This window comes from Citrus clementina, unplaced genomic scaffold (genome assembly GCF_000493195.1).
Source record: "Citrus clementina cultivar Clemenules unplaced genomic scaffold, Citrus_clementina_v1.0 scaffold_2, whole genome shotgun sequence".
Lineage (NCBI taxonomy): Eukaryota > Viridiplantae > Streptophyta > Magnoliopsida > Sapindales > Rutaceae > Citrus > Citrus x clementina.
This window is the reverse complement of record NW_006262688.1, coordinates 24,029,192-24,135,355: the sequence shown is the minus strand read 5'-3', so window position 1 is coordinate 24,135,355 and position 106,164 is coordinate 24,029,192. Positions and strand designations below refer to the sequence as shown.

General features: G+C 35.3%; 6 protein-coding genes, 1 long non-coding RNA gene and 1 pseudogene across 7 annotated transcripts in view; 2 read left to right on the top strand and 6 right to left on the bottom strand.

Annotated features, from left to right (window-relative positions):
• Positions 1-6,316: 6,316 nt before the first annotated feature.
• On the bottom strand, positions 6,317-7,438 carry LOC112100994 (receptor-like protein Cf-9). Its single transcript, XM_024190879.1, has one exon. The coding sequence runs from the start codon at positions 7,436-7,438 to the stop codon at positions 6,317-6,319; it is 1,122 nt and encodes a 373-aa protein (XP_024046647.1).
• A 16,460-nt stretch (positions 7,439-23,898) lies between these two features.
• On the bottom strand, positions 23,899-28,896 carry LOC18052179 (receptor-like protein Cf-9 homolog). Its single transcript, XM_024190878.1, has 4 exons — positions 28,887-28,896; positions 25,812-26,651; positions 24,609-25,616; positions 23,899-24,467 (listed from the first exon to the last, which is right to left on the bottom strand). Exons 1-4 carry the CDS (start codon positions 28,894-28,896, stop codon positions 23,899-23,901), a joined length of 2,427 nt encoding a protein of 808 aa, XP_024046646.1.
• Positions 28,897-29,669: 773 nt separating this feature from the next.
• LOC18052178 (ABC transporter G family member 9) lies at positions 29,670-32,093 on the bottom strand. Its single transcript, XM_024190877.1, is given in 4 exon segments — positions 29,670-30,323; positions 30,439-30,761; positions 30,850-31,654; positions 31,923-32,093. Coding segments are annotated over 4 exon segments (1,902 nt in total). The 5' UTR covers positions 32,043-32,093.
• Positions 32,094-39,894: 7,801 nt separating this feature from the next.
• Positions 39,895-41,224, top strand: LOC112101155. The gene is made up of 3 exons (XR_002907247.1): positions 39,895-40,142; positions 40,682-40,823; positions 40,909-41,224. It is a non-coding gene; the product is annotated as an uncharacterized LOC112101155 (long non-coding RNA).
• Positions 41,225-43,234: 2,010 nt separating this feature from the next.
• LOC112101086 lies at positions 43,235-70,732 on the top strand (annotated as a pseudogene).
• Positions 70,733-76,589: 5,857 nt separating this feature from the next.
• On the bottom strand, positions 76,590-77,723 carry LOC18052175 (receptor-like protein Cf-9). Its single transcript, XM_006447720.2, has one exon. The coding sequence runs from the start codon at positions 77,721-77,723 to the stop codon at positions 76,590-76,592; it is 1,134 nt and encodes a 377-aa protein (XP_006447783.2).
• Positions 77,724-80,936: 3,213 nt separating this feature from the next.
• Positions 80,937-84,091, bottom strand: LOC18052052 (receptor-like protein 9DC3). Its single transcript, XM_024190876.1, has 2 exons — positions 83,389-84,091; positions 80,937-82,669 (listed from the first exon to the last, which is right to left on the bottom strand). Exons 1-2 carry the CDS (start codon positions 84,089-84,091, stop codon positions 80,937-80,939), a joined length of 2,436 nt encoding a protein of 811 aa, XP_024046644.1.
• A 19,105-nt stretch (positions 84,092-103,196) lies between these two features.
• The window catches only part of LOC18052050 (receptor-like protein 9DC3), a 5,551-nt gene continuing 2,583 nt past the window's right edge, over positions 103,197-106,164 (bottom strand). Inside the window, exon 2 of the mRNA XM_006447717.2 lies at positions 103,197-106,157. Coding sequence (XP_006447780.2) covers positions 103,197-106,157 — 2,961 coding nt within the window. The remainder of the gene's footprint in view (positions 106,158-106,164) is intronic.

Here is a 106,164-nt window from a genome sequence, read left to right as displayed (position 1 = left end):
CTGACCCAGCTATCCTGTTGGATGAAAGATCCAAGGAATCCAGGAGTTTTGGGTTGTACAGAAAATGTGGGAACTCACTAAGGTTGCATGAACGTAAGCCTATAACACTGAAGTTCTTGGAATAGGTATTCACAGTGGTATCGGTGAGCAGTGACAATTTGTTTGACGAGAGAACTAACACTTCTAAACTTTTCATGTTAAGTAGGAACTTGTTTATATCCAATGTGCCACTCAATTTGTTGCCGGCGAGTTCAAGCTCCACAAGATTCTTGAGCTCAAAGAACGAGCTAGGAATAGAACCTTCCAATTGTTTCCCTGCAAAATACAGTTTCTGCAATTGGGTTAGGTTCGAAATTTCAATGGGGATATGGCCACTCAATTTGCTACCTCTGAAGCTGAGAAGGGATAGTTCGTTTAGGTTCATCAGTCAATATGGAATCGGACCAGTTAATTGGTGATTAAAAGCTAGAGATAACTGAGTAAGTTGTGTTAGGTTCATGAGCACATGAGGGACCTCACCAACTAATTTGCTGGATTCAAGGAATTAAGAAAGATGAGTTTGTTTGTTTACTAAGAAAATGAAAAGGAAAAATCAGAGAACCAGAGAAGAAAGAACTTGAATCTTATTCATTAAATCGTTTGATTAGTTACACATGTTTATATACTACAATCTGGAATATTCTTCATTCTATTTACATGCAAATCAGCTGAGCTAGTAACTAAAACTAATTTGCCACATAAGCAGCCACGTCATCATGTATAACAGATTCTATTTAACTAACTATATTAACTAGCACGTGACTAATCAATTTGACTATCTTAACAGCCTCCTTCAAGCTCAAGGTCGTGAAAGGACATTGAGCTTGGACCTTAGATAGTTAAATTGATCAAAAGCTAAAGGTTTTGTAAAAATGTCTGCCACTTGATCATAGCTGGGAACATGACTAATCTGCAGTTCTTTCTGAGCTATATGATCCCGAATGAAGTGTAAATCTAACTCAATATGTTTGGTTCTGGAGTGATACTTGGGATTGCTTGCTAAAGCTTCTGCACTCTTGTTATCACAGTAGATAACTGGAGTTTGTGCTAGAGTTACTTTCAACTCTTGCAGCAAGTAAGTGATCCACAAAGTTTCAGAGACAGCCAATGTTAATGCTCTGTATTCTGACTCAGCTGTGCTTCTTGAAACTATAGGTTGTTTCTTAGATGACCATGAGACCAGATTATTCCCCAGATAAATGCAATATCCCCCAATTGACTTTCTGTCATCTAAATCTAAGCCCCAATCAGCATCTGAGAAAGCTGAAAGTGTGAGTGAACTAGAGGCATAAAACTGTAAACCAAGGTTAGTTGTACATTGTAAATATCTCAGAACTCGTTTACATGCTTGCCAATGAAGCACTGATGGATTGGCAAGAAACTGACTCAGCTTATTCACTGTGAAGGCAATCTCAAGTCTAGTAAGGGTAAGATACTGTAATGAGCCAACTATACTTCTATAGAGAGAGGGATTTTCAAAAGCAACACCCTTGTCTTTGACTAGCTTCTCTGTAGAACTCATGGGAGTGGAACAACCTTTGCTCTCAATCATCTGTGCTTTCTTGAGAATATCACCTACATATTTTGTTTGAGAAATATGCAAACCTTCAACTGAAGGTGTAACCTCAAGACCAAGAAAGTAGTTGAATTCCCCAAGATCCTTAAAAACAAAGTCTGAGCTTAAATGATGAATAACTTTTTCAACAAGCTGATCATTAGAGCCAGTCACTAATATGTCATCTACATAAACTAAAATAACAACTATATCTCCTGCTTTGTGAAAAATGAACAATGAAGTATCAGATTTTGAAGCAATGAAACCCCAATTCAACAAAGAACATTTCAATCTGTCATACCAAGCTCTTGGAGCTTGCTTAAGACCATAGAGAGCTTTGGTAAGCTTGCAGACATGAGATAGAAATTGAGGATGAATGAAACCTTCAGGCTGATGCATAAAGACTTCTTCAGTAAGGATGCCATTAAGAAAAGCATTATTAATGTCCAGCTGTTGAATAGGCCATTAAGAAAAGCATTATTAATGTCCAGCTTTGTGAAAAATGAACAATGAAGTATCAGATTTACAACCGGACTGAATGTTTCAAAGAAATCTACTCCTTGTGTTTGATGGAAGCTTTTGGCCACCAGCCTTACTTTATACTTGGATATACTACCATCAGGATTATACTTCACCCTGAAAACCCATTTGTTGCCTACAATTTTCCCAGCTTTTTCTCTAGGAACTAAACACCAGGTGCTATTTTTCTGCAAGGCATCAAACTCAGCCTGCATAGCTTGTCTCCATTTGATGTCAACCAATGCTGCTTTAACTGAATGTGGTTCAAGGTGCTGAGTAACAGCCAGGTAAGTTTTAGGCTTAAATACACCAGCTTTGGATCTAGTGAGCATGGGATGAATATTTTGAGCTGGTTGAGGTGCAAGAGTGGATATTGATGGCAACTGAACAGAAGAAGATGGTTGATGTGGTGTACTGTATGAAGAAGTGTCTGAAGAATGAGACGAAGAGAGTGTCTGTAAGATACCTGAATCAGGGCCTGCATCTTGAGCTGGAGGATTGAGAGAAGACTGTGCACAGTTACTATCAGTGAGTAGGATTGTGGAAGTAATGAATGGATTAGAGAAATGACTTTGCTGAACCGAGGACACTTTTGGATCTGATGAAGGAAAAAGATTTGAATATGGAAATTCAGATTCATTAAACTTGACATGTCTGGCAATATAAGTTTTGCCAGTGGGATCAAGACACTTATAGCCTTTGTGAAGAGGACTATAACCAATCATGAGAGATTTTTGTGTATGAAAGTTAAACTTGTGTTGACTGTAAGGTCTGAGAAAAGGAAAGCATGAACAGCCAAAGGTTTTGAGAAAATGATAATCAGGCTTTCTGCCATAGAGCTTGGTATAAGGAGAGGTATTATTCAAAACAGGTGTTGGCAGCCTATTGATAAGAAAAGAAGCTGTATAAAAGGATTCCCACAAAAAAGATAAGGGCATTTTTGCCTGAGCAAGTAAAGTTAGCCCTGTTTCTATAATATGGCGATGCTTTCTCTCTACCACACCATTTTGGTGATGTGTATGAGGGCAACTATGTCTAAACTCTATGCCTTCTTCTTGAAGAAAATGTACAAAATTTATGTATTCACCTCCCTAATCAGATTGTAGTGACTTTAAAGGATGATCAAATTGTTTCTCAACAAGAGTTTTGAAGTGTTTGAAAGTAGCTAAGGCTTCTGATTTGAGGGTTAAAGGAAAAATCCAACAATACCTACTATAATCATCTACAAAACTTATGTAGTATCTATAGCCCTGTAGTGAAGGAATGGGTGTTGGACCCCAGAGATCAGTATGGACTAGCTCTAAAGGAGCTTTTGTTTTTATTCTTGTTGAGTAAAAGGGGAACTGATGGATTTTACCATATTGACAAGCATCACAAAAATCAGGCATTGATGTTGGACAAGGAAGAGAAAGAGAAGATAGAATACATTTCAACACATGTTTGCTGGGATGACCAAACCTTTGATGTAACAAATTTGCAGACAAAATATTATTTGTACAAGTTTTATTTGTAGCTTCATCTAAGAGATTACAAGCTGAATTATTCAAAACATAAAGCATGGAACTAGGAATCTGAGAATGACTGTGAGAACTGGAAATGAAATCCTTTTTTGACAGTAACTGATATAGCCCTCCTCTAACAATCCCTTGAGCAAGATGCACTCCCTTCTTCTGGTCCTTAATAAAACACATATTGGCAACAAATTCAATGGTTAAGTTGTTGTCTTCAAGTAACTTTGAGATGCTTATAAGATTTTTGGTAAGATGAGGAACAAACAAAATATCTTTTAAGTGTAAGATTGAGTCTAATGATGTATGAAGATCAGTGTAACCAACATGTGATATATGCAGCCCTTGACCATTACCAACATGCAGCAAGTGATTACTTGAGTATTCATTTGCAAGACTCAGATTCTGTAGATTGTTGGTGAGGTGATGAGTTGCACCACTGTCTATGTACCACCCTTGATCAGCAAAATCACCTTCAGAAGCAGCCATAAAAGCAGCTCTAGGTGCTGAGTTAGCATATGCAGGCCTTGGCACTGGATATTGATATGAGTTATATCCTGATGATGAGTTGAAAGGTATGAACTCTCTATTGAACCTATTTCTACACTCAGCTGCAGTATGCTTAGGTTTGAAACAGATCTGACAAATTACTCCAACAGAGTTAAGATCAGAACTACCTCTCCTATTACTATTGTGAAAACCACCAGGTTTTGCAAAATTTCCATTTCCAAAACCAAAACCACCTCTACCTTGATAGTTACTAGGTGATGCTCTATTCCAGCCATTATTCCAATTTCCTCTTGCTTGGCCTTGTGAAAAACCTCTACCAAAACCTCATCTGCCTCCATTACCATTACCATTTTGATTTTTGTTCCAATTAGCATTATACTGTCCAGATTTAGTATTCTGTCCAGTTTGAGCAACATTAGCTGCAAAATTCACTTTAGCTTCTTTACTAGAGTTCAATTGATTAGCCTCTAACCTAGCCTCATGAGTCAGAAGTATAGAATAAGCTTCATTTACAGACATCTTGGCAAGATTTGCCTCAATGTATACTACCACAGGGTAATAAGGCTGGCCTAATCCACTGATCAAATGAGTAAGAAAATCTAGTGAGCTAACAGAACTACCAGCCACAGCAAGTTCATCAGTAACTGTCTTTAGTTTTCCAAAAAATTCAGTCATGGACATAGCTCCTTTTCTAAGATTGTTAAGCATAATTTTCAGATGTACCTTTTTAGCAAAGGTTTCAGATCCAAACTGTTGTTCAAGACTAATCCAGAGTTCAAGTGAGGTTTTAGAATTTACCACCAAACTGAGAATCTCTAGACTGATAGAGGACATCAGCCAGCTCAGCAGCATCTGATCTTTTCGTTTCCAGATAACAAAGGCTGGATTCTCTCGAACTCCTTCAGCAGTAGTGATCTCAGTTGCATCAGAATCAGAATTTATAACTCCATCAGATGAGAATTGTTCTGGACAAAGTTTTGAGTTGTCGAGAAAATCTTCAAGGCCATTAGCACGAACTGAAGTGAGAATTTGAGACTTCCAGATTGTATAATTTGTTCTATCAAGTTTAACTAGTGAGGTGAATGTAAATGAGGATGTTGTGTTTTGATTTGAGTTAAAAGCAGCCATTAGATCGTGGCTCTGATACCAAATTAAGAAAGATGAGTTTGTTTGTTTACTAAGAAAATGAAAAGGAAAAATCAGAGAAGCAGAGAAGAAAGAACTTGATTCTTATTCATTAAATCGTTTGATTAGTTACACATGTTTATATACTACAATCTGGAATATTCTTCATTCTGTTTACATGCAAATCAGCTGAGCTAGTAACTAAAACTAATTTACCACATAAGCAGCCATGTCATCATGTATAACAGATTCTATTTAACTAACTATATTAACTAGCACGTGACTAATCAATTTGACTATCTTAACACAAGGTCTAAAATAGTGAGTTTCTTTAGATCAGCGATCCAAGACAATGAACGAGAACTTAGGGATGAAAAATTATTTGTCCCAATTATTAAAAATAATAATATTAAGCTTATTTAGATATAATATTATTATATTTAGTTAAAAATAATAATTTATTTCATCTAAGTTAAAATTGTTTTAAAATAATATTATTATATTCATAGAGAATTAATAATATTACTATATATTTATTTAATTTTAATAGTATTATATTTATTTAATGCCAATAATAAATAATAAATAGTTTATTCTTAGAAAATATTAATTTTGTACTATTTTATTAATAATAATTTTTGTTGCTCTTATCAATAATTTTTAATTTACATAATTAAAATTAATAAAAAATAGTGATTTACATAATTCAGAATATTAATAAATATTATTAATTTGTATAGTTAAAATTAATAAAAAATAAATAGTTTATTTTATATAAATCTGAAAATATATTAATAAAAAAAAAGAGAAGTTTTACAAAATTCTCATGTATAAGAGGCTCAATTAATTTTTTTTAAGGATAAAATTATAATTTGAAACAACTTATAATTAAAGACAAAATAAATTTATAAATAGAATTCTAATTTCCATTCTACACTCTCATTTCAATGTAAATAAACAATCCCATCTAACTTTCACTCCACACTTCCAATCCTAGAATTTCAATCCTCAAGATTTTCAATTCAATTCGAGAAATAAACGCAACCGTATTGGATTAAATTTATACTTTATTCCATGTAAGCTGGGTTAGATTACGAAGTGACGAAGCTGGAACTTCACCTGAGAAATTGCATGAACTGATAGCTAGAATTTCCAAAGAAGCTAGATTTCCAATGGAAGTAGGCAACTCTCCCGAAAATCCATTACCCCAAAGGAACAAATGAGCGAGCTTGGTAAGATTACCAAGTGAAGGGGGGATTTTTCCAGAAAAGTAGCAGCGTGGCAAATACAAGTGAGATAATGATTTAAGATTGTCTATTGAATTCGGAATCTTACCAGAAAATCCCGAGAATGCAACATTCAAAAGCTCAAGGGAATTGCTTTTCTGAAATTCTGGTAGATGTCCTGTGAGATTTGAATTGTACGCGAGCTCAAGTAATCGAAGGTTGGGCAATTGAAAAATCTCTGTAGGGATTTCACCGTGCAAAAAGGATTCACTTAGAGATAAGGAAATTAAAGAAGACAAATTTGCGAATGTAGGAGGAACTGCAGAAGAAATATTGACATCGGTAAGGTTAAGTCGTTTGAGGTTGGTTAACTTTTCAGCTAGATTTGCTAGACCAGGACTTTGGAGTTTCAGATGATGGTCATTTGATGATAGATCAAGAACCTCCAACCTCGAGAGTTCTAGCAATTCTGCAGGTATTTGACCAGCAAAAAAAGAACCAGAGAGAGATATACGTGTCAGCCTCGAAAGGTTGACGATTTCAGAGGGGATTACAGAGAAATGAAAATGGTTATCTGCGAGAGCAAGCCATTCAAGATGAACAAGCTGAAAGAGACTGCTGCTAGAGTTGATGGAGCCATAGAGCCAACTGCTACTGAGGTTAAGGCTGATCACATGACCAGTGTCCTCATCGCATTTTATGCCATCCCAAGAGCAGCAGTCACTATTTTGTTCATCCTGATTCCAGGATGCAACCTTGGGATAAGACAAAGGATTTCTAGGAGCATACCTATTAATGGTAAGGCTTTCGATGAATTTCAACAGGGCAGAACGATCTTGATCATGGCAGAGTGTGTGTGGCTGCATGGAAGAAGTGAAGTGAGCAATTGCAAGGTGAAATATTAACAAGGAAGAAACTAAGTGCATAAAGGTAAAGAAACGTAATGATAACCCCATAATTTGTCTCCCCAGGAATTGATCTAAAATGTGTCTTTATGGTATTTTGCTTTTATGGCGCGCATAATGGTAGTGAAGCTGCGATGCTTTATATAGGCAACTTTCAATTATTGCAAATGAATTATTGCTATGTTCTGATTTATCCAAGTGTGGAATCATTTTGTGTGGAAATGGAGAAGTTTGTTTTATCTTGAAGCTAGGATGTATGAGTATGTGGTGGTATCCGGAAAAGCAAGCACTCAAAGACGAAGTCGTTAATGGACTTATTGATGACTTGTTAGTGCAAGTCAATTAGTCAAGTTCCCTAGTGTGGCCGTCACCGAATAATTGGCTTTGTTAGATCGACAAGACGTACGTGAAGACAAGGGCAGAAGACTTGTGTATTAAAGAATCGATTGTTACACTTCAACATCTTGATCGATCAATTTTAATTTCCGTGGCTTAAAGATTATTTGTATCCCATCCACAACGAACCAGGCCACAAGAAACATAAAACGGAAGCAAAAAAATTTCCATTTTACTTGAAGGTCTATAGAATTAGTTCAAAACCTTAAAGTCTCTTCATTCTCATACAGGTCTTAGACAACAAAGCTAGAACAGTTGGCATGAGAAATTAGTCAGGATTTAAAAAGAGTTAATAAAAATTGAAATATAATTTAAAATTGAATTGTGTTTTTAATATTTCTGGTATTTCAGTGTACATTTGATATATATGATGCTTGAAAACTATTTTTAATTTAAAAATCTTAAATACGTTCAATTTTTGTAATATCTAAAAATAGGGATATTTATTTAGCTTTATCCATTATCGAGTATAATTTTTTCAAACGTAATACCCTTAGGCAATTGTAAATTTATTGTTAATGTTGATTTTTTTGAGCTACGCTTTAAAGATAATAATTCGTAAACAAATAAAGATAATATTGTTATGAAATCAGAGCAGTTACCAAACTCAAACAACCAAGTACAATTGAAGAATCAAATAACTCTGGTGAAAAGAACCAAGAACAAAGAAGAAGAAATCAATGAACCAACACGCAACAAAGTAACGAGGTTCGGTAACAAGGTACTTGACGCTTTATTGAACAAATTGATTACAGATGGAATCTAGAGAGTACAGAGATTAAATCACTCCTACAGAAAATTTTGTAAGATTGAATGATTTGAATTTGATTGTAAGTTAGTGATCAGTGTAAACAGGAAGAATAATAATAGGCGTATAAAAGGAAATTTAAGATTTGTGAAGAAATGAACTTAGGATCTTTGCAAACTGTCTGCATTTAAATAATATGTTGATATATTTGCAGATTCTGGAGCTGAGTGAGCCGTAAGGGATTTCTGAAAATATAATCGACTTATCAAGACAGGTGAATTTCTGTGTTCGACATTTATTCATACTGTGATACTTTGAAAGTAAATCGCAAAATTGGAAACTCTTGAGAAGAAATTTTTGATAGTTTTGAACCACAAACGCCACAAATTTTAGATTCGGCTTGTATAAATTCTTGGATGATGTGGTAGTAACTAACTACGCCAAAAGAAAATGGCTTTTCGACTTGATAAAACTGGTTACTTTTATGCCATTGCCAAAATGCACTTTTAGCAAAACTGTGAACATAGAGAGCTGGTGCCACTCTGTCTTTTCATCCTCCTTAGTTATTTTCTCAAGCACTGTTACGAGGATATGAGAACCAAAGTTGAATGACTTTAAGTAGTAGTATATGATTGATGTGCCACTCATCTCAATGATTTATGTATTAATTGATGTTCGATCAGCCACAAAGTGATTCACTAATGCCTTTGGCAAACAATTATATGCGAAGCGTTTTTAGATTAACGGCTAGTTTGGTAATGTTATAATTTTTAGAATAATTTCTATTAGTTGTGTTATAGAAATAACAGTTGTAAAAAAAATTAGTTAAATATTTAGTAAATTTTATTTTTAAAAGTGTTTGGTAAATCTCATTTTTAAAATGTTGTAAGAATTAAAATGACCTAAATAGACATAAATTAAAAAAATTATTTATATATGCACTTGTTTTATAATAATATTTTATTTGCATAAAGAATAATTGATAATTAAAACAAGTTAATTGTATTTATTTTATTACCTCAATATAATTGGAAATAATAATAATTTCTTTAAATGTAATGATTTTATTTCTTAATTGAATAAAAGATAATTTTAGATTTTTATAATATATATTATGAAATGAATTATCAAAATCAAATTTTGAAAAACTACTCTTTTTCATTTTTTAAAATTTGTTATAGGATAAAATGATCCTATTGAAAGTTTATCAAATACTAAAATCGACTTTTAATTTTTTTAAAATCACTTTTAAATCTTTCAAAAATAATTTCAAACAGGCCCGAAGCGTGAATCATAGCAATAGCACCATAGTATAAATAGATTTATTGAAATTGGAAGAGAAAGAAAAATTTTCAAGTACACAATTCTTCAAGGCTTTAGTGAGTAATTCATAAAATAAATAAATAAATTAATTAAAGCTTATTAATTACATTCTTTGCCATGTCTCCTCCTCCTTCCACTACTTTCTGGTTGTAGTCGAAAAGTCTTCGTAAGCTATTCATACTTTCGTGAATCAATTGAAGAGTGAAGTGCCAGCTCAGCTGAAGTTAGTTAGACACGTTGAGATCATATTCAGTTAGCTTCTTTATTTTCTGTTAAGCTGTAAACAGCTGAGTATAAATACAAGCATCTTGTAATCATTTTATTATTAAGTAAAAATGAAATAAAGCATTTGATTCATAAGTCTTTTACAAATTTTCTTAGCACCTTAAATACATTTTTTTTTCTTTTCTCAGTAACCAAACAGTCTGTTCTTTTAAGCTTTCAAACATGGTATCAGAGCCATACAGAGCTAGTTCCAGTAATCAACAGTCAAGCTTTCGTAATCAAACAACAAACAACACAAATCAATCTACTCAAATCAACTTCTCCTTTACTAATCCTATCAAGCTAGATCGATCAAATTACTTACTCTGGCGCTCTCAAGTTTTAGCTTCAATAAGAGGCAATCGTTTGGAAGATTTCGTCACAGGAGTCAAATCAGTACCTGATAAGTGTCTTCTGTTAACTGAAGCAGATGGATCTACACAACAAATTGAAAATCCAGAATATCAGATCTGGAGATCACAGGATCAGACACTTCTTGGCTGGCTACTGTCGTCATTAAGTGAAGGTATCTTAGGTCTTGTTATCAATTGTGAGAGTTCATTTGATATATGGAAAACTTTGGAAAAGAAATTTAGAGTTCAATCTGAAGCTCGAGTTCTTCAGCTCAGATATGAACTAAACACTCTTAAAAAGGAAGCTCTTAGTGTTGAAGATTATTGTATTAAAATGAAAGCAATAGCTGATAAGCTAGCTAGTGCTGGTAGTTCAATTACAGAGAAGGATCTTATGTTAACTATTCTTAATGGATTAGGACCAGGATTTCGTGATATTGCTACATTTATAACTGGTTCACGAATGGAATTTGATGATGCTTATGCACTGTTACTCACTCATGAGACTAGATTAGAGCAGGAGCAAGGTGACAGAAGTATGTTTAATGCAAACTATGCATATACGAATGCATATTATCCTAGAGCTTATTTTGCACAGCCTAGAGGAAGTTTTAAACGAGGAGGTTATTCTGGTGGTAGAACTCGCTTTCTCTAGCACAGAAGAACGCAATTTGTCCGAAAACAAATTTTGTTATAGAAGAAATACATACACACAATATTTCACTCCATAAAGAAAGAGAAATAAAACTTGTATGATCTAGAACAAAGGATCCAGTACCTAGGAACTGAAAAATGATTGAAATCAGCTGAGTTATTTCCAGGAAAAAATCCTCTGCCATATCCATTTCTAACCCCTCCATTAAACATTCTTGGAGAGTAATTCATATTTCCTCTGCCAAAGAAAGGAGTTCTACCACCAGTTTCTATGTTATCTACTTTCAAACACTGTGATAACAGTACTCGAGCTTGCTATCAGTCTGTTTTAAATAAGTGTAATGTCAAACCTGATATGATAACTTTGTTACATAGAAAGTTTGGTCATCCAAGTTCAATGACACTGGTACATTTGCTCAAATCATGTAAACAGTTTAAAGTCTCTCCAAAAGACATGTTATCTTCTGCAAATACTTTATGTGAAGCATGTCAGCTAGGCAAAGTCCATAAGCAACATTTCTCAATAACTGAAACAAAAACAAAAGGGGTATTAGAATTGATTCATACTGATCTTTGGGGGCCTTCACCTACTGTGTCTAGAGATGGATACAAATACTACATTAGTTTTGTGGATGATTATACTAGATACTCTTGGATCTATCCTCTTAAGCTCAAATCACAAGCATTTGAAGTTTTTAAATTGTTCAAAACTCAAGTTGAGAATCAGTTTAATACCAAAATTAAGAAGCTACAATCTGATCTTGGGGGAGAGTTTAGAGCATTTACGGATTTTCTGAATCAAAATGGAATAATGTTTAGACACTCATGTCCTTACACTCATCACCATAATGGTCTTGTTGAGAGGAAACACAGGCATATAGTTGAGTTAGGCTTAACCCTCATGGCTCAAGCAAACCTTCCTCTTCAATTCTGGTGGGAAGCTGTTCATACAGCAGTGTATCATATTAATAGATTACCTACCCCTGTTATGAAATTCTTGTCTCCTTATGAGAAACTTTTCAAACACAAACCAGATTACACATTCCTGAAGTGTTTTGGTTGTCTTTGCTACCCATACTTGAGAGATTTTAATAAACATAAGTTTGATTTTCACACCTCTAAATGCATTTTTATTGGATACAATCCCTCTTATAAAGGATACAAGTGCTTAGCAAGTTCTGGCAAAGTCTATGTTCTTAGACATGTCATTTTTGATGAAAACACATTCCCTTATCCAATAAACACTACATCTCACTCATCAGAAAACCCCATATCTTCTGAAACCTCAGTGTCTAATTTCTCTCAACAACATATCTATCATCTTTCTACAATGGCCTTACCCAACAGCAGCTTTGAAGGTCTTCAATCAGCAGGCTCAGCAAGAAGTGAACAAATGCCCTCTGTTCCCACACATACAGATATTCTGAATCAACAAGAACATCCATCACACACATCTTTAGAGTTATCATCCTCAACCTCACCATCACCAAACACATTACCAGTACAATCATCCATTCTACAATCAGAGGAAACTTCCATTCCACAGAACATAGACCAAATTCAAACCAGAAATCATTCCCAACCATCTTCTCATCCAATGATTACCAGATCAAAATCTGGAATCTTCAAACCAAAGGTCTATACAGTCACCTTAGCCAACAAAGAACCCAGTACAGTTCAAGAAGCTCTTAGTAGTCAGAATTGGCATCAAGCCATGGTAGATGAGTATGAAGCTTTGATAAAGAATGAGACTTGGTCACTGGTACCATTTTCAAATGCATACAAAGTAGTTGACAACAAATGGGTGTTTAGACTTAAGCAAAATACTGATGGAAGCATAGCCAAACACAAGGCCAGGTTGGTTGCCAAAGGTTTTCAGCAAACTGAAGGTGTGGATTACTTTGAGACCTTTAGCCCAGTTGTAAAAGCTTCAACAGTAAGGATTGTTCTGAGTTTAGCTGTGATGCATAAATGGAAAATAAGGCAAGTAGATGTGAATAATGCCTTCTTGAATGGAGACTTGACAGAGGATGTCTATATGTATCAGCCTGAAGGTTTTATTGATCAACAAAAACCCAATCATATATGTAAGCTGAAGAAAGCCTTGTATGGCTTGAAGCAAGCTCCTAGAGCTTGGTATGACAAGCTTAAGAATTGTCTTATTGCTAATTGGAAATTTCAGAATTCAAAGGCTAATACCTCTCTCTTCTTCAAAGAAGTGCAGGGTTCAATGATACTTATCTTAATCTATGTTGATGACATTCTAATAATAGGACCTGATAATGGTGAGCTGGAAAAATTCATCTCAGAATTCAGTAAGACTTTTGCTTTAAAAGACTTGGGAATTCTGTCATATTTTCTGGGGATAGAAGTTTCCTATGCTGAAGACTGCATCTATCTATCTCAGAAGAAATATATCTTGGATTTGTTATCCAAAGCTGATATGCAAAATTGTAAAGGCTGTGACACTCCCATAGTTACTGGAACAAAGCTTTAGAAAGAAGTTAAAGGCTATTTGGGTCAATATATTGAGGATGCAACAAGCTATAGAAGCTTAGTTGGAGGTTTACAATATCTGGTATTAACCAGACCAGAGATAGCATTTGCTGTGCATAAGTTGAGCCAGTATGTGACAGCTCCAACACTCCAGCATGTTATGGCTTGTAAAAGAGTTCTTAGATACCTTAAGGAAACTGCAGATCATGGTTTGAAGTTTTCAGCAGGTGGGGAAATGAAGATCACAGGATTTACAGATGCAGATTGGGCATGTGATGTTGATGACAGGAAATCAATAGGAGCATATTGCATTTATTTTGGAAACAATCTAATTTCATGGTCATCCAAGAAGTAGGCTGTGGTTACACGATCCAGTGCAGAGAGTGAATATCGTGCTCTGGCTTCTGCAAGTGCAGAGATAACATGGATCCAGTCATTATTCAGTGAACTCAACATTAAGTGTACTTCATTACCAACTATCTGGTGTGATAATATAAGTGCAACAGAGTTGGCCAAGAATCCAGTTTATCATTCAAGGACTAAACACATTGAACTTGATATGCACTTTATTAGAGACAAAGTTTTGGCAAAGGAGTTAGAGATTAACTATATTCCCAGCGAGGAGCAAATTGCTGATGCTTTGACAAAGCCTCTGACATTCATTCATTTCAATTATTTCAGAGACAAACTCAATGTGCAACCATGCCCCTTGAGTTTGAGGGGGGCTGTCAAGGAAGCTCATTATGCATGGAAGGATGCAGCACACGTGTGAGATGAATACAGTCAGCTGAATCAATTGAAGAGTGAAGTGCCAGCTCAGCTGAAGTTAGTTACACACGTTGAGATCATATTCAGTTAGCTTCTTTATTTTCTGTTAAGCTGTAAACAGCTGAGTATAAATACAAGCATCTTGTAATCATTTTATTATTAAGTAAAAATGAAATAAAGCATTTGATTCATAAGTCTTTTACAAATTTTCTTAGCACCTTAAATACATTTTTTTTTCTTTTCTCAGTAACCAAACAGTCTGTTCTTTTAAGCTTTCAAACATCCTCCTCCTTCCACTACTTTCTGGTCGTAGTCGAAAAGTCTTCGTAAGCTATTCATACTTTCGTGGAGAAGATGTACCCAAGTGCCACTCCTATTATTGTCCTACTTGCACATCCTGCTAGCGCCGTCTCCAACCCAAATGCAATTACAGATTCTGAGTATAGATCATCATCTGCTGGGGAAGCATCAGAGTTTTCACATTTTCTAGGCAAAGGTTCTCCACACAATCCTGGATTTCCAACAAACGAATCATTCGTGAATGTGCTGAACTGTGTCGCTTGTGGTATTACTCCCGTCAGATTGTTAAGGAGGCTCATATTTGCAACAGAGCAGAGGATCATAGAAACTTCTACAATCAGTTACAAGTTGATGACATGTACTGCCAGCTGGCACCAGGTGGTTATGTAGCTGCTTGTACATATACACGTGATAATTTTTTTAATCAATTTGTAAATAGTTAGTTAGTTTGTTAAACTTCAGCCGAGCAGCTGCACTTGTATATATATACATGTAATCGATTAGTAGATGGTTATAGTTCCAGAAAACAAAAGAATTGAATAAAGTTGAAGTTTCCAGATCTCATTTCTTTTCTTTAACTTTCTCATAAGCCAAACAACTATTTTCTGTTCTTTAACTCAGATGGTTGTGTGACACATTAAAGAATGAAAGGGATGTGAGGTCTGCTACTTGCTGAGGAATTTGTCCTGTGAGCTTGTTACGAGAGAGGTCTAATGACTCTATATCACGGTTAGGTTACTCAAAGTTGATGGAATGTACCCTCGGAGATTGTTGTTGGAAAGGTTGAGAGTCCGAAGCCCCTTTAAATTGGCGATTGATGTTGGAATCTCTCCAACAAAATTGTTGTCGGAGAGAATAATTGCTGTGATCAAATTTGACAGCTTGGGATATTCTATCTCTGCCTTTGTTTCTCATTATTAGCAGTAGGGGCTTGACCTCTAAGCAACTTAGGCGGTTGCCTAGGGTCCCGCTTTATATAAAGACCTCATGAGATGATTATTTTGTATATAAAATGAGAAAATGAATTTAAAAGTCATTATTATTCATTTAATTTATTATTATTTTGTAATTATCTTTTCTTAAATAAACTATCAAATTCCTATAAAGTTTGTTTAATATAGTACTTAATAGTTTTAATTCTTACAAAACCGATAAATTAATAGTTTCAATCCTACAAACTCTATTTCATTGTTAGAATTAATATGTTATAATTAAAAAGTTTTATGTTCATTTTAAGCCTCTATAAAAGCCCCACATTTTATTACTTATCCATTAAATTTTTCCTCCAACAATCAAGATACGATATGTTCTTGGTGTTTGAGAGAAAGAAAGAGAGAGAGAGGGAAAAAAATCTTGCTTCCTCTGCTTTCCACTCAAGAAAAAAAAAGAAAAAATCTAATCATTTTCTCTATTCTCTATGGCTATTGGTCATCACTCAAATTCTCAAACAATTATTATAAAGATAAAGTTAATTTATGATTTCATCTCAAATTCCAGATTTTATCTTTTTATTATTCTCTTAATTAGTTGGGTTATTTATTTGTTCTTATTTCTTTTTAATATATTCTTTTATTCATCTACTTTTCTTGTGTGTGCTTGTTTTATCTATTTTGAAATAAAACTATATCGAAAAACTTTAGAAAATAGAAGAACAGAAAAATTAGTTTAATCTAGAAAGGAAGTAGTAAAAAAGATGTAATTTGAGTTAAAAAAACCAATAAGTGAAAATGTTATAATTGAATTAAAATTTCATGGATTACCAACAGTAGAATAGAATTTTATTTAATAATTTTTACATTTTAGAGTGTTTAAAGAATTGATTTCAATAAATAATATATATATTTTTTGTCTTAAATTTTAAGAATAATTAATTAAAACCATTTGTCCCCAAATATGGTTGAGCTGGCCTGTTAGTGAGTAATCGGTGGAACCATAGTTGGTAAACGCATCTAAATCATGCGCCACCGGTTTAACTTGCAAATATGTTAGCTTACTTGCTTTGAGATCTTTCATGGCTAGCTTACTTGCTTGCTTTGAGATCTTTCATGGCATTTCAGCGGTAGAAGTGCTTTTATGGAAGATTACCTGTAAACCTATTATGAGAGAGATCAATGATGCGATGCTTGGGAAACTCAAAAGCAGTTTGAGGTTCCTCTATTTCTCCATGAAAGTTGTTGAATTTCAAAATGAGAACCTCTACCTCTGGCAGAGTTCCCAACCAAGAAGGGAAGACATCAGTTATTTGGCTATCCCCATGATTAAGAAAGTTTAGCTTCACACAATTGGCTAGGGATTTAGGTTCTCTTCCTTGCAATGAATTGTTGTCAAAATCAATCACTCAAATTTGTTCTGTTCACGAAGGTTTCAGGAATGATTCCATGAAAGTTGTTAGCTTGCATTTTTAACACTGGCAACTTATCACAGAGGTTGCCCAAACATTTGGGAACCATGCTACTGAAGTTCGTTAGGTGTGAGCTTTGAAGCTAGTTTCCAGAAGATCAGATGTTCTGTCAGTTTAAAGCTTTGGTGCAATACGACATGTCGACTTAAAAACTTATAAGTCCGTATGACAATATTATTTTGTCAGTAACATTTGAATAAGTTGAGCATGTGCTTGTCATGTGCAGTCACTTATCCTATACTGCATTATTTACTGTCGTTTTGGGCCTATGTTTAACGTGAAGGAAACACGTGTCTAGAAGCTTGTTATTTTCGGTTATGAAAGCGGGAAAATTCTGGGTTTTGTTTACAACAAACCCAGAATACAGCTGGCTGGCAGGGGATCTTTCTGGAGGCTCTTAAGCGTGTATATATAGCCTTAAGGGAAGTGAAATCATAGTGTGAAATGCTTGTAACTTTGTCTTTAAGGTTGTATTTTGTTCTCAGTGATTGAATAAAAGCTGTTGCTCTGTTCTTCAGTGGATATACGCCATCTCCAGGCCGAACCACCATAAATTGTTGTTCTTAGCTTGCAGGTTTTTGAGTTGTTTTTGCTTTTGCGTGATTAGTTGCTGTTTCTATATCAATTATCAGAGAGTTTAGAAAGGTCGTGAGGATTCTTGGTTGACTGATTCCAATCAAGATTCAACGAAGTTGTTGTAAGAGAAATCAAGAGCGTAAAGACCACTCAAACAACATATTTGGAGTGGAATTTCCCCTGTCAACTGATTGTTTGAAACTAGATAGGAATGGACAAACACTGATGATGGAAATGGGAGTGGTCCTTACAGCTTATTAAAACTAAGGTCTAAAGTATTCATTTTAGACCATGGAAGAACAAAGAGATCCTGCTCGAAGCCTGTCAACAGATTGTGAGAAAAGTTCAAATATTCCAAACTATTTATCCTTACATTTAACAACCATTGAGGTACCTGGCCAGCTATCTTGTTGGAGGAAAGATCCAGAGATAGCAATTGATCTTGGTTGTGCAAAAAAATATGGAACTCGCTAAGGTTTCATGAACTGAACCCTATTATAGTGAAATTTGGCAAATTGGTATTGACAGTGGTTCCAGTGAGCAATGACAACTTGTTTGACGAGAGAAGTAATGCTGTTAAAGATTCCATGTTAAGAAGGACAAAGTTTAGATCCCCTGTGCCACTCAAATTGTTGTCGGATAGGTCAAGCGCTTGAAGATTCCTTAGCTCAAAGATAGAGCTAGGAACAGAGCCTTCCAATTGATTCTCCGCTAAGCGCAGAATGTGCAATTGGGTTAGCTTTCTAATTTCAACTGGAATACGCATACGCCCTGTCAGTTTATTATGTTATAAGTACAGAGTTGATAATTTGCTAAGGTTCAACAAGCAAAACCGGATTGGACCAGATAACTGGTTAAGAGCCAAATTTAATTGAGTAAGTTGTGTTAGATTCGAGAGCAGAACTAAGATCTCACCAGTTAAATAATTCAGCTGCAAAAGGTTACCAAGTGAATCCGGAACTTTGCCTGAGAAGTTGCATGAAATGATTTCTAGCGTTTTCAAAAACAGAAAGTTTTCCCAGGAAAACAGGCAACTCACCCGAAAAATCATTACCAGAAAGGTATAGATCATTGAGTTTAGTAAGATTACCAAGTGAAGGAAGGAAGTTTTCCTGAAAATGAGCAACCTCTAATACCCAAGGAATATAGGGATTCAAGATTTTCTATTGAATCCGGAATCTTACCTGAAAATCTCGTATGTGAAATTCTCAAATCTACAAGGACACTGCTATTCTGAAATTCTGGCAAATATCCGGTGAGATAGAGATCATACGTCAGAGCGAGAAATACAAGTTTGGGTAGCTGGAAAATCTCTGCAGGGAATTCACCTTGCAATATGCAATCAGTGAGAGATAAGAAAACAAGGATGATAAATATGCCAATGCATAAGGAACTGTAGAAGCAGTATCGACTTGTCCAAGGTGAAGTACTTTTAGGTTGGCTAACTTCTCAGCTAGATTTGCTAGACTCGGGCTTTGGAGCTTCAGATGAAAATTATTAAATGATAGATCAAGACTCTCCAACTAGCTCTCTCGGCTGGAATTTGACCAGAAAACGAAGAATTAGAGAGAGAGAAAGAGAGCTGTTAGTCTTGACAGGTTCTTGATTTCTGAAGGGATTTCAGAAAAGTTGAAGTGGTTATTGGAGAGAACAAACCATTCTAGACGGACAAGTTGAAAGAGGCTGCTGCTAGAATTGATAGAACCATAGGGGCAACTGCATGTGAGATCAAGCCTGATCACATGACCAGTGTCTTCCTTGCATTTGATGCCGTCCCATAAGCAGCAGTCGCTATTTTCTTCTTCCTGGTTCCATGATGCCACATTGGAATAAGCTGAAGGATAATCATAAAAAAAATACTGAACAACGGTAAGGCTTTGCTTGGATTGCAACAAGACAGAACGCAAAGGTAAGCTGTAACATTGAGAGCAGAACAAGTTGTGCATTAAAAATAAGAAAAAGGACAAGCACACCCCCAACGTTTAGACAAAGGGACAAAAACCCCCTAACGTTTTGAAAAAAACATTTCCACCTCCTGAAACTATTTCGTTAACTTATCTAAAGCTTAATATTGTAATTACATATTAGTACAAATGAATTGACAAAAAACCCACAAACACACACGAACAAAACACACACACACTTAAACGAACAAAACACACACACACTGAACACACAAAGCGACACACTTTCCAGATCTTACAAACCTTTAACACACACACTCATACTAATCGCCGGAAGCTGCAGGAAGGTGGTGCTGCTGCTCTTGCGTCGTGCGCGCCGCCGGAAGCTGCTGCTGGAACTGCTTGCGATCGCGATCGATACCGCGACTGTGCTGCTGCTCGTGCGTCGTGCGCGCCGCTGGAAGCGACTGGAACTGCTCGCGATCGAAGACTGCCGCTGGTGCTGCTGCTCCCGCCGGAAGATGCTGGAACTAGGTATTTTTTGTTTGCTTGAGCCACTTAGGATTATTATTATTTTTATAATTTCCATTTTGTATAATGATGATGATAATTTGTCTGGCTTATTGGATATTTATTGGTAGTTATTTTTATTATTTATTGTTTTGATTAATTTTTAGATGTACATGGAACAAAGGAATCAATTTATTTGGTTATATGCAATATTTGGGTAGAATATTCACCTGGGTAGTGTATTATGGTCATGAAGCATGTGAATTTCGTGCTTAATTTACCAATGAAAAGCATGTACTGGTGTGCAGATGGCAACAAATAGTGGCCTGCATGACACAGATCTGAAGTCTCAGGTTGATCACTCATCCCAAAATCTGAAACATATTGGTCAAATGAACAAGAAGATGATGAAGCATATTGGTCAAATGACGATAATGAAGACATAACACCTATTGATGATGAAAATGGATTAAATTGGGATGACGATGGAGTGGATGTTGGGCATATTGAAGGCGGTGAAGAAGTGGATTGTGAAGATAGTGAAGAAGGAGATAGAATTTTTTTTTTTTTGTGAATATTGTTGTAACCATTTTTTTTTCGGTTGACATGTGGAGAATTATTATTTTTATGGCATATACTAGTGTTATTTATTTTTATTTTTGAGTATTGATTAAATTTATTTGGTTTGAAGAAAAAATTTAACAAAAATTTTAATTTATTTATTTTTATTCTTTGAGTAATGATTAAATTTACTGATGTATGGCTAGTTAATTTGAAAATCAAGTCAGATTCTTCAACTAATTGTGTTATTATACAATATACGAAAACAATAAATTACTCTATATGCAACTGTGGAAAATAAGAATGGAATTATTATTTTTATGGCATTAATAACTAATAATTAAATTTATTTGGTTTGAAGAAAAAATTTGACAAAAATTTAAATTTATTTATTTTTATTCTTGAATAATGATTAAATTTGTTTGTTTTGAAGAGAAAATTTGACAATTTAAATCGAAGAATTGGACAAAAAGAATATGTTTGTAATTTTATTAACAATATATGGGTAAAATGGACAATCAATAATTATTTTTTTATATGTTAGAAGGGTATAACGGCAATTATATATTAAAATTACTATTTTCGTTAAAAGTTATTGTTTCCGTTAGTGAATGGGAGTGTAAATGTCTTTTTTAAAACGTTAGGGGGATTTTTGTCCATTTGTCTAAACGTTGGGGGTGTGTATGTCCTTTTCCCTTAAAAATAAGAATAACCGCATAATTTCTTATTAAACATAATTCCTTTTAAAACTCTCTATGATAGGCTGGCTGGAGGATTCTTTTTTGTTAGTATAGTTCTGTGAATTTGGCAAAATCGATTTGTACAAAAACATGAAACCAAGCGCTTTGTACAAAACATCATGTAAATTAAGAAAAAAGTTATTTAAATATTTTATTATGGAGGACAAAATTGAAAGATTACATTAAAATAAAATAAAAAGGAAAAGAAAACCAATCCCACCCCTTTCTTCCTTGCCGGCTATTAACCATGCTTTTGTCTATGTTGAGCACAGAATCTTGTTGGGGTAATTTTATTTTTCCATAGTTTCATTGTGAATTTTTTTTAAAGTGTTAAACCGTCTAAAGTATTTTTAATTATATTTGATAATTGTATTTCATTCTTTTATAAAATAACTATAAAAAATTGACTATTAAAATAATTATACAAATTTTAAAAAAAAAACTCTGGTTGACAATCAAACAACTCAAATATTTTTGGTAATTACTTTTTTCGGGTAATGTAAAAGCTTTAATTAAATAATTTCTATTTGAAAAGTTTTACAAAATGCAGCTAAAATCCCAAGCAAATTCTACGTGTAAACACACATGTTTAATATATTTTTATGTTTCAACAACTTGATTAAAGATATTTCTATTTCAAATTACTTTTACGCCACCTCTAGCATTGTGATTGAGTTTTGATGATAGTTAATATTTACCAATTATATTGTTGGCACATATTTGATGACTAATGATATTTTTTTACTGTAGTTATATGGCACCCCATGTGATAGCTCGATGCTTCAAAAAGTTGATTATTGTTAGAGAACTCTTTGAGAGATTAATTTGTAATTTTAAGCGGTTCTTCAACTAAATTCGGGGTTTTTACCCAAAACAAATTAGAGAATATATGGAAATTATGAAAAGTAAAATACAAAAAGTTCGCAGACTTTTGTACTGGTGCCAAAATCACTAATACCTGATCATCAATTATATGAATTTTTTTTCCAAATCATATCCTTTCAGGTTTGGAAAAAGAGAATGCTGCATTAATCTTTTACAACTATTATATTAAATTTTGTTAATTAAAGACATGATCGTTTGATCAAATCAAGACAGTAATAAGGTACTGAATAAAAAATAAAAAAGAAGCAGCAGCCGATATGAATGCCGTACTAAAGGAAAAATTGCCAAGAACCATCAAATTATTAGCCTACCTGCACTGACAATATAGTACATATATGATGGTTGTCGAAGCCAACAAAAATAAATTTCTACTCTAAATAAATTGTGTATAGTGATTGAGCAGGGTCGTGTCCACAGAGATCGGTAATTATTTAAATCCTTTTAAAACATAAAACATAAAATGGGGGTTTTGTTGACAATAATAAAAATCAAATTAAAATAACAAGAATGTAAATTAAAGTTGTGATTCAAATTAGAGAAAGCTCTGGTTGAAGGAATTAACTCAGCTTGATTCGATACTGATCATTTATTCAAATATAAATTATTATTACTTATGAATAGACCGGTTATAGCTACTGAGACCCTCTAATAGCCAATCTCTCCTTAACTAGTCGATAACCAAGGTACGACCATTGGTTATTTCCCTAATCAATAGACAACCCTAGATACGATCATAGGATTTAATCAATTGACAGCCTGAAAGACCAGAGAGACCCAAATCCTAATCAACACATACGATGATTCATTTAAATTAGATTGTTTATTCACATAACACAACTCATTGCTATGTTATTTGTCACAAACATTAAAATCTTCATACGATGAATCCTTTAATTAACAATAGATTAAGTTGATAATTAAATAGTGGCCAATTACCTAATTAACAAACATAATCATGAAAATAATTCAGAGAATAAACAAATACCCAAAAAGCAATAAAATAATTAAAGCATAAAATAGATCTCACAGTAGTGATGAATCAAAGCTTCATTATCCTTCAATCAGAAAATAGGTTTAGTTCTTCATAAAGAGAAGAGAAAAGTTTAGATCTAGGGTTTCTTTCTTTTTCTCCAATCCCCCTTTTTCACAATAGATTCCTCCCTTAAATACTCTCTCTCTCTTCTCTTTTAGAGTTCTATTTAAAATAAAATACTAATATCTGAAATATTAAATTCGTAATTACAAAAATAACCAAAAATACAAAACACGTTAAACTAAAAACTGTAGGTCCGCAGTTGACAGCACACGTCCACGCCTTATCGACAAAGTTCTTCTAACGCTCATAATTTCTCCAAGAGGACAATCATCCTTAAACATCATCTTATAGCTCAATTTTATCACAAATCAATAGAATTGCACCTACAAAAGTAAAACACAAGTAAATCATTATTATTAAGTGCAAAACATCGATATTAAGGGAAGTAAACAATGCAAAACTAGTGCATAAATTGCACTCTAACAATATATAATAATAAAACGTTTATTAAACTTCGAAGAAAAGAAGGAGAAAGAAATTTAAAGCATAATAAAGCAGCTCCTTCATACAAGAAAAAGAAAAAGAAAAAGGGTTAATTACATCTGTTGCCTATGTCTCCCGACTCTCCTCCTCCTCCCATTAGCTTTCGATTGCAGGTGAAAAGTCCTGGCGAGCCATTCATACTTTCTTGTATTGAAGATGTGCCCAATAATCACTCTTATTATTGTCCCACTGGCATATCCAATCACAACTGTCTTCCAACCAAATGCAAATACAAATTCTGAGTGAGGATCTTCTTCTGGTGGTGAAGCCTCGGAGTTGTTACATTTTTTTGACAAAGGTCCACCACACAACCCTGGATTTCCATCAAATGAACTCTTCAAAAATGTGTCAAACTGTTTCCCTCGTGGTATTGGCCCTGTGAGCATGTTATCTGACACATTAAAGACTGCAAGGAATGTGAGCTCTGAGAGTTGTTGAGGAATATTTCCTAAGAGCATGTTACTGGAGAGGTCCATTGACTCTATCGCCGTTAGGTTACTCAAAGATGATGGAATGCGGCCCTGGAGATTGTTGTTGGAAAGATTGAGATTTCGAAGCCCCTTTAAATTAGCAATTGATGTTGGAATCTCTCCTACAAAACTGTTGTTGGAGAGAATAATTGCTGTGATCAGATTTGAGAGCTTCTCATATTCCAATTATGTGCCTTTGTTACTCATTGTTAGTGAGTAATCAAAAAAGCCAAAATAGGTAGATACAGGATAACCCCGTGGATCTAGTGTATCATGCATATATGTTAGGTTACTTGCATTGACATATTTCATGGAATTCCAATAATCGAAGTGCTTCGACGGAAGAATGCCTCCAAATCTGTTATGAGAGAGATCAATGATGCGGAGCTTCAAAATATCGAAAGCTGTTCGAGGTTCCTTTATTTCTCCGTGAACGTTATTGGATTTCAAGACAAGAACCTCTAACGCTGGAAGAGTTCCCAGCCAGGAAGGGAAGACATCAGTGATTTGGTTATTCCCAAGATGGACAAATTTGAGCTTCACACAATTTGCCAGTGATTTCGAGATTCTCCCACGCAATGAATTGTTGCTTAAATCAATCATAGCCAGATTTGTTCCTTTCGTGAAGGTCTGAGGAATGCTTCCCTGAAAGTTGTTACTTTGCAATTTTAATACTGACAACTCAACACTGAAATTGCCCAAACATTCAGGAAGCATGCCACTTAAGTTGTTGTGAGACAAATCAAGAGCATGAAGACCATTCAAACTGCATATTGATGGTGGAATTTCCCCGGTCAGCTGATTGTTTGAAATGAGATATGAAAAAATTGACGCTGATGGAATTGGGAGTGGTCCTTGCAGCTTATTAAACCTAAGGTCTAGGGCTCTAAGATAATTCCATGGAAGAACACGGAGATTGTGCTCGAAGTCCATCAATCGATTGTAAGAAAGGTTCAAATATTCCAAACTATTTGTACCTGCACTGAACAACCATTCAGGTATTTTTCCATCTATCTTGTTAGAGGAAAGATCCAGTGACATCAATTGGTCTTGGTTGTGCAAAAAAGATGGGAACTCGCTAAGGTTGCATGATCTCAATCCTATTATCTTAAATTTCTGTGTATTGGTACTATAAGTGGTTCTAGTGAGGAATGACATTTTATTTGATGAGAAACCTAATACTTTTAAACGTTTGAAGCTAAGAAGGAACATGTTTAGATCCACTGTGCCACTGAGATTATTGAAGGAAAGGTCAAGCCCTTCTAGATTCCTAAGCTCAAAGATAGAGCTTGGAACAGAGCCTTCCAATTGATTCGATGAAAATTACAGATACTACAGTTGAGTTAGATTACTAATTTCAACTGAAATATGACTAGTTAATTGGTTTTGACTCAAATCTAAATCAGTAAGCTGTGTTAGGTTCATGAAAACAGACGGGATCTCACTAACTAAGTTGCTGCCAGAAATTGTCAATGAACTGAGTTGGGTAAGATTACCAAGTGCAGCAATTGTGCCTAAGGAATTGATTGAATAAATTTCTAAAGTTTTCAAAGAAGCAAAATTTCCAATGGAGGTAGGCAACTCATCCAAGAATCTATTACCAGAAAGGTATAGATATTCGAGCTTGGTAAGGTTAAAAAGTGAAGATGGAATTTTTCCTACAAAGGAGCAGTCACTAATATCCAGGTAAGATAAAGATTCAAGATTTTCTATTGAATCTGGAATCTTACCTGAAAATCTCGTGTATGAAAGTCTCAAATCTTCAAGGGGACTGTTTTTCTGGAATTGTGGCAAATATCCAGTGAGATTTGGGTTCTTCATCACACCAAGGAATTGAAGGTTGGGTAACTGGAAAATCTCTTGGGGAAATTCACCTTGCAAACGGCATCCACTGAGAGACAAGAAACGCAAAGAAGATAAATTTGCCAAAGTATGAGGAACTGTTGAAGAAATGTTGACATTGATAAGATCAAGTGCTTTCATGTTGGTTAAATTCTCTACTAGATTTGCAAGACCTGGCTTTTGGAGCTTCAGATAAAAATTATCAAAATTACAAAATGATAGATCAAGGACCTCCAAATGGGAGAGCTCCAGCAACTCTGCTGGTATTTGACTAGAAAAATAAGACCGAGAGAGATTTAGATGGGTCAGCCTTGAAAAGTTTAAGATTCCAGAAGGGATTTCAGAGAAATTGAAGTTGTTATCGAAGAGACTAAGCCGTTGCAGATGAACAAGCTGAAAGAGACTGCTGGTATAGTTGATAGAACCATAGAGGCAACTGCTAGCAAGATCGAGCTCCACAACATGACCAGTGTCTTCATTGCATTTGACACCTTCTGCTTATCCCCAAAAAAGTTACCACTCAAGCTTCATCTTCTATGGCTTGCTCAAAATTTTTAGGTTCAAAGACACAAAAATTGCATCTCGCATAAATGTCAGCCAAACTCTTCATTTTTTTTGGACCTGTAGATGAACTTGATGAGTCAATTGATGTGACAATGCACTTGATGGTGGAGATACTTGAGGTGAATTTTCATTGTTTTCGATATCAAGGATTGATTGTCTTTTGATTTCTTCCACATTAATAACCTTTTGTTCACCTTAACTTTGCTCCTGATTCGATGTTGTTTTTTCATTAAATTACACATCACGACTATCTTATTAATCTTTAAACTATACAACCTATAGCCTTTAGATTGTGAGCTATAACTGTAAAAATGTACTTTTCACTTGTCTTATCAAGTGTATGTCTTTTTTTTTTTTGGGAACTTGTGATTAGCAAATACAGTTAAATAGTTTCAGATGTCTTATTAACGACTTTCTTTCGCTCCAGGCTTCAATTGGTGTTTAATTTTGAAATACTTTTGTTGGGCACCTATTTGTCTAATATACAACCATATGAATCACTTCACCCCGAAAAGATTTTAGCAGCCCCTTTTCATGAAGTATTGACTTGGCCATTGTTGATTGATTTCTATAATCAATTATTATCAATGCCAATGTGCAAGTATACACAATAAGTAACAAAGTGATGAGTATTCAAGATCGTCTCCACAGGGATTGATGTTACTCCAAAATGCTAAAGCAATCATAATAGTGCAAATCAACTAAAGACCGAAACAAACAATTGTCAAATAATTCTATCGTAACTAATAATTGTGAGAGATGGAAATAAAAAAATACTGTAATGAAATAAACTAAGTTAAATGTGTCTAAGATTCAATTAAGAATATAGTAGTTGAATGATCAAACTCTCCTAATGGGCTGACTGTTGTTTACCAAATTAGCACCAGTTGTTACAATAAGTGCTGCAGCAATGGGTAGAATAAATCTGCATCCGCAGCTATCGCATGTTGGAAATCTCATACCTTTAAATCTACTAACAATGATCAGTTGCTCATATATTTATGGTATGGCATTATAACCTTTAATCTCTCCACCCTACAAGGTGAACACATATGTCTAGAGTGTCACAAATATTTAATTTAATGCATGCTAATTAAAAAAGGACTAGTAATTAATAAATTAAACATATAATATTAATTATAAATTACTTGAAAACATACAACAATTTGAAAAAAACAAATTGCAATGAGATGTGTATGAGATTTAATGATATTTAGTAGGATAAAAAATTACCACTCTAGCTATTATTTTTTTAACAGGAAAAATAAATAGTAATTATAGTTATTTTTTTCTCCCCAGTGAAAATAATAAAATATTAATAGAAGATGAAAAAACTTATTCAGCAAAACTGAAAAGTGAGAAACATATCTTAATTTAAGAATCCCAACTAAAGTAAGTATCTTTTAGAGTGTTTATTATTGATGCGGCTCTTTAAATAAGAAGTAAAATCTAATTTGAAGAGGTTTTGGTAATGCCCTAAGTGCCTCTTACGTTGTTGGTTCTCTTAGGTAACAAGTTTATATTTAAATTTAAAGTTACAAATTCTCATCTTTAATGTATTTGAACTTTTCTACAATCATCTTATTTGTTGCTTGTTTTCTTTAAAAAAAAAACCTGAGTATGATTTCTTTATTTAGTTTTTTAAATTTTGAAAACAATCCAAACATGCTCAAGTTTAATGGTCTTCGTTCTCCTAAATGAGCAAATCTTCAATTAATTAATAAAATTATGAAAATTAACTCAATTTATGCAAGAGTTAAAACTCAATTGCAAAGAAAGTCATTGAGTTCTTGACAAATACAAACATATTAAAATTGTGGGGCTTGGAGGTTTGGTTTCCACTATCTTGTCCTTAAGATATTGGATATTTAAGTCTTTATTTATACAGTTAGTTTAAATTTTATCACAAATAGTTCGTAAAAAACATAAAAATACTACAAAATAATTATAAACTATAAGAATAATAAAGATATTGCAATCTTGAAGTGTGCATGTACTCTCTACATAGATCAAGTTTTGGCCCATCTATAATCATATCGTCCTTTTTTAATCTACATATCTAAACTTTGAACGAGGCCTAATGTGTATGTGGTCATTATGTACTCGCCCTGAGCCTTGATAAAAATGTGTTGTGACATTGCCATGTTGTACGGAGTGTGCCATACCTTGTGCCATGTTCAAATACCCTGACCCACTTTTCTTGATAATGTGTATGTGATTGTTCAATCTCTTTTTAAAATTTCAGAATTTTTCGAATTCGTTTGGTACAACAAATAATTTTGTGAAATTTGTTATTCTACTGAAGTCACAGTATAATAGTGCAGTAGTGTCTGTTTCAAAAAAACATATAAAATTAAAAACGAAGTCAAATCTCGTGAAACAAAATTTATTCAATAAGCTCTACATGTCTTGTTTTCGGAAAGATAAGTTCATAAGAAGAATCGTTTAGAAAATATATGTTTAATTTCGAGATATTCATGTTATCCAAAATTGTCTAGTGTGTTTATTGTATCAAGGATTGATTAACAAGACTCAATAATAAATCAAAGCCCTAAGCACATCCTAAATCATGTGTAATGATATGTAACATTTTAAAAGCATGCCAATTGCAACCCTAAATAGAGTGATAGGAAAACTTGTGGACAATAGGGAGAGTAAAACTTATCAACCGTTATGATTCTCTCCTAAAGAAAGGTTTGAATCCTAGGATATGAGTAAGAGAGCAATGAACAATAGAGAAAATATAAGAACACGTTGACTTAGGGCTAAGGAAGAGGGAAAAGTATGAATTTATAAGGAGTCCTAAGAAACCCTACTAAATTTGAAAAAAAGTAGGTTTTTTCTAAAATTATCTCATGAATAATCCTATTTATATTTTTAGGAACATGATCATCTCCTTATCTGAGTATTATTGAGTTTTTATGGATCTTTTGTCATGTAACGCCAATTTAATTTGCCCCAATTCTCATAAGAGCAATGTAAGCAATAAGCCGATAGCCCACAAGCATTATGGCTAAAGCAATCACCGAATAATCTTTCCTATTAAGCCCTACTTTTTTTATAGTTGGATGCTCTCCAACCAAGCATAATCCTCCCGAATCCCCGCATGGATATGTTTCATTATAATTATATTGAGACCCCAGCAAAAGTTTGTACGTATGGTGACCAATTGATAAATATTTGAGCCATGCAATGAAAGAGGGCACATTTTGCACATAATACCCTCCTGCTAGCACAAATAATTGCATGATGATTGATCCGAGTATCGTTGCAGATTTTTGTTCCATTACCATTGCACCAATGGCAAGCCCTAGGCCCTGTGACTCTAGCACAGAAAATAAAAGAACAAACAAGGTTTCAAAGAAATTTGAAGCTGTTGGTTTAAGGCCTGCCATCCAATAAGTTATGGTCACAAAAACTGTGGGAATAACAAGCTTTATTGGAAGGTCACTGATGATTCTTGACATGAAGTATGCCGAAAGCCTGTACATTCCTGAAGATATTTCCTTTTCGAGCATCTTTTGTTCCTGTGGGAGCGTGAAAATACATTCCAACATTGGGAAAAATCCCCAAAAGTCACAAAAAAAGAAAAGAAGTCCAATCTGCAAGCATTTTTTGTCAAAACAAAATTAATTAATTTACACAAAAAAATATTGCTATTAAATCAACAAATTAATTAATTATATATGTATATCCAAAAAGTCAAGAAATTGCTACCTGATCTTGTATTTGATAAATACTAGATTGCCACCATAGTAGTCCTGAAAGGAAAGCAATCACAAGGACTTCAATAATCTTGAGGCAGGAAAACGATTCGTCCATGATTTCTTTGATCCCTCTTCTGACCAACACACGGAATTGTTGCCACCAAGTTGTTGAGAATCTTCTAAATTGCTTGTCTTCTGGTTGATCTTGAGATTCATTTTCATTTTCTTGTGTTAGCTCAGCCTTCAATTTGTCGGCAAGATTTTTTTCATATTGAGAAATTAGAGTTTGCTTGACCAGGGCTTGCTCCTTCCATGATCCATTTGATGGCATCCCTACACATTAATGATGCATGCCTTAAATGGATACTCTTATATCTGTTAATTATAAAAAGCTATTGTAAAAATTAATTAGCACATATACCGCTTGCTAGATCTAGAAGAAAATCTGAAGGGTTCGTAGGCACTGATGGGCAATATCCGATGCTCGCAAAATAATTCATAGCACCTGATGCTTCTCCAGAATATAAAGGGTAACCTTCTGATAACAATAACACCTTATGAAACATGTAATATAGCATATTACAAGGTTGATGTATTGTCATCAGAATTGTTCTCCCTCCATTTGCTAATTTCAACAATATAGATAAAATCTGTTGAGCTATTGTTGAATCAAGACCCGAAGTGGGCTCATCAAGAAACAATAAGCTGGGGTTTATCAATATTTCTTGCCCTATACTAACCCTTTTTCGCTCTCCCCCTGAAACTCCTCTTGTCAGTGGCCCTCCTATGAGGCTATTCTTGCACTCGCTTAAACCAAGCTCGGTCATCACAGCTTCTGCACACTTGATTTTTTCTTTTTCGGTAAAACTATTAGGTAATTGAAGAAGGGCAGTGAATACCATTGTTTCCGTGACGGTCAAGTAAGGGGAAAGCACGTCCTCTTGAGTAACGAAGCCTGTGTTTCACGTCATTTGATTCGGAAAAGGCTTCCCGTTGTAGGTAATCCTTCCATTGATTCGCCCAAGTCGACCCCCCAATGCAGTTAGTAGTGTTGTTTTGCCACAGCCTGAAGGGCCTAGCATGGCTAGCTTCAGGCCTAGAATGGCTAGCATTTCTCCTGGTTTAACCATTCCAGTGATTCCCTTTAATATTGCTTTTTCTTCAATTTTTTTGTTGCTTCCATAGAATCCTTTCTTCATTTTGATCTTGTATACAATGTCCTCAAACTGTAAAACAATGGATTAAATTAAAAAAAAAAAAAGTTAAGCAGCAATGATGAATCAAAATAAAAGAAGTTTCTTTAGTTCTAATATATTTTCCTTAATTTGAATTTCAACATAAATGAACATTTATTATTAATAATACGTACAAGATAATCCTATAATAGAATACTAATTAATAATAAAAAATCTAATTATACCAATGATTTTATAAAATAAGTTTGAAATAATTATAGACAACAAATGAAAGACGCATCAAATACGTGTTACGTACCTTCAATGTAACAGGATGTTTTGCTCTAGTGAAAACATCTGATGCTTCTAATAATTGATCTTCTTTCTGATCAGTTTGAGCTTCATTAATGTCATTGGCAACCACTTTAATCATCTCCATTCTGGTATACCAAACCCAGCAACATACAATTGATCTGTAAAATAAATATTCTTTAATGCCTAGTGACTTTTAGTGATTCATCTTCTGGGTGTGACTGAGAGTTTATATTATATAGGCAATGAATTTACATGTAATGTAAATTAAATAATTTTAATTTTTCCCGGAAATTAGAGCTTCTTTGATGGTTCATGCTGGAGAGATGAGAGTTTTTAAGGCTATATATCCCTTACGTTTAGCCATACACTCTTTTGATGGTGCCAGTTACTAGAATCTGGTCGCTGCCTTCTTTTTCATCAAGTATCATCAATATATCTATCTAATGTGCATGCAAAGAGTACCTAAAATGAAAATCAAACATATTAGTCCAAAAGTATATTAATCAATGGTTTCATTGCCACAAAAGTATATTTAGAAAATGGATACTTTTGATCTAGCTTGCTTCAACCTTCGTTTCCCATGTGTATTTATTTTGAATTCAAACAGAACTTGTTTCTATTTCCTATAGTGAATATCTGCTCCCTGCTGCATCGTACACAAAATCCCACCATTTATATTCTAATGTAACAGTTTTTATCTAAATCTAACGTTGAAAATTAAATGGGAAATTTTAAATAATTCTCACACATATTTAATTTAATGCATGCTAATTAAAAAAGGACTAGTAATTAATAAATTAAACATATAATATTAATTATAAATTACTTGAAAACATACAACAATTTGAAAAAACAAATTACAATGAGATGTGTATGAGATTTAATGATATTTAGTAGGATAAAAAATTACCACTCAATAGCTATTATTTTTTAACAGGAAAAATAAATAGTAATTATAGTTATTTTTTTCTCCCCAAAAAAATTTTTAGGGATAAGCAGAAGGATCAGAACCTATTTTTTTCATCCGGCTTCCATGTCGCAACCTTGGGATAAGCAGAAGGATCAGAGGAAGCAGTCTGATTAATGACAAGACTTTCCTTGAAACTCAACAAGGCAGAACGCTCATGATGATGGCAGAGTGGCTGAATAGAAGAAATAAAGTGAGCAATTGCAAGATGAAATATTAAGAAGGAAAAACAAACTGAATGTCTAAATGTGAAGAAAGTTAAACATAACCCCATTACTTCTCAACAGGAATTCTAAAATGGCTTTAAGTTATTTTGCTTTTTATGACATGCATGCATGGTAGTAAAACAGCGTTGCCTTTATATAGGCAACCTGCAGGTTTTGTAAAAATAATTCTTGGTATTTTTAATTTCTCCTAGTCCATTGATTTGTGCAAATTGAGAAGTTTTATCCAGTAGGATGTATGGGTATGTGGTATCAGGAAAAGCGCACCAAGTCAAAGTCGTTTGTGGACTTAATGACTTGCCGGTGCAAGTCAGGTTCCACGGTGTGGCCGTCCCCGAAAATATAATTGGCTTTTTTTTTTTTATTACGATATAATTGGCTTTTTGAGATCAACAAGACGTACGTGAACAAACGGGCAGAAGACTTGTGTAATAAGTAATTCGTTTTTAAAATTAGTCAGGATTTGAAAACAGTTTTTTAAAAATTGAAATATATTTTAAAATAGAATTGTATTTTTGGTATTTCTAGTATTTCAATGTACATTTGATGTATAATACTTGAAAATTGGTTTTAGCTAAAAAACTCTTGAATACGTTTAATATATAGAACATCTAAAAATAAGGATATATGTTTAGCTTAAATTATTGTCTAGTATAATTTTTTACTGCGTAATATCCTTAAACAATTGTAAATTTATTTGTGTTGATTTCTTTGAACTACGTTTTAAAGATAACAATTGATAAAAAAATAAAGATAATATAAAGTCAGCGAATTGTGTATTCATATCGAGTATCAAATGATTCACACAAAATTATAAAGAAAACTATCAATATATATATTTCCGAAAATTTTTTGAATGCTCACATGGTTTAAAATGCATTGACTGTAAAAATAAGTCTGTATTACAATCACATGCTTTATATATATATATATAGAATTTAATTTGGATACTAGTAAGCTAACAAAAATTAAAAAAGAAACATTATTTATTTATTTAATCTTAATTTTGAACTAACGATTAGAATTTTACGAAAAAAACTGTTTTTAGATAAATTTAAATCCAGCGCCTTGTTTTAATGATTCCTTGCACTAAAAAATGCTCTCAGCGAAAAATATTTCTCTTCAAATTGCACATAATTATATTCAACATCTAATATCTTTGAACCAGTGGCAGATCCTCCAGAGGTGCATTCTCCCAGTCACAAGTCACAACAATTATGCACCTATTCCACCACCTCTCAGATACAAAATTACAATTACAAATAGAAGATCTTAATTAGACAAAATTTAAAAACTCATAAAAATTAATAGGATAGCGTAGTAAGAGATTTATTGAAGCACATGTTTGAGTCTGGATTCTACACCACGTAACTTAACTCTTTTGAAAAAAAAAAACGCTAATTACATTCATTGCCTGCATCTCCTCTTCCTCCCATTAGTTTTCTGTTGCAGTCGAAAAGTCCTTGCGAGCTATTCATACTTTCTCGTGTTGAAGATGTGGCCCACTTGCATATCCAATCACAGCTGTTCGAGTCGAAAAGTCTGTTTTTCGAATTGGAAAAAAACATAATTCGAGATATGTTTTTCATGTCCATTCACTTGCCATTCGTGAAGCACATGTTCCCTTCTCTCATTGTTAGTCTTGCCATTCGTGAAGCACATGTACGTGAAGATCTTCTCATTCAACTGACAAGACAAAACATAGCTATGTTTGCTGGTATGGGGTCCAGCCATAGGTCAGTTACATTGGACATTACATGCCCTTGGAACGTGTTGAACTTTGACTTCTTGGAACCACTTGCTCTATTTTTGGATTTCAGAAATTACCCAAAATATCTCAGTCTTACTCCCTTTCTTCTTAGTTAACTAAATCAGCAACTTCTTGGCAATCCATCTCCATTATCAGGCAAGACATAGCAGCTTCCTTTGCTACCTCAAGCCCCTATTCCATAGATTCAGCATCAGTATAAGCCACATCCTTCCACTGTTTTGATGTTTTGACCGCTGCTGCCATTCTCTTGCCGTTGGAATCTCAAATGACTACTCCCAGTCCTGTTTGCTGATTTTGCTTGTCAATTGCTGCATCCACATTTATCTTACTAACGTTACCTGGCGGAGGATGCCATTTCTCCTTAACTCCAGTAGCCTTTTTGTCAATGTGTGTTTGTCCTGTGAGCCTTACTCTTTGAAAAGCTTCTATAACAGCTTCATGTCACGGGATGAGTGTTTTGCGCAGCTAACCCGTGCGGCACTTAGACAACTTTGCCGAATGTTGCTAAGTAAGCCTAGAGATTCTCGAACAAGAGAAGAGAGCAATTGAGCCAAAGAAACTTGTATTGCACAAAGAGAGATTACAATGCTTGTTGGATACAAATGCTTAATGCCATCCCATATTTATAGGGGAGGCTTTGCCTAACTTTGCCTAACTTTGCCTAACTTTACCTAACTTTGACAAACTTGGTCAAACTCTAGAGTATTTTACAATTTCCTAGCTATTTGCATGTGCTGGAATTGTATAAAGTATTCTAGAATATTTACATGTTCACATGTGCTAGAGTTGCCTAGAACCTTCCGGAATTGGGCCAAGCTAGCACTCTTGGCCTTGTGTTGGCTCTCTAGCCCGAAATTGGGGCAATTGGGCTAACGAATTGGGCGGTCCGCAACATTCAGCTTTCCTTCAAAACAAATTCTGCTGTACTGCAGTAGCCGTTGTTGAACAAATTCTGCTGTGTCAAAATTGGGCACTAAGGCCTCAATGGATTCACTATATCGAACCCAATTAATACTATAACGACTTGTTTAACAACCATCCATTAAATGAGTTAATAATAGAATATAAAATTATTCCACCTAATTTATGCATAAATTTGAGAAAAAAAAAAAATTAAACTGAGATACTACCTTGCCCTTAACTAAAACTTGATTTAGAAAGGCAAAAGACAATAGCTTTGAGTCAAGTGAAATTGGGTCTAGGATCTGGACATTTCGTTGGGAAAGCAATAGTTAGAAAATTGGACTGAGTTTTTAAAAGCTTTTAATAAGAATGGACAACGAAGTTCCACCAGCAACTGATTAAAATACGAAGGTAATTATCAATCAATATAGAAAACAACCCACCAACTGATTCTTCTTCAACTAAGCTTAACATTTGTCACATGTTAATATGTAATCATTTTCATTTTATTTATTTGGAAATGACAATTTGACAGAGCAATTCTTCATCTGACCACAATTTTATCTTTTAATTTTAGGGAAATTATCATTCATATACCCTATATTTGCTCTGTTATAAAAAATATTACAACACTTTGACGGTGTATCAGTCGTCCACCCTTAGTTGACAAAATGTATCAATCGACCACCAAACCGTTAGTTGCCGTTTGAAAGTTAACGGAGTTACAGTGAATTGACGATTTTACCCTTAAAAATTATCACTTGTATGCCCTTAAATTCTCTTTTTATCACTTGTATACCCTTAAATTATCACTTGTATCATATGAAAAGACCAAATTACCCTTCTGACGTCATCATACTTAAACGGCAACTAACGGTTTGGTGGTCAGCTGATACATTTTGTCAACTTAAGGTGGACGATTGATACACCCTCAAAGTGTTGTAGTATTTTTGATAATGGAGTAAACTAAAGGTATACAAATGATAATTTCCCTTAATTTTATTAGTTGTTACAGAAACTAAGAAAAATGGCAACCAAAATTGAAATTCATGCAAATGCAACTCTTACAAAATACAAATCCAATCTTTGTATTGCACTGTCCAAGTAGGCCGGGGCACACAAAGCAGCCCAAAACCTGATTTAGACCAATAACCATGCGAGTGGAGCTTCTAACACCCCCAAAATCTTTATGACACTCCTTTCTAAATTTTATTCCCCAAAAATACTCCAACTTAATTTATAAAATACTAAATTATAAATTAAAATCAATCATTTTGTTAATAAATTTCATCCTAAAACTAATATTTTTTTAATTTCTAATATGTAAATGCATAAAAGTTCTAAAATCTTAAATTATTCTTATCTTGTTACATAAATTCTACTTCACAAATTTTAAATTCTTAAAAGTTTCTCAAAAAATTCAATTAAAATTTAAAATATAAATAATGAAATGTAGTGGGTGTGAAAAATTATTAAAAATAATAATTTATTTATGAGTTTTAATTGGATTTTCATTCAAAATAAAAAAGAATTAATTTATTTTTAGTTATTTCGGAAATTCCATTTAAAGAAGAGTTCTACGAGAAATTTACGGGGATGTCAAAAGGCCAACTCTAAGAGCATCTCCAAAAGGCTTTTCAAATAAGATTTTATTACTTATTTGAAAAGCCACATCAATATTTAAAGCTCCAAAAGACACTCCAATTAAAATTCTTCAATTAAGAAATGATTCTCTCTCTTCAAATTTGGAGAGTTGATTTCTCTCTCTTCAATTCATATTTCATTACTTTTCATTGGAGAAAGAGAGAGAAATGCTTTAATTGCTATTGACTTTTCCTTTAAAAAATTAATTATTTGATTAAAATAATATTAATTTATTTCTATTTAAAGAGTCTTTTGGAGAATATCATATTTTTTCACCTTTCTATTTGCCACATAGGTAAGCAAATAAATATTTGAAGAGTAAAATTTATAGAGACTTTTGGAGATGCTCTAAATAGAAATCCACTCATCTGTCAAAGCCCGGCAAAGTTAATTCACTTTAAAATGGCTAGCCCAAAGTCCTAGAGATAATTCAATAATTAAAAAGTCAGCGACAAGAAAACCCAAACGACCTAACACGTTTCCTCAATTTCAATTTTCTGGGGTTTTGATCCTAGAGGCTTGTTTACGGTTCGGTCAGCTTATGAATCTCTTTGCTATCATCACTTTGCTTAACATGACATAACTTGGAACTTACCATGGACTTGGAAGGGGCCTCAATCCATCCGCCTCTTTGGCAGCTTTTGCATGGGAAACTTAAGACTCACGATGAGCTTGCTAGGTGTCATATTCTCGTTCATGTGGGTTGTGATAGGTGTGGGGGTGCGGTTGAAGATATCCTCCATGCATTGAGAGATTGCAGCTGTATTAAGCAGGCTTGGAGTAGGCTTGTTCCAATGGACAATCATAGCACTTTCTTTAACTCGAATTTACGTGACTGGGCTGTGGACACCTACAAAATAAGTGGAAGATTGCATCTCCCGTCCCTTGGGATTGTATCTTTGGCGTCACAGTTTGGAGGTTTCTGGAGGAACCAATTCTCCGTTGCTGGAAAGTTGGTGGACAGCTTAACAGTCTATCTGGATATTATGGCCAGAACTAATGAAATTCATAGAGTTAATAACTCTTCCATAAGCCAACAACCGAGGAAAAAGGAGATTCTTATTCGCTGGTTGCTGCCGCCTTGGCCATGGTGCAAATTAAATACAGATGGTTCTTGTAAAAATGCATGAGAGACAGGAGCAGGTGGCGTTATTAGAGATTCTGTCGGCCATTGGATTTCCAGATTTAGTATGAGAATTGAGGAGAGTTCAGTGCTTATGGCTGAGCTTTGGGGGCTGTATCAGGGCTTAATTCTTGCTTGGGATGCAGGCATAAAACAACTGTTGGTGGAAGTGGACAGTCTTTGTGTTACCTAAATGATCTCTAAGCAGGTGGTCGTTCTTAACGTGTTCTATGCTTTAGTTGTTGCTGTTCGGGAATTATTAAGTAGAAACTAGCATACTGCTATCACTCACATCTATCGTGAAGCAAACTTAGCTGCGGACTTCATGGCTAATATTGCTCATTCACTTCCTCTTGGATTGCATGTGTTTTCTAACCCTCCTGTGGGAATTTATTCTATCATTTTGCAAGATATGTTTGGGGTTACTCAACCCCGCTTTGTTCTTGTTTAGCTCGTTTTGACGAGCCCCCTCTAATAAAAAAAAAGCACGTTGTAAAGGAGGTAGCCCACGTTATATATATTTATTGTGTAAATAGTATTCTAAAAAAATTACATATAATTATCTATAAATTTGTATATGGACACAAGTGGAGTTTCTTTTTTCTTGGTGAATAGGTTTTGATTCATTATGTTTTGACTCAATCTTAGATTTTATTTAGTATTTAATAGTCCGGTTGGATAGTTGTAACTTTTTATTTATAACACTAAAGTCTTGGGGAAATATTTATTACTATAGTTTGAAAATTGTGTTGATTTATTCCAACACTTGTATGATAAAAAATATATAATATCTTTATTATTTTTGTCAAAATTTTTATTCAAAAATTATATTTACAACACACTAATAATTTTTACTTCGTAGTCACAACTTTTTATCTTAATACCAAACAAGCTATTTATTGATACAAGAGGGAAGTTAAAAATAATTGAAAATTTTATAATAACAAGCGACATTTATTTATATAGTGTTATAAAATAGAGGAAGTTACTATAATTTGACAATGAAAATTCTGGCACTTTATTAAAGTGTCAAAGAAAACTATCATGTCATATAATACAACGGCTGGATGCAACTGTGGCACGGTACCACAGTTGCACCTAAGGTTTCCCCCATATAATATATCATTGATGGGTAAGTTTACGTTACATTTGGTGTAAGTAATAGTTGTGACGTGACCATTTGACTCACGTAAGAGCAGCACGTGGCGGTAAGGCACAGTAGAACAAAATGTTGAAACGGGTTGGCAACCAGTTGCAAGATGTGTCAACGGTAAACCCAATCCTATGCATTCCTCATAATAGCTGGTTGATGATTAGGCAGGTATTAATGAAAATTTTGAAAAGAAAAAGAAAAATTGAAATTGAAAAATTTTTAAGTGGGTTTTAAAAAGTTCATAAGCCAAAATCTCATTAACCAGTTTTTGAAGGAAGCAACAGCTCCTCTCTGAAACGTCATATGCCACTATTCATACAATTTTATTATGAAAATTATTGAACCAAGGCTGAGAAAAAGGGAAAAAAAATAAACAAATTCTTTCAGAGTTGTCTGTTACTACTACATAGAGAAATGATGTGGAGCTGCAGTTTCAGAGGTGAGGGAGGGTTTCGTAAATTTCATAATTTTTTTCGTTATTCAACTTATAATTTTTTTTTTTTTGGGAGTGATGAAATGTTTGTAATATCATTGATTGGTTTATCGATTAGTATCCTCATAGTTTTATCTTGCTTCAAATTCTTAAATAGGCCATATGCATCAAGTGTTTGATGAAATGTCTGAATGGCGTAAGCAAATACTAGTTGGCTAATTTTAAACATGTTAATCGGTTTACAAATTCATGTTTCAAAGTTCAACTATTTTCATGTAATTTCATTATTAACATAGTATGATTTGTTATCGATGAAGTGAGAATATTATAAGTGGAATGAATAGCTGAGCAGGTGCTTTAAGTTTCAAAGTCTTTAGAGAATGACTTAACAGAACGTTCTGTTTTTATGGCATGAACATATAGTTAGGATTATATATAACGGATACTGTCATCATAAAGCATGATTATGTTACAATTCATGGACGAAGGAGTATGTGTTTTTAATTTTGTCCTTATGTTTAATATACTTGAACAACTGTCCTCAGGTTTTATAAATGGAAAAGACTACTATAAATGGAAAACACACAAAAGAATCTGCAGGAATTGCATTTAAAATTTAAGCTAGACAAATGGATTTGGGACGCTTGAGAAGAAAGTAATCTGCTGGAACTAAAAACAATGAACCAGGTAAAAGAAAGGTATCTTATCAAGCTACTAGTGCTTTTTGAACTAAGAAGAATGAGTTGTTCCATTTGTTTTTTTATATTTCCAGGTTCAATCAATCCTGTGCACATGAGAGCGAACCATTGAGGTGAATATAAACAATAAAATGGCAACAGTTGCTGGAAAGCATACCCAGTTGTAAGGCGATGATGAACATTCTTTGACGGGTATAAGGTGGTCGTTATTCATACAGCAAGGAAAGATTGAAATGAAGCATAATGCTTCGAAGTTTTTAGATGGACCTCAGATTGTCTTGCTGGGGTATCATACGAAGACCCATGATATTTTCACACTTGTTTAATTGTTATTTTATTTGTATCCTCTATTGTCACCACGCCTATCAAGTTTTATATAGGTATATCTCTTTATGGAACAACTGAAATATGTTGATTTAATATGATCTCTTATTTTGGGTAGATGATTGTTGTCATAAAAGGAATATATATGTTAAATTTTTTATGTTAATAAATTTATGTATGTATCACTATATTCAGCTCAATTTCTATGGCTTTCAATTGCTTCAGACCAATATAAGGAAACTCTAAAGGATGGTCGTTATGTACGTATCATAAGTGATGTTGATCGTGTTGCCGATTTATCAAGCTATAAACATGGTCGAACTACTGTAACTTTATCATCCTTGACTTATTCACTGGAATTCACAATATATGAATAGTCTAATTAGCTGAACATATAACATATCAGCATAAGAAACCAAAATTCAATAATGTTGAATTAAGATAAACTCGTACAAGCATTTGCAAATGTTTCATCACTCTTTTTCCCATTGCAACAGCTTAGTTGACAGAATTATAAATAATATAATGTGCCTACTTTCTACGGCCATGACCCTTCTAGTTCGACCTCCTGCCCTAAGCAAGGTACTTCTTCTCGAACATCTTGACACGTGCACTTTGTTCAACCTTAAATGACTAGATTCCAAATATCAGTTGTACCCATCAATTAAATTTCCCAATTACAATACAAATTTATAATCTGATACCTGTTCTCATATATCCATTAACCTAACACTTAAATACAAATGTAAGCACTGGCTTCATATCAATTAACAATAACCTCCAATATATTGTTTGGAGCAAATACCAGAATAATACTTACAAGTATGAACTAAAACTGTAATTAATTGTCTCCTTTTTGTTATTGTCTGCACTGTTTTCAGCCTCCCGCTTTCTTCTCTTCACGATGAATGATCTGGTTTAAATCCGGTTCACCTGTTAATACATTGACGCAATTTTCACAGAAACCTACTTCTCTCTGCCCTGTCATTTCTTTCCATCTACAACTCTTTTTCCCTTTTCACAGAAAGAAACAGACCAATTTAATCCTTTCATAATTCATATTCCCATTCCTAAGCGCGCTCTTCACTTTGGCTTTCGACAGGATCGATTCTGCTACTTTTCCAAATAAAGGTGTTAAAATAAAAAAGAATCACCCATAACAATTAATGATGTGTGGGAAATTAATTGGTGAAGACAATTTCACAAGATGAGGTTTCGAATTTTAGCATTTTTAGTGACTTTCAGGCGCCTCTACCTTCGGTTTTGGGGTGCAGCAATTCTTTTGGTTTCGCCAATTTGTGAATCTACAAAATTGAACAAGGATATTCACAATTTCATTTGGTGGTACTCTTATTTTCCCCCTCTTTTGAAAACCTAATTATTGTACTGCATACCCTCTTGAATTTTACGCATACACAGACTACCCGTGCATAACTCTTCTTTTCCCTCTATGAATTTCATTACCGAATAACCCCTTAACTGCCTTATTCCCTGAACCGTTTTGACAGGTTGCACATCCTTTGTTATAATAATTATTTTACCACCTCTACCAGTACCTTATTTTGTGTTAAATTCCTTAACAGTCGTTCGATCTGAAAATTGACGAATTGAACGATCCATTTTATCGGTCTGTTACTTGCCTTAAATGTAACATAAGCGCTGCCATTATTGCAATATAGCATAACAATTTTTTCATACTTTATTAAGGTATGAGAACCCCCACCAAATAAACACATTCGTAAGTTAAAACTTTCTTCAATTTAGATAAGAACCATTCAATATCTAGTACAAGTTAGTTGTATTTATAGAACTTTTAGAAAAGTATTTTAACTCTTAATTCAAGTTTGTATTGTCTATGCATGTTTCATAAACATTTTGTTCTGCTTGGTTGACTTGTAAACTTAAAATTTATAAATTAGAAAAGAATAAAGAAAAACGAAAAACTATTGACCTCATATGACAGATTTGTTTAGTATATGAAAAGTTACTTCAACGACATTGGTCCCTTCATAAATGGAAAAGGGCACTTGCATTTGTAAATTTATTTTATAGATACAATCTTTATAACACAAACCATAAACGTAATCCATATGCACACGTTTGTTCAATCCTAACTTCTCCCCTCCTCTTGATCCCTAACTGAGCATGGCTACTTCACATTTGAGTTCTTGTTCTTCTTCATTGAAGCATTACAAGACACAACTCTTCAGTGACTTCATTGTTGTCCCAAGAAAATATTTTTTCTCCACTTGGGTATCTCAAGTTCAGTCAAGAATCCATGCTAGAAAGCATTTTCAGCTTAAATCCTCTAATGGGCATCCTCTCAATACTGTTTCTTTACAAGATAGTGAGATACTGGTTCCTCTATTGTAGTCTTTTACGCCGAATCAGTATCAAATGGGTTTTAATTCTCATTCAATTGCTTATTCATAAACTGTGTCCAAAATGAATTTCTTATTTAACAAAAAAAAAGATTTTTCCTGTTTTCGACAATTGCCAAATGAATTTGCATATGAAGAAAATTTCTTTTTGGAAAGAGAGTTTATCAACTTGTCCACTCATTGATATAATCATAATTATTTGCAATGATTATATTTTGTCTTCAGCATATCAGTTTTGTTTCTCATTGCTGATTTCTAGCTGCAATTTTGAGTTTAGATTTAGCTGGAAAACCTCTGGCCAAACGATCATTTCGAGCCTCAAGAGACAGAGGCCTCCGTTCCGGCATCATCTGAAAAATCGGGTTCTACACTCAGCATAACAGTTGTTGGAGCCTCAGGGGACCTCGTAAAGAAGAAGATTTTTCCCGCACTTTTCGCACTATACTATGAAGATTGTCTGCCTGAGGTTCTATGCTTTGTTGCTTCACTAATTTCACTTTTTCAACAACCGTGATGAATGCTCAATAGCTGATAAGTTTTCATTTTTTCTTCCATTTATCATCCTTATGCAGGATTTTACAGTGTTTGGTTATGCTCGGACTAAATTGACTGATGAGGAGCTGAGGAACGTGATTAGCAAAACTTTAACTTGTAGAATTGATAAGAAGTATGTAATTTTCTGAAACCCTCACATGTACTTTTTAGCAGACTATGCACTGAGTTTTGTATATAGTAATAGTTGAGGGAACTTACAGGGAAAATTGTGAAGACAAAATGGATCAGTTCTTGAAGAGATGCTTTTACCATTCCGGTCTGTACAGCTCTGATGAGCATTTTGCAGAATTAGACGGCAGACTGAAAGAGAAAGAGGTAACTAATTACTTCTTTACCTTTAAGAAATTTATAGTTTTATAGGAACTTTGGAGTCATAGATTCTTGTTGAAGATATAGTTGCTGCTGGACAGAGCTGACTGATGTGTCAAAATTGAATGTAACTTAATGACATGTGGCAAGAGCTCAATGGCTAAACTAAATCTGAAGTTGTTATTAGTTGGTTTGAAGTTGTTTAATTAGTTAGAATAATTGTATATAAGCTTAGCTAAGTAAGCTTAATTAGTATTGAATATTCTGGTTAATAAAATCTAGAAGTTTCCTTTTTATTTTCTCTGTTTTTCTTTGTTTCCAAACATCTCATTACGAATTCTAATATGGTATCAGAGCCACGAAACATGATGAATCAAAGCAATTCAGGATCGTCTTCACTTTCTTTTTCTTTTAGCCTTGTGAACGGATACTTAAGCCTTGAGATACAATAAAATATTACAAGGAAGGCAAGAGATGTTGATATCAAATTTTGGCTTCAACAAGCAGATTTATATTTGTGGGAAACTGGTACTCTGCTAATCGATGTTAATTGCCGTCTATCCATTGATGACTCTGATCTCGTTTTGTAATGGAGAAATTGTCGGGGGCCTGGCATTATTGCCAGCAAGAAACCTCTGACGCATGAATCAGATTAAAGGGCTTTAATATTAATTTCTAACAATAAAGTATAATAAAATGCTCTTAATTCAACTCACAGATTAATGGTGTAGTTGAATAAATCCTCATTTCCTTCATTAAAATTAAAAGTCCCTTTATTTAGAGTTTTCCCTTCATGAATTACTTCACCCGCAATTTTTGGTAGCAGTGGAGCCATTGAATCCTTGAACTAACGGAACATTTCATTAACCATCTATTGGTGGGATTTTGTTTCCGTGCCCCTTTGATATCATGGGGTATTAAATGGTTATTTTTTTTTTTTTGGTGAGAGGGGGCTCGTCAAAACGAGCTAAACAGAAACAAAACGGGGTTGAGTAACCCCAAACAAGTCTTGCGAAATGATAGAATATATACCCATAGGAGGGTCAGAGAACACTTGCAATCCAAGAGGAGCTGAATGAGCCATATTAGCCATGAAGTCCGCAGCTGAGTTAGCTTCTCGATAGATATGGGTGATAGCAATCTGCCAATTTCTACTTAATAATTCCTGGACAGCTACTATTAAAGCATGGAACACATTAGGAACGACCACCTGCTTAGAGATTATTTGTGTAACACAAAGACTATCCACTTCCACCAACAGCCGTTTTATGCCTACATCCCAAGCCAGAATTAGACCCTGGTACAGCCTCCAAAGCTCAGCCATAAGCACTGAACTCTCCCCAATTCTCATACAAAATTCGGAAATCCAATGACCGACTGAGTCTCAAATGACACCTCCTGCTCCTGCTTCCCCGTCATTTTTACGAGAGCCATCTGAATTTAATTTGCACCATGGCCATGGCGGCGGCATCCAACGAATAAAAATCTCCTTTCTCCTCGGCTGTTGACTTATACCGGAATTCTAAACTTTGTAAATTTCATTAGCTCTAGCCATAGCATCCATATAGACTGTTACACCATCCACCAACTTCCCCGCAAAAGAGAAGTGGTTCCTCCAGAACCACAGCCTCCAAACCACCACTCCAAAGATACAATCCCAAGGGAGGGAAGATGCAATCTTTCATTTGTTCTGCAAGTTCCCAGCAATCCATTCACGTAGATTCGAATTGAAGAAAGCGTTATGAGTTGCCATTGGGACAAGCTTACGCCAAACCTGATTAATACAGCAGCAATCTCTCAATGCATGGAGAATATCTTCAACCGCACCCCCACATCTATCACAGCCCTCAGGAACATTGATATGGCGCCTAGCTAGCTCAACATGAGTCTTTAATTTCCCATGCATCAGCTGCCACAGAAAAAGACGGATGGATTGAGGCCCCTTCCAACTCCATGGAAGCTTCCAAATTCTGTCATGATCAGCCAAGTGATGATAGCAAAGGGATGCATAAGCTGAACGAACCGTAAACATGCCGCTCGGATCCAGACCCCAGTAAATTTTGTCAGACCCAAAATGCAGTCCCGGAGGCATGACTGATGCGATCTGCATGAGAGTATAATGTGGCAGCAAATGCTCAAAGCTCGACCAATTCCATCCCCCCTGACCATTCGTAAACTCACTCACGGTGGTGTTGATAAGCTCTTGAGGAATCGGCTGGAGAGCTAGGCTGATCAAGAGATATTTCGTAGCCCAACAATCTATCCAAAAGCGAGCTCGACTTCCATCACAAACAGACCAGCGAGCACCCTGAACTGTTGTTAACCACGTGCTACGAATAGCTCTCCAAATCTGAGAACCCGGTTTATCTGGAAGGGACATCGGTAAATTGCTGGAATTTAATCCATATTTGGAACAGAAAACTTTCACCCACAATTTATCCGAGTTGGACACAATCTCCCAGCTCAATTTCATTATCAGCACCTGGTTCATCTCGTCCATTTTTTTGAACCCCAGACCTCCATATTGTTTCGGCATGCAGATTTTGCTCCACCCCACCATACTCATCTTAGGACTCTTTGAATTCCCATCCCAAATAAATCGCCGACAAGATTTGTCTATTTTATGCCTCACTGGAGAAGGAAGAAAAGTCGTTTGCATGGCATAAATAGGCATTGCTTACAGAACTGATTGAGCCAGGGTGACACGTCCAGCAAAAGAGAGATGAGCCGCATTCCAACCAGTAAGCCGCTTATCCACTTTATCAAGGATGGACTGATACGTGGATTTATTAACCCGCGTGTGAATTAATGGCATTCCAAGATAATCACCCAAATTATTTGTGGCCGAAAAACCCAAAGTAGAGCCTATGAGATTGGCATCCCGAGTATCAACATTTTTTTGAGAAGAACACCTTGGTTTTCAACTTATTTATTTTTGCTTCAGAGCTCCTACAATAGTTTTCCAGAACAGCATCAACCACATAAGCTTGGTCAATTGAAGCTTCCACAAATAAAAGCAAATCATCTGCAAAAAAGAGATGAGTTAAGGGAGTTCCATATTTGGCCAACCTAATAGGCCTCCATCTCCCATCCATTACCGCTTGGGTTATCCCATGACTCAAACGCTCGATACACAGAACAAAAAGATAAGGCGAGAGGGGATCTCCCTGACGAATACCTCTCCCTGGAGTAAAGGTCCTTGTAACCTCACCATTCCACAAAATACTCATACTAGCTGAAGTTACGCATTCCATGATAAGTCTAGATAAATGAGTTGGAATACCAGTCTGTTGAAGCGTATCAAAAATGAAATCCCAATTAAGCCGGTCATACGCCTTCTCTAAGTCGACCTTAATGGCCATAAATCCTTTCCTGCCAGTTTTTCTGCGCATTGAGTGAACGACTTCCTAAGCCACAACAATATTATCTACGATATGTCTCCCTGGAACAAAACTTGTCTAATTGGGGCCTATTAGATTGGGCAGCAGCGATTGCAAGCGAGTGGCTATAATTTTAGTCACCGTCTTGTAAACCACTGTGCATAAGCTTATGGGCCTAAACATCTTTAAGCTAGTAGGGTGCTCCTCTTTTGGAATCAAAACCAGGAGGGTAGTATTTATCTCTTGCGGCACTTTGCCCGTGGTAAAAATATCATCAATAAACCTGCAAAACGACGGACCCACAACATACCATTGGGATTGATAAAAAATAGCATGCAACCCATCCGTACCTGGAGCTTTCAGCGGCTTCATACTAAAAACGGCACTTTTAATCTCCTCCCTCAAAATTGGGGCTGCGGCACCATCAACGTCATGAGAACTCAAGTCTGGAAAAAAATTTGGCACATGGTAGTTCTGATAAATAGAATTTTCTCTTTTAAATAATTCTGAAAAATACCCCACTGCATGCCTCTTTATATCTTCCTCATCATACAGCCAATTCCCCGAACTGTCTCGGATAGCCTCGATTCTATTCCGCCGCCTTCGAGCAATAGTTTTTTTATGGAAAAAATTCGTATTTCTGTCTCCATGTAAAAGCCAATCCTTTCGAGATTTCTGGAGCCACAGAATTTCCTCCTGGCTCATCACCATTTCGAGCTAATTACGCAATCGGGCCTCCAATCGCCTCAAACTACGAGAGCTATATTTCTCTAGGGTGGCTTGAATTCCATTAATCCGAGCCATAAGCCGGCGTTTCCTCTGAAAGATATTCCCAAACACATCTCGATTCCAAACTTGAACCTCCTGAACAAAATGAGAAGCTGCTGCACTATAGTAGGTTTGCGGATTCCACATCCGCTTAACAAAATTGTTGAAATGCTCATGAGTTAACCAAGCAGCCAAGAAGCGGAAAGGCCTGGTCCTCTGGTGGCCAGCCACATCTCTCTCAAACCGAACCAGCACCGGCCTGTAATCCGAGGCAATCTTCGGGAGATGGAGCACATAATTATTCATATATTTAAGCAGCCATTCACTGTTACACAAAGCTCTATCAAGCCTTTTAAAAAGCAATCCACGTGACCAAGTAAACCTTGGACCCTTAAATTTCAAGTCAAAAAGTTGATGCCCATCAAACCACTTTCGAAACAGATTACACACTCCTGAGTTCCTGGCCACACCCCCTTGCTTTTCTGAGGCGTATAAGATAGAGTTGAAATCCCCACCTATCAACCAAGGCTCTTGAATTAAAGGCGCAAGGTTCTCCATATGGCACCACAGCTGTCTCCGCAACATTGGGTTTGGACTGGCATAGACAGTCGTTACCCAAGACACAAAAACATTGTTCCTGCAAATTTTAAAATGGATGAACTGCCTGTGATTAATTGAGACCTCCACCTCTATAGAACTTCGCCAAAGTAGCCAAATTCCTCCAGAGAAACCCACAGCTTCCACCCGGTGCGAGTAATCAAATCCATTTTTCTTTATAAATTCATCGGCTTTCACCCCACTAGTACGAGGTTCCATTAACACCACCATCGATGGGTTGTAATTTTTAATAATAGTCCTAAACGAGCGCCTAAATTCCCCCGAGGCTGCCCCTTGGACATTCCAGAACATAATACTGACTGTCATAAAAAATATAAGAAGAGAAAACATGAGGCTACTGTTGTTGTCCAAAGACATCATCCATCAATGCCAACGGCGTTTCCTGAACCATCGAAATTTCATCATCAGTCATCCCATCTCCATCCATACCACTCATAGGAACATCTGGATGGTTACAAACATGACCACCTTCCTTCACCCGAGAAGTGTTATGGTTATCAGGAGGATCTGCTAAGGGTTGCGGATCCGATCCCTGCCTCTCTATATGGTCCGTGGCCACTTCCCTTACATCTCCATTAAGGAGTGTTGGGGGAGAACAAAAAACCACTGTGTGTTTAGTAGGATCCAAGGTGGATTCGAAAGAAACCACACATTGGTTGCTAGGTACTTTTTGGGGGAAACTGTGTGAATTGGATTTTTGGTTGGCATGGGGTAAGAGAGTTATATCCTCATCTCTGATACTTAAATCACTAGGCTGGAAAGGGTTACTAGTATGGACCACTGGAGCATTTAGCTTTCTGCTCTGATTCCTTATTACCACGGTCTTATTTTGCAGCTTTCGACGAGCTAAAATATGTACTGTGTTATCTGTTTTGGCTGTAAATGTAGGGTTTGAGGCGGATATGAAAGGCTGCCGTGAGGTGGAGGGGAAGTCTGTGCAAGCCTCCTGCACTTGGTGTCCACCTTCATCCGGGACTTGGGATAGAATGTGATACCTTGAGGTACCAGCTCTAGTAAACTCCCTATTCCGATTTAAGTCTCCAGTATTCACCCTTCCATTATTAGGCTTTCTTCCTCTCCTAGGAGCCATCATCCAGGGACCAAATGGTTCCACAGTGCTGTCGCCATTACAACCTTCAGCCTGTTGGCCAGGAGCCTCGTTTCCCGGCATTGCCTGATGGGATTGACCAGCTTCTTCAGAGTTTGTTGAGTTCTTAGCATCTTTGCAATTACTACTACTGTGCCCGTAAAGTCCACACTTATAACAAATTACTGGCAAGCCCTCATATTCAACCTTCTGTATCTTCCCATCCAACTCAAACTGAGACACCAGTGGCCTAGTTAAAGAGATACTCACTGCAAGGCGGGCAAATCTTCCACGAGATGAAGAGGCTGTATTCGAATCGATTGTAATCACGTTCCCCACTAATTGACCCAGCTTTTGAAGAACTTTTCGATCGTAAAGATGAACAGCAAGGCCAGGTAATCTGATCCACATCGTGACCTGTTCAAGAGCCGTGTTTGTGAAGTCAAAGGAGGGCGTCCATGGCTGCACCGTTAAATAGTGACCCATGACAAGCCACGGCCCCTTGGTTAATGCATCCATAGCATCCCCTACCGAGCGAAACCGAACCAGATAATAGTTATTCTCTAAGTCTATCACTGAAAACCCCATGGCTGATTTCCACATGTCATTCAATCTTGCACAAAGGGCTCTATAGCCAATTGTGCGGCCAAGCAACTTTACAACAACCGAGTTCTTCCAAGGCTCACTTAACTTAGCATGAACCCTAGCCGAAAAAGTAATGGATGGCATGGATCCCTCGTTACTTTCAGTAACGTCCCCTTCCTCAAAATCCCAGTCATCTAGTCCACCTCCAACTCCTTGCTCCATCACTTGCGTCGCATTCACTAGGGTTTCTTTGTACGATACCTGGGCAGTGGGATCACCAGCATGTTCCTCATCGCGAAACCTCGCTTTTTTAGTCGTTCTAGCCTCCCTAAACGGCGGGGGAAAAATACCTCCGGAGATAGGGTTTCCTTCACGTCCGAGGTTTCCTTCGCGTCCGAGGTTTTCGGAGCTTTCCATAGGATCCTTGAACTAACAGAACATTTCATTAACCATCTATTGGTGGGATTTTGTTTCCGTGCCCCTTTGATATCATGGGTTATTAAATGGTTATTTAATTGCAGTGAAGTTTTCCATACTCCCTAATTCTAGGAGGAGGGTAATAGAGAGAAGGTGTAGGTAAAATCTTGTTAGTAAATGTAAGTCTCTGGTAAATGTATTGAATCCAAATAAAAACTATTACTCGGTTCGTGAGGAGTTCTGCTCCGCAAATGGACCAAGTAACTGACATATTTCTTATTGTTTCACTAATTGTAAAATAGATTCATATTTAGGAAGCTAGTTACTAGCTCCCTGTGTGAAATTTGGTGTTTGTTTATTTTAGTTTTATTTTTTTAACCCAATGTAAGAAAATGGAATTTTAGGCTGGAAAGCTATCGAACAGGTTGTTTTACTTATCAATACCTCCAAACATTTTTGTGGATGTGGCGAAATGTGCTAGCCTTAGAGCTTCATCAGCAACTGGTTGGACAAGAGTCATTGTTGAAAAACCATTTGGTCGGGACTCTGAGTCTTATGGCGAGTTAACTAGAAGTTTGAAGCAGTATCTAAAAGAGGATCAAATATTCAGGTTTGTCTCTCATTTGTTTCCTTAAAGAAAGATGCGTGATGATGTTTGACTCTATTGACATCTTTTCAGGATTGACCATTACTTGGGTAAGGAGTTGGTTGAGAATCTATTAGTGCTTCGATTCTCCAATCTTGTTTTCGAGCCTCTATGGTCCAGGAATTACATCCGCAATGTACAATTTATATTTTCTGAAGATTTTGGTACAGAGGGACGAGGGGGGTGAGTTGTATATGTTGCCTGAAGATATTGTTATTATACTAGAAGTTGTTTCAGACACCCAGGTCAGCTGATTTTATTGGTAAATTTTTCCAGTTATTTTGATAACTATGGAATCATACGAGATATAATGCAAAATCATCTCTCGTAAATACTGGCATTATTTGCAATGGAGACTCCCGTCAGCTTAGATGCGGAAGACATTAGAAATGAAAAGGTAATTCGGTCTTCCTTTCTTCTACAAATTTTACGAACCGGAATTGTGGTCTCCTGTTCTTCTTGGTGTACCATTTCTATGATTGCTAGAGATCCTATTTTAAGGTATAGCCACACACCACCATCACCACCAAAGAAGAATCAAATCCCATGGTGGGTTATGGAAATGCTACACTCCTTGCTATTGTTTTAAGTTAATCATTAACTTTGTTGTGTGTGGCTTCATTCAGGTGAAGGTTCTTAGATCAATGCAACTGCTTCTGCTTGAAAATGTAATTATTGGTCAATACAAGGGCCACAACAAGGGTAGTAAATCATATCCTGCATATACTGATGACCCAACTGTGCCAAAGGGTAGTCTCACGCCAACATTTGCCGCGGCTGCTCTTTTTATCAACAATGCAAGATGGGATGGGGTTCCTTTCCTGATGAAAGCAGGCAAAGCGCTCCATACCAAACGGTAGGCAGTATTTCTTCCCTTTTCATAAGGATCTATTCTTTCACTATATATTGTAGAATATGCTTAACTGGTTGACTTGAGAATGTTGTGTCAATGAAACTTCAGTGCAGAGATCAGAGTTCAGTTCAGACATGTCCCTGGAAAACTGTACAAGCGGAATTTTGGAACTGACTTAGACAAGGCTACAAATGAGCTTGTGCTCCGGCTCCAGCCTGGTGAAGCCATATACCTGAAGATCAACAACAAAGTTCCTGGTCTTGGAATGAGATTGGATCGCAGCGACCTTAATTTGCTTTATCGATCAAGGTAAGGACTATTTAGACAGTTACCTACAAATGATACTTGCAATCTTCACTATGTAATATATGAACTAGAATACTCAATTGTGGAGTGGGGCTGTGAGCATCAATTTCATAAAATCTTCTCAAGCGATAAGCCTTGGGACGTCTTTATTCATGTTTCGTAATTATTTTATAGCTCATGTAAGGATTGAATTCTTTAATGTTTTATTTTAAAAGAATTTGTATAAAATCCTAATTAATATTAAAAGTAAGGGGACTGTATTAATCTCATGTCCTGGCCATTTTACCTTAGTAACATCCATCTGCAGACCTGGCCAAATTGATGGAGCAAATGTGCATCTGTATTATCTTTTGTTCTTCTTCTGGTTTTGGAGAGCATTACTTTAATTCTTTAGTTTTGATGTGAAGGTATCCAACAGAAATACCAGATGCATATGAGAGGCTGGTCTTAGATGCAATAGAAGGTGAACGGAGGTTGTTTATTCGGAGTGATGAGCTTGATGCTGCCTGGGCGTTGTTTACACCATTACTGAAGGAACTGGAAGATTGTTCTAGAGCTCTATCCTTATGGTAGCCGAGGACCAGTTGGAGCACATTATCTTGCTGCCAAGCACAATGTTCGATGGGGAGATCTTAGTGGAGAGGATTTATGAATGGCCAAAAACTCGGGTTGTTTTACATACTTATTCACCATAAACCCATGACAGGGCTGGTTATATGAACAGCACAGCAGTTACTCATTCCGGTGCCTGATAATTTGTGCTATGGCGCAATATTCCTTGACCTACATGGTACCGAGGCTTGAATTCTTATGGATGATGTATCATTTGGAAGGTTGAATGATTTGATTTTGATTGTAAGTTGGTGATCAGTGTAAACAAGTGAATAATAATAGGCATATAAAAGGAAATTTAAGATTTGTGAATAAATGAACTTTGGATCTTTGCAAACTGTCTGGATTTAAATAATAAGTTGATAAATTTGCAGATTCTGGAACTGAGCGAGCCATGAGAGATTTCTGAAAATATAATCGACTTCTTAGGTGAATTTCTATATTCGGCATTTATTCATAAAATTGGAAGCTCTTGACAAGATATTTTAGGTAGTCCTAAAGCACAAACACCACAAATTTTAAATTCGGCTGGCACAAATTCTTGGATGATGTGTTAGTAGCTAGCTAAGCCAAAACAGCTTTTCGACTAAATAAAACTGGTAAATTTTATTTTTAAAGGCGATTTGTAAATTAGTTAAGTAGTAAATTATATTTGGTAAATCTCATTTTTAAATTGCTGTAGCAATACAAATGATTTAATTAGACATAAAGTTATAAAATTTATTTACCCGTGCATTTATTTTATAATAACATGTGTATATAGTAATATTTTATGTGCATATAGAATAATTCGTAGCTAAAACAAATTAACCGTATTGATTTTGTTATCTCTATATAATTCAAAATAATAATAATTTCTTTAAATGTAATGATTTTATTTCCTAATTGAATAAAAGTTAATTTTGAATTTTTATAACATATATTAGGATATATATGAAATTGTTTAAGTATAAAATTAATTTTTAAAATCAGATTTTGAAAAGCTACTCTCTGTCACAGGACAAGGTGATTTTGTCGAAAATGATTTTTAAACAAATTTATCAAATGTTAAAATTAACTTTTAACTTTTTAAAATCACCTTTAAATCTCTCAAAAATAATTTTAAATGGGCTCTAATTGTGAAATCATAATAATAGTACGATAATATAAAGAGATTTATTGAAATTGGAAGAAAAATAAAATTTTAAGAAATTTTTTAAAGTCTTTACAGAGTAATTCATAAAATAAATAAATAAATAAAAGCTAATTAATTACATCTCTGCCTTTGTCTTCTCCTTCCATTACTTTCCGGTTGCAGTCGAAAAGTCTTTATAAGCCATTCATACTTTCTTGTGCAGAAGATGTGCCCAAGTACTACTCCTATTATTGTCCCACTTGCATACCCTGCTAGAACTATCTTCCAGCCAAATGCGAGTACAGATTCTGAGGGTGGATCATCTTCTGCTGGTGAGGCCTCAGAGTTTCCGCATTTTCTAGACAAAGGTTCTCCACACAATCCTGCATTTCCAGCAAACCAATCATTTGTGAATGTGCTGAACTGCGTCCCTTGTGGTATTGCTCCCCTAAGATGGTTGTGTGACACATCAAAGAATGCAAGGGATGTGAGCTCTGCTAGTTGCTGAGGAATTTGTCCTGTGAGCTTGTTACTAGAGAGGTCTAATGACTCTATGACCGTTAGGTTACTCAAAGTTAATGGAATGTACCCTCGGAGATTGTTGTTGGAAAGGTTAAGAGTCCGAAGCCCCTTTAAACTGGCGATTGATGCTGGAATCTCTCCAACAAAATTGTTGTCGGAGAGAATAATTGCTGTGATCAAATTTGACAGCTTGGGATATTCTATCTCTATGCCTTTGTTACTCATTATTAGTGAGTAATCAGCATAACCATAGTAGGTAAACCCAAGTACATCATACGGCACCAGTTTAACCTGCAAATATGTTAGCTTACTTGCTCTGATATCTTTCATGGCATTCCAACAGTGGAAGTACTTTGACGGAAGATTACCTGTAAAGCTGTTGTGAGAGAGATCAATGATGCGTAGTTTGGGAAATCCAAAACCTGTTTGAGGTTCCTCTATTTCTCCATGAAAATTATTGAATTTCAAAATGAGAACCTCTAGCTCTGGAAGAGTTCCCAACCAAGAAGGGAAGACATCGGTGATTTGGTTATCCCCAAGATTAAGAAATTTTAGCTTCACACAATTGGCTAGAGATTTAGGTACTCTTCCTTGCAATGAATTGTTGCTAAAATCAATCATCATCAGATTTGTTCCGTTCATGAAGGTTGAGGGATGATTCCATAAAAGTTGTTAGCTTGCAGTTTTAGTGCTGACAACTCAACACTGAAATTACCCAAACATTCTGGGAGCATGCCACTTAAGTTGTTGTAAGATAAATCAAGAGCGTGAAGACCATTCAAACTGCATATTTGGATTGGAATTTCCCCTGTCAACTGATTATTTGAAACTATATAGGAATAGATTGACACTGATGACGGAACTGGGAGCGGTCCTTGGAGCTTATTAAACCCAAGGTCTAAAGTATTTATTTTAGACCATGGAAGAACAAAGAGATCCTGCCCGAATCCCGACAATAGGTTGTCAGAAAAGTTCAAATATTCCAAACTGTTTGTGCTAACATTTAACAACCATTGGGGTACTTGGCCAGCTATCTTGTTGGAGGAAAGATCCAGTGAAGCTAATTCATCTTGTTTGTGCAAAAAATATGGGAACTCGCTAATGTTGCATGACCTGAATCCTATTACAGTGAAATTTGGCAAATTAGTACTGACATTGGTTCCAGTGAGCAATGAAAACTTGTTTGACGAGAGAACTAATGATGTTAAAGATTTCAAGTTAAGAAGGAACATGTTTAGATCCACTATGCCACTCAAATTGTTGTAGGAAAGGTCAAACGCTTGAAGATTCCTTAGCTCAAAGATAGAGTTAGGAACAGAGCCTTCCAATTGATTCTCCGCCAAACGCAGAATCTGCAATTGTGTTAGCTTTCTAACTTCAACTGGAATATGGCCAGTCAGTTGATTATTATGTAAGTACAGAGTTGATAATTTGTTCAGGTTCATAAAGCAAAAGGGGATTGGACCAGTTAATTGGTTATGAGCCAAATTTATTTGAGTAAGTTCTGTTAGATTCGAGAGCAGACATAAGATCTCACCAGTTATTTTGCTCCCTGAAAGGTCCAAATAAGTGAGTTGGTTAAGTTTAGGGATCCAAGACAACGAATAAGAGTTTTGTTCAGAAAAATTTGTCTCAGAAATTGTTAAAGAATTCAGCTGTGTAAGATTACCAAGTGAATCCGGAACTTTGCCAGAGAAGTTGCATAAAATGATCTCTAGTGTTTTCAAAGAAGAAAGTTTTTCCAAGGAAGCAGGCAACTCACCCGAAAAATCATTACCAGAAAGGTATAGATGGTTGAGTTTAGTAAGATTACCAAGTGAAAGAGGAAGTTTCCCTGAAAATGAGCAACCTCTAATACCCAAGGAATATAAGGATTCAAGATTTTCTATTGAATCTGGAATCTTACCTGAAAATCTTGTATGTGAAAGTCTCAAATCTACAAGGACACTGCTATTATGAAATTCTGGCAAATACCTGGTGAGATAGTGATTGTACGTCAGAGTGAGAAATGCAAGTTCGGGTAACTGGAAAATCTCTGCAGGGAATTCACCTTGCAATAGGCAATCAGTGAGAGATAGGAAAAACAAAGATGATAGATTTGCCAATGCATGAGGAACTGTAGAAGCAATATTGACTTGTCCAAGGTGAAGTACTTTCAGGTTGGCTAACTTGTCAGCTAGATTTGCTTGACTCGGGTTTTGGAGCTTCAAATGAAAATTATTAAATGATAGATCAAGACTCTCCAACTTGGAGAGCTCGAGCAACTCTGCTGGTATTTGGCCAGAAAATGAAGAATTAGAGAGAGATAGAGCTGTTAGTCTTGACAGATTCTTGATTTCTGAAGGAATTTCAGAAAAATTGAAGTGGTTATTGGACAGAACAAGCCATTCCAGATGGACAAGTTGAAAAAGGCTGCTGCTAGAGTTGATAGAACCATAGAGGCAACTGCTTGTGAGATCAAGCCTGATCACATGACCAGTGTCTTCGTTGCATTTGATGCCGTCCCATAAGCAGCAGTCACTATTTTCTTCTTCCTGGCTCCATGATGCAACCTTGGGATAAGCTGAAGAATAATCATCAAAAGAACACTGAACGACGGTAAGGCTTTGCTTGAATTACAGCAAGGCAGGACGCTCGTCATCCTGGCAGAGTGGCTGCAAGCCAGCAAGCGTGTGCTGAAACATTGAGAGCAGAAGAAGTATGTGCATTAAAGCGAAGGAAAATGAGAACAACCCCATAATTTCTTATTAAACACAATTCCTTTTAAAACTTTCTATGATAGGAAGGCTGGAGGATTTTGTTTGGAGGGTCAGGCATAGAATTGAGATGTTTTTATAGGCGGCGCCAAATGTGATGTTGCTGGGATTAATTCACAATCAATTCTTCTTTTAGGATTAAAAAATTTTAGGTTCTTTCTGAGTGTCGTATTCTTCCTATTCGGCCATTGACCATGCTTTTGTCTATACTATCAAAAGGAGCTAGCATCAACCCAAATGGCTTTTGAGAATTCACCCCCAAACTTGGTTGGAACAAAATTATTATACGTACAAAGGTTGCTTAAGAAAATTAAATATGGGATTGTGCTGGGCATCTATCAACCACATGGCGTTCTTTTAAGTAAATTTTAGGTTCTTCCAGTTGTCCATAATGTTAACCAGAAATTATCCTAAATCACGACAGTTTTAGTTTAAATTAAGGTTGCTTAGTTTCTTAGAAAATGTTAATAATTACAATAACAAGCAAGCCAAGAGAAAATGGCTTTTCAAATTAACAAAGACAACTGGATGCACTACTATTGCATGCATTGATAAAATGTGCTTTTGGTAATGGAGAGTCAAACATTGATCTTAACTACATCAACTTAATGATTGGGGTTGAAACTTAAAACTTCACCCATTTGCCTAAGCTTTGAAAGCTGGCGCTGCTCTAAAAAAGCAGTACATATTTTTGTTTCATTTGACTTATCCAATAGTCAAAAGTATTCATTTAATTCTATATTTTTTTTTTAATTTAGTATTGTTTAGTTATATTTTGAGTAGAGATGTTGGAGATAATCTATTTTGCCTCCATTAATAAAAGTTTAAATTTTATGATTTTGGAAGTAGAAGTTGTAAATTATTTTTTTAAAGAGTTAAACTATCTAAAGTATCCTTAATTTATTTAATAATCTTATTTCATCCTTTCATAACATAATTTTAAAAAACTTATCTATTAAAGTAATTGTATATTTTTTTATAACATCTCTCTTTGACAACCAAACAACTCAAATATTTTTGGTAAGTACTTTTTTCTTTTGGTAATGTAAAAGCTCTAATTAAATATTTCTACTTGAGAAATTTGATCAAACAGAGGCTAAAATAAGCAACACTCATGTTTACTATATTTTTACGTTTCAACAACTTGTTAAAGGTATTTCTATTTCAAATTACTTTTGCGCCACTTCTAACTTTGTGATTGAATTTTGATGATAGTTAATGTTTACCAATTATCTTATTGGCACATATTTGATGACTAATGATTTTATTTTACAACAGGCACTCGAATTAAGTTTTTGATGCTTCAAAAACTTAATTCTATCTGCATTGATAGAGAACTCTTTGAGAAATTAATTTTTAATTTTAAGCGATTCTTTAACTGATTTCGGTGTTATCGCCCCATAAAACTAGAGAATATATATAATGGAAATTATGAAAAGTAAAACACAAAAAATTCCCCGACCTTTGTGCCGATGCCAAAATCAGTAGGACCTGATCATCAGTTATATGATTTTTTTTCGAAATCATATCCTTTCAAATTCGGAAAAAGAGAATGCTGCACTGATCTTTTACAACTATTAGTGTAAATTATGTTAATTAAAGACATGATCATTCAATCAAATCAGGTACTGAATTAAAACTAAAAAAGAAGCAGACGACCAATTCATATTTGCCCGTGCACTATGCTGAAGGTAAAGTGGCCAAGAACCACCAAATTATTAGCCCACTTGCATTAACAACATAGTATATGTACAATAATACAAGGTTTATTAAACTTCGGAGAAAAGAAGGAAAAAGAAATTTAAAGCACAACAAAGTAGGCCTTTCGTAAAAGAAAAAGAAAAAAAGGTTAATTACATCCGTTGCCTGTGTCTGCCGACTCTCCTCCTCCTCCCATTAGTTTTCGGTTGCAGTCGAAAGGTCTTGGCAAGCCATTCATACTTTCTTGTGCTGAAGATGTGCCCGAGTACCACTCCTATTATTGTCCCACTTGCATATCCGATCAGAACTGTCTTCCAGCCAAATGCAAATAGAGATTCTGAGCGTGGGTCTTCTTCTGGTGGTGAAGTCGCAGAGTTGTCACATTTTTTTGACAAAGGTTGTCCACACAATCCTGGATTTCCATCAAATGAACCATTCCAAAATGTGTTGAATTGTTTCCCTTGTGGTATTGGCCCTGTGAGCAGGTTATCGGATACATCAAAGACTTCAAGTGTCGTCAACTCTCCAAGTTGTTGAGGAATTTGTCCAGAGAGCTTGTTATTGGAGAGGTCCAATGACTCGAGCACAATTAGGTTACCCAAAGTTGGTGGAATATGACCTTGGAGATTGTTGTTGGAAAGGTTGAGAGTCCGAAGCCCCTTCAAATTAGCAATTGATGTTGGAATCTCTCCAACAAAATTGTTGTCAGAGAGAATAATTGCTGTGATCCGATTTGAGAGCTTCTCATATTCCAACTCTGTGCCTTTGTTGTGCCTTTGTTACTCAATGTTAGCGAGTAATAAGAAAACCCATAATAAGTAAGCGCAGGATAAGCGACGGGTCCCAGCAGAGGATCTTGCAAATATGTTAGGTTATTTGCATTGACATCTTTCATGGCAATCCAACACTCGAAGTGCTTTGAAGGGAGATTACCTGCAAATCTGTTATGGGAGAGATCAATGATACGCAACTTAACAAACTCAAAACATGCTTTGGGCTCCTCTATTACTCCATGAAAGTTGTTGGATTTCAAGATGAGCACCTCTAACTCTGGAAGAGTTCCTAACCAAGAAGGAAAGAAGTCCGTGATTTGATTATCCCCAAGATTAAGAAATTTGAGCTTTACGCAATTGGCTAGCGATTTGGGCACTCTCCCTTGCAGTAAGTTGCCGCTGAAATCAATCATCCTCAGATTTGTTCTTTTGCTGAAGGTTTCAGGAATGAATCCGTGGAACTTGTTACCTTGCAGTTTTAATACCAAAAGCTGAACACTGGAATTTCCCAAACATCCTGGAAGCATGCCACTTAAGTTATTGTGAGACAGATCAAGTGCATAAAGACGATTCAAACTGCAAATTGATGGTGGAATTTCCCCTGTCAGCTGATTGTTTGAAACTAGATAGGATGAGGTGAACGCTGGTACTGGAATTGGGAGTGGTCCTCGCAGCTTGTTAAAACTGAGGTTTAAAGTAATCACAGCCCATGAAAGAACAGAGAGATCCTGCCCGAAGCCGGTCAATAGATTGTGAGAAAGGTTCAAGTAATCAAAACCGTGTACGAGTACGTTGTTTAAAAACCATCCAGGCATTTGACCAGCTATCCTGTTGGACGAAAGATCCACCGAATCCAGGAACTTTTGGTTGTACAGAAAATGTGGAAACTCAGTAAGGTTGCATGAACGTAATCCTATAACATTTATGTTCTTGGAATAGGTATTCACAGTGGCTTCGGTGAGCAGTGACAATTTGTTTGACGAGAGAACTAACACTTCTAAACTTTTCATGTTACGTAGGAACTTGTTTATATCCAATGTGCCATTGAGATTGTTGAAGGAAAGGTCAAGCGTTTCAAGATTCCTAAGCTCAAAGATAGAGCTTGGAACAGAGCCTTCCAATTGATTCGATGAAAATTGCAGATACTGCAGTTGAGTTAGGTTATTAATTTCAACTGGAATATGACCAGTTAATTGGTTTTGACTCAAATCTAAATTAGTAAGCTGTGTTAGGTTCATGAAAACAGACGGGATCTCACCAACTAAGTTGCTGCCAGAAATTGTCAATGAACTGAGTTGGGTAAGATTACCAAGTGCAGCAATTGTGCCTGAGGAATTGATTGAATAAATTTCTTAAGTTTTCAAAGAAGCAAAATTTCCAATGGAGGTAGGCAACTCATCCAAGAATCTATTACCAGAAAGGTATAGATATTCGAGCTTGGTAAGGTTAAAAAGTGAAGATGGAATTTTTCCTATAAAGGAGCAGTCACTAATATCCAGGTAAGATAAAGATTCAAGATTTTCTATTGAATCTGGAATCTTACCTGAAAATCTCGTGGTTGAAAGTCTCAAATCTTCAAGGGGACTGCTTTTCTGGAATTGTGGCAAATATCCAGTGAGATTTGGGTTCTTCATCACACCAAGGAATTGAAGGTTGGGTAACTGGAAAATCTCTTGGGGAAATTCACCTTGCAAACCGCATCCACTAAGAGACAAGATACGCAAAGAAGATAAATTTGCCAAAATATGAGGAACTGTTGAAGAAATGTGGACATTGATAAGATTAAGTGCTTTCAGGTTGGTTAAATTCTCAGCTAGATTTGCTAGACCTGGCTTTTGGAGCTTCAGATAAAAATGATCAAAACTACAAAATGCTAGATCAAGGACCTCCAAATTGGAGAGCTCCAGCAACTCTGCTGGTATTTGACCAGAAAAATAAGACTCAGAGAGATTTAGATGGGTTAGCCTTGAAAAGTTTAAGATTTCAGAAGGGATTTCAGAGAAATTGAAGTTGTTATCGAAGAGACTAAGCCGTTGCAGATGGACAAGCTGAAAGAGACTGCTGGTAGAGTTGATAGAACCATAGAGGCAACTGCTAGCAAGATCGAGCTCCACAACATGGCCAGTGTCTTCATTGCATTTGACACCGTCCCATGAGCAGCAGTCCCTATCTTTTTCATCCAGCTTCCATGATGCAACCTTGGGGTAAGCAGAAGGATCAGAGGAAGCAGTCTGATTAATGACAAGGCTTTGCTTGAAATTCAACAAGGCAGAACGCTCATGATGATGGCAGAGTGGCTGAGTAGAAGAAATGAAGTGAGCAATTGCAAGATGAAATATTAAGAAGGAAAATAAAACTAAATGTCTAAATGTGAAGAAAGTTAAAGATAACCCCATTACGTCTCAACAGGAATTCTAAAATGGCTTTAAGTGATTTTGCTTTTATTGCATGCGTGCATGGTAGTAAAACAACGTTGCCTTTATATAGGCAACCTGCAGTTTTTGTAAAATAATTCTTGGGATTTTTAATTTCTCCGAGTCGATTGATTTGTGGAAATTGAGAAGTTTTATCCAGTAGGATGTATGAGTATGTGGTATCAGGAAAAGCGCTCCAAGTCAAAGTCGTTTGTGGAAATTAAGAAATCTTATCCTTGTGAGCTGCTTATGATCAAGAGAATGAGGATATGATCAAGATTCTAAATCATGTTTCTGCTCTTGTCACTTTTGTTTATAATTACGATTTGGGTAGAAAAGAACTGTTTGATGATGTAAAATTATTGCTCTCATCCATACACAAAAAAAAAAAAAAGACAATGAAAGAAAGTGTATTAATCTTTAATATTTAATGAAAATGAAGAGGAAAGAAAGTGGTGGAGAATGAGAGAGAGGAGAGAGAAAAGAAATGGTAAAATTTAAAAATTAAAGTTATTTTAGATATTTTAAATTAAAATAAGAATTAACAGGGTTAATTTCCACAAGTCCCGATCATGAGAATGTGGATATGATCAGGATTCTAAATCATGTTTCTGCTAATGTCGCGTTTGTTAATAATTATGATTTGGGTAGAAAAGGACTGTTTGATGATGCAAAATTATTGCTCTCATCGATACCCTAAAAAAAAAAATGAAAGAAAGTGTTTTAGTCTTCAATATTTAATGAAGGAAAATGAAGAGGAAAGAAAGTGGAGGAGAATGAGAGAGAGGAGAGAGAAAAGGAAGGGTAAAATTTAAGAGTTAAGGTTATTTAAGATATTTTAAATTAAAATAAAAATTAACAGGGTTTAGTAAGAGTAACGAGGGATCGAATTTATCTGTTGTTTTGGTTATTAAATATTCTACAATAAATATATGTAGGTGACCTACAAGGCTACAAGGTAAAATGGACCTTAACCCAGGCCCAATTCTCATCTCGACGATCTGCGCCTGTTCGGTATGGTATTATTTAACGGAAAGCAGTTTTCAGGGTAACGCTTACCTCCAAATCATTTTGTGTGGAAATTGAGAAGTTCGTTTTATCTTGTAGCTGCGATGCATGAGTATGTGGTGTGGTGGCATCTGGGGAAGCAAGCACTCCGATTCAAAGTCGTTTGTGGACTTAATGACTTGCCGGTGCAAGTCAAGTTCCACGGTGTGGGCCGTGTGGCTGTCCCCGAAAATATAATTGGCTTTTTGAGATCAAGAAGATGTATGTGAACAAAAGGGCAGAAGACTTGCGTAATAAGTAATTTGTTTTTAAAATTAGTCAGGATTTGAAAACAATTTTTTTAAAAATGAAATATATTTTAAAATAGAATTGTATTTTTGGTATTTCTAGGAACATGTGATGTATAATACTTGAAAACTATTTTTAGCTAAAAAATTCTTAAATACGTTTGTATAGAACATCTAAAAATAAGGATATATGTTTAGCTTAAATTATTGTCTAGTATAATTTTTTACTGCGTAATATCCTTAAACAATTGTAAATTTATTTGTGTTGATTTCTTTGAACTACGTTTTAAAGATAATAATTGATAAACAAATAAAGATAATATAAAGTCAGCGAATTGTGTATAAAGTCAGATAATAATTGTGTATTTCACTGTGAAACGGCTCGCCCGAAGTTCCGAAGATAAATATTTAAAAAGTCAGCGAGAAAATCACCCATGTGACCTAACAAGCGTCCTCAACTTTCATCAACTATGAAAGAATTACCAATTCATTCAAATGAGAAATTACGTTGCAAAGAAGGTAGCTCACCGTGTATATGTTTATATTGTGTAAACAGTATTGTGAACAAATTATATATAATTGTCCATAAATTTGTATACGGACAAAAGTTGAGTTTCTTTTTCATTGTAAATTAGGTTTCCATTAATTCTGCCTTGACCCAATCTTAGGTCTGTTTAGTATTTCATAGTACAGTCGGATAGCCATAGCTTAATAGTTAAGTAATAAAATATTAGGTAAACATCTATTAATGTAGTTAGGAAGTTGCATTGATTTGATTTAACATTTGTGAGATAAAAAAAAACATATAATACTTTTATTATTTTTGTCAAAAATTTTATTCAAAATTTATTTTTTTATTTCATACACTAATAATTATTTTTACAATACACTAATAATTTTTATTTTGTAGTCACAACCTTTTTATCTCAACATCAAACAAGCTATTTATTGATACAAAAGGGAAGTTAAAAGCAATTGAAAAATTTATACCGGTAAGCAGATTTATTTACGTAGTGTTATAATTAGAGGAATTTATTCTAAAATTTCCAATAAGTATTTCAGTACTTTATTTAAATACTAGAACGCTGTTATGACATATTGTATATCATTACATTATAACTTGACAATTTTTTCTTACTTTATTAAAGCGTGAGAACCCTCACCTATAGATAGCCAATGGGCCGGGTGGCACGTGGTACAACAAAAATAGAACATGAGCACGTTCTGGTAGGGCACGTTGTACGTCACGACACGCACGCGGGTTGGATTGGACTGGACTGAAAATCTTAGGCATGTGGGCTTCAAAACACGACGTGATCAGATACAAGCTACAACATGATACATGAAAAAGACTTCCAATACGTATGTTTCACTTTTTAGTGAAAATTAAACTTAAAATTATATGATTTTACAAACACTTTGAAATTAAATCGTTTAATATATTTTATTAGTGTAAGTTTTTTTAATTCACTTAATTCTTAATTTCAAAAAAATACACTAATTATTTTATGTTTATAATTTAATTAATGAATAGATGATGTCATGACTTTAATAAATAACATTATAAATATCATAATTTTATAAAATGTATGTATTAATGTTATTATAGACAATGATTTATGATTTCATGTAAGTTCAAATTAAAAATTTAGTTAACCTTTAAGAAGAATTTATTATTATTGTTCTTATTGTTGCTTTTAAGTATTAAAAAAGAATTTATAATATCGTAGGATCTAACTTAATAATTAGTATTATATTTTCTTACTATTATTAGTTTTTTATTATTGAATATAAATTTGAGTTTTAAACTATTTATTCCATTGAATTTGATTAAAGACATATAGATTAAAAAAAAAGCAAATTTGAAAAAAAAGTATGCCAACAGGTTAGCATGCCCTTTAAAGAAATTAAAAAAAAAAAGATTACCGTACTTTTTTCGTAGGTACGACCCACAGCACGACAAGGCATGCATGGGTACGATACGCATAGACACGGCATGTGTGCCGGCTCTAAACCTAAGGAAATAAAATTAAACACAACGTAACACAACACAGAGCAAATGATGAACACGATATGGTACGACCACGACCTGCATGGACCTTCCTTTGGCCGTTGGCCATCTCTACCCTTGCCGAATAAACACATTCACAAATTAAACCATTCGTCAAGTAAGAACCATCCAGTCTCTAGTACAAGTTAGTAGGATTGATAGAACTTTTGGGGAAATATTTTTTAGGCCTGCTATTTAGAGTGAGGGAAGACAAAATGAAGACAGAAACGACTGCTCTTTCTCTTGTCCTCTCCGTGGGCCCAAGGAGAAGCAAATTATAAGTAACTAAACGACAACATGTTGCTGCCGTTTCTGTCTTCATTTTGTCGTCCTTTAGTTCAGTTATCATTTTTCAATATTTTTTGTTCTGCTAGGTTGACTTGTAAACTTACAAATTATAAATTATAAAAGAATAAAGAATAAAGAAACATTCTTGACTCACATAACAGATTTGTTTAGTATATAAAAGTAACTTCAACGACGGTGGCCTCTTCAACAATAGAAAAGGCCACTTGCATTTGAAAATTTTGTTTTCGAGATACAATCTTTATAAATATCTGTAACACAGGTATCTCAAGTTCAGTCAAGAATCCATGCTAGAAAGCATTTTCAGCTCAAATCCTCTAATGGGCATCCTCTCAATGCTGTTTCTTTGCAAGATAGTGAGTTACTGGTTCCTCTACTGTAGTCCTTTGAATTTTGTAAATAAAAATGGATTTTGTTATTATTTTTTGCTTTCAAGTTCTTTTCTTTTTTATGGGGTTTATCGTCAGTTATGGTGTATGCAATGTGTAGCTCACCAAATTCTTTTGTTGTTTACGCCGAATCAGTATTTGATGGGTTTTAATTCTCATTCAATTGCTTATTCATAAACTGTGTCCAAAATGAATTTTTTATCTTAAAAAAAAAGATTTTTCCTTTTTTGGATAATATTACCAAATGAATTTGTATATGAAGAAAATTTCTTTTTGGAAAGAGAGCTTATCAAATTATAGGCTCATCGATATAATCACAATCATAAGCAATGATTAGATTTTGTCTTCAGTATATCAGTTTGTTTCTCATTGCTGATTTCTAGCTGCAATTTTGATTTTAGGTTTAGCTGGAAAACCTCTGGCCAACGATCATTCCAAGCCTCAAGAGATAGAGGCCTCCGTTCCTGCATCATCTGCAAAATTGGGTTCTACACTCAGCATAACAGCTGTTGGAGCCTCAGGGGACCTTGCAAAGAAGAAGATTTTTCCCGCACTTTTCGCCATATACTATGAAGACTGTCTACTTGAGGTTCTGTGCTTTGTTGCTTCACTAATTTCACTTTTTCAACATGCCTTGATGAATGTTCAATAGCTGATAAGTGTTCGTTTTGTTTTCCATTTATCATCCTCATGCAGGATTTTACAGTTGTTGGTTATGCTCGGACTAAATTGACTGATGAGGAGCTGAGGAACGTGATTAGCAAAATGATTGTGATTCATTGATTTATAGTAGTTTTATAGGAAATTAGTAGTTTTATAGGAACTCTGGATTCATTCATTCTACTAATGCATGTCCAACTAGTAAGTTGAGGATTGATTTTATCATCTTTATTACATGACAAATTAGCCTTGTGAACGGAAACTTAAGCCTTGAGATACAATAAAATATTACAGGGAAGGCAAGAGATGTTCATGTCAAATTTTGGCTTCAACAAGCAGATTTATATTTGTGGGAAACTGGTACTCTGCTAATCAATGTTGATTGCCGTCAATCCATTGATGACTCTGATCTTGTTTTGTAATGGAGAAACTGTCGGGGGCCGACATTATTGCCAACAAGAAACCTCTGACGCGTGAATCAGATTAAAGGGCTTTAATATTAATTTCTAACAATAAAGTATAATAAAATGCTCTTAATTCAACTCACAGATTAATGGCGTAGTTGAATAAACCCTCCTTTGCTTCATTAAAAGTCCCTTTATTTAGAGTTTTCCCTTTATGAATTACTTCGCTTGCAATTTTTGGTAGGAGTGGTGCCATTGAATCCTTGAACTAACAGAACATTTCATTAACCATCTATTGGTGGGATTTTGTTTCCGTGCCCCTTTGATATCATGGGTTATTAAATGGTTATTTAATTGCAGTGAAGTTTTCCATACTCCCTAATTCTAGGAGGAGGGAAATAGGGAGAAGGTGTAGGCAAAATCCTATTAGTAAATGTAAGTCTCTGGTAAATGCATTGAATCCAAATAAAAACTATTACTAGGTTCATGAGGAGTTCTGCTCTGCAATGGACCAAGTAACTGACATATTTTTTATTGTTCCACCAATTGTAAAATAGATTCATGTTTAGGAAGCTAGTTACTAGCTCCCTGTGTCAAATTTGATGTTTGTTTATTTTAGTTTTATTTTTTTAACCCAATGTAAGAAAATGGAATTTTAGGCTGGAAAGCTATCGAACAGGTTGTTTTACTTATCAATACCTCCAAACATTCTTGTGGATGTGGCGAAATGTGCTAGCCTTAGAGCTTCATCAGCAACTGGTTGGACAAGAGTCATTGTTGAAAAACCATTTGGTCGGGACTCTGAGTCTTCTGGCGGGTTAACTAGAAGTTTGAAGCAGTATCTAAGAGAGGATCAAATATTCAGGTTTGTCTCTCGTTTGCTTCCTTAAAGAAAGACGTGTGACGATGTTTGACTCTATTGATATCTTTTCAGAATTGACCATTACTTGGGTAGGGAGTTGGTTGAGAATCTATCAGTGCTTCGATTCTCCAATCTTGTTTTCGAGCCTCTATGGTCCAGGAATTACATCCGCAATGTACAATTTATATTTTCTGAAGATTTTGGTACAGAGGGAAGAGGGGGTGAGTTGCATATGTTGCCTGAAGATATTGTTATTATACTAGAAGTTGTTTCAGACACCCAGATCAGCTGATTTTATTGGTAATTTTTTCCAGTTATTTTGATAACTATGGAATCATACGAGATATAATGCAAAATCATCTCTTGCAAATACTGGCATTATTTGCAATGGAGACTCCCGTCAGCTTAGATGCGGAAGACATTAGAAATGAAGAGGTAATTCGGTCTTCCTTTCTTCTACAAATTTTACGAACTGGAATTGTGGTCTTCTGTTCTTCTTTGTGTACCATTTCTATGATTGCTAGAGATCCTATTTTAAGGTATACCCACACACCACCATCACCACCAAAGAAGAATCAAATCCCATGGTGGGTTATGGAAATGCTACACTCCTTGCTATTGTTTTAAGTTAATCATTAACTTTGTTGTGTGTGGCTTCATTCAGGTGAAGGTTCTTAGATCAATGCAACCGCTTCTGCTTGAAAATGTAATTGTTGGTCAATACAAGGGCCACAACAAGGGTAGTAAATCATATCCTGCATATACTGATGATCCAACTGTGCCAAAGGGTAGTCTCACGCCAACATTTTCCGCGGCTGCTCTTTTTATCAACAATGCAAGATGGGATGGGGTTCCTTTCCTGATGATAGCAGGCAAAGCGCTCCATACCAAACCGTAGGCAGTATTTCTTCCCTTTTCATGAGGATCTATTCTTTCACTATGTTCTCTATATTGTAGAATATGCTTGACTGGTTGATGAAGCTATATACCTGAAGATCAACAACAAACTTCCTGGTCTTGGAATGAGATTGGATCGCAGCGACCTTAATTTGCTTTATCGATCAAGGTAAGAGACTATTTAGACAGTTACCTACAAATGATACTTGCAATCTTAACTATGTAATATATGACCTAGAATACTCAATTATGGAGTGGGACTGTGAGCATCAATTTCATAAAATCTTCTCAAGCGATAAGCCTTGGGACGTCTTTATTCATGTTTCGTAATTATTTTGTAGCACATGTAACCATTGAATTCTTTAATGTTTTATTTTAAAAGAATATGTATAAAATCCTGATTAATATTAAAAGTAAGGGGACTCTATTAATCTCATGTCCTGGCCATTTTACCCAAGTAACATCCATCTGCAGACCTGGCCAAATTGATGGAGCAATTGTGCATCTGTATTATCTTTCGTTCTTCTTCTGGTTTTGGAGTGCATTACTTTAATCTTTAGTTTTGATGTGAAGGTATCCAACAGAAATACCAGATGCATATGAGAGGCTGGTCTTAGATGCAATAGAAGGTGAACGGAGGTTGTTTATTCGGAGTGATGAGCTTGATGCTGCCTGGGCGTTGTTTACACCACTACTGAAGGAACTTGAAGAGAAGAAGATTGTTCCAGAGCTCTATCCTTATGGTAGCCGAGGACCAGTTGGAGCACATTATCTTGCTGCCAAGTACAATGTCCGATGGGGAGATCTTAGTGGAGAGGATTCATGAATGGCCAAAAACTTGGGTTGTTTTACATACTTATTCACCATAAACCCATGACAGGGCTGGTTATATGAACAGCACAGCAGTTACTCATTCCGGTGCCTGGTAATTTGTGCTATGGCGCAATATTCCTTGACCTACATGGTACCGAGGCTTGAATTCTTATGGATGATGTATCATTTGGAAGGTTGAATGATTTGATTTTGATTGTAAGTTGGTGATCAGTATAAACAGGTGAATAATAATAGGCATTAAAAGGAAATTTAAGATTTGTGAATAAATGAACTTTGGATCTTTGCAAACTGTCTGGATTTAAATAATAAGTTGATATATTTGCAGATTCTGGAACTGAGCGAGCCATGTGAGATTTCTGAAAATATAATCGACTTCTTAAGACAGGTGAATTTCTATATTCGGAGATAAAATTTTGGGGCGTACATTCCCAGTTTGTAGCCCTGTAACTTCAACACATTTACCGATTTTGAACACAAAACCATTTGAGGCAGACTGTACCACTTATCCAACGGGTGCATATGTTCGAGTTCCAGCTCTTTGACGTTGTTTGCAATTGCGTAGCGAATGCATTGGTTTGCCAATGGAAGAACAAAGAGATCCTGCCCGAATCCCGACAATAGGTTGTCAGAAAAGTTCAAATATTCCAAACTCTTTGTGCTTACATTTAACAACCATTGGGGTACTTGGCCAGCTATCTTGTTGGAGGAAAGATCCAGAGAAACTAATTGATCTTGGTTGTGCAAAAAATATGGGAACTCGTTAATGCTGCATGACCTGAATCCTATTACAGTGAAATTTGGCAAATTAGTACTGACATTGGTTCCAGTGAGCAATGAAAACTTGTTTGACGAGAGAACTAATGATGTTAAAGATTTCAAGTTAAGAAGGAGCATGTTTAGATCCACTGTGCCACTCAAATTGTTGTAGGAAAGGTCAAGCGCTTGAAGATTCCTTAGCTCAAAGATAGAGTTAGGAACAGAGCCTTCCAATTGATTCTCCGCCAAACGCAGAATCTGCAATTGTGTTAGCTTTCTAACTTCAACTGGAATATGGCCAGTAAGTTGATTATTATGTAAATACAGAGTTGATAATTTGTTCAGGTTCATAAAGCAAAAGGGGATTGGACCAGTTAATTGGTTATGAGCCAAAATTTTTTGAGTAAGTTCTGTTAGATTCGAGAGCAGACATAAGTCTCACCAGTTCTTTTGCTCCCTGAAAGGTCCAAATAAGTGAGTTGGTTAAGTTTAGGGATCCAAGACAACGAATAAGAGTTTTGTTCAGAAAAATTTGTCTCAGAAATTGTTAAAGAATGTTGAGATATAATTAGTAATCTAGTAAATTGAGCAAGAAGTTTGAAGGGTTATTTGGTTTGTTTTTCAACATGAAGTAAAGGGTAGAATTGATGTTTGCAATGTAGCTTTGGAAATGCAAAGCATGATTAATGTAATCTCTAGAGTTGTCTATAATGCATATAAATATAGAACTCTGGTTGTATGAAAAGCAAGAGATAAACGAAAAAATGAATTAAGCAAGTTTCAGAAATTTCCAGCAAAATACTCTGTTCTTAAATAAAAAGATTTTCTGCACTTCCGCTTGCACCCAACAAATTTAGTATCAGAGCTTTTCCAAAACACCCTCAAAATGACATCAAATACCCTACCCACATTATTTTCATATGCTCCCAGTCAAGTTCCAATATTTGAAGGGGTACATTATGAATATTGGAGTAATCAAATGGAAACCTTTTTCCTCTCTCAAAATTTATGGGATGTTGTTGAAGATGGATATGCTGAACCACCAGAATCTGCAAGTTCTTCAGATTGGACTCCAGCACATCAACAGCAGTACAAAGAAAACATACAGAGAAATGCCACGACACTTCAATATATCCAGTAAGGTGTTAGTAAGTCAATTTTCCCCAGAATATTTGGTGTCAAAAAGGCCAAAAATGCTTGGGAAATCCTAAAACAAGAATTTCAAGGTTCCGAAAAGGCAGTCACCATCAAGTTACAGACTTTGTGGAAAGAGTTCGATAATTTATCAATGAAAGACAGTGAAGGAGTTCAAGATTTTTGCAGTAGAGTTATTGAGATTGTGAACCAGATTAAAGGTTGCGGGGACTCCATTGAAGACAAGAAGGTGAATGAAAAGGTGCTGAGATGTCTTCCTTCAAAGTTTGATCATGTAGCAGCAGCCATTGAAGAATCAAGGGATTTGTCCAAGATGACTTTTTCAGATTTGTCAGGATCATTACGGTCTCATGAGTAAAGAATCAATCGACCTTCAAGTCAGCCTACAGAGCAAGCTTTTCAGTCAAAGATTAATAATTCAGATCAGAATAAAAGCAGCAAAAAAGACCAGAAGAATGGAGGCTCGTCTCAAAGAAACGGACAGCGTGGCAAAGGGCAAAGAGAACAGAACGACAACCGCAACAAGTGGAAAAATGACAGAGGGAATTCACAGCAAAATTCAGATTCACAGTGCATCATTTGTAATCGGTCTAATCATGAATCAAAAGATTGTCGTTATAAATGCACAAGGTGTCGCATTCCTAACCATTCTCAAAGGGATTGCTGGTATCAAAATAAGAAAGGCAAAAATGAGGTAAATTTTACAAAAGAAGGTGATGGAGATTACTTGTTTTATTCAAGTAAAGGTGCTGAATGTGAATTATATAATTCGTGGTACTTGGATAGCAGCTGCAGCAGCCACATGACTGGAGAACGTGACATTTTCATCAGCCTTGACCAAAGTTTTAATTCGCAAGTGAAGCTTGGAGATGGAAAGATGCAGAAAGCTGTGGGAAAAGGCACTATTGCTGTCCATAAAAAGGGAGGTAACAAAAAGCTCATTTCTGACGTTCTTTATGTTCCAAATTTAACTCAAAACCTCTTGAGTGTGGGGCAGCTAATTCAAAAGGGTTTTTCAATTTATTTTGATGATGAAAAATGCAAAATTATTGATAAAACTAATAATCACACAATGGCCGTTGTTGAAATGTCAAAGAACAAAGTTTTTCCTCTTGTTATGCCACTTGATGAAAATGTTGCTCTCAAAATTGAAAATTCAGATTTGTCAAATTTATGGCATCTTAGATATGGCCATTTAAACTATAAAGGGCTGAATTTGCTCAAGCAAAAGAACATGGTGATTGGCCTACCTGATGTTGGAAGATATGAAAAAGTTTGCGAGGGCTGTATATATGGAAAAATGCATAGACTTCCATTTCCTAAAAATTCATGGAGAGCCAAAGCTCCGTTGGAGTTGGTGCATGCTGATATTTGTGGTCCTACAAGGACTCTCTCTCAATAACAGGAGATATTTCATTCTTTTTGTTGATGACTATACAAGGATGATGTGGATTTATTTTTTGAATGAAAAATCAAAAGCTTTCTCAATTTTTCTTCAGTTTAAAGCTCTTGCAGAAAGGCAAAGTGGATGCAAAATGAAGACCTTGAGAACTGATCGTGGTGGTGAATTTATCTACACTCCATTTATGAATTATTGTAGGGATAATGGAATTCAAAGACAACTTACTGTCAGCCGAAGTCCGCAACAAAACGGAGTCGCAGAACGGAAGAACCGTACCATTGTAGAGATGGCAAGAAGCATGTTAAAAGGCAAAGGCATTCCTAACAACTTATGGGCAGAAGCATGTCATACAGCTCTGTACATCCTCAACAAGTCTCCTACAAAAGCTGTTAGAGACAAAACTCCATTTGAAGCTTGGCACAACCGAAAGCCAACTGTTGATCACTTGAAGATTTTTGGGAGTATTGCTTATGCTCTTATTCCAGCTCAAAACATGGAGAAGTTTGATGAAAAAGGAGAAAAATATTTGTTTATTGGCTATAGTGATGAGTCTAAAGGGTATCGGTTGTTGAATCCTACAACAAATAAGCTTGTTATCTCAAGAGATGTTGTATTTGATGAGGCATTAGCTTGGCAGTGGGAAAACAATCAATCTCAGGCATCTAGCTTTTTTGAAGCTCCTGTATCTCCACCAAATTCTTCACAGCAAAATAATTTGGAACCAAATTCTCCAAATTCAGCAGCAGAAAGTTCTTCGGATGATGAAAGCCCTCCAAGGAAGATAAAGTCAATGAGAGAAATTTATGAGTCATGTGAACTTGCTTTATTTTCTTGTGAGCCTCAAGACTTTGAGGAGGCCTCAAGAAATGAAGATTGGATCAAAGCAATGAACGAGGAAATGGCCACCATTGTGAAAAATAAAACTTGGGAGATGGTTAATTTGCCAAATGGAAAAGAAACAATTGGGCTGAAATAGATCTTCAAAATCAAGTACAATGAAGATGGATCAGTTCAAAAATATAAGGCGCGGCTCGTTGCCAAAGGATACTCTCAGCTGCCTGGAGTTGATTTTACAGAAACGTTTGCTCCCGTAGCTCGAATGGAGACTATTCGAACTGTTCTTGCCTTGGCAGCCCAAATGGAATTAAATGTGTTTCAGCTAGATGTAAAATCGGCATTTCTAAATGGCGAAATTGAAGAAGAGGTTTATGTTGAGCAGCCTAAAGGATATGAAGTAAAAGGTGAAGAAAACAAAGTTTATCAACTCCGAAAAGCCTTGTATGGCTTGAAGCAAGCCCCTCGAGCGTGGAATAGCAGAATTGATAGATATTTTGTTAAAAATGGATTTGACAGAAGCTCAAGTGAACCTTCTCTTTATGTCAAAAAGGAAGGTACTGATTTCCTTATTGTTTGCCTTTATGTTGATGATCTAATTTATTGTGGCACTAATCTGAAAATGGTGGAAGAGTTTAAAAAAAGCATGCTAGATGAATTTGAGATGATTGACTTGGGCTTAATGAAGTATTTTCTTTGCATTCAAGTGAAGCAAGCCAGAGGAAAAATCTTCTTTTGTCAAGAAAAATACGTAGAAGATTTGTTGAAGAAATTCCACATGTTCAAATGCAAACCAGCACCTACTCCTATGGGTTTGAATGAAAAATTGAAACATGATGAAAAAGAAGAAAAGGCTGACGCAAGAATCTATAGAAGCTTGGTTGGTTCATTGATTTATCTAACCAACTCAAGACCTGACATTTTGCACTCAGTTAGTGTTCTTTCTAGATTTATGAATGATCCAAGGAAGTCCCATTATATTGCAGCAAAGAGAATCTTAAGGTATCTTCAAGGAACAAAAAAGCAGGGGATCATGTATGAAAAAGAAGACAATTGCAAGCTTTTTGGTTTTACTGACAGTGACTGGGCTGGTTCCCTTGATGACAGAAAAAGCACATCAGGTTATTTATTTTGTCTTGGTACAAATGTGATTTCATGGAGCTCAAGGAAGCAGAAGTCAGTAGCTTTATCCTCAGCCGAGGCAGAGTACATTGCAGCAACTGAATCAGCTTGTGAAGCCGTTTGGCTTAGAAGAATTTTCAAGGATTTGCAGTTCAATCAAGATGCTGCAACAACAATTTATTGTGACAACATGTCAGCCATTGCTCTAACAAAGAACCTCGTATTTCATGCTAAATCTAAGCACATTGAACTGCGTTATCACTACATCCGTGACTTAGTAAACAAAGGAGAAGTTAATATGGAGTTTATCAGCACTAATGAGCAACCAGCAGATTTTCTGACCAAAGCAATCAACATTGAGAAGTTTGAAAAATTCAAGAAGCAATTGAAGATTACTAATTAAGAGGGGGTGTTGAGATATAATTAGTAATCTAGTAAATTGAGCAAGAAGTTTGAAGGGTTATTTGGTTTGTTTTTCAACATGAAGTAAAGGATAGAATTGATGTTTGCAATGTAGCTTTGGAAATGTAAAGCATGATTAATGTAATCTCTAGAGTTGTCTATAATGCATATAAATATAGAACTCTGGTTGTATGAAAAGCAAGACAGAAACGAAAAAATGAATTAAGCAATAAAGTTTCAGAAATTTCCAGCAAAATACTCTGTTCTTAAATAAAAAGATTTTCTGCACTTCCACTTGCACCCAACAAAGAATTCAGTTGTGTAAGGTTACCAAGTGAATCCGGAACTTTGCCAGAGAAGTTGCATAAAATGATCTCTAGTGTTTTCAAAGAAGAAAGTTTTCCCAAGGAAGCAGGCAACTCACCCGAAAAATCATTACCAGAAAGGTATAGATGGTTGAGTTTAGTAAGATTACCAAGTGAAAGAGGAAGTTTCCCTGAAAATGAGCAACCTCTAATACCCAAGGAATATAAGGATTCAAGATTTTCTATTGAATCTGGAATCTTACCTGAAAATCTTGTATGTGAAAGTCTCAAATCTACAAGGACACTGCTATTATGAAATTCTGGCAAATACCCGGTGAGATAGTGATTGTACGTCAGAGTGAGAAATGCAAGTTCGGGTAACTGGAAAATCTTTGCAGGGAATTCACCTTGCAATAGGCAATCAGTGAGAGATAGGAAAAACAAAGATGATAGATTTGCCAATGCATGAGGAACTGTAGAAGCAATATTGACTTGTCCAAGGTGAAGTACTTTCAGGTTGGCTAACTTGTCAGCTAGATTTGCTAGACTCGGGTTTTGGAGCTTCAAATGAAAATTATTAAATGATATATCAAGACTCTCCAACTTGGAGAGCTCCAGCAACTCTGCTGGTATTTGACCAGAAAATGAAGAATGAGAGAGAGATAGAGCTGTTAGTCTTGACAGATTCTTGATTTCTGAAGGAATTTCAGAAAAATTGAAGTGGTTATTGGACAGAACAAGCCATTCCAGATGGACAAGTTGAAAGAGGCTGCCGCTAGAGTTGATAGAACCATAGAGGCAACTGCTTGTGAGATCAAGCCTGATCACATGACCAGTGTCTTCGTTGCATTTGATGCCGTCCCATGAGCAGCAGTCACTATTTTCTTCTTCCTGGCTCCATGATGCAACCTTGGGATAAGCTGAAGAATAATCATCAAAAGAACACTGAACGACGGTAAGCCTTTGCTTGAATTGCAGCAAGGCAGAACGCTCGTCATCCTGGCAGAGTGGCTGCAAGCCAACAAGCGTGTGCTGAAACATTGAGAGCAGAAGAAGTATGTGCATTAAAGTGAAGGAAAATGAGAATAACCCCATAATTTCTTATTAAACACAATTCCTTTTAAAACTTTCTATGATAGGAAGGCTGGAGGATTTTGTTTGGAGGGTCAGGCATAGAATTGAGATGTTTTTATAGGCGGCGCCAAATGTGATGTTGCTGGGATTAATTCACAATCAATTCTTCTTTTAGGAATAAAAAATTTTAGGTTCTTTCTGAGTGTCGTATTCTTCCTGTTCGGCCATTGACCATGCTTTTGTCTATACTATCAAAATGGCTTTTGAGAATTCACTCCCAAACTTGGTTGGAACAAAATTATTATACGTACAAAGGTTGCTTAAGAAAATTAAATATGGGATTGTGCTGGGCATCTATCAACCACATGGCGTTCTTTTAAGTAAATTTTAGGTTCTTTCTATGAGTTGTATCTAGAGATTTGGAAGAAGAACAAAAAAAAAAAAAAACGTTGGTTTGTGGATGCGGCAGTTGGAATAGAGAGCCATTGTCATGGGTTCAAAATAAAGCTAGTCACGAAAATGGTCCTTTTTTGTTAGTATAATTCGGTGAATTTGGCATAATCGATTTGTACAAACACATGAAAACAGGCGCTTGGTCCAGATCATCATATAAATTAAGAAAAAAAAGTTAGGAAAATTATCTTTGAACCACTTTTATTTTGTCGTATGTATATTTAATCACTAAAAAATTTTAAATTATTTTTTTCACTATCTTATTTCTAAACTTGTATCAATTGATCACTTTTACACTAAAAATAATCATTTTACCCCTAAATGAATTAAAAGATTATTTTATTCTAGAAAATTTTAAAAAATAAAAAATTATATCTAGACGAATATTTCTAAATTCAATAAAACAAATAAATCTCAAAATCTTAGATGATAATTTTTAAATGAAATTATAATTATAAAAAATTAACACCTTGCAATCATAATTTTTTCTAATTATAATTTCATTTTAATTTTATAATTAAATTAGGTACAGGGAAGTTCACCAAAATTAACATGGAGAGAAAAACTCCCTGTAATTATTGTAAACTTCCCTATAATCAATATTAAGAAACTTCTCTATAGAAATTGAATGAAATTATAATTACAAAAAATTAACATAATAATTTTTAAATGAAATTGTAATTATAAAAAAATTAACATATTGGATTTGAGATTTATTTATTTTATTAAATTCAGGGATATTCTTGTAATTATAATTTTTTATTTTTTAAAATTTTGTATAATAAAATAGTTGTTTAATTCATTTAAGGGTAAAATGATCATTTTATAGTGTCAAAGTAGTTTCTTGATACAAACTTAAAAATAAAAGTGATGTAAAGAACATGTCAAAATTTTGAAGTGATTGGATGTATATATGACAAAACAAAAGCGGTGTAGAGATAATTTCCTAAAAAGTTATATAAATATATTATTGTGGAGGATAAAATTGAAAGATTACATTAAAAAAAAAAGAAAAAGAAAAAGAAAACCAATCCAGCCTTTCTTCCTTGCCGGCTATTAACCATGCTTTTTGTCTACACTGAATTATGATTATCCATGACCCCTAACCACATGGATTCTTTAATTTTAATTGTCAATGGTGTGCACAAGAATTAAGTAATAAGTAAGAGCTGTAGACAATTTATGAAGTTGATCACACACTCTTATTGTGGTACTTCCACTCGTCCATAATGATAACCAGAAATTATCCTAAATCACCACAGTTTTAGTTTAAATTAAGGTTGCTTAGTTTCTTAGAAAATGTTAATAATTACAATCACAAGCAAGCCAAGAGAAAATGGCTTTTCAAATTAACAAAGACAACTGGATGCACTACTATTGCATGCGTTGATAAAATGTGCTTTTGGTAATGGAGAGTCAAACATTGATCTTAACTACATCAACTTAATGATTGGGGTTGAAACTTAAAACTTCACCCATTTGCCTAAGCTTTGAAAGCTGGCGCTGGTCTGAAAAAGCAGTAAATATTTTTGCGAAAATTAAGAAAGTTTTATCATCTCGCGGTTGGGAGTGTAGAGTATGACAAACAAGACAAAGGTACAGTAAATAGTCTCCAATTTCATTTCATTTGACTTATCTAATAGTTAAAAATATTTATTTAATTTCATAATTTTTTTTTTAATTTAGTGTTGTTTGATCATATTTTGAGTAGAGTTTTTGGGGATAAGTTATTTTACCTCCGTTAATAAAAGTTTAAATTTTATGATTTTGGAAATAGAGGTTGTAAATTTTTTTTTTAAAGAGTTGAACCATCTAAAGTATCATTAATTTATTTAGTAATCTTATTTTATCCTTTCATCATAATTTAAAAAAAAATTAAAAAAATTATCAATTAAAGTAATTTTATAATTTTTTTTTATAAAAACTCTCATTAACAACCAAACAATTCAAATATTTTTGGTAAGTATTCTTTTCTTTTGGTAATGTAAAAGCTCTAATTAAATAATTTCTATTTAAGAAATTTTATCAAATAGAGACTAAAATAAGCAGCACTCACGATTACTATATTTTACGTTTCAACAACTAGCTAAAGGTATTTCTATTTCAAATTACTTTTGTGCCACTTCTAACTTTGTGATTGAATTTTGATGATAGTTAATGTTTACCAATTATCTTATTGGCACATATTTGATGTCTAATGATTTTATTTTACAGCAGGCACCCGAAGTAAGTTTTTGATGCTTCAAAAACTTAATTCTATCTGCATTGACAGAAAACTCTTTGAGAAATTAATTCGTAATTTTAAGCGATTCTTTAACTGATTTTGGTGTTATTGCCCCATAAAACTAGAGAATATATATAATGGAAATTATGAAAAGTAAAACACAAAAAATTCCCCGACCTTTGTGCCGATGCCAAAATCAGTAGGACCTGATCATCAGTTATATGATTTTTTTTCGAAATCATATCCTTTCAAATTCGGAAAAAGAGAATGCTGCACTGATCTTTTACAACTATTAGTGTAAACTGTGTTAATTAAAGACATGATCATTTAATCAAATCAGGATAATAACAAGGTACTGAATTAAAACTAAAAAAGAAGCAGACGACCAATTCATATTTGCCCGTGCACTATGCTGAAGGTAAAGAACCACCAAATTATTAGCCCACTTGCATTAACAACATAGTATATGTACAATAATAAACATCGGAGAAAAGAAGGAAAAGGAAATTTAAAGCACAACAAAGTAGGCCTTTCGTAAAAGAAAAAAAAACGGTTAATTACATCCATTGCCTGTGTCTCCCGACTCTCCTCCTCCTCCCATTAGATTTCGGTTGCAGTCGAAAGGTCTTGGCAAGCCATTCATCCTTTCTTGTGCTGAAGATGTGCCCGAGTACCACTCCGATTACTGTCCCACTTGCATATCCGATCAGAACTGTCTTCCAGCCAAATGCAAATAGAGATTCTGAGCGTGGGTCTTCTTCTGGTGGTGAAGTCGCAGAGTTCTCACATTGTTTTGACAAAGGTTGTCCACACAATCCTGGATTTCCATCAAATGAACCCTTCCCAAATGTGTTGAATTGTTTCCCTCGTGGTATTGGCCCTGTGAGCAGGTTATCGGATACATCAAAGACTTCAAGTGTCGTCAACACTCCAAGTTGTTGAGGAATTTGTCCAGAGAGCTTGTTATTGGAGAGGTCCAATGACTCGATCACAATTAGGTTACGCAAAGTTGGTGGAATATGACCTTGGAGATTGTTGTCTGAAAGGTTGAGAGTCCAAAGCCCCTTCAAATTAGCAATTGATGTTGGAATCTCTCCTACAAAACTGTTGTTGGAGAGAATAATTGCTGTGATCAGATTTGAGAGCTTCTCATATTCCAACTCTGTGCCTTTGTTACTCAATATTAGTGAGTAATAAGAAAACCCATAATAAGTAAGCTCAGGATAACCGACGGGTCCCAGCAGACGATCTTGCAAATATGTTAGGTTATTTGCATTGACATCTTTCATGGCATTCCAACAGTCGAAGTGCTTTGAGGGGAGATTACCTGCAAATCTGTTATGGGAGAGATCAATGATACGCAACTTAACAAACTCAAAACATGCTTTGGGCTCCTCTATTACTCCATGAAAGTTGTTGGATTTCAAGATGAGCACCTCTAACTCTGGAAGAGTTCCTAACCAAGAAGGAAAGAAGTCCGTGATTTGATTATCCCCAAGATTAAGAAATTTGAGCTTTACGCAATTGGCTAGCGATTTGGGCACTCTCCCTTGCAGTAAGTTGCCGCTGAAATCAATCATCCTCAGATTTGTTCCTTTGCTGAAGGTTTCAGGAATGAATCCATGGAACTTGTTACCTTGCAGTTTTAATATCAAAAGCTGAACACTGGAATTTCCCAAACATCCTGGAAGCATGCCACTTAAGTTATTGTGAGACAGATCAAGTGCATAAAGACGATTCAAACTGCAAATTGATGGTGGAATTTCCCCTGTCAGCTGATTGTTTGAAACTAGATAGGATGAGGTGGACACTGATATTGGAAGTGGGAGTGGTCCTCGCAGCTTGTTAAAACTGAGGTCTAAAGTAATCATATAAGCCCATGGAAGAACCTGCCCGAAGACTGTCAATAGATTGTGAGAAAGGTTTAAATAATCAAAACCGTCTACGCTTACTAAGGTTTTATGAACGCAGAAAATGTGGGAACTCACTAAGGTTGCATGAACGTAATCCAAGAAATCCAGGAGTTTTTGGTTGTACAGAAAATGTGGGAACTCACTAAGGTTGCATGAACGTAATCCTATAACACTGAAGTTCTTGGAATAGGTATTCACAGTGGTATCGGTGAGCAGTGACAATTTGGACGAGAGAACTAACACTTTTAAACTTTTCATGTTAAGTAGGAACTTGTTTATATCCAATGTGCCACTCAATTTGTTGAAGGCGAGTTCAAGCTCCACAAGATTCTTGAGCTCAAAGAACGAGCTAGGAATAGAACCTTCCAACTGATTCGCTGCAAAATACAGTTTCTGCAATTGGGTTAGGTTCGAAATTTAAATGGGGATATGGCCACTCAATTTGCTACCTCTGAAGCTGAGAAGGGATAGTTTGTTCAGGTTCATCAGCCAATATGGAATCGGACCAGTTAATTGGTGATTAAAAGGTAGAGATAACTGAGTAAGTTGTGTTAGGTTCATGAGCGCAGGAGGGACCTCAACAACTAATTTGCTGGATTCAAGGTCTAAAATAGTGAGTTTCTTTAGATCAGCGATCCAGGACAATGAACGAGAACTTAGGGATGAAAAATTATTTTTCCCAATTACTAAAGCTGTAAGCTGGGTTAGATTACGAAGTGACGAAGCTGGAACTTCACCTGAGAAATTGCATGAACTGATAGCTAGAATTTCCAAAGAAGCTAGATTTCCAATGGAAGTAGGCAACTCTCCCGAAAATCTATTACCCCAAAGGAACAAATGAGCGAGCTTGGTAAGATTACCAAGTGAAGGGGGGATTTTTCCAGAAAAGTGGCAGCTTGGCAAATACAAGTGAGATAATGATTTAAGATTTTCTATTGAATTCGGAATCTTGCCCGAAAATCCCGAGAATGCAACATTCAAAAGCTCAAGGGAATTGCTTTTCTGAAATTCTGGTAGATGTCCAGTGAGATTTGAATTGTACGCGAGCTCAAGTAATCGAAGGTTGGGCAATTGAAAATCTCTGTAGGGATTTCACCGTGCAAAAAGGATTCACTTAGAGATAAGGAAATTAAAGAAGACAAATTTGCCAATGTAGGAGGAGCTGCAGAAGAAATATTGACATCGGTAAGGTTAAGTCGTTTGAGGTTGGTTAACTTTTCAGCTAGATTTGCCAGACCAGGACTTTGGAGTTTCAGATGATGGTCATTTGATGATAGATCAAGAACCTCCAACCTCGAGAGTTCTAGCAATTCTGCAGGTATTTGACCAGCAAAAAAAGAACCAGAGAGAGATAGACGTGTCAGCCTCGAAAGGTTGACGATTTCAGAGGGGATTACAGAGAAATTAAAATGGTTATCTGCGAGAGCAAGCCACTCAAGATGAACAAGCTGAAAGAGACTGCTGCTAGAGTTGATGGAGCCATAGAGCCAACTGCTACTGAGGTTAAGGCTGATCACATGACCAGTGTCCTCATCGCATTTTATGCCATCCCAAGAGCAGCAGTCACTATTTTGTTCATCCTGATTCCAGGATGCAACCTTGGGATAAGACAAAGGATTTCTAGAAGCATACCTATTAATGGTAAGGCTTTCGATGCATTTCAACAGGGCAGAACGATCTTGATCATGGCAGAGTGTGTGTGGCTGCATGGAAGAAGTGAAGTGAGCAATTGCAAGGTGAAATATTAACAAGGAAGAAACTAAGTGCATAAAGGTGAAGAAACGTAATGATAACCCCATAATTTGTCTCCCCAGGAATTGATAGAAAATGTGTCTTTATGGTATTTTGCTTTTATGGCGCGCATAATGGTAGTGAAGCTGCGATGCTTTATATAGGCAACTTTCAATTATTGCAAATGAATTATTGCTATGTTCTGATTTATCCAAGTGTGGAATCATTTTGTGTGGAAATGGAGAAGTTTGTTTTATCTTGAAGCTAGGATGTATGAGTATGTGGTGGTATCCGGAAAAGCAAGCACTCGAAGACGAAGTCGTTAATGGACTTATTAATGACTTGTTAGTGCAAGTCAATTAGTCAAGTTCCCTAGTGTGGCCGTCACCGAATAATTGGCTTTGTTAGATCGGCAAGACGTACGTGAAGACAACGGCAGAAGACTTGTGTAATAAAGAATCGATTGTTACACTTCAACATGCTGATCGATCAATTTTAATTTATGTGGCTTAACGATTATTTGTATCCCATCTACAATGAACCAGGCCACAAGAAACATAAAACGGAAGCAAAAAAACTTCCATTTTTCTTGAAGGTCTGCAGAATTAGTTCAAAACCTTAAAGTCTCTTCATTCTCATAAATGTCTCAGACAACAAGGCTAGAACAGTTGGCATGAGAAATTAATCAGGATTTAAAAAGAGTTTTTAAAAATTGAAATATAATTTAAAATTGAACTGTGTTTTTAATATTTCTGGTATTTCAATGTACATTTGATATATATAATGCTTGAAAACTGTTTTTAATTAAAAAATCTTAAATGCATTCAATTTATGTAATATCTAAAAATAGGGATATTTATTTAGCTTTATCTATTATCGAGTATAATTTTTTCAAACGTAATACCCTTAGATAATTGTAATTTATTGTTAATGTTGATTTTTTTGAGCTACACTTTAAATATAATAATTCGTAACAAATAAAGATAATATTGTTATGAAATCAGAGCAGTTACCAAACTCAAACAACCAAGAACAATTAAAGAATCAAATAACTCTAGTGAAAAGAACCAAGAACAAAGAAGAAGAAATCAATGAACCAACACACAGCAAAGTAACGAGGTTCGGTACAAAGGTACCTATATCCACGACTAAAACCGAGGAAGGGCTTGAAGCTTTATTGAACAAATAGATTACAGATGGAATCTAGAGAGTACAAAGTGTTTGTGGGATATGCTTCGACGAAGACCAGCAGTGATGAGCAGACATCTGGTAGCAGGGTTCCTCGAACAGGTATATCTTATAAGAGTCTGGTATCCGGGGGAGCAGGAGCAGTAGCAGAAATATCCTGCTCGTCCATGAGTGCGCCGTCCATGAGTGCGCCATCCACGAGGCCAATCTCCTGCTGGAAGCGTAAAGCCATTCCTGCTACACTCCTGCCAAGGGTTGAGTCGAGGAGACCCCGTCAACGACAGTTGGCGAGACGTGCTCTCCAGTTCGAGAATCAAGGCACGAAGGCCACGCAACCACCCACGACTACAGAAATGGAGTGTCCACTTTCGAGAGGTGGGGAGATAACGAGCGCGAATGGAGGGAAGGCCTGGGTTCAGAAGTGACCTATAAAAAGGTAGCCAACGAAGGTAAAAGGGTGAGAATTTTTGAGATTATAACTAAGAAAAAAGAATTCTAAAGAACAGGTATTAGAGAAAAGCCATAAGATTAGTGGCTAGTGCTCCCAAGAACGCACAAACCTTCACATCTGACTTGAGCGTCGGAGGATTTACGCTGGGGAAACAACCGGCGTACTCTGACCTGCTTTTATGAACGCAGGAACTTTTGGAGAAGAAACATAACGAGGAGAGATCCTGGTCGTGGTAGAGTTGATCGAGCAGAGATCCTGGTCTTGGTAGAGAAGGCAACCAGAATCTTGCATCAATACAAAGATTAAATCACTCCTACAGAAAATTTTGTAAGATTGAATGATTTGAATTTGATTGTAAGTTGGTGATCAGTGTAAACAGGATGAATAATAATATGCGTATAAAAGGAAATTTAAGATGGAAAATGCTTGGTGTAGAGAAGCACGAGAGAAAGACGAGAGAAACAATGAAGAAAAGGGTAGAGAGAGAGTGAGTGGGTAGAGAGAGAGAGAGCAAAATTCTCTCATCTTTCTCTCGTGCTTCTCTCTCTCTAGCACTACTCATTTAAGATTTGTGAATAAATGAACTTTGGATCTTTGCAAACTGTCTGCATTTAAATAATATGTTGATATATTTGCAGATTCTGGAGCTGAGTGAGCCGTAAGGGATTTCTGAAAATATAATCGACTTATTAAGACAAGTGAATTTCTGTGTTCGACATTTATTCATACTGTGATACTTTGAAAGTAAATCACAAAATTGGAAACTCTTGAGAAGAAATTTTTGATAGTTTTGAACCACAAACGTCACAAATTTTAGATTTGGCTTGTATAAATTCTTGGATGATGTGGTAGTAACTAGCTACGCCAAAAGAAAATGGCTTTTCGACTTGATAAGACTGGTTACTATATGCCATTGCCAAAATGCACTTTTAGCAAAACAGTGAGCATGGAGGGCTGGTGCCACTCTGTCTTTTCATCCTCCTTAGTTATTTTCTCTAGTATTTTTACGAGGATATGAGAACCAAAGTTGAATGACTTAAGTAGTAGTATATGATTGATGTGCCAGTCATCTCAATGATTTATGTATTAATTGATGTTCGATCAGCCGCAAAGTGATTCACGAATAGCTTTGGCAAACAGTTACATGCAATGGTTTTCTAGATTAACGGCTAGTTTGGTAATGTTATAATTTTTGGAATAATTTCTATTAGTTGTGTTATAAAAATAACACTTGTAAAAAAAAAATCAGTTAAACGTTTAGTAAATTTTATTTTTAAAAGTGTTTGGTAAATCTCATTGCTCTAAGAATTAAAATGACTTAAATAGACATAAATTAAAAAAAATTATTTATACATGCATTTATTTTATAATAATATGTGTATATAATAATATTTTATGTGCATAAAGAATAATTGATAATTGAAACAAGTTAATTGTATTTATTTTATTACCTCAATATAATTGAAAATAATAATAATTTCTTTAAATGTAATGATTTTATTTCCTAATTGAATAAAAGATAATTTTAGATTTTTATAATATATATTAGGATATATATATATATATATATATATATATATATATATATAGTAGTTTTCTAGTCCGAGATCATAAAGTACGGGAAACGTCGGAGAAAACTTTAAAATCGCGGGGTTCTAAAGGCTTAAAACTTAAAACGCTTAAACCGCACAGTTTATGCGTTTTCCCGGATGTTCCCGCACTTTAAAATTCCGGATTGGAATGTTTCATATATATATATATATATATATATTAGGTATGAAATGATTATCAAAATCAAAATATGAAAAACTACTCTTTTTCGTTTTTTAAAATCTGCTATAGGATAAAGTGATCTTATTGAAAGTTTATTAAATACTAAAATTGACTTTTAACTTTTTTGAAATCACTTTTAAGTCTTTCAAATATAATTTCAAACAGGCCCAAAGTTTGAATTATAGCAATAGCACGGTAGTATAAATAGATTTATTGAAATTGGAAGAGAAAGAAAAATTTTCAAGTACACAACTCTTCAAGGCTTTATTGAGTAATTCATAAAATAAATAAATAAATAAAGCTTATTAATTACATTCTTTGCCTATGTCTCTTCCTCCTTCCATTACTTTCTGATTGTAGTCGAAAAGTCTTTGTAAGCTATTTATACTTTCTTGCGGAGAAGATGTACCCAAGTGCCACTCCTATTATTGTCCCACTTGCACACCCTGCTAGCACCGTCTCCAACCCAAATGAGAATACAGATTCTGAGTATAGATCATCTTCTGCTAGTGAAGCATCAGAGTTTTCACATTTCTAGGCAAAGGTTCTCCACACAATCCTGATTTCCAACAAGGGAAATTATCAGCCATATACCCTTAAATGACACTTGTATCAAACGTGCTACAACATTTTTTAAATGTATCACTCGTATACCCTAAGTTGACAAAACATTTTTGTCGTCCACCAATCCGTTAACTTCCCTTAGAAAGTTAACAGAATTGTGGCAAATTGACTATTTCATCCTTGAAACTCAAAATGAGGTAAAAAGATAAAATTTACCCCAAAAATTAACGTAAATTTTCAATACACAATTTTTTTTATTTTGTTATTAAAAATACATTTTTTTATTAAAAAATATGAATTATTAATGGCACATATTATTAACAATTATCTGTAAAAAATTATCCATGTTATACCATAAAAATTTATTAACAACATATTATATACAATTATACATATTATACCATAACAAATTCCACTTGGAGCTTGGAGGAGTAGATCTTCAAAAATTTAGGTTAAATTTTGGAGAAGTAAATTCGGTTGTAAAGTAGCTTTTTTTAGCAATTATTAACAATTATCCAATAAATGGGATGACATGTCATTTTTATCAATATATATCATATGACATATCATTTTTTACTAGGTAAATGGGATGACATGTCGTTTTTTAAAAAGACTAAATTACCCTTATGATGTCAGCACTTGCAAACGGCAGTTAACGGATTGGTGGACAGCAGAAGTGTTTTGTTAACTTAGAGTATACGAGTGATACACTTGAAAAGTATTGTAGCACGTTTGATACTTGTGTCATTTAAGGGTATATGACTGATAATTTCTCTTCCAACAAACGAATCATTCGCGAATGTGCTGAACTGTGTCGCTTGTGGTATTACTCCCATCAGATGGTTGTGTGACACATCAAAGAATGAAAGGGATGTGAGCTTTGCTACTTGTTGAGGAATTTGTCCTGTGAGCTTGTTACTAGAGAGGTCTAATGACTCTATCACCATTAGGTTACTCAAAGTTGATGGAATGTACCCTCGGAGATTGTTGTTGGAAAGGTTGAGAGTCCGAAGCCCCTTTAAACTGGTGATTGATGTTGGAATCTCTCCAACAAAATTGTTGTCGGAGAGAATAATTGATGTGATCAAATTTGACAACTTGGGATATTCTATCTATGTGCCTTTGTTTCTCATTATTAGTGAGCAGTAGCTGCTCTACCTCAGGCAACTTAGGCGGTTGCTTAAGGTCCTGCTTTACATAAAGGTCCTATGAGATGATTATTTTGTATATAAAAGAGGAAAGTAAATTTAAAAGTCATTATTATTCATTTAATTTATTATTATTTTTTAATTATCTTTTCCTAAATAAACTATCAAATTTCTATAAAGTTTATTTAATGTAGTACTTAGTAGTTTTAATTCTTACAAAACCGATAAATTAATAGTTTCAATCCTACAAACTCTATTTCATTGTTAGAATTAATATGTTATAATTAAAAAGTTTTATATTCATTTTAAACCTCTATAAAAGCCACCACATTTTATTACTTATACATTGAATTTTTCCTCCAACAATCAAGACATGATATGTTCTTGGTGTTTGAGAGAAAGAAAGAGAGAGAGGGAAAAAAATCCTACTTCCTCTACTTTCCACTCAAGAAGAAAAAGAAAAAATATAATCGTTTTCTCTATTCTCTATAGCTATTGGTCATCACTCAAATTCTCAAACAATTAATATAAAGATAAAGTTAATTTATGATTTCATCTCAAATTCCAGATTTTATTCTTTTATTATTCTCTTAATTACTAGGTTATTTATTTGTTATTATTTCTTTTTAATATATTCTTTTATTCATCTACTATTTTTTTTTGTGTGCTTGTTTTATCTATTTTGAAATCAAACTATATCGAAAAACTTTAGAAAGTAGAAGAACAGAAAAATTAATTTAATCTAGAAAAGGAGTAGTAAAAAAGATGTAAATTGAGTTAAAAAACCAATAAGTGAAAAAGTTATAATTGAATTAAAATTTGATGGATTAGCAACAGTAGAATATAATTTTATTCAATAATTTTTACATTTTAGAGTGTTTAAAGAATTGATTTCAATAAATAATATATATATTTTTTGTGTTAAATTTTAAGAAGAATTAATTAAAACCATTTGTCTAAGGCCCTAAATATGGTTGAGCTGGCCCTATTAGTGAGTAATCAGTGGAACCATAGTTGGTAAACCCATGTAAATCATGCGGCACCAGTTTAACTTACAAATATGTTAGCTTACTTGCTTTGAGATCTTTCATGGCATTTCAGCAGTAGAAGTGCTTTGATGGAAGATTACCTGTAACCTATTATGTGAGAGATCAATGATGCGATGCTTGGGAAACTGAAAACCTGTTTGAGGTTCCTCTATTTCTCCATGAAAGTTGTTGAATTTCAAAATGAGAACCTCTACCTCTGGCAGAGTTCCCAACCAAGAAGGGAAGACATCAGTTATTTGGTTATCCCCATGATTAAGAAATTTTAACTTCACAATTGGCTAGGGATTTAGGTACTCTTCCTTGCGATGAATTGTTGTCAAAATCAATCATTCTCATATTTGTTCTGTTCACGAAGGTTTCATGAATGATTCCATGAAAGTTGTTAGCTTGCGGTTTTAATACTGGCAACTTTATCACAGAAGTTGCCCAAACATTTGGGAACCATCAACCATGCTACTGAAGTTCGTTGAGGTGTGAGCTTTGAAACTAGTTTCTAGAAGATCAGATGTTATGTCTGTTTAAAGTTGTGGTGCAATACGACATGTCGCCTTGAAAACTTATTAGCCCGTATGACAATATTATTTTGTCAGTAACATTTGAAAAAGTTGAGCATGTGCTTGTCATGTGTAGTCACTTATCCTATACGTCATTATTTACTGTCGTTTTGGGCTTATGTTTAACGTGAAGCAAACACGTGTCTAGAAGGTTGTTATTTTCGGTTATGAAAGCGGGAAAATTCTGGGCTTTGCTTACAACAAACCCAGAATACAGCTGGCTGGCAGGGGATCTTTCTGGAGGCTCTTAAGCGTGTATATATGGCCTTAAGAGAAGTGAAATCATAGTGTGAAATGCTTGTAACTTCGTATTTAAGCTTGTATCTCTGTTCTTCAGTGGATGTAGGCCATCTCCAGGCCGAACCACTATAAACTGTTGTTCTTAGCTTGCTGGTTTTTGAGTTGTTTTTGCAGATTAGTTGCTGTTTCTATATCAATTATCAGAGAGTTTAAAAAGGTCTTGGGGATTCTTGGTTGACTGATTCCCATCAAGATTCAACGAAGCTGTTGTAAGAGAAATCAAGAGCGTAAAGACCACTCAAACGACATATTTAGAGTGGAATTTCCCGTCAACTGATTGTTTGAAACTGGATAGGAATGGATAAACACTGATGATGGAAATGGGAGTGGTCTTTATAGCTTATTAAAACTTAGGTCTAAAGTATTCATTTTAGACCATGGAAGAACAAAGAGATCCTGCTCGAAGCCTGTCAACAGATTGTGAGAAAAGTTCAAATATTCCAAACTATTTATCCTTACATTTAACAACCGTTGAGGTACCTGGCCAGCTATCTTGTTGGAGGAAAGATCCAGAGATATCAATTGATCTTAGTTGCCCAAAAAATATGGGAACTCGCTAAGGTATCATGAATTGAACCCTATTATAGTGAAATTTGGCAAATTGGTATTGACAGTGGTTCCAGTGAGCAATGACAACTTGTTTTACGAGAGAACTAATGTTGTTAAAGATTCCAAATTAAGAAAGACCATGTTTAGATCCCCTGTGCCACTCAAATTGTTGTCGGAAAGGTCAAGCGCTTGAAGGTTCCTTAACTCAAAGATAGAGCTAGGAACAGAGCCTTCCAATTAATTCTCCGCTAAGCACAGAATGTGCAATTGGGTTAGCTTTCTAATTTCAACTAGAATATGCCCTGTCAGTTTATTATGTTCTAAGTACAGGGTTGATAATTTGCTAAGGTTGAACAAGCAAAACGGGATTGGACCAGATAACTGGTTAAGAGCCAAATTTAATTAAGTTGTGTTAGATTCGAGAGCAGACCTAAGATCTCACCAGTTAAATAATTCAGCAGCAAAAGGTTACCAAGTGAATCTGGAACTTTGCCTGAGAAGTTGCATGAAATGATTTCTAGCGTTTTCAAAGACAAAGTTTTCCCAGGAAAACAGGCAACTCACCCGAAAAATCATTACGAGAAAGGTATAGATCGTTGAGTTTAGTGAGATTACCAAGTGAAGGGAGAAAGTTCTCCTGAAAATGAGCAACCTCTAATACCCAAGGAATATATGGGTTCAAGATTTTCTATTGAATCTGGAATCTTACCTGAAAATCTCGTATGTGAAATTCTCAAATTTACAAGTACTGCTATTATGAAATTCTGGCAAATATCCGGTGAGACAGTGATCATACGTCAGAGCGAGAAATGCAAGTTTGGGTAATTGGAAAATCTCTGCAGGGAATTCACCTTGCTATAGCCAATCAGGGAGAGATAAGAAAACAAGGATGATAAATTTGCCAATGCATAAGGAACTGCAGAAACAGTATTGACTTGTCCAAGGTGAAGTACTTTCAGGTTGGCTAACTTCTCAGCTAGATTTGCTAGACTCGGGCCTTGGAGCTTCAAATGAAAATTATTAAATGATATATCAAGACTCTCCAAGTTGGAGAGCTCCAGCAACTCTGCTGGTATTTGACCAAAAAACGAAGGATTAGAGAGAGCTGTTAGTCTTGACAGATTCTTGATTTCTGAAGGGATTTCAGAAAAATTGAAGTGGTTATTGGACAGAACAAGCCATTCAAGATGGACAAGTTGAAAGAGGCTGCTGCTAGAGTTGATAGAACCATAGAGGCAACTGCTTGTGAGATCAAGCCTGATCACATGGCCATTGTCTTCGTTACATTTGATGCCGTCCCATAAGCACCCTATTTTCTTCTTCCTGGCTCCATGATGCAACCTTTGGATAAGCTGAAGGATAATCATCAAAAGAACACTGAACGACGGTAAGGCTTTGCTTGAATTGTGTTAAGGAAGCTCATGCTGCAGTCAAAGGATCAGCTCAGTCAGCACGTGTGAGTCAAAGCAGAAATCAGCAGAGTCTGTTAAGAAGCTTTGCCAGCTCAGCAAGTTTGTTGTAGCATGCTTTTCATTCTGTTTTGTAGTTAAGCTTACTTAATAAGTTTAGCTCTCTTATTCTAGTTTTAGTATATAAGCTAATATTGATTTACTTTGGTTTGTAATCGAGAATTATATGAAATAAAACTTCAGAGTATTCCTTTCATTTTCTTAGTTCCCAAACACACTTTACAGTTGCAAATCTTAACTTTCAAACATGGTATCAGAGCCAAACAGAGCAAGCTCTAGTAATCAACAAATGAATTCCAGAAATATAACAACAGCAAATATAAGTCAGATCAATTTTTCATTCAACACTCCGATCAAGTTAGATAGATCCAATTATCTGCTTTGGCGATCACAAGTGCTAGCATCGATCAGAGGAAATCGATTGGAAGGCTTCATAGATGGAACCAAACCAGCACCAGAAGAAAAGTTACTACTCGCTAGAGCTGATGGATCTGCTCAAGAAATCGATAATCCAGAATATCAAAATTGGAGGTCACAGGATCAAACCTTACTTGGATGGCTATTATCAGCAATCAATGAAGGTAATCTTAGTCTTGTTATTAATTGTGTAAGCTCGTTTGATGCATGGAAAACCTTAGAAAAGAAGTTTGGAGTTCAATCTGAAGCTAGAGTACTTCAGCTTAGATATGAGTTGAATACAATAAAGAAAGAGGCATTAAGCATTGAAGATTACTGTATTAAGATGAAATCCATTGCTGATAAACTCACTAGTGCTGGTAGTCCAATAACAGAGAAAGATCTGATGTTAACAATTCTGAATGGATTAGGATCAGGCTATCGTGATATAGCAACCTTCATAACTGGTTCTAAAATGGAATTTGATGATGCTTATGCATTGTTGTTAACACATGAAACCAGGCTTGAACAAGAACAGGATGATAAGAATATGTTTAATGCAAACTATGCTTATGCTAACACATGTTATCCTAGAGCTTTCTATGGTCAAGCTAGAGGTAATTTCAGAAGAGGTGGATATTTTGGTGGTAGTTTTGGCAATATTGGTAATAGAACTCATGGATTTGGAAGAGGAAATTTTGGTCCACAAAGAGTGTTTAATGGAAACTTCAGGGGTGGAAATGGCAGAGGACAGTTTCCTGGTCAAAATAGTGCTCATAATTTTTCTTCTCAATCACCGAGAAATATGTCTCCATTCACTAGAAATTGTTTTGTTGGAATGAATGGATCAACAGGATCTACTGGAGCTATGGAAGAAACCACTTGTCAGATCTGTTTCAAAGCTGGTCATACAGCTGACATCTGCTGGCATAGATTTATAGAAGACTATACTCCTACCCCAAGAAATTTTAATAAAGGAAAAGGGCCAAGATCTGCATACTTTGCTAATTTTGAGAGTTTCAATTCACATCCCAGCTGTGAAGAATATGATTGTTTCAACTATATGCCACCAAACTTTCATCCTACTTCTGGAGCTTATCCTTATTCTGGAGGTGATGCTTACAATTCTGGAGCTGCATATATGGCAAATTTTGAAGGAGTTGCTGATGATGGCTGGTATTTGGATAGTGGAGCTACTCACCACTTAACAAATAATATGGAAAATCTGCAGCTCAGAGAGGAGTATAAAGGTAATGATCAGCTCATCATTGGAAATGGTAAAGGGTTATCTATCTCTCATGTTGGACATGCTTTCTTATCATTTAGAGTTTCAAACTGTCATTCTTCACATCCTGTTATAGCACTTAAAGACATGTTATTTGTTCCTTCAATAACTAAAAATTTGTTAAGCATTTCTAAACTCACCTCTGATAATCCTCTCTCTGTTGAATTCTGTGGAAATTTTTGTTTTGTAAAGGACATGAAGGGACAGGTTCTTCTGCAGGGTTCTGCTGAGAAAGGTCTCTACAAGCTGCTATTGAAACCTAAGTCTCAGTCTTCCTCCCCTACATCTCATCTGTCACAATCTCAGATAAATAAGCCAGTTTCTATGCTGTCAATTTCAAATGTTTCTTCTGTTCATCAAAATTGTAGTGCTTTTACTACAACTTGTAATAACTCATTCTCAAATGGTTGTAATCAAAAACCTGATGATCTGACCTTATTGCATAGAAGGTTTGGTCATCCAAATTCAGCAATATTGATGCATTTGCTTAAGTCTCTTCTAAAACTCTTTCATCTTCTCTCTGTGATGCTTGTCAATTAGGAAAGACTCATAAACAACATTTTCCCATTACTGAAACTAAAAGTACACAAGTTCTGGAACTGGTATATACTGACATTTGGGGGCCTTCACCTACTGTTTCTAGGAATGGGTACAAATATTATATCAGTTTTGTGGATGACTACAGTAGATACACTTGGATTTACCCTCTCAAGCTTAAGTCAGATGCTTTTGCAGTCTTTAAACTTTTTAAACTCCAAGTAGAAAACCAGTTCAGTGCTAAAGTCAAGATGTTGCAATCTGACTGGGGGGGAGAATATAGAGTGTTCACTGATTTCTTGAATCAAAATGGGATCATATTTCGACATTCATGTCCATATACTCACCATCAGAATGGTTTGGTTGAGAGAAAGCATAGACATATAGTATAATTGGGATTGACATTATTAGCTCAAGCTGATCTGCCCTTTAGGTTTTGGTGGGATGCTATTCACACTGCAGTTTATCACATAAATAGATTGCCTACCCCTGTGCTAAAGTTTGTGTCTCCCTATGAGAAATTATTTAAACACAAACCAGATTACAGCTTCTTAAAATGTTTTGGTTGCCTTTGTTATCCATATTTGAGGGATTTTAACAAGCATAAGTTTGATTTTCATACAAGAAAATGCATCTTTATTGGATACAGCCCATCTCATAAAGGTTACAAGTGTTTGACAAGTTCAGGAAAGGTTCATATACTTAGACATGTGATCTTTGATGAAACTACATTTCCTTATCTGACCAACAACATCTTTTCTTCTGAAAATACATCCTCATCTGAAATTCCTGTGTCATCTTTCACTCAGCAACAAATCTTTCATCTATCAACACTTTCTACCTCTGATAGTAGTCTTGAAGAAAATTTCTCAGCAGACTCAGCAAGCAGTGAACAGGTATCTTCATCATCTTTACATACAAATATTTTACATCATGAGATACCTAATCATTCTTTAATAGAAACTTCACCACCTCACATAGCTTCCCAACAACAGTTTGAGCCACAAATTACTATCCCTGATGCCTTAAACACAAACCAGACTCAGAAACCTTTTCACCAAATGATTACCAGATCCAAATCTGGTATCTTCAAGCCAAAATTATATACAGCAGCTTTAGTCAATAAAGAACCTGATACAGTCCAAGAAGCTCTCAGTGATAAGAACTGGCATCAAGCCATGAGTGATGAGTATGAGGCTCTAATCAGGAATGAGACTTGGTTATTAGTTCCATCTTCATCTGAACACAAAGTTGTAGGCAATAAGTGGGTGTTTAGAGTCAAACAAAACAGTGATGGAAGCATAGCTAAGTATAAAGCTCGGTTAGTTGCAAAAGGTTTTCAACAAACAGAGGGTGTAGATTATTTTGAAACATTCAGTCCTGTTGTGAAATCTTCTACAGTGAGAATTGTGTTGAGTTTAGCTGCAATGCATAAATGGACAATTAGGCAAGTGGATGTAAATAATGCATTCTTAAATGGGGAGTTGATAGAAGATGTTTATATGTGTCAGCCTGAGGGGTTTGTTGATCTGCAGAAGCCTAGCTATGTCTGCAAACTTAAGAAGGCTTTATATGGCTTAAAACAAGCTCCAAGAGCTTGGTATGATAAGTTGAGAGATAGTCTAGTTATCAAGTGGGGATTCAGAAAATCAAGAGCTGATACATCCTTGTTCTGTAAAGGAAAACAGGGCTCAATAATTTTTGTTTTGATATATGTTGATGATATACTGATCACAGGTCCTAATAGTGCTGAGCTGGAGCAATTTATTTTGGAATTCAGTCAAGTGTTTGCTCTGAAAGACTTGGGGAAACTGTCGTATTTTCTTGGTATAGAAGTCTCTTATGCTGCAGATAATATTTACCTGTCTCAGAGAAAATATATCAGGGATCTGTTGAGTAAAGCTGATATGTTAGAGTGTAAAGGGTGTGACACTCCAATGGTGACAGGAGTAAAGCTCCAGAAAGAAGCTAAGGGTCATTTGGGTCAGTATGTTGAAGATCCTACTGGTTACAGAAGTCTTGTTGGAGGGTTGCAGTATTTAGTCCTAACAAGACCAGAAATAGCTTATGCAGTACACAAGCTAAGTCAGTATGTGTCAGCACCTACACTTCAACATATCCTTGCATGCAAAAGAGTTCTTAGATATCTAAAGGAGACTGAAGATTTTGGTTTAAAGTTTTCCACAGAAGGAGAAATGAAGCTCTCAGGTTACACTGATGCAGATTGGGCTTGTGACATTGATGACAGGAAATCAACAGGTGCTTATTGCATTTATTTGGGAAGTAACTTGATATCTTGGTCATCCAAGAAACAGTCAGTGGTTGCTAGGTCCAGTGCAGAGAGTGAGTACAGAGCCCTTGCAGCTGCAAGTGCAGAAATCTCATGGATTCAGTCACTGTTTGATGAACTTGGTATTGCATGTTCCTCCCTTCCTATGATCTGGTGTGATAATGTCAGTGCAATAGAACTAGCTAAGAATCCTGTCTATCATTCAAGAACAAAACATATTGAATTAGACATGCACTTCATTAGAGATAAAGTCTTAGCCAAAGAACTGGAAATCAGATACATTCCCAGTGAAGAACAGATTGCAGACATCTTGACTAAGCCACTCACTTTTATCCATTTCAATTATTTTCGAGCCAAACTCAATGTGCAAACATGCCCCTTGAGTTTGAGGGGGGCTGTTAAGGAAGCTCATGCTGCAGTCAAAGGATCAGCTCAGTCAGCACGTGTGAGTCAAAGCAGAAATCAGCAGAGTCTGTTAAGAAGCTTTGCCAGCTCAGCAAGTTTGTTGTAGCATGCTTTTCATTCTGTTTTGTAGTTAAGCTTACTTAATAAGTTTAGCTCTCTTATTCTAGTTTTAGTATATAAGCTAATATTGATTTACTTTGGTTTGTAATCGAGAATTATATGAAATAAAACTTCAGAGTATTCCTTTCATTTTCTTAGTTCCCAAACACACTTTACAGTTGCAAATCTTAACTTTCAAACAAATTGCAATAAGGCAGAACGCTCTGTTGGGATTATGTGCTCTTTTAAAGCATATTAATTTATTTTCTGATAAATTTACAAGGATGATAAATTTGCCAATGCATGAGGAACTCTAGAAGCAGTATCGACTTGTCCAAGGTGAAGTACTTTGAGGTTGGCTAACTTTTCAGCTAGATTTGCTAGACTCGGGATTTGGAGCTTCAAATGAAAATTATTAAATGATAGATCAAGACTCTCCAACTAGCTCTCTCGGCTGGTATTTGACCAGAAAACGAAGAATTAGAGAGAGAAAGAGAGAGCTGTTAGTCTTGACAGGTTCTTGATTTCTGAAGGGATTTCAGAAAAGTTGAAGTGGTTTTTGGAGAGAACAAACCATTCTAGACGGACAAGTTGAAAGAGGCTGCTGCTAGAATTGATAGAACCATAGGGGCAACTGCTTGTGAGATCAAGCCTGATCACATGATTAGTGTCTTCATTGCATTTGATGCCGTCCCATAAGCAGCAGTCCCTATTTTCTTCTTCCTGGTTCCATGATTCCACTTTGGAATAAGCTGAAGGATAATCATCAAAAGAACACTGAACAAAGGTAAGGCTTTGCTTGAATTGCAACAAGACAGAACGCAAGGGTAAGCTGAAACATTGAGAGCAGAACAAGTTGTGCATTAAAAATAAGAATAACCGCATAATTTCTTATTAAACATAATTCCTTTTAAAACTCTCTATGATAGGCAGGCTGGAGGATTCTATTTTGAGGGTCGTGCATAGAATCGAGATGTTTTTATAGGTCGTGCGAAATGTGATGTTACTGGGAGTAACTCACAATCAGATCTTCTTTTGTCTATACTATTAAGAGGAGATAGCATCAACCCAAATGGCTTTTGAGTATTGACCCCTAAACTTGATTTGAGCAAAATTATGGCATCCATCACCTACATGGCGTTCTTTTAAGTAAGTTTTACGTTCTTTCTATGTGTTGTATCTAGAGAACCAGGAAAAATAAAAAATGTGTTGGAATAGAGAGCATTGTCTTGGGTTCAAAAGAAAGCTAATCACGTAAGCGGTCTGTTTTTTTTTTTTTTTGTTAGTATAGTTCTGTGAATTTGGCAAAATCGATTTGTACAAAAACATGAAAACAAGCGCTTTGTACAAAACATTATATAAATTAAGAAAAAAGTTATGGAGGACAAAATTGAAAGATTACATTAAAAAAAAAAGAAAAAGAAAAAGAAAACCAATCCCAGCCTTTCTTCCTTGCCGGCTATTAACCATGCTTTTGTCTATGTTGATCACACAATCTTGTTGTGGTTATTTCATTTTTACAGTCTTAACCAGTACTTTCATTGTGAGTTTTTTTTTAAGTGTTAAACCGTCTAAAGTACTTTTAATTATATTTGATAATTGTATTTCATTCTTTTATAACATAACTATAAAAAATTATTTATTAAAATAATTATACAAATTTTTAAAAAAACTCTAGTTGACAATCAAACAACTCAAATATTTTTGGTAATTATTTTTTTTGGGTAATGTAAAAGCTTTAATTAAATAATTTCTATTTGAAAAGTTTTACAAAATGCAGCTAAAATCCCAAGCAAATTCTACATGTAAACACACATGTTTAATATATTTTTATGTTTCAACAACTTGATTAAAGGTATTTCTATTTCAAATTACTTTTATGCCACTTCTAGCATTGTGATTGAGTTTTGATGATAATTAATATTTACCAGTTTTGATGATAGTTAATATTTATCAATTATATTTTTGGCACATATTTGATGACTAATGATTTTTTTTACAGTAGTTATATGGCACCCCATGTAATAGCTTGATGCTTCAAAAAGTTGATTATTGTTAGAGAACTCTTTGAGAGATTAATCTGTAATTTTAAGCGATTCTTCAACTAAGTTCGGGGTTGTCCCCCCCCCCCCCCCCCCCAAAAAAAAGAGAATATATGGAAATTATGAAAAGTAAAATACAAAAAGTTCCCAGACCTTTGTACTGATGCCAAAATCGCTGATATATCGTCAATTATATGATTTTTTTCCAAATCATATCCTTTCAAGTTTTGAAAAAGAGAATGCTGCATTAATCTTGTACAACTATTATCTTAAATTGTGTTAATTAAATACATGATCCTTCAATCAAATAAGGTACTGAATAAAAAATAAGAAAGAAGCAGCAGCCAATATGAATGCCGTGGTGGAGGAAAAATTGCCAAGAACCATTAAATTGTTAGCCTGCTTGCACTGACAATATAGTCCATATACAATAATAAAACGTTTATTAAACTTCGAAGAAAAGAAGGAAAAAGAAACTTAAAAGCACAATAAAGCAGCCCCTTCATACAAGAAAAAGAAAAAAGGTTAATTACATCCGTTGCCTATGTCTCTCGACTCTCCTCCTCCTCCCATTAGCTTTCGGTTGCAGGTGAAAAGTCTTGGCGAGCCATTCATACTTTCTTGTACTGAAGATGTGCCCAAGAATCACTCCTATTATTGTCCCACTTGCATATCCAATCACAACTGTCTTCCAACCAAATGCAAATACAGATTCTGAGTGCGGATCTTCTTCTGGTGGTGAAGCCTCGGAGTTGTCACATTTTTTTGACAAAGGTCCTCCACACAACCCTGGATTTCCGTCAAATGAACTCTTCCCAAATGTGTCGAACTGTTTCCCTCGTGGTATTGGCCCTGTGAGCAGGTTATCCGACACATCAAAGAATTCAAGTGACGTCAGCTCTGAGAGTTGTTGAGGAATATTTCCTGAGAGCATGTTACTGGAGAGGTCCATTGACTCTATCGCCGTTAGGTTACTCAAAGATGATGGAATGCGCCCTTGGGGATTGTTGTTGGAAAGGTCGAGATTTCGAAGCCCCTTTAAATTAGCAATTGATGTTGGAATCTCTCCTACAAAACTGTTGTTGGAGAGAATAATTGCTGTGATCAGATTTGAGAGCTTCTCATATTCCAATTCTGTGCCTTTGTTACTCATTGTCAGTGAGTAATCAAAAAAGCCAAAATAGGTAGATGTAGGATAACAGCTTGGCCTTAGTGTATCAAACACAATTCCTTTTAAAACTTTCTATGATAGGAAGGCTGGAGGATTTTGTTTGGAGGGTCAGGCATAGAATTGAGATGTTTTTATAGGCGGCGCCAAATGTGATGTTACTGGGATTAATTCACAATCAAATCTTCTTTTAGGATTAAAAAATTTTAGGCTCTTTCTGAGTGTCGTATTCTTCCTATTCGGCTATTGACCATGCTTTTGTCTGTACTATCAAGAGGAGATAGCATCAACCCAAATGGCTTTTGAGAATTCACCCCCAAACTTGGTTGGAACAAAATTATTAAACGTACAAAGGTTGCTTAAGAAAATTAAATATGGGATTGTGCTGGGCATCTATCAACCACATGGCGTTCTTTTAAGTAAATTTTAGGTTCTTTCTATGAGTTGTATCTAGAGATTTGGAAGAAGAACAAAAAAAAAAAAACGTTGGTTTGTGGATGCGGGAGTTGGAATAGAGAGCCATTGTCATGGGTTCAAAATAAAGCTAGTCACGAAAATGGTCCTTTTTTGTTAGTATAATTCGGTGAATTTGGCAAAATCGATTTGTACAAACACATGAAAACAAGCGCTTGGTCCAGAACATCATATAAATTAAGAAAAAAAGTTAGGAAAATTATCTTTGAACCACTTTTATTTTATCGTATGTATATTTAATCATTAAAAAATTTTAAATTATTTTTTTCACTATCTTATTTCTAAACTTATATCAATTGATCACTTTTACATTAAAAATAATCATTTTACCCCTAAATGAATTAAAAGATTATTTTATTCTAGAAAATTTTAAAAAATAAAAAAGTATATCTATAGGAATACCTTTAAATTCAATAAAACAAATAAATCCCAAAATCTTAGATGATAATTTTTAAATGAAATTATAATTATAAAAAATTAACACCTTGCAATCATAATTTTTTGTAATTATAATTTCATTTAATTTTTATAATTAAATTAGGTATAGGGAAGTTTACCAAAATTAACATGGAGAGAAAAACTCCCTATAATTATTGTAAACTTCCCTATAATTAATATTAAGAAACTTCTCTATAGAAATTGAATGAAATTATAATTACAAAATATTAACATGATAATTTTTAAATGAAATTGTAATTATAAAAAATTAACATATTAGATTTGAGATTTATTTATTTTATTAAAATCAGGGGTATTCTTGTAATTATAATTTTTTAATTTTTTAAAATATTGTATAATAAAATAGTTGTTTAATTCATTTAAGGGTAAAATGATCATTTTATAGTGTCAAAGTAGTTTATTGATAAAAACTTAAAAATAAAGGTGGAGTGAAGAACATGCCAAAATTTTGAGGTGATTGGATATACATATGACAAAACAAAAGTGGTGTAGAGATAATTTCTGAAAAAATTATATAGATATATTATTATGGAGGATAAAATTGAAAGATTACATTTAAAAAAAGAAAAGAAAAAGAAAACCAATCCAGCGTTTCTCCCTTGCCGGCTATTAACCATGCTTTTTGTCTACACTGAATTATGATTATCCCTGACCCCTGACCACATGGATTCGTTAATTTTAATTGTCAATGGCGTGCGCCAGAATTAAGTAATAAGTAAGAGCTGGAGACAAATTATGAAGTTGATCACATACTCTTATTGTGGTACTTCCACTCGTCCATAATGTTAACCAGAAATTATCCTAAATCACGATAGTTTCAGTTTAAATTAAGGCTGCTAAATTTCTTAGAAAACGTTTATTAATAATAAAATACAATAATAAAACGTTTATTAAACTTCGAAGAAAAGAAGGAAAAAGAAATTTAAAGCACAACAAAACAGCCCCTTCGTAAAAGAAAAAGAAAAACGGTTAATTACATCAGTTGTCTGTGTCTCCCGACTCTCCTCCTCCTCCCATTAGATTTCGGTTGCAGTCGAAAGGTCTTGGCAAGCCATTCATACTTTCTTGTGCTGAAGCTGTGCCCAAGTACCACTCCTAATACTGTCCCACTTGCATATCCGATCAGAACTGTCTTCCAGCCAAATGCAAACACAGATTCTGAGTGCGGATCTTCTTCTGGTGGTGAAGCCTCGGAGTTTTCACATTTTTTTGACAAAGGTCCCCCACACAACCCTGGATTTCCATCAAATGAACTCTTCAAAAATGTGTCGAACTGTTTCCCTCGTGGTATTGGCCCTGTGAGCAGGTTATCTGACACATTAAAGACTGCAAGGAATGTGAGCTCTGAGAGTTGTTGAGGAATATTTCCTGAAAGCATGTTACTGGAGAGGTCCATTGACTCTATCGCCGTTAGGTTACTCAAAGATGATGGAATGCGGCCCTGGAGATTGTTGTTGGAAAGATTGAGATTTCGAAGCCCCTTTAAATTAGCAATTGATGTTGGAATCTCTCCTACAAAACTGTTGTTGGAGAGAATAATTGCTGTGATCAGATTTGAGAGCTTCTCATATTCCAATTCTGTGCCTTTGTTACTCATTGTCATTGAGTAATCAAAAAAGCCAAAATAGGTAGATACAGGATAACCGCGTGGATTTAGTGTATCATGCATATATGTTAGGTTACTTGCATTGACATATTTCATAGAATTCCAACAATCGAAGTGCTTCGACGGAAGAATGCCTCCAAATCTGTTGTGAGAGAGATCAATGATGCGGAGCTTCGAAAAATCAAAAGCTGTTCGAGGTTCCTTTATTTCTCCGTGAAAGTTATTGGATTTCAAGACAAGAACCTCTAACTCTGGAAGAGTTCCCAGCCAGGAAGGGAAGACATCAGTGATTTGGTTATTCCCAAGATGGACAAATTTGAGCTTCACACAATTTGCCAGTGATTTCGGGATTCTCCCACGCAATGAATTGTTGCTTAAATCAATCATAGCCAGATTTGTTCCTTTCGTGAAGGTCTGAGGAATGCTTCCCTGAAAGTTGTTACTTTGCAATTTTAATACTGACAACTCAACACTGAAATTGCCCAAACATTCAGGAAGCATGCCACTTAAGTTGTTGTGAGACAAATCAAGAGCATGAAGACCATTCAAACTGCATATTGATGGTGGAATTTCCCCGGTCAGCTGATTGTTTGAAATGAGATATGAAAAAATTGACGCTGATGGAATTGGGAGTGGTCCTTGCAGCTTATTAAACCTAAGGTCTAGGGCTCTAAGATAATTCCATGGAAGAACACGGAGATTGTGCTCGAAGTCCATCAATCGATTGTAAGAAAGGTTCAAATATTCCAAACTATTTGTACCTGCACTGAACAACCATTCAGGTATTTTTCCATCTATCTTGTTAGAGGAAAGATCCAGTGACATCAATTGGTCTTGGTTGTGCAAAAAAGATGGGAACTCGCTAAGGTTGCATGATCTCAATCCTATTATCTTAAATTTCTGCATATTGGTACTAGAAGTGGTTCTAGTGAGCAGTGACATTTTATTTGACGAGAGAACTAATGCTCGTAAACGTTTGAAGCTAAGAAGGAACATGTTTAGATCCACTGTGCCGCTGAGATTGTTGAAGGAAAGGTCAAGCCTTTCAAGATTCCTCAGCTCAAAGATAGAGCTTGGAACAGAGCCTTCCAATTGATTCGATGATAATTGCAGATACTGCAGTTGAGTTCGGTTACTAATTTCAACTGGGATGTGATCACTCAGTTGATTAAACCCCAAGTCAAGAAAAGACAGTTTTTTTAGGTTCATCAACCAATATGGGATTGGACCAGTTAATTGGTTTTCACTCAAATCTAAATCAGTAAGTTGTGTTAGGTTGGAGATCCCAAACGGGATCTCACTATTTAAGTTGCAGTAGGGAAAGTTCAAAGAAGTGAGTTGGTTAAGATTAGTGAGCCAAGACAATGAACTAGACATTGGACCAGAAAAATTGCTATCTGAAATTGTCAATGAATCAAGTTGGGTAAGATTACCAAGGGAAGCCTGAAGTGTACCAGGGAAATTGAATGAGCTAATTTCTAGAGTGTTCAAAGAAGCAAGATTTCCAATGGAGGTAGGCAACTCATTCGAAAATCCATTACCACCAGAAAGGTATAGATTTTCGAGCTTGGTAAGGTTACCAAGTGAAGATGGAATTTTTCCTTTAAAGGAGCATTCTCTAATATCCAAGTAAGATAACGATTGAAGATTTTCTATTGAATCTGGAATCTTACCTGAAAATCTCGTGGCTGAAAGTCTCAAATCTTCAAGGGGACTGCTTTTCTGGAATTGTGGCAAATATCCAGTAAGATCTCCATTGTACACCAGACCAAGGAATTGAAGGTTGGGTAACTGGAATATCCCTGGGGGAAATTCACCTTGCAAACCGCATCCACTGAGAGACAAGATACGCAAAGAAGATAAATTTGCCAAAGTGTGAGGAACTGTTGAAGAAATGTGGACATTGATAAGATTGAGTACTTTCAGGTTGGTTAAATTTTCAGCTAGAGTTGCTAGACCTGGCTTTTGGAGCTTAAGAAAAAAATTATCAAAATTATTAAATGATAGATCAAGGACCTCTAAATTGGAAAGCTCTAGCAACTCTGCCGGTATTTGACCAGAAAAATAAGACTCAGAGAGATTTAAATGGGTCAGCCTTGAAAAGTTTAAGATTTCAGAAGGGATTTCAGAGAAATTGAAGTTGTTATCGAAGAGACTAAGCCGTTGCAGATGGACAAGCTGAAAGAGACTGCTGGTAGAGTTGATAGAACCATAGAGGCAACTGCTAGCAAGATCGAGCTCCACAACATGGCCAGTGTCTTCATTGCATTTGACACCGTCCCATGAGCAGCAGTCCCTATCTTTTTCATCCAGCTTCCATGATGCAACCTTGGGG

Coding starts and splice junctions, on each gene's coding strand:
- LOC112100994 (XM_024190879.1), bottom strand. CDS start 7,438: ATGGGGTTATCATTACGTTTCTTTACCTTTATGCACTTAGTTTCTTCC.
- LOC18052179 (XM_024190878.1), bottom strand. Junction 25,617..25,811: donor AGGCACAATTGCTGCACTTG/GTAATCTTACCC, acceptor ATCAATTGGAAG/GCTCTGTTCCAAGCTCTATC. Junction 24,468..24,608: donor CATGAAATATGTCAATGCAA/GTAACCTAACAT, acceptor ATCTGATCACAG/CAATTATTCTCTCCAACAAC.
- LOC18052175 (XM_006447720.2), bottom strand. CDS start 77,723: ATGGGGTTATTCTCATTTTCCTTCACTTTAATGCACATACTTCTTCTG.
- LOC18052052 (XM_024190876.1), bottom strand. CDS start 84,091: ATGGGGTTATCATTACGTTTCTTCACCTTTATGCACTTAGTTTCTTCC. Junction 82,670..83,388: donor AAGTGAATCCTTTTTGCACG/GTGAAATCCCTA, acceptor TGTATTTTGCAG/CGAATCAGTTGGAAGGTTCT.